This window comes from Cupressus sempervirens, chromosome 10, assembly GCF_028749045.1.
Source record: "Cupressus sempervirens isolate cs-2001-9-10 chromosome 10, ASM2874904v1, whole genome shotgun sequence".
Taxonomy (NCBI): Eukaryota; Viridiplantae; Streptophyta; class Pinopsida; order Cupressales; family Cupressaceae; genus Cupressus; species Cupressus sempervirens.
Genome location: NC_143127.1, coordinates 772,726,794 through 772,870,972, shown reverse-complemented (window position 1 = coordinate 772,870,972; position 144,179 = coordinate 772,726,794). Strand labels below are relative to the sequence as shown.

Genomic DNA, 144,179 nt, shown 5'->3' with positions numbered 1-144,179 from the left:
ATGACAAAACAATGATTGAAACATTCTTTACCAATTCCATTTCTCTTCATTCATGATCTTTTCAACCATTTCCAACAATCTCCCTCTTTGGCATTGATGGAAAACCAAATTGATCAAATGATTAAGCTGATCAACTTAGTTACCACCAAGATTACATATGTTTTCTTTTGCTGATACAAACTGAATCCTTTGTTATGCTTCTCCCTCTAGACTATTGCATCCTTACTCTATATTCCTAATCCTTCATATATATCTCCCTCTTTGTTTTGATCAATTTCTCATATATCTCCCTCTTTGACATAAATTCCAAAGATGTAGCATCTTTAACATGCTAAATAGAGGCTTTTCATCTTCATGTTCTTCTCCCTCTATCACCATGCTTGTGACTGATCTAGAGTTTCTGCTCCTATTGTCATCCTCTGCATCACACTTTTGATATTTCAATGATCTACTCCTATTGATGTAGGACAGCTTCTATGTTGCTTTAGACTACTTGAGTTAGGGGCATTACCCCCAACTTGCCTCTAAGATATTCATAAGCATCCTTGGGCAATGGTTCAGTGAAGATATCTGCAATTTGTTCCTTTGTGTGAATGTACTCCATCTTCACTTGTTTGTCTTCCACCAATTCTCTGACATAGTGATACTTGATTGCAATATGCTTGATTTTTGCATGCATTACTGGATTCTTGGATATGTTTATAGCACTTGTATTATCACAATATAGTATCACAGGTTTAGTTACCTCTTCTTTCATTCCTTTCAATAGATGTTTAAGCCACACAATGTTTGTGCAATTGACTGTTGCTACCACATATTCTATTTCTGCAGTGGACTGAGTTGTGCATGTTTGTTTCTTACTAGTCCAAGTAACTAGCCTTTTACCTAAGAATAATGCTCCTCTACTTGTGCTTTTCCTATCATCAATGTTTCCTCCCCAATCTGCATCTGTGTATGCATTGAGCTCAAACTTCTCATTCTTTTTGTAATATAGGCCAAAATCATCAATTCCTTTGAGATACCTCATTATCCTTTTTATTGCCATGAGATGATATTCTCTAGGATTGGCAGAGAATCTAGCCACTATTCCAACTGCTAGTGTTATGTCCGGTCTACTATGTACAACATATTGTAGTTTTCCAATCATGGATCTGTATATTATTTGATTGACTTCAGTTGATTCATCATTTTTAGATAGCTTATGTCTTGTTGCCATTGGTGTGCTGATAGGTTTGGAGTCTTCTAATTCAAACCTCTTGAGTACCTCTTTGATGTATTTTGATTATGTCACAAATATGCCATGTTTTAGTTGGTGTACTTGCAATCCTACAAAGAACTTGATTTCTCCAAACATAGACATTTCAAACTCATGTTTCATTTTGTCAGCAAAAATTTTGCATATTACTTCCTTTCCTCCAAAAACTATATCATCCACAAATATTTTAAATACAAGAATATCCTTACCTTCTTCTGATTTGATGTACATGTTGTTGTTATCATCAGTTCTTTCAAATCCTATTTGCACCAAATACTTGTGAAGTCTCTCATACCAAGCACTAGGGGCTTGCTTTAATCCATATAGAGCCTTATGCAGTTTACATACCTTATTTTTGTTCTTTTCATCAACAAAACCTTCTTGTTGCTCTATGTAGACTTTCTCTTCAAGTATACCATTCAGAAATGCAGACTTTACATCCATCTGATAGACTTTAAATCCTTTGAAGGCTGCATATGCCAGTAAGGTATTTGCTCCTTCCATTCTGGAAACTGGAGCAAAATTTTCTCCATAATATAGTCCTTCTTCTTGTGCATCCTTTGCAGACTAATCTTGCCTTGTTTTTTGTGATTTCACCATTCTCATCTAACTTGTTTCGGAACACCCACTTGGTTCCAATTACATTCTTATCAACTAGTCTTGAGACTAAGGTCCATGTCTTATTCTTCTCAATTTGTTCTATTTCTTCTTTCATAGCATTATACCTGTCATTATTTTTTATGGCTTCACTTACTATTTTTGGTTCCATTTTGTTGAGTAGACATGTTTCATTTCTGAGTCTATTTCTTGTCATTGGTCCTGCCTCTTTGTTTCCAATAATTTGATCTGCATGATGAGGTCTTTTCACATACTTTGCCAATACAGGTTCTTTCCTTGTTTGCATGTTGTCTCTTTCAAAATCTGTATCCTCATGCATATTTTCATCAAGTATTTGTTCATTTTCTTCTTGTTGGTTGTTCTCAGAATCTGAATGAACATTTTCTATATTCTGCAACTCGGCTTTTGAATGTGTCTGTTGTTCATCATTCACTGTCTGTGACTCGGCAAATAATGGATTCTGTTGTTGATTGTCATTCTGAGTTGTAACTTCACCATTATTAGGTATTCCTTCATAAAAGTATACAAAGGTCTTGTATTCTTCTACTTTCTTGGTGTTCTCAACACTTTGAACTTCTGTAAGCTCATCAAATTTCACATTTGTGCTTTCTACTACTTTGTTAATGTTACCATTCAAGCACTTATAAGCTTTGCTTCTAGTAGAATAACCAAGAAATGTGCCTTCCTCACTCTTTGCATCAAACTTTCCATTCCTAGATTCTTTATATATAAAGCATTTGCATCCAAATATTTTGAAATGTTTTACATTAGGAGAATGTCCATACCATAATTCAAAAGGTGTTTCATTTGTACCTTTCTTGACTTAAACTCTGTTGAATGTGTAGACTGCAATACTTACAGCTTCTCTCTAGTACTTGAGTGCAAATTTTTTCTCCATCATTAAGGTCCTAGCACAGTCAATAACTGATCTATTCCTTCTTTTTGCTATACCATTCTGAGGTGGAGTCTTGGGTGCTGATGTCTGCCTTTTAATTCCTCTTTCATTGCAGAACTCTTCAAATTCTCTTGATGTGAATTCACCTCCTCTATCAGATCTGAGACATTTTTGGCTCTTTCCAATTTCTTTCTCAACTCTAGCCAAGTACCATTTGAATATTTGGAATGCATCTAATTTTTGTTTGAGGAACATGACTGTCATCGTTCTTGAATAGTCATCTACAAGTAGCATTATGTATCTATCACCTTTGTAGCTTTCTACTTCAATAGGACCACACAAGTCAGTATGAACTAGCTCTAATACTTCATTTGAAGTATAAGTCTTGCTTTTGAAAGTTGATTTGGTCATCTTCCCTAGTTGGCATTGTTTGCACATGGTATTATCAGGCTTCTTCAACTTTGGTAGACCTCTAAATTTCTTCATTTTGTTGATGCTTATCAGATTGTCAAAATTTACATGACATAGCCTCTTGTGCCATAACCATACATCATCAATTTGAACAATAAGACAAGAAGCATCTTCCATGTCTAGGTAAAACAAATTACTCTTAGTCTGATCACCTTTTCCTAATAGACTTCCGTGTGAATCATAAATCTTAGCAACTCCTTTTTCAAATTCAACCTTACACCCTGATGCAGGAGCATCCAGAGGTATAAGGGCAATCCTGTGTCACCCAAAAAAAAAATACTTAGACTTAGTTTCTATTTCATGTGTTTTCATTTTTGGATACCCATTTGGGTCAAATAAAGGTTCCAACTCTCACAGTTCCACTATCAGTGTTCATGTAAATCCCAAAAAAATAGGAGTATGTAATTGAGCCATCATTTTGGTGAAATAGGAGGTGTAAATTCGCTAGATGAATGTAATTGTAATTTAGATCATTCTAGAAAAAGAATCAGGTCAAAAGGCCCCACAGTTTGAGAGTTACTGCAGTTTTTCGGGTTGTGGAGACCTCCTAAGAATGCTTCAAAGTCAGATTAGGGGCATTAAATGACCTCAAAAAGGGCTAAAAAATGGGGGATGAGTGAAGCTGGTCCATAGGGCTATAGAGCACTTCAAGAGCTTTTCAAAAATGTAAACAGTTTGTCAATCAGAGCTACGGTTCAAAAATTATGCCTCCCGAAAGTTCGGTGACCGTTTCTAAATTCTTCTAGATTTGCGCTAACTTCTAACGTAGCTTCTGGAACCTTCTATTTGGTTGGTGGATGCCTACTAGCACTTTCTAGAATGTACTCCTAGTCCTTAACCCTTCGGGGTCTATTTAAGGAGATTTATGGCATTGTAAAAGGCAGTTCGGAGTGGAGTTTGAGGGGAGGTACTGAAAGGAGAAATTATCTCCACATTTATGCTATTGTAAGCCCTTAGGGCATGTTTTGAAGTTTATTTTCTCTGTACTGAATGTACTACCTTATTTTTTAGTTAATACAATTTCCCTTTTCTGTTGTGTCCATTATGTTCTTGGGTTGTGTCCCCATCAAGTGGTATTAGAGTAGGTTTTCCTGAGTGTGTAGACAAAGCGCCAACTGTGAGGCAGTTTGCACTAGGACTGTGTGGTTGTGGGTTTGAAGATGCCTCCATGAAGAGAGCATGGTAGAAGGGCTAGAGCTATTAATCTTGAGGAGATTAGAGCCCTCCAAAGGAAGGTACAAGCATTGCAGGAGGAGCTCCGTAGAGGAACAACTATGACCACAGGTGATGAAAGTGAAGATGACAATGAAGAAGATGAAATTGTACCAAAAGGGGAATTTGATGAGGAAGTTCTGAATCATGCAATGGAAAGGCTTTTTAGGACCATTACTAAGTTTGGGAAAAGACCTACAATTGAAGTGGGTGTATTTTCAGGAAATCTGAAACTAGATGAGTTGATCGATTGGATCAATGAACTGGAAGAATACTTTGAGTATGAGGATATGAGGGACCCAGATAGGGTTAAGTTTGCAAAGGCCAAACTGAAAGGCCATGCCAAAATATGGTGGCAAGAGGTTCAATTGGAAAGAAATAGAAGAGGAAAGGAGAAGATCACAAGATGGGATCGCATGGTGGACCAATTGAAGAAGCATTTCATTCCTGTGGACTACGAGCTTGATTTGTTTAAGAAGATGCATGCGTTAAAGCAAGCAGGAAGATTAGTCCAAGAATATACAGAGGAATTTTATCGACTCTTGATTAGAGTGAGGCATGTAGAAGTAAATAAGGAGAAGGTTGCTCGTTATATCAGTGGGTTGCGACCTAGCATCCAAGAGGAATTAAGTTTGGTAAGAATGACCAGCATTGAAGAGGCATACCAGTTTGCCCTACGAGTTGAAGAGAAGCTGAATAAAAGGTTTGAAGGAAGACAAAGAGGGCGTGGTCAAGGAGGAAGGGGAAGTGGTAGATCATCTGGAGGCCATAATGAAACCCGAAAGAAAAATGAAGATGTGGGTACTAGTAGGAACCAGAGGAATGAGGGTTTCAACCACTCCCATGATCAAGACTTTGGAAATCAGAGAGGAAGAGGTAGAGGAAATGGACAAGGAAGAGGAGGCTTCCATGGTACCTATTTCCATTGCAATGAAGAAGGTCATTGTGCCTTTGAATGCCCTCAACAAAAAGGAAGGACAGATAGGAGAGCTGAGGGCCAAGCTAGGGCTGCTCATGTGGATGAGGATGCACAATCATCACATTTAGAGGATGCAAAAAGAGGAGAGACCTTGGTAAATGAAAGAGTCCTACTAAGTGGTGAGATTGAACTAGGACAACGGAGGAGTTTGTTTCATTCCAGATGCAAGTGTGAGGATAAATGTTGTGACATGATCATTAATGGTGGTAGCATTGATAACTTGGTATCAGAAGAGATGGTCTCTAAGCTGAAGCTCAAGAGGGAGAAACATCCCCAGCCCTATCGGATTGCTTGGGTAAAAGATGATCATAAGGTCCTAGTAAGTGAACAATGTTTAGTGAAATTCAAAATTGGGAGTTACCATGATGAAGTTCTCTGTGGTGTTATTCTGATGGATGGTTGCCATCTATTGTTGGGTAGACCATGGCAGTTTGATAGACATGCAGTACATGATGGGCATGCAAACACATACTCTCTGACAAAGGATGGAGTTCGCCACAAATTGAAGCCCATGAAAAAGGAAGGTGAAAAGGTATGTAGCAGTGCTAGGATTTGTCTTGTTGATAGAAGGATGTTTTTAGATGGCATGAAACATCAGCATATGTGCTATGCTTTGATTCCTAGGAAAGATAAAGAAGGTAGTAGTGAAATACCACTTGAAGTTTCAGATTTACTAGGGGAATTTGGAGATATTATCTTTGATAATATTCCAGATGGATTGCCACCAGTAAGGCAAATTAGTCATCAGATAGATCTAATTCTAGGAGCTACTTTGCCTAACAAGGCTGCTCACAAGATGACTCCTACTGAAATAGAGGAGCTAAATAGACAGGTTCAGGAGTTGTTGAGGAAGGGCTTAATTTGAGAGAGCCTGAGTCCATGTGCAGTACCTACAGTACTCGCACCAAAGAAGGATGGAGACTGGAGGATGTGTACAGATTCTCGAGCTATAAATAGGATAACCATCAAGTACCGATTTCCTTTGCCAAGGATGGATGATCTTATGGACTGCTTAAGTGGAGCTCAGTACTTCACAAAGATAGATCTGAAGAGTGGTTATCACTAGATACAAATTTGAGAAGGAGATGAGTGGAAAACAACCTTCAAGACCAAGGAGGGTCTTTATGAGTGGTTAGTCATGCCCTTTGGATTGACGAATGCCCCAAGCACCTTCATGCGGCTCATGAATGAGGTACTTAAGAAGTTCTTGGGAAAATTTGTTATTGTTTTTTTGGATGATATTTTAATTTTCAGCAAGACTTTGGAAGAACATTTATTGCATATTCGTAGTGTACTTGAAAGGCTAAGGGAAGAGAAACTGTTAATTAATATGAAGAAGTGTATCCTTGCAAAAAGGGAGTTAGTCTATTTGGGTTTGTTATATCACCTGAAGGTCTCAAAATGGATCCAGAGAAGGTAAAAGCCATCTTGGAATGGCCTACTCCAAGGTCTGCTACTGAGGTAAGATCATTTCATGGTCTGGTTAGTTTTTACAGGAAGTTTATTAAGAATTTCAGTGGCATATGTGCACCCCTAACTGATACAATAAGAGGGGATAGAAAAGAGTTCAAATGGACTACAACAGCTGCAAGAAGTTTTGAATTGCTGAAGAAGAAGGTGACAGAATAGCCTATGTTGGCACTTCCAAATTTTAGAAAGGTGTTCCAGGTGGATTGTGATGCTAGTGGCAGTGCTATTGGGGCTGTATTAAGCCAAGAAGGTAAGCCTATTGCATATTTTAGTGAAAAATTGAATGATGCAAAGAAGAAGTATTCTGTTTATGATCAAGAGTTCTATGCAATAGTTCAGGCCTTAAAGAAATGGAGGCATTATTTATTGCCAAAGGAATTTGTTTTGTATACTGATCATCAGGCATTACAGTACCTAAATAGCCAAGGTAAATTGAATCAAAGGCATATGAAGTGGGTAGAGTTCTTGCAGAGCTATACATTTGTGTTGAAGCATAGAAGTGGAAAATCTAATAGGGTTGCAGATGCACTAAGTAGGAGATAGTTGTTGCTTACAGTAATGCAAGTTGAAGTAGTTGGGTTTGATGAACTTAAGAAATTGTACCCCGAGGATCCTGATTTTGCTGAAGCATGGAAAGCTTGTAAAGAACCTATTGTTGTAGATAGAACCAAGTGGTTAGACTATTTGATTCAAGATGGCATGTTGTTCAAGGGTAGTCAATTATGCATTCCAAGGAGTTCCATGAGGGAAAATCTGATTAAGGAGAAACATAGTGGAGGGATGGCAGGACATTTTGGTTGAGATAAGACCATTTCCATTCTTAGAGAACATTATTTTTGGCCTCAAATTTCACAGGATGTGAAGAATTTTGTACAGAGTTGCCAGGTTTGTCAAGTTGCCAAGGGGTTTAGTCACAATACTAGCCTATATCATCCATTGCCTATTCCATCAAGGCCATGGGAGAACATAAGTATGGATTTTGTTCTTGGATTGCCAAGGACACAAAGCAGTAATGACTCAGTATTCGTGGTGGTTGATAGGTTCTCTAAAATGGCACATTTCATTCCATGCCACAAAACTCATGATGTTGTCCATATTGCAAACTTATTTTTCAGAGAGGTGGTAAGACTACATGGTCTTCCAAGGAGTATAGTTTCTGACAGAGATACTAAATTTGTGGGATATTTCTGGAGGACATTATGGAAGAATTTGAGAATAGACCTAAAATTCAGTTCCACGCATCACCCGCAGATTGACGGCCAAACAGAAGTGGTAAATAGAAGTCTGGGCAATTTGCTGAGATGTTTAGTTGGGGATAAGCCCAAGGGATGGGATTTGATTCTACCACAAGCAGAGTTTGCTTACAATAACTCTATAAATAGGAGTACTGGAAAATCACCATTCGAAATTGTATATGGGAGTAGCCCAAGGACTGCACTAGAATTGAGGAAGATAGAACAAGGGGAGAGGACAAGTGCTAAAGCTAAGGAATTTGTTGAACATATCAAGCGTCTACATGAGGAGGTTCAAGCACACATTACCAAGATGAATTAAGAGTATAAAGTTAGGGCTGATCAAAGGAGAAGACATAAGGAATTCCAAGTAGGGGATCTAGTCATGGTGCACTTACGAAAAGAAAAATTTCCAGCCGGTACTTACAACAAGCTAAAAATGAAGAAATTTGGCCCCTGCAAAATTTTGAAGAAACATGACTTAGGAAATGCATATGAAGTGGAGCTGCCAGATGGTATTCACATTTCTCCCATTTTCAACATTGCAGATTTAATAGAGTATCATGATGATGGTGCAGATGAGGAGCTGGTGTTAGAGCCATGTCCAATTCCTGCTTCTAAGAAGGAGGAGATAGAAGACATTCTAGATCATCGTATGGGTAGGAGTACCAAAAATAGGCAGTATGAAGAGTATTTGGTCAAATGGAAATGACGACCGATCGAGGACTCAACTTGGATTTCAGCAGTTGAGGTTTCCCATTTGGGATTTCCTTTACCATTGATAAAGTGACAGGGTCACTTTTCAATCTACCCTGGGTATCTGATGCAGGAGGATCTAGAGGTATAAAGGAAATCCTGTGTCACCAAAAAAAAAAAATACTTAGACTTAGTTTATGTTTCATGTGTTTTCATTTTTGGATACCCATTTGGGTCAAATAAAGGTTCCAACTCTCACAGTTCCACTATCAATGTTCATGTAAATCTCGAAAAAATAGGAGTATGTAATTGAGCCATCATTTTGGTGAACTAGGAGGTGTAAATTGGCTAGATGAATATAATTCTAATTTAGAGCATTCCAGAAAAAGAATCAAGTCAAAAGGCCCCACGGTTTGAGAGTTATTATAGTTTTTCGAGTTGTGGAGACCTCCTAAGAATGCTTCAAAGTCAGGTTAGGGGCATTAAATGACCTCAAAAAGGGCCAAAATATGGGGGACAAGCAAATCTAGTCCATAGCACTATAGAGCACTTCGAGAGCTTTTCAAAAATGTAAACAGTTCGTCAATCGGAGCTACAGTTCAAAAGTTATGCCTCCTGAAAGTTCGGTGACCGTTTCTGGATTCTTCTAGATTTGTGCCAACTTCTAAGGCAGCTTCTGGAACCTTCTATTTTGTCGGTGGATGCCTACTAGCACTTTCTAGAATGTACTCCTAGTCCTTAACCCTCCGGGGTCTATTTAAGGAGATTTCTGGCATTGTAAAAGGCAGTTCGGAGTGGAGTTTGAGGGGAGATACTGAAAGGAGAAATTATCTCCACATTTATGCTATTGTAAGCCCTTAGGGCATGTTTTGAATTTTATTTTCTCTGTACTGAATGTACTAGCTTATTTTTCAGTTAATACAATTTCCCTTTTCTGTTGTTTCCATTCTATTCTTGGGTTGTGTCCCCATCACACACTTTTTTGCCTAACTGTGAGACACTTAACAAGTTATAATTTAGTCCTTCAACATAGTATGCATTATCACATAATATCTTTTCAGTAAGCTCGATACTACCTTTCCCTTTGATCTGACATGGTGCATTGTTACCAAATCTAACACTATTTCCTTCATATTGAATAAAGGTAATGAACTTACTTTTGTCTCCAGTCATGTGATGAGAGCATCTGTTGTCTATGATCCATCTATCATTTTTGTTCATTCAAGTTACTAGAGCAGTTGCTTCATCTTCATCTGATTCATCTTTCATAGCCACATAGACTACTTCATCATCATTCTCATCAGAGTCTTCTTTAATATTGTAGCATCTTTTGCCTTTACCTTTGTAGTCCTTGTTTTCCTCTTTCTTGTTCTTGAAGTTTCCACCATCCTTGTAATTTTTCTTTTGTGTGCATCTGGCTACAATGTGACCAAATTCATTGCAATTAAAATAAATGATTGGTAGCTTACCTTTGAATTTGCCTCTTCCTCTATGAAATCTTCATGCTAGTAATGCCTCCAATTGGTCCACATCATCTTCATCAGTGCTGCTATCACTAGATACATACTTTCCTTTTCCATTATTTTTCTTTGTTTGAACCTCCTCGTTGTCTTTCATTATCATCTTAGCTTTGAATGCAGATTCAAAATTTTATGGCTTGTATTTGTCAAAGTTGGATAGCTCAAAGGTAGTGAGTCTTCCAATTATTCCTTCAAATGTCACTGTGTTGCCTGCTACATAGCTTAGCTCTTGGATGGCTGACACTCTTATAGCATAGACAGGAAGCAAAGTTCTCAGGTATTTACTACATATTATTTCTTCTGCTAGCTGTCCTCCTAGACTTCTTATGGCACTGACTACTTCCTTCATTCTTGCACCATATTGAGCAACATTCTCTCCTTCTTCCATCTTCATGTCATCAAATTTTCCTCTTAGGCTTTCTCTTTTAGCTCTCTTGACATTATCATTTCCTCCATAGATGCTTGATAATGTTTCCCACATCTTATGTGAAGTATCACATCCTTTGATGTCATCATACTTGGCATAGCTTGCTACTTAAGCAATATCTAACATTGCTTGATTGTCCTCCTTCTTCTTGCTCATGTCATCTACATTGAGGGGTCCTACAGGGTCTACATGGTCATATGTGATTGAGGTCTGTGCATAGTCACCAATTGATCTAAGGTGTAGCTTCATCAGACTTTGCCATGCAACAAAGTTATCTTTGTTAAGCTTGGGAACTTCTCTCTTGGACATCTTGATCTTCCTGCTGCTAGTACCTTGAAACAAATCAGCAATGAGCTCTGATACCAATTGTTAGAATTCTTTAGAATAACTGAGATGTGGGGTGAATCAATTATCCAAGGTCCAATGATGTCCAATAAAACTTTTTCTACAAATCCTTAATGGCACATAACTGAAATTATCATGCATGCAATTAAACATCAAACAATCATGAAAAGTAAACATGCATCACACCATAACACTAAGGATTTGATAACCCAAAAACCCTCCAAGAATAAGAAGGTAAAATTGGAGTGGGGATGATACCCACAAAATAACTGTGCAATTGATTTCAACCACTTTTGATGGTTTGCCCTATTAAAGGCTACAATACACTGTTAAATGTGACCTTGTTAAAGGATTTAAGAACATTCAACTTAGAATGTCACCCTGTTAAAGGATTTACATAGAGCTATTAGGCTCACCCAAGTCCATGGGATTTTCAGTCACCTTCTCAAAAGAATCTTTCATCCCTCTCTAAGGATCTCCTATCCTCCTTCCAAGGATCTCTTATCCTTCTCCTAAGGATCTCTTTATCCTTCTCCTAAGGCTTATCCACCTAGTTGTTAAGCTAACCTAGAAATGTAGGGTTTCAATATCTAATGCAATGATAAGAAAGTATTAGAAGGGTTTTGACCTGATACAAATTACAACTTCAACCTTGCAGATTTTAGATCACTTCTTCAGTTCTCTTCTTTGTTTGGCTTTCCTTCTTTGCAGTGCTGATAGCTTGTTCACCCTTCAAGATCTATCTCCTTGAGTTCTTCCACTCGTTATGCCAAAGCTCTCTCTGGTCACTCAATCAATTCAAAGTCTTAATGCTTTGTTCTTTCTCCTCTTGGCTTCTTTTCATGATTACACTTATGACCAACTCTTTCTCATGCATGCGCACTTGATCTCTGACCTGTAACTCCTTATAAAGAAGTTCTGTTCTAATTTCCTGCTCAAATCTCCCTCTCTAACTTCAGGGTTTCAATGGATTAGGTAGGATACAATGTATCTGTCTCATATCTTGTTTCTCTCTAGAAACTTCATGATAAATCCATCAGCATTCACCAAAAACATTTTACATAGTCTTCTGTGCCACCAGCTCATCATTCTTATCTTCTATCTGGTTCACAAAATTCTAGATAACTACCATGTCAGCTTAGATCTGGCGAATCTTCAACTTTTCAAAATAATGCAACAACTCAACATCATTGGTTTACTGATGCTTGGCACCTTATGTGTTACTCAGCATCCTAATACTATTTACTAGTGCTCGATACTTGTATCTTGCTCGGCACCTATATCTTGCTTGGCACCTGAAGACTACTTGACACTTGATCTTCACTCGGCACCTGAAGATCACTCGGCACACACTAAGTTGAACTTGCTCAACTTGAACTAAGAATCTATTCGGTACTAACTAGAACTTAGTTAATCCTTACATTTTGATATGTCTTAGTATGTCCATCCTCTGTGTCTTAGAGTATGTCATCAATACACTATTTCATCAATGGCTTAGCTAATCCTTATACTTCATTACAACATCATAACTTCAACCTTTCTCTAGGTACTGTAGTTACATCTTATTGATTGCCACCTCCTTGTCAATCAACCAATTGATAGATTTGGATCACTAAAGCAATTATCATTCCTCCAAGTGGCAAGTTTGACATCAATGACAAAACAATGATTGAAATGTTCTTTACCAATTCCATTTCTCTTCATTCATGATCTTTTCAATCATTTCCAACAACACCGTTACAAGATTATATGTACTTTTATTTGTATCTAAAATCCCACAACATGTGCATTCGATGTAGAGTCTTATGTATTTGGACATTGTATTAGTTGGATCTGGGATTCTAATATGTGGTGATGTTCTTAGTCATTCATCTACATCATGGTTGTTGTGTTTATTATTTGTACTTAGTATATTTCAACATGTACATGATTTTATGTTATCAATCCCTTCAAATTTGTAAGCTATGTTTTGAGTTGTATCATATGCATGTATGATCTATTTGTTACTTGCTTATGTTTTGTTGTTACATTTTTTTTACTTTATTGTTTTTAAACTGAAAAAAATTAATTAATCAGTATGCTCTAAAACAATGCATATTTTAGGAAAAGGTAGATTGTCTGTTAATACAAGAAACTAAAACGTCTAATGCTAATTTTAGTAGAATTGCTAGTCATGTTTGGCTGGGTGTTCTTTACATGCATATGGATATTGAAGGAGGCTCGGGGGGCATTGCTACTATGTGGAACCCGTGCTCTATGACAAGGGTTGAAGTTTGGAAGGACAAAAATTTCATAATTACTGAATTCCAAACTAGTATTCAATATTGGGGGCTTATAAATATATATGCTTCTAATAGTAAGGTATGGAGAAAGGAAACATATGACAAGCTAGTAAGGATCCTAGAAAATATGAAAGATAAATAATTAATGTGTATGGGAGATTTTAATGCCCCCTTTATCATTCAGAGAAACTAGTGGGAAACAGGGACTCCCTTGAAATTTTGCAAGACCTTAATGACTTTATGAGTAGAATGGATTTTATTGATGTGTATTTGAGAGGGAACCTATTTACTTGGACCAATTATAGAAAAGGGAATGATCTTATCCAAGTGAGACTGGATAGGCTGATGGTAATAGGGAACTGGAATAGACTGAGCAATTCCCTACTGGAGAACCTTACTAGAACTACTTCAGATCATTCCCCCTTAATCTTTTAGTGGGGGGATGGTTTAAAGGGTGGACAGAAACCTTTTAGGTATGAAATGATGTGGCAATCTCACCCAGAATTTAAAGATAGAATTCAGGAATGGTGGAATATAAGGTTAGATGGCACTGCTATGTATAGACTGACTCAAAAGCTTGATAATATAAGGAGAAATGTCAAAGGTTGGGCTAAGAGTTCCTTTGGAGACTTGTTCAAAATCAAAGGAGAAGTGGAGGAAATTTTGAAAAAGCTCCAAGGGGAAATTGCTAAAGGAAATAACCTTGAAAGTGTAACTAAGGAAGAAGAGGAATATAGAAAAAAATGGAAGGATATTATGTTGAGGGAGGAAATTTTTTGGAAACAAAGATCAAGAGTCCAATCATTAACCAAGGGGGACAAAAACACTACTTTCTTTCACAGGTCAGCCTCCAATCATAAAAGAAGAAAAAAAATCAGCAGATTGGAAGGGGAAGGAGGTAGGGTACATAAGGACTAGGAGGAGATGGGAAGATATGCGGTGGAATGTTTTAGCAAGGCTTACATCAAGGATAATAATGCAGAAAATCAAGTTATTAGAAGAAGTTTGATTAATACAATCCCATAGGTGCTAGGCACGGTGGAAAACAACCACATTCTAGGAAACATCATGAAGGAGGAAGTGAAATGTGTTGTGTTTTCTATGAAAGCTTATAAGGCCCCAGGTCCAAATGGTTTCCCTCCAGCTTTCTTTCAGCACTTTTTGGAGATTGTTAAAAGTGAACTGGTCTAGGCTACCAGAGATTTCTTTAAAACTGCGAAAATGCTAAAAAGGATTAATAAGACTTTTATTGATTTAGTGCCCAAAACTCTAACACCCATGAGCCTGATGGATTTTAGGCCAATAAGTCTATGCAATATAGTATATAAGATCTTTGCCAAAGTTTTGGTCAATAGGATAAAACCATTTCTAGAAAAAAAAAAAATTGGTACTCCACAGAAGGGATTTGTTCCAGAAAGACAAATCTTGGATATAACATAACCACACATGAGATCATTCATTCTATGGAAAAAAATAAAAGACCTAGAATAGCCTTAAGTTAGATATCTCCAAGGCCTATGATAAGTGAAGTGGGACTTCCTCTATGATGTGTTCGAACGAGTGGGGTTCAATGAAAAAGTTATAAACCTAATTAAGACAATGGTAGGATAGGTTCAATTTTTTGTTCTTTTAAATGGCTCCCCTTGGGAAATTTTGGAGCAGAGAAAGGACTAAGATAAGGTGACCCACTATCACCCTACCTTTTTATTATGGTTTCTAAGGTATTGGGGAGGTCTTTCACCAAACTGGTTAATACAAGATGTGTTAAAGGGATTAAGCCTGCTACTACAACTGATACTGAAGTGTTGCAACAATTTGTTGATGATACTTTCCTCTTTGGAGAATCTTTGGTTATGGAAGTTGAAACCTGGAAGACTATCCTTCATAATTATGAAGAAAGTTCGGGCCAGCAAGTTAATTACTATAGAAGTAAGATCTATTTTTTTTAATATCGATGCCTCATTACAAAGGAAGATAAGTAATATTTTAGGTTGTCAGTCTACCAACCTCTCAAATACTTATCTTGGCCTACCATTAACCACTAAGGAGGTGACTAATGACTTCTAGAATACTATAGTGGAAATAATTCAAAAGAAGATAGTAGGATGGAAAGGGAAAATTTTAAGCAATGCTGGTAAATTGCAATTGCTCTTGATGGCTCTACAGGGCATTCCAATTTACTTCTTGTCCCTTTTTAAAATTAACCAAAATATGGCAAATAGAATTGAGAGAATATAAAGGAATTTCCTCTGGTCAAGGACAAAGGAGAAGAACAAATTGAGTCTGGTTAACTGGGATGAGGTTTGTAAGCTAAAGGAGAAAGGGGGGTTGGGAGTTAGAAGACTTTAGGATCTGAATAAAGCACTCCTTACGAAGATAGGCTAGAGACTACGAGAAGATAATACGGACCAAGGTAATATAATGAAAGCTAAATATTTGTCAAATTCTCCTTTTACTTGGAATCTCTTCAATAATGACCTTCCAGGAGGCTCCAAAATCTAGATGAATATTGTCAGGAGTAGAAGCTTACTAAGGGAAGGGACAAGGTGGATTGTGGGGAATGGGCGTAGTATCAGATTCTTGATGGATAATTGGATTGGGGGGGGGGGGACTGCTGGTTTACAACAAATTTAAAAGACTAATGGAGTTACTAAAAGAAGACATGGGAAGGAAGGTGGAGGACTATATTGATCAAGGGAGGAAGTGGAAGAAACTATGTAAAGACACTTACACCCAGGAGGATATTCAACTTATTAAGGAATTGGAAATGATATTAGGAGCACAAAGACCCCCAATTATGATCCAAGAGGATACTAAAGTTTGGGACTTAACTTCTAGTGGTCAATTTATAGTCAAATCAGCTTACAAACATCTCTTTAGTAAGGACTTCTGCCTACCATTATGGGGTAAAGTTTGGATTAGTAATTTTCTCCCTAAAATTATTTTTTTATGGTGGACTATTTAGCATGGTAAAATTTTAACTATTGACAATCTGAAAAGAATGGGATTTTCTATCACAAACCAATGTTGTCTCTACAAAGAAAAGGAGGAGAGTATCTCTCACTTTTTCCTTGAATGTTAGTATGCCTTGAAGATTTGGGCTATGGTGTGGAAGAAATTTGGTCTGAATTGGATTCTAAAGGACAACCTCTGTCAATTTGTGGAGAATTGGAGTTGTCCCTTCTACCACCCAAAATTGGTTTTTCTGTGGAGAATTGTTCCACCATATATTTGCTAGCATATATGGAAAGAGAGAAACAACAAAATATTTAGGGAGGTGAAAAAACCTGGGGAGGTGGTTATGGGAATCACGGAGAAATTGCTGAAGGAAAATTTAAGGGTAGCCAAATGTAATTTATCGAAGGAAGAACTAGGTAGGCAAGAAGGTCAGATTGCTAAAAAATGGGGTGTTCAAGAGGGCTTTTATCTTTTGGATAACTCAAAAGTGTTAAAGAGACAAGAAATGAGATGGAAACCACCAACCCTAACTCAATTCAAACTAAATTTTGATGGGGCTTCTAGAGGGGGTATAGAAGCAACAGGTGGAGTGCTGAGAAATGGGAATGGTGAAGCACTATTAATCCACTTTGGGAAGGTGGGGGGTGGAAGTAATAATTTGGTTGAAGCTATGGCTTTGCTTTGGGGTCTTCAGCTTATTAGTGAAATGCAAGTTAAGGAAATAACTATAGATTATTGATTTGGTAAATGGAGTGTCCCAACTGGGATGGAATATTCAAACTATCATCATGGACATTAGGCACATTTTGGAAGGGATGGAAAAGATCCACCTACAACACATCTATAGAGAAGGAAATAAGATGGCTAATGCAGCAATAGCCATGGGTTTTGAATTAATGGCAATCACGTGCTAGGAAATATGGAAAATCTAAACAAGGACATTATGTCCTTGATTTGTAAGGAAAGAGGGGGGAGTATTAACTAATTATGACTACAAAATTTAAGGTCAAGGCCAAATTTGGCAATTTCTTCCTTAGAAAGTTGAAATTTGCTAAATTTAATAAAAGTTTTAGGGAAATGAGGAGAAGATGTGGTCATACAAATTGTAAAATGAATGGATGCGAATTAAGGAGTGTCATTTCACCATTATGGTAACTTATTATGGAATTCAAACTACTTCCTCTTTGAAAGTATGAATAATATCATTATTCAGAGTGTCAAAGATTTTAAGGGTGTAAAAAATTATGATGTTAAACATGCACGATTCTCATAATGAATTCACATGGGATTTTGAAGCGTCTTGAAAATGGGCTTGTATAACTATTTCACTATTCGTAGAGAGATACAGAGCTAAAAATATTAGCAGTGATATTGGAGAAAAGGAGGTTCAAATGTGCATCATTGAGGTAGGGGATTTGGAAGAAAGTGGGGAAGAAATGGGTGGAGATTTGAATAGGCTAGAGCCCACAAAAATTGAGAATTTCAAATATAGGATGGCGACCTAGTACCTATTAAAGGAAGGGGGATTTCTGCCTTACATGTAGGCGATGGCAGGGTATGATGAGAATTGTGCCCTCCAATTTGTCAATGGGTGGAATGACCACAAGGTAACCATAAATGGCATTACTTTCCAAGTAAATGAGGAAGTAATTTGCAATGGCCACTAGGTTGTCTATGAAAGGAAGAAAATGGAGAAAGGTCACTAAAACAATAGATGAGGCTAGTATGAGCAATTTTTTTGAGGAGGGAAAAGAGCCAATACACTACAGAGGAGGATTTAAGAGGGATAGGTTGCCAGCTTCATCGGACAATGTCTGCCTGGTGCTCATGAAATACATTATGCTAGTGGGTAGGTTTGGTGTTTACTACTATTACCACTTTCCCCTCTTGAATCATTTTAGAAATAGGGATTTTATTTCTATCCCATTTTTTCTACTATATTCTCTGGAGGATATGGCTAGTGATGTTAGGGAGAAGAGGAACAAGGGGCATAACTTTACCATTATTCACCAAGGCCTAATTTTTTGCCAATACCAATTCCATCTTGGCCTTTGCCCCCTAGGATGGTGGTGGTTGACAACTAGTTTCACCACTAGAGTTCCCCCCTAAGTACCATCACTAGTACTAGAATTCATATCCCGCAGCCTTCCCCTAGCCATGAAAATAAGAAAAAGAAGAAAGCTGAAGTGGTTGTCGAACATAAGGGTAGTAAAAAGACTAAAGTAGAAAAATTGGTGGAGGTGGAAGAGGAGGACTTAGAGGAGAAGGGATGTGGGAAGGATAGGAGAAGGTCAGGTAGACTTGCCAAATCCCAGGCAAGGCATAAGCAAAAATCCAATAGATTTAGGGTTGAAGAGGTGGAGGAGGAGAGCTTTGAGAACAATGAAAGGGTGAGGGAGGAGGAGAATAACTTTGATTTCAAGAGAGAAAAAGGGAAGGAGGAGGTAGAAAAGAGTGATAATTCTACCGACAATTTTGTTGATAATGCCCAGATTTCTGTAGGGAACACTTAGGTGTCGGGTAGAAATGCCATCACTATGGAGACTACCCATGTTTTTGCCAGCTTCACCCTACAACCTGTTACCTTCTGTGAAGATAGTAACAAAGTTGATACCTCCCCCATTACAATTTCTTCCCTATTAAAGGAAAAAGCCAAGGTTTATACTAACCCAAAGGTCCTGCAGGACAATAACTATGTGGAACAAGCTAAAGAGGAAGCTAAAAAGGTAGGAACTAAAAACAAAGAGAAGGCCAAGAAGCAAACGGAGGTGATTTCCCAGCTGAATCAAAGGGTTAATTTTTTAGAGGAAGGATTCTCTACCTTCTCTAAATTTTCCCTAAAGGTCACTCATGTTGTTGCCACCACCCTCTAATTGTTGGCACAGGAGAAATAAGAAACAGGGATGGACATGGAGGATCATAAGCTTCTCTTTAAGTTTCTTGCTGATGATTGGGCTTAGGTTCTTTTGGCTGGGAAGGGAAAGGAAAAAAATGAGAAATAAGTTTATAGTTTTAAAGGATCATTGGATCCTAGTTGTTTTATGTTATTATGTTGTTACTTTGTTTGCTGGTATCCAGTTGTTACTCAGACTTGGGTTGGCCTGACTATGTCAGCAATTTATTTTGTGAACTTTAGTAGTATAGTTAACTCTATAATCTTCTACTATAGTTTAGTTGTTTCTATTCTTAGTAGTATGCTGGTTAGAAGTTTGGGTAGAAATATTGTGGTTAAATTACTTCCTAGTTTTCTCTTGTTTCAGTAATGTTCTATATTGGTTCCAGCTGGTGATGTGTTGGTTACTAGAATTTTGGTTGTAAGGGCTAACCCCCTTGTTTTTGGTCACTTTTAATTTCAAAAACAAACTTAGCTACATTACATAGGTTAATCTCTCTTGAGTTCCCTATCAAGGAATTACAAGTTGACATCTATAACCTATTCTTTTCTCTTCTCAATATGTGAAACTAAAGTTCTTTTTTCATTGGTAATTTTTTCTTTAATAGAAATGAAAATAATCTATTTCTCATTAGTATAAATATAGTGCCTCTCCCATTTGATTTCTATCAGTCATCTTGATGGATGCAACCTTAATGAACTTACTTCATAAGTGATCATGATTAGGACCCGTGAGTTGTCTACACCCTTGGGGGTGATTTGATTATTGTATCAGTGAGATAAATTTATGTTTATACCTAATTCATAAGATTATGATGTATTTGGTGGTTTTATTGGGGTTTGTGCCATTAGTTACCTAGATTGATGTGGCATCATGATGTTGTTTCATGATTGCCCTGAGATGTGAATAATAGTTGCACTGTGTATTATTTTTCCTACTACACTTGACTAGATTCTTGCAATAGTTCTTACTCATGTGTTTGATCATGTTGACTTATGTGTTTATTGTTCCTTAATTTTTGTTGAGTAACTAGTTATTATTTCTATTCTTAAATGCTTAAATTAATTAGAAAATGATTTATCCCATGTTAGATTCATTAATTTATCGTGCAACAAATAATTACCTTGTCTCTTCCATTAAATTTATGTAAAAGGGCTATTTAAATGATTATTTAGTTAAAATTAATCCAATGCTTTAATAATGTAATTTACATACTTACCTCTTCGGCTATGATATATTATGCATCTACACTTGATTGTGTTTTTTTAGTGTGCAATACTTATATCCCCGCCAATGGGACATCAAGTCAGTGATCAAGCCTTTCATGTTGAACCAATAGCATCCCTGTATGGGCGATGTATCTTTTATTATTATTTTAACCCTTTGGTAATTGATAAATCTAGAATCATAATGAATTATGTGATTAGACCTATGAGCTTGTGTGTGCATTTAGGACTCCACACTTGTCACAAAAAATATTAAATCAAATGTTATTTTAATAGATTAGAGAGATTTTAATTATTTGATTTAATCTTTATTTTATTTCTAGCTAATTTTCTATAGTTGAATTCCAAGCAATTGGAATAACCTAATTTATTTGGGTTAAGGGGCTAGTTGGCTATTAAGTTAGTTTAATAACCTAATTTATAAATCACTTTGGAAAAGTGCTTATATTGGCAAAAAGGAAGTTTACTGTCGACTTTTCACTTTGTTATTTCATGCTTGGAGAGTAAATTGCCAAACCCTCTTCATGGAAATTTCTTCTTTTGCTTGTTGGGTGAGATTGGCCCGATAGATCGTTTCGAGGTCAATCTCATTAGATTCATAGTGGGGAAATATTGCTATGCCAAATGTTTTAGCACATTTGGCGAGTCCATTTTTTATGGAATCATTTCTTGTTTTAGCACTTTTGGCTATGAGGTAGGGCCTTCAAATTTTCATGGTTTTGTTGTATTCTAGCTTTCACTTCTTGTTGCTAAATGTTAAGGAGTGGAGAACTAGTGTTCCCCTCTATTTTTATGCAATTCCATCACCCAGTTGGACAGGTGTGAGTATTTTATGTTTTCAACATGTGGGTTTAGGGGTTTTCCTATTGTTATGCTACTAGATTTCTATAAAGTCTATGGATCCATGATTTTATTTGAAAAATGAGATGGATGGATTTAGACCAATGGGTTTTAATTTCATTGATTTTTGACAAACACTAATTTTTGAGCGATTTTTACATCACCTCATTTTGTGTGTCATCTAGTTTTCTTAGAAATTTCTTGGTATTTATTATGGTCATAGATTAGGAATGTATGTTAGGATTCCAATCTAACCATAGTTTTACTTTACATTGTTAGGATTTGTGTAGAATCCATACTCCATAATTTAGGCCGGTTGAGTGAGTTCATGATGTTTGGTGTTTTGTTGCTTTATTGAGATTCTTGTAGAATATGTACTCCTGAATATGGGTCTATTGAGTGAGATTATTCTACTTGTATCATTATTTCATTTATCATATGCAACCCTTGCATTGGTATTATGTGATTATATTTGTCAAGTTGGTTGTACTCACACACGAGCTTGTGCACGTGCATATGATAGGATCTTGCGAGACCTGAACTCCCAGATATAGGCTGGTTGAGGGATTGCTCATTTGGGGGTTGGGTTGGGAACTTGCATTTCCTATGGGCACTCATCATGTGATAACCATGGGTATGTAGGGTAGGTGGTGGAGTGGTTTCTATCATGTACCCCAACCCAAAAGTGGCCGACAAGGTAATGTGAAGAGGTTTTAAATAAGTGATAACCAAAATTAATAAATGAAAAAAAGCCTTAATTATAATATAATAGAATAGTTGTACGATATGTGGCCTTCTAAGGGAATTGAGCCATCCAATATGAGGGTACAACATGTGGCCTCCGAAGGTATTTGAGCCATGTCGGGTATGTGGCCTCCTAGAGAGAGTTGAGCCATACCAAATTTAGCTTGGGCTTCTTGATGTCAAGAAACTTACACACTTGAGTCCTTGCATAGTTATCTTTAGTAGATCTAACTAGTTACCCAATATATTGAATTCCTTCATGATCATATAGTCATTGGTATCATATTCTTGATTGGCCTATGTGTTAGCCATCGATGATTGTCTTATGTGATTGTAGATGGGTCCTTAACTCCATGAGCATGATAGGTGTGGGCCTATGGGTACCACATTTTTCGAAGGCATAGCTACCTATACCACTACTAGGGACCAATGCACAAAGATGGTCTACTTCTAGTTTGAGTTCGGTGTTGGATATTCACTTGGTACTTTGGTATCTATGGAGTATGTTCTCTTGTGATTTATGCCTTACCTTAGATGCATTGGATATCATGTTTAGATTATGTTTAGTATCAAATTGATGCATTTCTTTATCATGATGATGTATCTTATTGATTATTTGATGTTCTTGCCACTACTTTGAATTAGTAATGTTATTGGTAGATTAGCATGTTAGATATTTCTTCTTCTTGAGATTTTAATTGATGGTTATTGATTATTGATGATTTTAATTGATTTTTAGATATTTCTTGTTCTTATATTATCATGTTTATTAACCACATACTACTTATTAGCAACTTGACTTCTTCAACAATTTCATCAGCTAAATCAATTATGCAAATAGAAAGATAGAAAGTGGGGGTCATGTATTGATTCTAGGTCCATCAATATGATAAGCATTAGATATAGTTTTCCTATGCCTAGAATAAAATATTTGATTGGTTTTTTGGTGGGAGCCTCCTACTTTTCAAAAATTGATCTAAAAAGTGGATACCATTAGATAATAATTAGGGAGGATGATGAGTGGAAAATTTCTTTCAAAAGAAATGAGGGAGTATATGAGTGGCTTGTTATGCCATTTGGGATATCTAATGTTCCTATCACCTTTACAAGGTTGATAAATTATAAGTAATTTCATGTTTATATACATAAATGACATTTTTTTATTCTATAAGAGTAAGGAGGATCATCTCAAATATTTAGAAAATATCTCAAGTATATTGTGTAAACATAAAATGATGATTAACCTTGAGAAATATGAATTCATGAAGCAAGAATTGGTATACCTTGTCTCTGTGATATCAAAAGGCTATTTAAACATGGACCCCTCTAATATTGATGTTGTCTTGAACTAGATCAAACCTAGGACTATAGTAAAAGTTAGAAGTTTCCATGGGATAGCCAAATTTTACTGAAAATTTATCAAGAATTGTAGTCATATTTGTGATCCAATTTTGTAAACCATTAAGGGGAGAATAAAGGTGAAATTTACATGGACAAAAGAAGAAGACTACAACTTTGAGTACCTAAAGCACAAAGTGGACCAATACCTTATCCTACTGTTACCTCATTTTAAGAAGGTTTTTACAATAGAGTGTGATGAACACAACATAGATGTATGTGCAATTTGGAGCCAAGAAGGAAAGACAATGGTATTTTTTAGTGAACAAATGAATGAAGATAAGAGGAAGTATTATTCCTATGATCTTAAACAATATGTAATAGTTCAAGCCTTGAAAAAGTGGAGACACTACTTACTACCTGAATAATTCATTATTATACTAACAACTATGCATTAAGTTTCTTGAATACATATGACAAATCGAGTCACTGACATATGAAGTGGGTAGAAACTATACAATCCTACATATTTATCACTCAGCACAAAAAAAGGACAAGAAAAAAAGATTGACGATTCATTAAGATTAAGGGTATTGACCGTATAAGAAGTGCAATTGTAGATTATGGGCATAGAATCACTCAAGGGGATGTGTGAGGGCAACCATGACTTCAAGGAGGTATATGAAACCTATAATATACTTGAAAACTCATTTCATTCTAATTTCTTTTAATACACCTTGTCGAATGGATTTTTGTTTAAGGATTGTTAACTTTGTATCCCTAATTATTCAATGAGGGAAAACATAATTAGACAAAAATATTTTGATGGTTTAGGAGGTCACTTTCGGTTGAACAAGACCTTATATTTGGTCAAGATACTCTATTTCCAGCCCAAAATGTAAAATGACATCGAACATTTTATTGAATCTTGTACTATTTTCAAAAGAGCTAAAGGTACCTCAACTAATGCAAGGTTATGTCAACCCTTACCTATTCCAAATTGGCCATGGGATAGTCTAAGTATAGATTTTGTCTTGGGATTTCCAAGGAAAAAATAAGGATTTGATAGTGTGTTTGTCATTGTGGACATGTTTACTAGGATGGTCCATTTCATACCATAGAAAACTGTAAATGATGTCAATTGCATAGAAGGATTTTTTTTCAAGGAAATGGTCATAATACACGTGCTTCCCTTCAAATTTGAGTGAGATAGGGACTCTAAATTTGTTGGTCACTTTTGGAAGACCTTATGGATGAGGCTAGGTGCGAACATGGTATTTAGCTCAACGTGCCAGCCTTAGATAGATGACCAAATTGAGGTGGTTGAAAAACATTTAGGAAATATTCTCAAATTATTAACCAAGAAACATGGACATGCTTGGGATAGGGTGATTTCTCAGGTAGGGTGTAGATACAATGACTCTACAAATATAAGTACTAGTAAAGGCCCATTTGAAATTGTATATGGAACTAATTTAAGAGGTTATTTTTAATTAAGACCCATGTATAGGCTAGACAAGAAAGGTGGTCATGCTCTATTTCTAGAGGATATAAAGAAGATCTATCAACAAGTTAGAGAAAAATTCTTTCAAAATTCCAAAAGGATTGAGGACAGAGTGGACCAAAGGAGAAGATATGTATAATTCTAAGTTGGTGATTCAGTCATGACTCATATTAGTAAGGATGAGTTACCTAAGGAAATTTTAATAAAATTGAACATGAAATAGATTAGTCCTTGTAAGGTGTTAAGGAAATATGGGTCAAATGATTGTAAACTAGAGATACCTCCTAATATTTCCCTTTCTCATATCTTCAATGTATCTAATATTACCCCATAAAAGAGTCCTTCTAATATAGGTAATAGTTATGAGGTAGAAACCAAGGAGGAGGAAGATTGGGTAAATCAAATGCTAACTAATGAAACCCTAAGAATGGAATGCATCACAAATAGAAGAGAATCCAAAAGACAAGAAGAAAAAACCTATCATGAACACCTAGTTAAGTGAAAATGACTAATATAAGAAGAAGCAACATGGATGTCAGAGGAAGACATAAAGAAGCAAGGGGAATATATCTGAGAACTAGTCTCTAAGGGGGCTAGAGAATTTTCATATTCAAGGGAGTATGGTATAGTAGCACCCCATGAAGATCAAGGTGGAACATGAAATAACATAGAATGACATGAGAATAAAAGAGGTAATAAGAAACTAAGGTCTTATAGAACAAGTTGTTAACTTTTCAAAGTAACAAGTTTGGGTGAGATTGAAGTCATAAAGTGTGAGTTTGTAAAAGTTGTCAAAAATTTGCTCGACAACTTTTGAGAATACCAACAGACAACTTCTCCAAATAGTAATGGAAGTTAAAAAATATGTTGGGTAAGTTGAGTTGGACCTATTTTTAGGACCTTGGTTGATTTGGTACCATACTTGAGAGATTGGTTGATGAATGAGAATAAATTTTACTAGTTTTTTCTACAATTCTTGATGTTCTAGTTATTGCTCTCTAGTTGTCCATATTCCTAACATCCTAGACCTATTTGGAGTGTACAGATGAACGATTTACCTACCCTATAAAGTTTATTTTTGTCATTATGAGTATTTTTAAGGGATAAAATATTATTTTTGTAAGATTGGGTTTGAAACCCTTTATAGGTTTGATAGGGTTTACACAATAAACTAACCCTTTCTTGCATTTTCACCATTTAATTTCAATGGCCCTCAGGAAAACAAAATTAGAGGGTATGTAACTCACATTAAAAATTTTTTATTGTAGAAAACCAAGGGGAGATAAGGGAAAAAATGAGCCCTAGCCAAACACCTCTATGTAAATAGCTATGGAATTGAGACATATTTGCTCGTAGAGGCAAACAGAGCATGGGTGCACATAATTAAAGGTTGGGAAGGATGATAATAAGTTTGTATAGAAATTTTCCAAGAATTTTTCATAGGTTTGGAAGAAATTAAGTGGGTTTATTTTTTAAATGTGCCCAATGAGGTCTATTAGGCCTATTTTGAATTATTCTAGGTTGACCGAGTCAGAAGTGGAACTTATAACAAATACTCTTGAATATTTAACTCCTCCCAAAAGGGCACTTGATTATATAATTAGGTTGTAGGTTTGTTTGGAAGTAATTTGAATAACAATAGAAAAAGTTTATTAGGATGGCTTGTAGGAATTAGGTCTCTTATAGGCCTAAAGTGTGTAGTCTAACTCTTGGAGGAAGAATGATGCTTATAATATTGGTAGTTTACATCTAAATGAATAATAATGGAGGCTTGAGTGTCTATCCATGTCTGAATTAATAATTTTTAATTTTTCCACTTAGTGAAGAGAATTATGCATTCAAGGTGTGAAGACCTTTGGATATTATCCCACAAATTGTTAACAGGTTGGACATATAGGATCCTTGGAGTCTACAAGAGAGCTATATGAATTGATTGGCATCTCAATTATCTTGAAGAATAATAGGATTTTGAGTTTTTGTACTAGCATGTATGAATCTAGTTTTCTGAAGCATATTTGGGGGCCCATTATTAAGGTGCACATAATCTAGTATATTGTCTCCTCATCACATCTCAAAAACTAGGATTTTTTGGATGGTCCTTAAACATAGTTAGATTAAATAGTGGGAAGAAATAGAAAGATGCGCATCTTTTCTTTGCATACTTTAGTATAAGAGTGGAAACTAAACATCACAGACTTGATAAGTCACACAAACAACAAATTTAATGTGGACATTCATGTCTAGACTTCAACCCTTGTGATAGATCTTTATAGAGATCTTCTATTAATGTTGAGAGCATGTTGTACACATTTGTTGTTTATAAAGGCAAAGGAGCTCAAATTCATGATCTGGTTCCATGGATCAAAGACAAAAATTGAGGGTATAATTTTTTCATTCAGTATCTTCATCATAAGCATAAAATTGAACATAATCTTACAATAAAATTTGTTAACGGAACCTTGTGAACTAGCAATCACACACTTTTAATAAAAATTTCAAAATGTTTTATAGATGACACTAAATATGACATACTTCTCTTAATCCTTGATGATAGGGTTGTCTAATGCACCCAGAAGAAAATAGAGCTAGAATATAGTAGATATCTTGAACATATTCTTATATAGAGAAAATTTATGAATCCCTCCAATGTATGGCTTTGGAAAGTCCCAAGAATCAATGTCCTTCTAGTTTATTTTATAAAGATATTTGGCCACACATTCACAAGAACATTTATAACGTCTACCTAGAAGGAGTTGAGACTTAATTTTTGTGTAAGACTATTAATCAAGGGATGACTAAGTCAATTCCCAAAAGACTATTAATCAAGGGATGACTAAGTCAATTCCCAAAGGCAAGGATGAGGACATTGTTAATGGACAAAGACTATTAGAATTCTCTACATGTCTAAAAATTTTATTGCTAAAGTTTTATCAAGAAAAATTAAATATATAAAACCCAACAAATTATGACCTAAGAAAATTGGCTTCCTTGGAGGAAGATTCATTTTAGATAATAATGCACTTTCTTAGGAGACTATTAAATTGTATCAACAAACATCTCAACATGATTAAATTATCAAATTAGAATTTGAAAAGGAACATGATCACATTTGGTGGCCCTTATTCTTAAGATGCTAAATTAGCTCTAGTTTGGCCACAAAATTTGTGAATCAAAATTAATTATGTTCTCTCTTCATCATTTTGTTGGAAAGTGATCAGTTATGAAGACTTAGATGTTTTCATTGATGAAAACTAAACCAGTTGGAGTGACAATTTGATCTAAGTATTAGTTTTGGTTATGTTTTGCAAATAGAATGTTCCTAAGTATTATGTAGGAAATAATGAATAGTCAGAATATATATTCAGAGATATTAGTACAGTAATCAGTAATGGCCACAATTTTGGAGAATGGTAATATGAGGTTTGTATATGTTTCAGATATGTTTTCCTATGATCAAGTAGTGTTTGTAATATTTTTTAGATGGAAAATGAATTTATTGGCAAAGATCACAATATTTGGAATCAATTTTGGTAGTTACACAAATTGTCCTAAGGAGTTGAATTATTTTACCTATTCAATGACTTGACATTATAGGGATGACATCCTAGATGTTAACTCTTGGATAGAAATTTTTAATGATTAGTTTTGGAAATTTTTTGACATGTTTTGTGAAGACAATCTTTATAAGATGACTAGGAAATTAATTGAGAAAGGTATAAAGTGATGTTAGTTCTCATATGAAATTATGATTTCTAATTTATTGATGTTTTGTGATGATATTATGATGTAATATTGATGGTCATATATGAGCCTTGAAGATTGATTAGATCAGACATGAGATCATTTATCAAATTAAATGTGAGCTATATTATGGATTAATCAGACATTATGATGTTAGAACAATAATTAATTGCACTATAACTATTACTTCTTGTATTTGGACAATGTGTCCTAATTGATTAGTGATCTCCTATTGCAATACAACTCCTAACAAGGTTATGGACTCTAACAAGGTCAAGTCCTCTAACAAGGACTAATATACTAAATGTATATCATGACTCCTAATAGGGTCAAAAAATCCTATGAGAATATTTTTGGATTAGTACATAGTTGTAGGTACCATCCCCACTAGGGTTTTCCTTGGCCATATTTTCCTAAAAAAACAAATTATAGTGTTATGAGTTCCATATTGATTTGTTCTCTACTTTCTTGCATTGTTCTTTTTGGATTTCTATGGTTAAGTTTTGATATTATTATTTAGAGTAAAGGTGTTGTAACATTGATTCACCCTCCTCCCCCCTCTCATTATTTCCTAATCCTTATAATTGGTATTAGATTCTAGTTCCTTTGAAAAAGTCTTACAACTTGAGGAGAGTCCTTATGGGTATAGGTAGTTTACAAAAAAAATTTGAGGAAATATTTAAAGATTTGGATAATGATAATAAAGAAAATGAAATATTTAAATTGAAGCTTAAGGATGCACAAGATTACATCAAGAAAATCAAATATTACATTGATATCTCAAGGGTAAAAAAGGAAAGAGTTAGCTAAATAGATCATGGAACCTAAATTAGTTGGTAAATCAGAGTTGATTAAAACTTGAAAATGAGAATCAAACACTCAAGCATGAATTTAAACTGGCATCACCTCAAATAAAAAAAGATATTGAAGAAGGAAAGTCATAAAGAGAGATTGTGTACCATCTTGAAATTGAACCACAATTATTCATGATCTTTTAGCTCCTACACTTTAGTGACTTTATGGACCATGGATGGACTTGTGCTTAAATAGTTCTTTCTCCTGCTCAATCATGTTTCTTTTGTTTTCATTTGTGGAGTTCATAAGACCTAAAGGTTACCCCTTATCATGATAAATCTAGAATGGGTTGACCCTATTCAATCTATTCCTCAAAGACTTTGGGTCCTGGAGCTAATTTTATCTCCAAGATTTAAATTTGAAAATCAAATAACCCTATTGGCTTGCTTTGCTTTTGTGCTTGAAAACTAGTATAAAAGGAATCCTAGACATCTCATTTTCACATCACAAGACATAAATAAATGTGAAAGGAAACTTAATATAGAATATTTCCTAAGTCATCTCAAGCATTCATTAGGCATTCAAGATTCAAGGATCCTTTGTTAGCATTAATTCTTCAAGATCTAACATTTTATCGACCATCATGAGAGAAGATCCACATTGTGGCATTCATATTATTTTCCTTTGGTTCATATTTATATCCATGACTTCATGATGTGGTTTTGGTAGATCTATTGTGGAGATTTCCTTCATCCTTCATTGCAAATTTAACACCAACAACATTCAAGCATTACAAAATCCTTATTAACAAGTATTTAATCAAGCAAGGTGGATATTTAAATTTGTCTTACTTTATTTCATGGTTTAAATTTCATTTTGCCAAGGAAAACCCTCTCTTAACAAGGAAAACTAAATTTTCTTGTGTGCAAGAGCAAGATATCAAGATTGCAACTTTAGATATGAAAACTAATTTCCAAGAGCTTCCAAGAGAATTTGGGTCAATTTTTATATAGTGCCTTAGGGACATGCCCAACTTCCTATAAACCCTCTAGAAGGATTTATTTAGGTCAACCTATCCCTAGAGATTTGGTAAAATTTGTTTTTTTTATGATTGAAGATTTGTAGTTAGAAGTGTAGTCACAAATTTCAATCTACAATTTTTGAAATAATAAGGCATCTTCTCTTGCATATTTAAAGGTTATTTCTCAATTATTTCTTTTATCTCTGAGCATATATCTATTTAGATATCTTGATTGGGTTTATTGCATAAATTTAGTATCTAGATCTTTTTACACTTGTCATTAAATCAATTGGTTTAATTTACATTCACGTTGCACATCTTAAAGTTAATTAACATTGCATGAAAGAAGACTTGATTGAATGCTTACTTTATGTAATTTGGGTTTAGCATTGGCATCCCTTTGGGTTTTGTTAATCTAACTTGAGATATACTAAGAGTTATGTTTGGAACCCCCCCTCCCTTTCTCTTGTATTGAATGGTTTAGTGTGAAAGTGATTAGTTAATGAATTTATCTCAAATATTTTAAATGTTTGAATTCATTGCTTCCATTCCCCACCCCCCCCACCCCGCCTCTCTAAAAGTTTTGGTAAACCTGAAAATTTCCTGCCTTTATTTGATTTTAGAGTTAGATTACTTCTTTGTGCATCTAGATATACTTTGTATGCTCTTCTTTTCATTAGTATTAGATCTCCTTAGTTAGATTTCTTTATCATGTCATTTACATCATTATTCATGTATTTTCCATGCATTCTTTTTGAATGGTTCTTTGGATCATTCATACATTCAAATCGCAAAATAGTTAGGTTGATCTACTCTATATGCATTTCTCCTTTTCTCATTCTGCACAAGTTATTTAAAGCATTCTCTAAAACTTATTTCATTATCTTTGACATAGAACACCACCCTCATATCAACTTAGATTTACCATGTGATCTTCCTCTTTATGAAGATGAGTGGTGTATTGATATTTTCCATTCTCCTAATTTGGGTCTTGAATATAGGGATACATTTATTTAGGGTGGTGCTATATCCTCTTTCAATCCTCCCACCTTTATGAATCCCACTTGAACTCATGATTATTCCTCTTCTATGGTGTGCATTATTGATAAAGATGTGTCTTCCATTGCTAACATTACTATTTGGGATGAATCTCTAGAAGATAATGTTGATTATTCTCTTCCTCATGAAAAAGATAACATAACGATTAATAAATTTTCTTTTCAACATGAAAAGCTTGATTTTTATTCCTCTCGTAAAAAATACCCTACTTTTAGAAATATTATAAGTTATTTTATCAATGTGACTTTGACTTCATTTAATGCTCCTAGCAGAGATGAAGCATTAATGGAAATTGACCATCCCTACTCTAAGAATTTCTTGGGAAAAGAGGATAATGTTAATCTCCTTAATTATCTTCCTTCTTTTCATGAGTCTATGGAGAAGAAAGATCTTAATCAAGTTAATGTTTCACAGCTTATTCACACTCTAAAGGTTACCCTCCATCAAATAAACCTTTGATCACCCTTAAAGGTTGTTCTTCCATAAATCTCAAAGGGGACCTAGTAATTCTTTGGATTATCATGTGGTGTCTCACACCAATCATACACGAAATACTCCTTAGCCTACTACTTCTCTTTCACCTTTTTGACTTGTTCTTCCTCCTGCGCCCCATCTCTCTCAAAACCTTGGAATAGAATATGATTTGGTAGTGCAATTATGTAATACCCCACCAAGATTTCTCTTTGGGAACCTCTTCAAACATCTCCTACATGTCATGAAGAATCACAAAAGGCTTTAACAACTCTCCTCACTACACCTCAATCAAGATAATATCAATGCTCTTTTATAATGCATGAATGCTACCTCGATCCCACCGCAAATTGTGTTTACTCATGAGATTATTTGCCTCCTAAAGAAATTTAAGATCATAATGATGCTCTTAGGGTAGTTGTACTTATCAATGGTAATCTCATTCGTTGAACCTTAATTTGTAAGGGGCCAAAGCTTATTATCTATAGTATGGACATGCTCAAAGTGATTAAAGTTGATCCTTCAAATATCCAGCCTGACAATGTGCCTATACATGGCTTTGATAATATTTCTTTAAAAAAATTAGGCATCATCACTTTACTATTAAAGTAGGTCTAGTAATTTTAAATACTTTCATTTATGTTATGCCTAGACCTCTTAATTATGTCTTGTTTTGGGTAGATCTTGTATACATAGTATGCATGCTACTCCTTCATCAAAAAGTCAAGTTTATCTATAATAATGTGATGCACACTTTTCATGTGGATACTAAATAAAATATTTCTCTAAATGTTGAGAAGAAACAAGATCAATAATATAATGATGATCCTCCTTCTACAAGTGTCTCTTTAGAAGATGATTGGGGATCCTTAGATTTGACACCAACCTTTATTGGGAAGTATAGAGTTTTTGACCTTTAATTTATGAAATCTAAAACAATTCCTTTTTCTAATAACTTCGTAGCTCCTTCCACTCATGATGATTTTGTCAAACCTACTTATGATGACACAATGCCTAAGGAAGCTTCATTGTCTCCTTCTAATATGGCTTCTTGTTATGGTCATAGTTATCATTTATTATCAAAGCATGGACTCACATGGAATGGATGTGGTAACAACCAACAAGGAATTCAAGTACCCTTAGGCAATATGGGGCATGAACATTTTTATAAGACACAAGTCATCAACACTATATTTTATTATAATTCAGGATGTGTGCAATAAATACGATTACTAGACCACAATATAAAAAGAAACATAATCAAGAACATATTGAACTTCCATTTTACATGTATCATTGCTACCATGATCACTCTACTAAAGATTGTTAAGCTTTATATTACAAGATTCAACACCTCCTTGATAATTATGTTATATACATATCTCCTTATAATGAGTTATATTTCAATACTAATTTCTTTAAATAACATCTAAGTCCCTTTTATGTTGCTCTGTATCATGTAACATTGTTAGCCTATCCCTTGGGAGGCTCATTGTCATGCATGGTCCACTTTGTGAGTAGCATAATAAATCATATTTTCCTTTGTTCCCACACCACGAGAGAAAGAGAACCACATCTATCTTTCTCATTCTCCAAAGGATCCACTTTTTCCTTAGTTGTGTGTTCTTTGTTTATCATGGCACATCCAATCTTAAATCATTTGCAATTATGTTTCTATGGTAGATAAATCACTTAACTTGTAGCCTCATAATATTGTGCTATGTATTACATTATAATAGTGTGCTATCCATTATAATAATTTATTTTTTCACTTCTTCCAAGGTGTCTCATTGCATTCTTCCCCTCCACAGCCTCACAGGAGTTGTGACCTCTTTGGTTTGGACTAGGTATTTCTCGTGGATACTATCTTGTTGTTGAAATTGCTCTATCCTTCTTCATCACTTCCTTAAGATGCCAAATATGCACTTATTTTTCCATCTTGGGGGGGTGGTGGGGGGTGTCATACATGGTCTCCTTATTTGCATATGTTTTTGTTTAAGTAAAACATATACAATACACTAGCATATCAAAAATTGCTAGGGCTAGTTACTACTCTCTTAGCATATTTTGGATGAGTATACTTCCATAACACAATTTGACAAGGACTAGTTACTCTTCCTCTTTTTATATGTCTTTGATTGGTTGACTAGCGCACACACTTGTTACACCATTTGACCTATCCTATCACATACACAAACCATCCTCATGGTATAGGAGTACTATATCATGGGGGTGTAAAGTCACCACAAGGTGTAAGGTTTGGAGGATTGATTATCGAGCACACAAACTTGCTAGACCATTCAATCCTAGCCTATTTTGTGGGATTGACTATGGGACACACAAGCCCATTAGACCATTTGATACTGCCCCTTTTTGAATGGAATTGACTATCGAAAACACAAACTGACTATAATATTCAATCCTATTCATTTGGTGTGGTTTACTTGCTTATTAGGTGAGTTGACCACCCCCCCCCCCCACTCTCTCTCTCTCTCTCTCTCTCTCTCTCTCTCTCTCTCTCTCTCTCTCTCTCTCTCTCTCTCTCTCTCTCTCTCTCTCGCTCTCCCTCTCCCTCTCTCTCTCACGTCAGTGTTGCATCAAATTGAAACTATGATTCTTCCTCACCTATAGATGAGCACCAATAAGCACCCAAACTTATATAAATATCACTTTGATCTATTCTCTAAGAACCCATATGTAGGTCAAAGTTAATGAGATGTTATAAGAAAATATGATTCACAATGCAACATCCATAGATCAGATCGACACAACCTATAAACTTAAAGAACATAAAAGAAACATTTAGCCATAGGCAAGAAATATGCACAAATGATTAAATGTGAGAAAATATAATAATTTTATTGATGCATGGAAAGACAAAGTTAAAATCTACAAAATAAATATTTCTACAAAAGAATAAAAAAGAAGAACCACAAAAATATTGACAAGACTTGCCTTTATAGATCAAACATAACTGATATCAAGCTATGGAGTTCAAACTTCTACAGCACTAGATTTAAGCAACAAAATTGTAGGTCAAGAAATATCAGATAAAATTTAATTATGAGCATACACTTGATCATAAAAGTGAAAAAGAACAACTAGAAATGAAGGCATGTACACAAAGAAAGGTTGTCGGAGAGTCCCTAAATCTTTGTAGTTAATGGAGAACAACCATTAAACCAAATTTGATCCATGAAATGATATGAAATAAGCTAATAAATGCCCATGCAGTACAAAAAACATACCCATACCCTTTGCAAGTGGTAACACAGGAAGAAAAAGTGTTTGTGCTATGTGTAGAACCCCAAAAATGTAGTTCAGAAATAAGTATTATGTCCTCAAGCTTTCTCTTGGTCACCAATTAAAATTAACATAGGTGGAAAAGCACACAATAATTTTGAATTATTATAGGAATATGATTTGTCATCCATGTTGTTTTTGATGATTAGTGCATAGCTGGTGAGACAAAAATACTAAGGCTATTTGTTGAACTTCTAGGACCTTATGGGTTAAGAGAGGAGGTTTTAACACTTGGTTATGACTGTGCATATATTAGTGTTTTTGTGTCTTTTGGGAAGCCCATTGATGTGGATTGGTATGGGAAAATTTGTTGTGAGTATTGTTGAATGCAATGACCTAGATGTTCATATGAGGGTTGTGGATGCTGAAACAAAGGAGGTAGTTGAAGGCAAGGTCCTGGGTTAGTAGTCCCAATAGAGTGATTCAGTCATTTTGAGCAATTATGGACATCGATGTTCATTTTTATCTCTTCTTTTAGGGACAAGAAGCTATACTGGAATAGGGTATTTGGGATAGATGGTGGCAAGAAAATTATTCATGATAGGGTGCACAAGTGACATGATATTTGTGAGTGACATGAATGTATGATCTTTAGATATGGAAAACCATGAAGACCTACTTAAAATGCATCTGATCTAGGTGTTCTGTAATAATTGAAATTCTTGAAGAGATCTTTTCTTCCAAAGAAATTTTCCTATTGGAATCCTTAGACCAGATGGGTCTTGTAGTAATTGAAGAAATGAAAGGAAAAAAATTCATTAAGTTGGATATTACAAAGCATATTCGATTGATAATCCATAGTAGCAATAGTCTCTCTCTCTCTCTCTCTCACACACACACACACACACACATTTTGATCAGTAAATGACTAAAGCCTTGATTATATTAAAAATTAATACTAGAACATCAGAGTATCTCCATTCAAATGGGCACTGGTAGGAAATAACAGAGAAGAAAACCTCTAGTCTTGCTCGAGAGCATAGTCCTTTATTGTTACATTATTAAAAGGGGCATACTCCAATTGTCATTTTCCAAAGTTTTATTATCATTACAAGGAGAGGGACACAAGTCCTCTTCTAAATTTTTTAATCTTGATGATTCCTCTACCGATCAATCATAATCCTCTATCCGAGATGAATGGTTCAACTAGAGCTTTAAACTCTTCGTAGATACCTCTTCTAAGTTATTTTGCCTGAGATGCCTTCTCCTTACTGCCCTGCTACTCAGTAAATATAGCTTAAAGAAAACATTAGAGCTAGTAGTTAAAAACAATTGATCCCTTGAATTCCTAGCAGGATATTACTAAAATACTTTGGTTATCCATGTGGGACATTACTGTTGGAGTTAATCCCAATTAGTAGCTATACTCTCTCAATTTGACATCATATTTATTTCTAATGTGAGTTTGATCCTAACATTCATTAATCAAAACAAGAAACATTTTCAATTACTTTGAATTCTACTGAAACTAGTTCTAGTATATTAAAATGGGAGCCACTGTACTTTATTGATTAAATCTTTCCTATATGCAATAAGATTCCTACCCTTACTTTATTAAGTAATGCCATTATTAAACATCATATTGAGAATTTTTTCTTATTAGAATTGCCTCTGTGTATTTCTCTTTATGCCATCCTAATTACCCTTCTAGGGTGTTTTGGATCATTCCAATATGCTTAGTTTACCTATCGAGATTAGTGTGTTGTCCTCTTGTATTCACAATACATCTCTTCTATCGCAGCTAAAATAGACCCCACTAATATAAAGCAGATAAAAATACATCCTAAGCAATATCAGAACTGATACACTACTCCATTTAGAGGAAGCAAAGGGAAAAATAAAACACATCACTGATATAAACTTCATATATATTAATATCATTATGAATTTACAAAGATTAGGATTCGGGGATACTTGAGCTACTAAACATTATAACCTAGCTTGCAAACCTTCTAAAAAAGTTGCTAGCATTCGTTGTATCAAGCTATGACTATTATTATCCTTAATATAGTACACAAACTATAAACATAGCAGACTATATTTATTGCTATTCTGAAAAAAGAAACTTTAGATACAATCATTGCTAGCCCATATCATCACAATCTAGAAAACTTATGAAAGCAAAGCCTTCAGACCAAAGGGAAGAGACAATAAGGACCTAATAAAGATCAAACCAAAACATAGGGGTCGAGGGAAAAACATGGCAAACAAAATAGGGGAACCCTCAACCCATCTACTGGAGTTCAAAACTTGTTATCCATACATAGTACGTGTGAGTCTCAAACTACTATTTCCAGAAAACCATAATTATTTCAAGGATATCCTTAGGGTTTTTAGATTGGAAATGTGGTAGGAATTCGAAGGCACTCTTTTCCTTGCTTGATTTCTCTATGTTGGGGATGCAAAAAACCATTGCTTCCAGATTCTCTAGCTCCACACCTAGGTGTAAATAAGATTTAAAAATGCCAAGGTAGTTTTTGAGCCAAGCCTTGCCTCCATCCTCAACAATCCCTCTCCATCTAAAGAGAAACTGAATGCTAGCATCCATCTTCGTCCATTCTTGATTAAAGACTACATGCTCACAAAAAACTAGAGAAGGGCATCTTGGAACAATAGCTAGATCAAAATTCCCGAGTGGATGTGCCATATACATTTCTAGAAGAGGAGTTCTGAGTTTCTCATCTAAACTCATAATGGCTTCTTCCAATCCCACACACCAAGCTAGATCAAACAAATTATGATAGAGTTTGACCATTGCCCATTTTTCTACTCTGGCTCTAGCCAAACATCTAATGAATGCCCCTACTATATTGCTATTCGCTCTCCATGAGAAATTGTAATTGAAAATTCCTTCTCCTAGAGCATGGCTCACTGTAATTCTCATCATATCATCCACTAGTTTTAATAGTCAACTCCATCTCTCAGGGCTCACATTGCCACAAAATGCCATGGTTTGCACTTTTGATATGTGGAAAACATAGATATTGGTGTCTATAATAAGGTTAAAACAAGCTCAGGATGAAAGAGATGGGGCTATAATGGGTCTAAAAGGCAAAAAATCTACAAATGATCTAGAAGCATCCAGATACATGTTGACATCAGCAGATGCCACCTACGTGACGCCACTACGAAATGATACATGATGGGGGTAAGTGTTATGCCATAATGGGAAAGTTAGGGAAGAGATAACAATCTTTAGAAGTTAATAGGGGATAAAAAGAACATGTTTTAGAAATATTTAGTTTTGATGATGAGTAATCGACTGATAGTATATTGGCATTCTTATAATGATTTGCACAACTTCACTCCTAATGAATAAGTAATCTAAATTAGTAGACCTTTTTATATTCTAATTTAAAGTATTATTACCGGTTTGACAAATCCATACTTACTCTCTATCTACCCCTATATTTTTTGTGTAAGTGATATTATATGAATATACATGGAGATAATCACATTAATGAGGGGTATAAAAGATTGATTATATTAGGATACTGTTAAGATTTACTTGAGGTGGAAATACTGTTAAAATTGTAACTTGAAAACTTGAAAAGTTCTTCATGGCTAGTCTAGATCATAATCTAGTTATAGTTAGAGCTACTTTATATTGTCCATTAGAATGTTTATGATTAAATATTGATAAATGAAATAAGAGTTGGGGGCTATTATTAAGACTACCAATCATTGAAGACTAAAATATTTTCACCATCAACACCCTTATTTGCCAGCTAGTCTGCCTTTTTGTTGCCTTGCCAAAAAAATGACAAATTTGAGTATCTGCAAAATGGTCCAAAATATTAAGAACTTCTTCTAACTTTGAGTTTAAGACCCAGTTAGGCGTCACTCTTTTCCTAATTACATTTAATACAATTTGAAAATCTCCTTCAATGATAATCTTGGATAAGCCTAGATTTAGGAAAGTTTGGAGTCCTTCTTGCAAGGCTTCTAGTTTAGCCATATTATTAGTGATTGGATCTATGGATTTAGCCCTTTTCGAAATCCACTTGCCTCACTCATTATTAATGATACATCCAATTCCTGTAGAGACAGGATTGCCTCTTGATGCTTCGTCAAAGTTTAACTTGTCCCACCCAGTCGATGGAGGGATCCATCTGTAATTCTCCCTTGCCGCTTTATTCTTCTTTTTATAAATAAGTGGAAGATTGATAAAGTTTATCCATTTCTTTTTTATTGACCCATCCTAGCTTGAGAATGGTCCTTCTTCTTTTTGGGTATTTCTAAGGTGAGAGTTTAAAGTCTCAACTATACATGCTTCTAGTTTTTTGATAATCTCATCTGGCTACATATCCTGGTCATGAAATATTCTTCCATTCCTTTCTTCCATACCTCCCTGTTGGTACCCAATATGGACCTGGTAATTAAACTTCCAATGTGGAGTCTTGAACTTCTTCGAACTAAGGTTCGAAGTAGTTTGAAAAGGTTCAAAGTATGCAAAGGATCAATCTCCATTGCAAAAGACTTAAGTGGTTCAAGGTTCACTTCTAAGTTTGGCGAGCATGTCAGAAGTCCCAAGTGTTTTAAAGTGCAAGTTTAAGTGATTCCATAAAGCCTGCAAGCGCAAGTCCAGTAGCCCTTGATAATACCCAATTTCCAATTTTCCCCAAATTTTGGAAGGCTGTAGTTCAAATTGATGATTCACATTCATTGGTAAATATTTGAAAAGGACTTCATTTGGGTATTGTGAACTATGAATATATCAAGCTTTCTAATAATGATATTAAGTTTTTGGCGCATACAAATGATGATTCCTTATTTCCACGGGCATATGCATATCGAGCATTATCAAAGAAGCAAAAAAAAACTGATTTGGTTATATTGAGTTCATTTTTGACAATGAAAGATTCCAAGCACAGGGCACCGATGGAAGTAATTTGATCTTCATGAATGGCATAGAGGTCAGCATTGGCAAAGCGCATGAACTATTTGATAGATTTCCTATTCGAGTATGCTTTGTATTGAGTTTGGAATAGAGGAATGGCGGTAGGCAGTGTAATAAAATACTCAAAGCCCACGACATTTAGATAAACGACGGTGATAGTAATGATTGAATCATGTATAGTTGAAGGAAATGACATTCATTTGAAGACATTGAACTTAAAAGACAAGAATCTTCATTAATTGCAGAGAGTAATCAAGTATGGTGCGTCCTCGAGTTGAAAAAGGACGGATGAAAACTCCGCGAAAGTGGATTCCCATATTTGGAAACACGCATCATTTATGTGTGCTCATCACTAGACACATTGAACATTTGGTCTCTATCTAGAATTGTATTGCAGGGAGAGTGATTAATAATGTGTAATACATGTATACCACAATATTTGGGGATATTGTGTTCACACTCAGAAATGACAAGGAACACTTTTTCAGTCGAAGAACTAAATGGGAATTGTTGGTGCGTCCGAAGCTACAAGTATGAAAGACCAAAAATACAGGAAAAACCTGTATAATGTTCCTATTCGGAATTCGAAGAAATACATTTTGAAAATGGAAATTAGGAAATAAGTGTTATACACCATGAGGCCCCGAATACTGATCATATCATCCGCCATCTTGAACTCTCAACACACGCTTTTCGTAAAGATACACTAGGTGGAAACATATGCATGATGGTGCTTCAAATCCTCCTCTTCACCGAAATTAGAGCTTGGACCCAGGTGCTTCTAGTTTGAAAGGCCATGAATGTGAAATGCTCGCGCCGAGGCCATACTCGAATGGAGATCAGGTGGACTTCATTTAATTCGTGCATAGTAATAATGTAAATGAGAAGCTGTTTGATAGAACACATGGGAGGTATATGATAATGGTTTGACAAAATACCCATCCAAGGTCACCAGCGGTTTGAATGTAGATGTCGACAGTGAAAATCTGAAGGCTCGGGTCAAACTTTGTGATATCATGCACTCATGGCTTGAGGAATTCCGGTCACCCCAATCCTCACCTAATGAGTTGAAGCCACATAACACAAGATGCACAAAGTTGGAAGAAGGTTCGTGACTCCAGTAGACAGTTGTCTTGAGATGCGGCAAGCTATTTTGGGAAATCAGAAACTATATTAAAGCATCATCATCCCGATATGGCTGGATCCCAAGACTCGATTAGCATGGAGAATCCAAAGGTGCGAATTGGAGAGTTTTGGTAGTGGATGCATATCAATGCAATAAGTCAAGATGATACTAAATTCCTTGGATGCTCCCTTAAATTGTTAAGGATCAATACACATACGGTAGCATCTACATAACTGAAGAGTGTAATGGGCATGTATTTAATAAAATGCATCGACAGAGGATGCCACCATGAGAAATAACATCGGAAATGAAGGAAATAAATGGTTTAAATACGAAGGCACAGTGAGTGTAAAAGACCGAGAAAATGGCGATACATGGAAGTATAAATCGTTAGCAGACATTATAGTCCATGATGTATCATCAACTTTTGTTGTCGTTCTCACAGAGAGCTTGGTCAATTATGAATACTTTATAGAATTGGCTTAAATCATGACCTTGCATCCACTTATGGACTCTCAGCCTAATTCCACGATAGAAATACACCCCAAACTCGGAAATTTTCTCTTCTTTTGAGCTCATGTGTCCAAATAAAGATGTTACCAAGGTGTCAAGAAATGACAGATGGTCACAAATTCTAGAATACTCTTGGGAAATCGGAAAGGATCATTAAGGATATCAGTCATCTTTCATATTTATATCGATCCCAATTCAGTTATGTGGCTCTCAACATTAAAAATTATTTCCCTAAACTAAAAGGAGATAATAGGCATCAAAACATTGTGTTTATGGGGGGAAGTGAAAAGGTTAAGAGTAGAAGAGAAACCGTAAAGAGTTTCAAGAATCAGTTTTATAAATGAAAAAGGGAACTAATCGAAAGATGAAAATAAATATGTAAAGCAACAACATAAGTTTTCAGAAGGCAGACTTTGTGTTGCAGTAGGAGGGGAGAGTTTTTCCAGATTTTTTTAGTTTTTCTGGGAGAGATAGCAGACTATGGTGTTGCAAAAGAGTAGAGTTTTATTTTCTAGATTTTGTGTTAGTTATAAAGGGGAGATTTTGATTTTGAAATGTAATGTATGGGAGGGGAGTTTCATTTTCTTCTAGATGGTAATTCTGATGCAGTGTGTAATAAGATCTATATAGTCTTTTACATCTTAAAGAAGGGAGATTTGAGAGATAACTGCAAACTAAATCCTTGAGTTTGGGTAGTTTTTTTTCTACTGATTGTTATCTTTGTGTAACTTTTAGTTTTCTTTAAGTATGTCTGATGTTGCTGTTTTCTGAATATATTTTGATATCAAGACATCTTTAAAGCTTTGGTTCTTCATTTTCTAAAGAGGATGGAAATTACTTCTTTGATTTCGTTCACTTTATAATGCAACATTTTGGCAAATGAACTTTGTGTTATTTGCTGATTTCTTTCAGTTAGGTAATCTTTTTGCATCTATTTCGTGTTTACGAGTGGATGTTTGTAAACCTTTCTTGCTTTCAGGTTAAAAGCATTACTAGTTGTAGTGTAGTTGATTCATTATATATCTTACACGGGGAGCTATACCCAATAAAGTTCAGAGGAAGGTTATCAATCCAATGATATCTTATCCAACTATTAGTGCTGATTTAGTCTTCTTATCTTGGCATTTAGAGTTAATTTGTATGTATTTTCTTGGAAGACAATCTATTCACTAACACTCCCACATGAGGATAGATGGGCAAATATTCTAGATTCTACTATAGATACCTTTACTACTATCTGTTGGCTAGCCTTTGAGAAAATCAACAAGGGATTCTAGCATCGTTCCAACCCAACATGTGTCTGAGCCATTCCCAACAATGTTGTGTATAAGAACATCTATATAAGATGTGATTAGTGTCTTTGCTATCTTGTCTGCATAACACACATCTTGATGGGCCCTTAATACCCAGCTTGCGAAGTCTATTGACCATAAGGGTCCTATTCTGAAATGGTAGCCATAAAAAGAATCCTGCCTTTAGCAAACAAGATGAATCCCAATAGAGTTTAAGTGGGATTTCCACTTCCTCCCATCTTTGGGAGTGAATGAGAGCTCTATAACCATTTCTTACACTGTACTTGCCATCTTTTGATGCTTCCTAGATGAGATTGTCATTCCTTTCTAATTGCTTAATTTTCCTCCTCTGGATTATCTTTTCGTATACCTTTTTTAACTATTGGTTCCATGTCTGTATTATCCATAGATTTCCATTCCCAGCTTGTGATTCCATTCATAATTTTTTTGGTTTTATAATCACTGACCTTGCTTCCCCAGCATTTGACTAATTTCTCTTTGATGCTTACTGGTATCCCCATTTTGTTTATTGGGGGGAACCCATCTCATGAATCTTCCCAGAATAAGGCTTCATCACCATTTCCAATGTCCCAAGTGAGATATTTACTAATAAGGGTTAGGCTTTTAACTATAAAATTCCAACTTTCAGATCCTTTGGGGAGGGTCCTCATCCTAAAGATGGAAAAGGGATTAGCTGCATTAAGGTATTTGTTATACGTAATTTTAGCCCACTTATGATCCCTTTCTACAAAAAGGTGTCAAGTAAGTTTAGCCCCTAATGCTTCATTTTGCCAATTTAAGTTTTTAATACATAAACCTCCAAACTCCTTCGGTTTACATATGTTTTCTTATCTTATGAGGGCCATTTTTTTGGAGTCCTCACAATCATTCCAAAGGAAGCTTCTAAGTTTTACCCCAAGCTTCTTATTGATATGTTTAGACAAGGGAAGGCAGGATAACGGATACGTTGGGATAGCGGACAACACTGATCTAATCTTGGCGATTTTACCAGCTTTTGTAAGCCATTTAAGCAAGTGTCACATATTGCTAGAGAAGCAAGGAGGACAAGAATTGGAAATAACGTTCATGTGGAGTAGGTTCGAGGAGGCGATTATGTCGAGTGCAACAACAACCCCTCTCATATTTACAAATTTTTGCTAATAATTCATAAATTTTCCTTTACTCTTTTTTTCCAAAAGCCAATAGCAATATAGATAAGTGACATTTTTTAGAATTTTAAAATATATTAAAAATTTAAAAACTATTAGAAAACATAAATGTTTAAAAAATATAGGTAAGTGACATTTTTTAGAATTTTAAAATATATTAAAAATTTAAAAACTATGAGAAAACATAAATGTTTAGAATATATCAAAATGTTATTAGTTGAATTAATTAGCTTAATGCATCAAAATGTAAAAGAAAATAGCATTAATATATATTAATTTATTATATTATCTCATTCATTCTTTACTTATATTATGATATCTGATATCCTTATTTTTTTTCCCTTAAATTTCATAGATCATATATTGATTTGTAGAGCATGTTATTTTTAAAATTTTGATTATTTAAAACAAAATTGAATCAAATTATAAAACATGATAAACAGTTTATGGAGCGGACTAAATAAAAACAAACAGCCATGTCAAGTTGGAAACAGGCAGACTGCAGTCGATCGTTTGAAAACATCAATGTGCTAAAATTTGAGGCAATCAGACTTTTCATAGGCAACAAGAGGGTTGGAGCGTAAATGGTAGCTAGGCTAGCCGTTGGGAGACTAAGAGACCAAGTGTTTTTTTTGAAAATTTGGTGCTTTTAAAAAATTCCGTTCGAGTGGAGTGGAGCGTAATGGTTTTTTTTTTCCAAAATGCCGTTGGGAGATTGATAGCAATAACATAGTTGGGAGATTCATGCCGTTGGGGGATTTATACATTAAAGAAGGGGCAAACGAAATCCGGAAGAGAGGGCAGAGGAATGAGCTTTGTATTTGTATTGGAGGGTTCATACAAATCAGGGAGATTCATATGGCCTTGAAGAGAGGGAAGCATGAAGAGCGAATTGATATTACAGGAAGAGGCTCAAAGGTACCTTGATTCGTACCGTTGATTTTCGTTATGATTTGAGAGCATTCAGAGGGATCTTGAATCGTACCTGGCTTTTTAAAAGCTTTTCGGACTCCTCATCCTTCTTTTTAATGGGCCTAGATGGAATTCGTACTCTATCTCTCGTATTTACGAAGCCCTGCACGGCGAACTCGTTTCAAGGAAGGGATCATCTCCTCAATTTTTAACTTCTCATTCTGGGATGAATTCCGTACTCTCTCACATTTACCACGCCGCCAACATGAAGCTGATGTCCTGCAGGAGGGCTCCTTCTGTCTTCTTGTTGGCATACTTGGACAGGAAGGGATAATTTTGATAATCGATCACTACATTGCTTCTCTAAGCATCAGTGGTTTACTCTTCTCATGATTCAGGTACAGTAGCACTCCCTATTTAGTGATTTTGGATTTCGATTATTGGGTCATTATGAATTGCATAATTTAGAATTAGGGTCACAGGGTATACGAAGATCATAGAAAGCACGCAAATGCAATCTTCTTTTATCTTTTATCTTTTGCTTGTCTTTTTAACCATCACTCTGTTTTTATGCCTAGCAAGCTCCACTGTGATTGGTTGTGTCCGGAGTCCCTCTGTTTTGTTGATCCCTCTGTTTTGTTGAATTATGCTGGATGTCTGGTATGGAATTGGGCATGTCTTTTTTCATAGGGCTTCTTGCTGTTTGTATTTGAAACTGTCTTGAGTTATTTTCCCTCTTTGTGTTATAGAGATTTATTAAGTATTCTCTGGGTGTAGGGTTGGAGCTTGTTTGTTAGCTAGTTGTTTAGATTGAAGGTGGGTATCGTCATATGTTTTCTGCCAGGATTTAATTTGTAGATTTTTGCATCTGGGTTTATCTATTTTGAAGTGGGGTGTTCATGTTTTTGATCTTTCATAATAATAAATAGTCCTGACAGAAATACTCTGAATCATTTCTTGATCACAGAATGATTTGTCATTTTCACGACTGAATTAATGTTTGTCTATCACAGATTCACAAGCCATGGCATGATGTTTCAAGGTGGAAGCTGATTGGTGACAGTGTTGGTAAGGTATGGGCATCCTACGGAAAATTGGATTGGATTATGTAGATTGTATTTATGTTTTTTTATAATCATTGTGATACACATAATGGGTTTTTGAATTTGATGAACACCATGATCACCACATCATAAATATGGTCAATAGAGGAGCTTATTACAATAGGCAATAGATGGAAACACAGTAAAATTTCATGTTATAGATATTGTGGATTCAATATGCTTTAATGAATTTGTATTTGATCCAGTCATTACCCAATCATTGCTTGGTTGATAGATAATGCTATCAATTCATGTCTCAAGTTAACGCCTTATCTTTGACAAAGATTCACCAATAAAGGTGAATATTCTGTTGAGTCTTATTAAGAGAAAGTTTTTTGATATGTTTCCGTTGTAAAGCTAAAGCCAGGGATTCATTTGATTTCAGGGTACCAATAGTTGATAATATTCTGTGGGAGTTTTGAGCTTGCCATAAAGCAAGTCTCTAAAGGTATAATTCCCATACGATCAATTCTTTGATACTCCCCATGCTTATAGACTATACTATTTAGAAGATATGTATGCAATTACTTGTAAAGCGATTATTATTTTAGCTATTATAAGACATTGGACTTAGCACTCTAATTGCATAATTATAGTGTCTTTGTATTGGATCATATTACCGGATGTAACTTTTCTAAAGTCCAAGTCCAAGATATTTTGTGTCAAAGTTAGAGGAAGTAGTTATGATGAAATTAACATTATCTAAGTGGTAAATGTGTGACAAATTCCAATTTTCAGCCCTAATGAAAAACATAATGTCAAGTGTGAATTAATCCAATGGAAACCTTTGGGCATCTATTTCATTATAATTAAAAAGGTAATGAAAGTATTTAGATACTTGGGAAAGTTTAACCTTGTTTCTGGAAACATTTTATAATCATTATACATTGTTATGCATTCTTTGATAACTGTTCAAGCTTCATGGTGATTTAGTGTGAGCAAGGCAAGGTTATACTCTCTTTGAAGTAGGGAAAGATGCAACTTGTAGTAGATATTTTTGGATTTATAAACTTTAATTTTATTAATGATATGATAATTAAATAATTGTCCTTGTGGGTTGGTGGTGATATTATAGGTACATCTCTCATTGTAGCCGCATCTTGAAAGTATAGTTGGAGGCAAATGATCACAACCCTTTTGTACTTGCTTTTTGAAGTGGATGCTTTATAGGTAGTATAACCTCTACAATTATTATTTTTTACTGTTACTTCTGAAAAAATGATTTTCAGTGTCAAAATAAGAATCATATCCTTTGTGTTCGTTGTTTGAATGGTGATCCATTTCATTTGTATAAGTTTATTGCGAGTACATTTTCAATGCGTGCAGTTACCCTTGTGTCATTTGGAATTCTCCTCGATTGGCCTGCTGTAACTGTTTCAATGGTGGTTGTTGCTTTTCCTAGTTGGCCATTCTCTTTTCTTGCAGCAGGTCCTTTGGTTACCTATCCTTTAGCCACCAGAAGCTAAAAAGGAGTCTTTTTGGGTGAGGCAACAACTTCCACTTATGGGATGGTAAGCATTGCTGACTTCTGAAGAATATATGTCTTATTCAGTTTTGAATTCTTTTTCATAGAGTTTTTCTTACAAAATCTCTTTACAATTCTTTATATCACGTAAAGCTGATATGCTTATTTTGTTTTCAACCATTTTGCTACAAGTATTGCATATAAGCAATTTTAAACTCTAATTTTATGTTCTTTGGTGAGTTTTAAAGAAAGAATAGGGACTGGATATAGCATTCTTTTAAAATTTCAGTGAGGCATAAAAAAAAGCGCAAAATGTCAACAATTGTGGGGCTAAGTTTTGGTTGTTAATTGTTTAATCAAAGTAAGAAGGTAGAAAAGGGCAGGATGGGAAATTAACCAGAAACCATTACTGTTTTGGATGCAAATAAGGTAGAAAGCAGATTTCTTGCCAAGATAGTCGAGTGGGGCGCTATAATCTTTTGCCTCAAGTTCTCATTATGAGGAGTAGTAACATGAGTAAATGCCATCGTGTCAATGACAATTCTTATCACATCATCTAAAATTGGCAGGATTATTACCTTGTCTTTTTTGACACGATTTTGAATATGGTCCTAGAGGGATGAAATAACATCCCAAACATTTATAGAATCAATTTGGGGGTCTAAATTAGTAAGGCAGCATATTCTTAAATTTCCTTCTCTAAATATATGTTAGACATTTTTTAAAAGTCTTATGAAGATAAAATTGAGAATTAATAATATGAAGATAAATGCAATAAACAAATAAGACCTTCACCTAAACTCCTTTTCTTGTTGGTTCAGTTAAAATATAGAACACCCAAACTCCATTTGGCTTTTTCCCAATTCAATCTTCCATTGAGCAGTAGTAAGTGCTTGCATTTGTAGGAAGATAAGTCTCCAACTTCTAGATATATCCCATGCTTGATAACACAGTAAACTCCAACGAACAACAGATAATTTGTGATTGAAAATGCAGAAACAAGTCACGCAGGACATGGTAATTGGACAGCAAAGTTCCAGTATGAGCATGTGTCCAATGACAAGGGAAAACCAAGGCATGGTAGAAGATGAAGGATGGAGAACTTGTATGGAGAGAAGACAAAAGGATTGAGTAGATAGATGGTGCTGGGAGGAAGAGGATAGGAGGGAATTCCGAGAACTATGTTGTAATGGAAATAAATATCCCACACTAGAGCTAGTGCAATCGTGGATAGAAGATGGTAAGGAATATTCAGACGGGAGGACGAAACATTAAGGATATGAATGGTCAAGGAAGTAAGGTTTGGATTCTCCAAAGCATGCACCTATACTCTTCCCTTAATCTTCATCAAGATTAAACTCATTAAAGGTGAAAAAGAAGAAGCTAGATGGAAAGGATATGGATGGAATGGATGACTAAATGATATTATGATGTGAATAGGATAGACATGTATTTATGTATGTATACATTTTGCTCCTTGCCTAATAATGATCATAGGATGGAAAAAGATTATGATAAAGAGATATGTATTGAGGACATAAAAAATATATGGTTGTATGCAAGGATGTTTTTCTCCAAACCTTATCAAGATCAAAGAAATAGAGGGATGATTGAGCTATATAGGATGATTAGACTAAATGAATAATCAAACAATGATGGAGTGGGATGGAAGATATGCATAATTAAGATCATGTGGGTAATATATGGTTATATAGACATGAAATGCTTATCAAGACCACTAGACTTGTCAAGATCAAAGGTGGAAAAGGTGATGGACTCAAATAAGTTGGTCGATAAGTAGATTGTATGAAATGACAGGACATGCATAGATAGGATGTGGCATGGATGAAGTTTTCCCCAAAGTGTAGAGTGCAAGAGGATTGGTGATGGAGACACGAAGTGTCCGGATTCATGGATATTATTCCCCTAAAGATATGCTATACTAGACCATGTCTATTGGACTTCTGATCATAAAACTTGGTAGAATGATGCCAAGGGGGATGGAATGGCTAGGGAAAAGGAGATATATAAGGATTTATGCAAAGAATTGGATTTAATAATGTTGGTTGCGGATGAAGGACAAATGGGTAGTGCAAGACTTTTAGATTAATAGATGGACGTATTATCATGACCATGATTGACACATATCTTGAGGGGAGATGGAGTGATGAAAAAGTGTCTGTCAAATTAGATAGGGAGGTGGAACTAGATTTTGGGATATAAGGATCGAAAATGGATTTGGAGGATGAGATAATTTTAGGTAGACAGTGAGAAGAATTAGGAGTCAAAGATGCAATTGGATTAGCAAGTTTGGATGCCAATTTCGATTTTGTGTTGTGACACATTCTTCTATGAGTAATTTGGGATCCCAAATTATTTTTAATTTTGGCTTTTGATTTGGAGCTTTTGTGTATTTTTCGTTTATTTCTCTTCTTTATGTGCCTTTGTGGCCTCTTCCTTCTATTGCGCTTTTTATTTTATGTTCATTTTAGATCAAATTTTGATTTCTTCATCATTTTGAGTCAATATGTTGATGTTTTGATGTATGTCATTTTTAAATTTATGCATTATTTATTTGGCATCCAAGTTGCTTCCATGAGCATTGGGATTTGTGGATAAAGTAAAAATGATATGGAGGTCTTATACATTGGTCAATGTAGCCTTTGTTAATGTTGATGTGTGATAGGAGGAAAATTAAGGTCTTTGCTTATAGTGATGTATGGTAGGAGGAAAGGATTTTGTTCTAGGCATGATGGGTGATGGAATGTCAAAAGCCAAGATGGATTGAAGGGTGAAGGAATTGATTCTGAAATATTTGGATAGAAGAGATGGACTACTATATGAAATTTAAAGGGCCAACTAGAGTTGGAAGGTGGCAGATGGGGATGTTTGGGTTTTGATGTGGGGATTTGGGATGGATGGAAGGAGTGCAAATGCACCAAGAATGAGCTTGATAGCCAAGGCCATGGTAATTTTAATTTAATTTGATTTGGTAATTTTAAGTTGATTTTGAGAATATAACATGGAAGCAAAGACAAGCTCATGACGCAATTTAGATTGGATGAAAGTTGAGGAAAACATTTTTAAGGTTTGGAATTCATGAATACCTTGTAGAGGATTGGGATCATGCTATGGAGATGAAGACGTACATTGATCTTGAATTGGAGGGGGATCATGAGGAGCATTAGGAGGATTGAGATCATGGCATTGGGACGAATGGATGCTTTGATCTCGAGTAGGAATAGGATAATGTGGTGGAGTGTGAATATCTTGATCTTACTATAGAATATAATCATAAGTTGAGATGGAAGGGATATCTTTCTCTTAAGGTGGTGGATTATCACTGGACATGATGGAAGTGACTTATTGATCTTGGTAAGAAGCATTATGAAGTAATTGGAAAATATTTGCTTGTTATTGACAGTGATCAAGAGATTAATTTATACAAGAGACTGAACAATGCTTCCTTGCAAAACATTATGTAAAGAATAGAAACATTCTATTCTACAAACATAAAACTAAATATTAGAAACATTCTAATATTTACAGAAGATTACAATAGATAACCATTAGATACTAAACAAAGATGCTAGCTATTTATTATCATAATACCCCTTCTTAATGGTTAATCTATCCAAAGCACGAAGTTGTCAAAAAGTGTAAAAGGTAGATTTTGTCTGCTCAGAGTGCTTGGCACTATTCGTTGTGGGCTGCGAACCAAATTGCTTAGATAGGGCAGCTAAGTGCTTCCGACATTCAACCTTCATGTGCCCAAACTTGTGGCAATAGTTGCGTTTAATGTTTTTCTTCCCGGAGCCTTTTGAAGTTGGAGCAGATGACCTCTGCTGAGAAGACTGTTGTAAACCAAAACCACCTTATCTTTGTCGCAATACTCGAAGATGGTTAGCACTCGTTGCTTCCACGTGCCATAATGACGACCGTTGAACTTTTGATTTCCCTCAAGAAAAATATTAGTTAGAGATGCCATAGCACATTTTTTGGTGAAAAGGCGTGAAAAATCTGCGAAGGCATGTTCTTCAAGGAAAAAGAACAGAAGACCCAGAAAATTTGGAGGATGACTGAGAAGAGAGCTCAAAAAATCCAAAAAGAATATGTTGTCAGTTTCTGGATCCACTGGCTCAAAAGTTGAGGCACCTAGAAAAAACCATAGTTACAATGCCCTAGGGGATGACAAAATGGGTGGACAAGTTTTTGGTATGGGGGACAGAGGGGCCTTAATTTGGGGATGGTTGGGGGATGGCAAGGGACAGGGAGGGGGTTGCGTATACTATACATATGGAACTTAAATTACCAGTTATGAAAATATGTATTGCAATAGAAGATAAAAAGATGTAAAAGAGTAAATACTTGAACATTGCATTGAATTGGAACATCGAACATTGAACATAAATAGTCAAAACCAAGACGCTCACCATCCTCGGCAGAGGTGGCAGAATCTGGTGGTGCTGCTGGGGACGTGAGAATGGAGTCCCCAAGTCCTCGGTGCGTGCAAGTCTCTGGGACGTGCGGCAAAAAGAGGGGGGACGTGTCCTCTTGTTACTATGGAAAAAAAAGACAACCCATTTGAGATTTCAAAAAAACCCACCAAGAATCTATACATTTTTTTTTGATCTAGTACATAAAATTAAGGTTTTGAACAAAAATGGCCCTGATGCAAACAAAATTAAAAAAATGGTACACGTGCAGAAAAAACAGATGGACCTGGACAAAAATGGGTTGCAAAACCGAACCAGAAGTTGACAGATTCAGATCTCTCAGAATAGAAACCCTAGTTGGATTATAGAGAGAGTTGGAAGCAAATATGCATGTAAATAATTTTGAAAATAAAAGGCAAATAATTTCAACCAAGATATTATAATTATTTTCAAAAAAATTTAGTGTATTGGCTTTGATACCATATTACAAAGTAATTGGAAAATACTTGCTTGTTACTAACAGTGATCGAGAGATCAATTTATACAAGAGACTGAACAATGTTTCCTTAAGAAACAATCGTCAAGAGTAGAAACATTCTATTCTAGAAACAAAAAACAAAATATTAGAAACATTCTAATATTTAAAGAAGATTACAATAGATAACCATTAGATACTAAACAAAGATAATATAAACTATTTATTATCGTAATAAGAAGATCATCACATGGAGGAGGGTTATAAGATGTGTTAGAAATGAGAGTTTTATGAGGTGTAGGACAAATTGTTCTCGATAGGGAAGGGGATCATGAGATGGGATAGACAGGGTGTTTTTGTCATGATTTGGAGAGGGATAAGTCGATGGAGTGGGAGGGATGCCTCGATCTTTATTATGAGATAAAATGGACAGTATACCTTGATCTTGACATGGAAGGGTATCTTTAGATCAAGTAGAAGGTATAGTTTTCTCTTTGTTTGGAGGATGATGTATGCTAGCATGCTTTTAATTATGTGACTGAAAAATTTGAAGTTGTATGAAATTTAATGGTTCAGAAGCATTAAGGTAATTCCATTGAAGATAGAGGCAAGAGCCTACAAAACGGTAAATTGTGAGCCTCTCATCGGGGAAGTCTTGGGTTCGAATCTAATTGAGATTAACACATAATAATAATTAATCTTAACAATAATAATAAATGAATAATACATAATCTAGGTTTCAGCCGATTATATATCAAAAAAAAAATATTACATTGAAGATAGGTTGGTACCTCTAAGGTGTTAGAGGATGGCATGGGCATGGAATTAGATGTTGTAGGACTATTGGATGAGGGATATTGTCTCCTAATTTTTGATAGGTCACAATGTTGTGGAATCTTGACTCCCATAATTTCAAAGGATTTGTTCATCATTTCAGTCTTATGTTAGAGGGTTTGCAGGTTTAGATCAAGGGTTTATAACATACTTGGTAGGATAAGTGTTAGGGATGTGTTGGTATGGAGGGATATGCATCAATATAGATATAGCATTACTTTGGGTTGCTTGTTACATGCTATTTGATAATTTGTGCTATTCATTGGTTTGCCAAAAGGAGTTGTATTATACATGTGGAAACTTGGAGAGTCTTTACCAAAAATAGTGTTATGAAGATTATCAAGACTTTCATTATCATGATAGGGCTCATAGTCAATAAGATTATCATCATCTTCATTATGATTAGGGTTTTCGTTAGTCACAAATCTTGGTCTTATTAGAACACAATATGGATATAAGTTTTTTGATTGGATGGACATGGATGAAAGGGGGTTATAGGTGATTAGATTAAATGATATAATTTGAGGAATGGGGTTTGGCATAAGATGCTTTAACTACCATAACGATTTGGTCAAACAAGTTCACAATGTTTGAAAGTGGGTTTTGAATTGAGATTATATGATGTATTGGTTGGGGATTAGATAATGAGCTTTAGAAGATAAACAATATTGGAAGTTTGGAGGTCAAAAATCAAGATCCTAAAATGATTTAGTTTATGGATTATCTCTAATGTTCTTGACCTTGGATAGGAGGAAAGACATTCAATGTTTACAATCTTCTATACCCGATATGCTTGTCTGACCTTCTACTTGCTGCTAATGGGATCCTCGCATTGCTGTATGAATGTATGGAGAATAAGCCCACTGTAAGAAACACTAATTGCTGGACACAACGACCTAACACACTCAACGATGATCTTGGTTGCCCTTCAAATTATGGCACAAGATTATAATAACCTCCGTACGGCCAACACAATAGAACGAGCTCATACCTTGCCTAGTGGTATTCTTCATACTCTATTATGCCTCTAAGGATGCTGTACAATGGACTTGGTTCTGGTCAAACAATGATATACGACCAATGTTCCTCTTAGCTAGGGTGTACAATGATAACCACACAACTGCCAACCCTCTGTTAACCTTGAATATTAGAGTATGCCACAATGGTTATACACCAATTACTAAAAGGAATTGCCAAAATTTCCACAAGTTGACACCAACAATAGAAATTTAGATTCGATTCAATAATGATAGCACTTCATATTATAATGATCTTGGACCGAGAGCAGAGCACAACAGGGTGAGGAGTTACTCCGATAGAAACTATGGATGCCAATCGGGGGGGTCTTTCACCTCCAAAATGGAAGAGTTTTGAACTCCAACTGATAGTTCGCACATAGAAAGAAAATATCAAATTCCCATACCTACACCAACTAATCTGAGCTTATATATGGCTTCAGAGAGACTTCCCGAAGGATTACAAAGATTGTTGACACAACTAGCACAAGTCAACAATAAAAATAAAAAGTGCACGCAAGATAAAGTAAATTTAATGGCCCTACATACAAAATTATAAAACTAAATTATTTAAGGACATTGAGGACATCATATTATGATTCTCTATACTTAAGATAGATTATTGTTCTGAAGAAAGGGTTGATATTTCATTTTGGGAACCTCATTAGAACCTCAACAAGTTGCTTGTAAACAAAAAATAAACTATCTTTGTCTAACATACTTTTTATTCTACTAACCTTCTTGTCACTTATAGGGAAACTATTCAGGCCATTTTTGTAATTTTTTTTTCACCTTCTTTGAAATATTAAACCCTTCTAGAGAAAGACCGTAGGTGTTTCTATCATTTCCATAGAGACTTGGAAGGAATTCCTAACATAAATAATTTTGGCTTTCCTTGAATCAAAGTATAGTAGAATCAAGGTTTTAGAACCTTCCAATTCTTCAATCCAAGGAGTTACGGTTTCTCCTGTGAGGATTGACTTGACCTCTTTATCATGTTTTATGCTTTCAAAGTTTTTAGGCTTTGTCAATAACAAGTCTCCTCTCATGAAGGCCAAAAGTTACAAAATTAAAGTAAGAAGGTAGAGAAGGGCAGGATGAGAAATTAACCAACAACCATTATTGTTCTTGACAAAAAAAGGTAGAGATTAGATTTCTTTCCAAGAATAATCGAGTAGAGAGTAATAATCTGTTGCCATAAATTCTAAATATGAGGAATACTAACATGAGTCAATTCCATTGTGTTAATGACAATTCTTATTACAACATATAAAAAGGGTAGGATTATTACCTTGTCTTATTTTTGACACGATTTGGAATATGGTTAGTGAGGTATGGACTAATATCCCAAATATTTATAGAATCAATTTAAGGGCCTAAATTACTAAGGCGACCTAGTCTCAAATTCCCTTCTCTAAATATATTGTAAAAACCCCAACTAGTTCCTAATTGGTGAACTGATATTGTTTGTGTGTTTTATTTTTAAAGATGATACTCTATGTATACTCTGACAAAATTATTGGTGCCAATAAACAATGTTTCTAAAATGTAATTTTCAAAAGATATAAAGAGTGTAAAGGAAATACTAACAACACAACTCCATAATTACTTATAATTTTAAAGGAGAAAGGAAAGACATTTAACACGAACCAATTTCCAATATTTATTCAATAATGAAACCTGATTTCTTCCATAACATAATCCTTTGCGTTGCCGACTGAAAGGAGAACTCAAAATATATACTAGAGGCGGCTTCTTAACACAACACTCCCCATTCCCATCTTCAATGCAAGCCAAAGACACCTTCGCACCAGTCTGGTAACAATTTGTATTGCTCCAAATGCAGGTCGCAAGCAGAATATTAATAACGTCTAGCCTCAATGGAGATCACAGACTACACAAGCTGGCCGCAGGTTAAATCCAAAGCGCCAGATCTTTAGTAGATACTTGCTCAGCCCAATTTCATTTTCAGCAATCCGCCAACTTGCAGATATGGTGTCCAGATTGATATCAAACGCACATGCAGCATTAGTATTGAAAACGACAGTCACATATATGCCCAACCGGATCTTAATTCAATTGCTAAGTCTATAACAAAAACTCAGTCAACTTCCTTCAGAATATTCGTCTCCTTAGCCACAATAAACACAATAGGAGAATCCAACAAAATATCAAATCCACTATGCTTCAGCAATGGAATGAAACACTTATCAAATATAGTGATAAATTGTAGAGAAGCAAGGAAAACTTAGCTATACCTCAGCAGCTAAATTGCAAAAAGAATTTCCAAACTCTTATACATTAGCAAGGGCATATAGTTTAGAACCTAGGAAAAAGCCACAAAGGCATTAATTCAAAATATATAATCAAATGTGCTTTTTCCCGATGAAAAGAGCTCTCATTTATAAGCTTTTCGTTGGCAAAAGTTTCCATAAAATTCCATTTTAGAAAATGTGGAAGTTTCCCAAAGAACTCAACACTAGAAACTTTCCAACTTGCTTTTTAGAAATATCTCTTTAAGTCATTATTATAATAATATAAACATTATTATAATAACGCAACTCAATGAATAAATAAATAAGGGCTCATGTAATTATTAACCTGATCAACTGCAGGTGACGACCAACTGCCAAGCCATTCACTGTGCTGCTAAAAATAGCAACTACCCAACAACTACCCATAATAGACTTACTAAAAATAGTAAGTAATCAACTAAGACCCCCAAAACACCCTGCCAGCTCACAAGGGTGGCAATGATGAGCTAACTCAATCAACTGCACAGATTGACCAAAAACGGGGACATTAAATATATTTTAATTATATTTAAAGTCTTATGAAGATAAGATTGAGAATTGATAATAATGAAGATAAATGCAATAAACAAATAAGACCTTCACCTAAACTCCTTTTTTCTTTTTTGATTCAGTTCAAGTACAGAGTATCCTAACTACACTTGGTTTTCTCTTTTAATTAATGGATTGATATCCTCTCGCTAAGATGACGAATTGCGAAGGTATTCTTTTTTTGCTTTTTTTGTCTGTTTGTGTGTTTTTGCAAATATATGTATATAGAAAATTAAAATACTGAAATATGAACTGATGAAACATACAATATGACAAGATGCAACTTGAACAAGATATAATTTAAGCTTGATTAATTCAATACTCCAAATACATAAAGAATTATGATGATAATAGTGTGAACCCAGAATTTATTTCTCATTGAACAAAGTTGACCAAATATCACTTGTAGGTCCTAAATATTGAGCCGTGACATTCCAAAGTGACGCCAAAGATGACTCTCTACAATGTCAAATAAGTAGGACTTTAAACAGCCCGATCCACCTCCCAATTGTTCAAGAAATCACCAGTTTATGTACCTAGTATTTTTTCCAATTCAATCCGCCAACAAGCTGTAGTAAGGGCTCGAATTTGTAGGTAGATAAGTTGCTAACTTCTAGATATATCCCTTGCTTGATAACACGGTAAACTTCAACGCCTAGCAGATAACTAGCAATTGAAAATGCATAGACAACTCACGTAGAGCAGGGTAATTGGATGCCAAACTCCTAGTGTGAGCATGCACCCAATTGCAAAACAACTTACCTTAAACTCCAACACCTAATGTCTCCCAAGCACTAGTATTGATAGTAATCGAAGACCTCAAGATGATTTTTAGAGTTTAATCAACAATACCTCTGCTATCGATTAAATGCACAATTTCAACTTCAAACCCTCACCCATAATATCACAAAGAAAATAACAATTGAGAATGGTCAATTCTCAAAATGAGAATCATATTTATAATCTCATTTCTGTAACTTAGCTTCAAATTCACACCTTTCACTAAAGAGGCTTCAACTTCACAACACCATTTTATAACCTATAATAAGATAAAGTGCATTAACAATAATGAAGGCTCATAATAATGCAATAAAAAATAATTGTATCAATAAATAGCTCCAACCTTGACAGATGACTAAGTAGATGAATACCAACAATTGTGCCCAAACTACATTGGCAAAAAAAGAAACTAACCAAAATTAGACTAACTATAAATAGCAAGTTTACAACTAAGACCATCAAATCTTACTGTCAACTCACGAGGGTCGCGATGGTGAGATGACCAACCTTGGCTATAGGAACTGACTAAATTGAGGATATTACATAGCATGATTAAAGGATTGCTAGGTTGAATAATCAATAGGTAGGTCGATGTGACGAGCAATGTTAATGGTAGATTACATATAAATTATTGTAGAGTAAGGCTATCTAAAATGACTTAGAAGATCAAACAACATAGCATTAGGTTGAATGAAAATGTCCTACTAGGATGAGATGTATGCATTTTAGAGAATTCCCAAAAGGCATAATCAAAGGATATGTTAGATTAATGAATGGATGGCTAAGATCAAATGAAAATTAGTAAGGCCAAAGTTGTGGTCATGGGACAAGTGTCACATGATGTTAAAGGGCTAGGGTCAATTAATCTCGACAACAATTAGTTAGATATGTGATGGGGGCAAGCTGAGATACTTGTCAAAATAATGTGAATTTGTATTGAATGGGCAAAGACAAAGGGGTAAAAGTGAACAATGAAATTAATTAAATAAATAATTATTTAGTCAATAGGCTGAAGTGATGGGAAAAATAATTTAAATTAATGAATATGTACACTATTAATGTCTTAGGAAATAACAACATAGTTGATGGATAAATTAAATAAATAAAGACTATTAAATTAATGGCTTAAGATAGGGTAAACTTAGGTGGAGTTAGGTATGGACAACACTTGGATTAGGCATTGTTAACGATACGAAAACACTTGAATTTGGGAAGAATACATCCCTAAAATGGTAAATTATCTACAATGGTCAAACGGATCTTGAGCTGATTAGAATTTCAATAAATGGATTGCATAGTGACAGTGGGCTAAATTTAGAGATTGAATTGCATGCATTAAGATTGATTGCGATGGATTGGATCCAGGATAAAAGGATTAAATAGAATGGTATTCAATAGGATTGTATAGACAATATGATGGCTAGAGCCTAGGATAGAGGAATAGATGAAAACTAATGACATGGGAAAACCAAGCCATGGTAGAAGATGAAGGATGGAGAACTTGTGTGGATAGAAGACAAAAGAATTCAGTGGATGGATGGTGCTGGGAGAAAGAGGATTGGAGGGAACTCCAAGAACTATGTGGTAAAAGAAATATATATCCCACACTAGAGGTAGTGCAATCGTGGATAGAAGATGGTAAGGAATATTAAGACCGAGGATGAAACGTAAAGGATATGAATGGTGGACAAATCATGCACATACATTTTCCCTTTATCCTCATCAAGATTAAACTTGTTAAAGTTGACAAAGAGGAAGCTAGATGGAAATGATATGGATGGAATGGATGACTGAAGGATATTATGATGTGAATAGGATAGACATGTATTTATTTATGTATACATTTACTTCTTTCCTAATAATGATCATAGGATAGAAAAAGATTAAGATAAAGAGATATGTATTAAGGACATAAAAATTATAAGGATGTATGCTTTTGGATATTTTCCTCCAAACTTATCAAGATCAAAGAAAGCGAGGGATGATTGAGTTTATAGAATGATTGGACTAAATGAATGATCAAATAATGAGGGTGTGGGATGGAAGATATGTGTAACTAAGATCAAGTGGGTAATATATTATATATAGACATGAATGCTTATGAAGATTGCTAGACTTGTCAAGTTCAGAGGTGGAAAAAGGGGATGGACTGAAATAGGACGTTGGATAAGTAGATTGTATGAAATGGTATGGTAGGATGTGCATAGATAGGATGTGGCATGGATGAAGTCTGCCCCAAAGTGTAGAGTGCAAGAGGATTGGTGATGGAGACATGAAATGTCTCTATTTATGGATATTATTCCCCTAAATACGTGCTATAGTAGAGCATGTCTATTGGACTTATGATCATAAAACTTAGTAGAATGATGACAATGAGGATGAAATGGATGGGGAAAAGGAGATGTATCAGGATCTAATTAAAGAATCGGATTAAATGACGATGGTGGGGGTGAAGGACAAATGGGTATTGGAAGAGTCAAGACCATGATTGAAACATACCTTGAGGGGAGATGGTCACATGAAAAAGTGTTTGTCAAATTAGATGGAGAGGTTGACCTGGATTTTGGGACATAAGGATGGAAAATGGATTTGGAGGATGAGGTAATTTTAGTTAGATGATAAGAAGAATTAGGAGTGGAAGATGCTATTGGATTAACAAGTTTGGAGGCAAATTTGGATTTTGTGTTGTCTAATTTCTTTTATGAGTAATTTGGGATCCCATTTTATTTTTAATTTTGACTTTTGATTCATGGGCTTTTGTGTATTTCTCAATCTTTTCTTTTCTTTATGGGCTTTTGCGGCTTCTTCCTTCAATTGTGCTTTTTATTTTTATGTTTATTTTGGATAATATTTGGATTTTCTTGATAATTTTGAGTTGATATGTTGATCATTTGATGTATGTCATTTTTTAGTTCATGCATTGTTTATTTGGCATCCAAATTGCTTCCAAGAGTATTGAGATTTGTGGATAATGTAAAAACGATATGGAGGTCTTATACATTAGTTAATGGAGCCTTGTTGATATTAATGCGTGATAGGAGGAAAATGGTAGTCTTTGTTTATATCGATTTATGGCAGGAGAAAAGGATTTTGTTCTAGGTATGATGGGTGATGAAATGCAGGGACTTAATTAAATATCTTGATGGAAGAGATGGACTAGTATATGAAATTTGAAGGGCCTAATAAAAATGGAAGGTGGGAGATGGGGATGCTCTAATTTTGATGTGGGCATTTGAGATTTTGGATGCATGGAAGAGGTGCAAATGCTCCAAGAATAATCTTATTAGCCGAGTACATGGTAATTTTAATTTAATTTGATTTAATAATTTTAAGTTGACATGGAGAATATAAAATGAAAGCAAAGATAGGTTGATGGAGTAATTTAGATTGGATGAAAGTTGAGGAACACATTTTAAGTTTTAGGATTCATGAATACCTTGTAGAGGATTGGAATCATGCTATGGAGACGAAAATGTTCAATAATCTTGAATTGAAGGGGGATCATGAGGAGCATTAGGAGGATTGAGATCATGGTATTGGAATGAATGGATGGTATGATCTTAACTAGTAATAGGATAATGTGGTGGAGTGTGAATATCTTAATCTTGATTTAGAATAGGATTAGTCGTTGAGCTCGAAGAGATATCTTTCTCTTAAGGTAGTGGATTATCATTGGACATGATGGATGTAACTTCTTGATCTTGGTAAGGGGATCATGACATGGAAGGTTGTTGTGTGATGGTTTAGAAGGAAGAGTTTTATGAGGTGTAGGAATATCATTAGATTGGATGTGAGTGACGAATTGATCTTGATGAGGTAGGGGATCACGAGATGGGATAGAAAGGGTTTGTCACGATCTGGAGTGGGGTCATTGGATGGAGTGGCAGGAATGCTTCAATCTTATTATGAAATAAAAATGGACAATATTCCTTGATCTTGACGTGGAAGGGTATCTTTGGATGAAGTAGAAGGTATAGTTTTCTCTTTGTTTCTAGTATTATGTATACTAGTATGCTTCGGACTATGGGATTGAAAAATTTGTAGTTGTATGCAATTTAGTGGTTCAACAAGATTAAGGTAATTGCATTGAAGAGAGGGTGGAAACTCCAAGGTGTTAGAGTTAGATGATGTGAAATTGTTGGATGAGGGATCTTGTCTCCTAATATTTGATAGGTCACAATCTTGTGGAATCTTCAGTTCCACAAGTTCAAAAGATTTGTTCATCATTTTTGTCTTATGTTAGAAGGTTTGTCGGTTTAGATCAAGGGTTCATAACATTCTTGGTAGGATAAGTGTGATCAATAGGAATGTGTTGGTACAGAGGGATATGTATCAATGTAGATATGGCATTACTTTAGGTTGCTTATTTAGTGCTATTTGATAATTTGTGCTATTCATTGGTTGGCTAAAACGAATTGTATTATACATGTGGAATCTTGGAGGAAGTTTACCAAAATTAGTGTTACGAAGATTATCAAGACTTTCAGTATCATCACAGGGCTCATAGTGAGTAAAACTATCACCATCTTTAATACAATTAGGGTATTTCTTAGTCACAACTCTTGGTCTTATTGGACTAGGATATGGATATAAGTTTTTTGATTGGATGGCATGGATGAAAGGGGATTAAAGGAGATTAGATTAAATGATAAAATTTGAGTAATGCGGTTTGACAAAGATGCTTTGACTACCATTACAATTTGGTCCAACCCATTCACGATGTTTTAATGTGGGTTATGAATTGAGATTAGATGATGTGTTGTGTTGGGAATTAGATGACGAGCTTTGGAAGATTAAGAATAATTCACGCTTGGAGGTCAAAAATCAAGATCCTTAAATGATTTAATTTATGGATTATCTCTAATGTTCTCGATATTGAATAGGATGAAAAACATATTCCTTGTGGACGATCTTCTACACTCGGAATGCTTGCTTGACCTTTTGCTTGCTTCCAATGTGATCCTCAAACTACTGTATGGATGTACAGAGAACAAGTCCACTATACGCAACACCAACTACTCGACACAACGACATAACACACCCAATAGTTATCTTGGTTCCCTTCAAAGTATGCCTAGTAACACGGTAAACTCCAATGCCCAACAAATAATTGGCATTTAAAGATGCGAAAACAACTCACCTAGAATAGGGTAATTGAAGGCCCAACTCCCAGTGTGAACATGTGCCCAATTGCAAAACAAATTGTTTTGAAGTCTAGTACCAAATGTCTCCTAAGGAACAATATTGATAATAATGGAATACCTTAAGATAATTTTCAGAATTTAATCCACAATACCTCAGCTATGAATTAAATGCACAGTTTCAACTTTAAACCCTCACCAATAATATCAAAAAGAAAATAACAATAAGGATGATCAATTCTCAAATGAGAGCCATTTCTATAATCTCATTTGTGCAACTTAGCTTCAATTTCATACCTTTCACTAAAGAGGCTTTAGCTTCACAACATCATTTTATAACATATAATAAGATAAGGTGCATTAACAATAGTGAAGCCTCTTAATAATGCAATAAATACTAAATTAATAAATACCTCCAACTTGTGCAGATAACAACTACGTCGATACTGTACTGCCAAAAATAGAAAACTAACCAAAATTGGACTTACTATAAATAGAAAGTCTATAACTGAGACCCTCAAATCTCATTGTCAACTCACAAGGGTCATGATGATGAGCTGACCAACTTTGACTACAGTATACTTATAAACAAAGAAAGTGTATGCACAACAAAAACTAGTTCCAACCATCATTGTAGTTTCTCTTGTAAATGGGGTCATCTCAACCATCTCCACAGAAAGAATCTTATTCTTGGGTATTGTTGATGTCAATTTCATGAGTGTCATTGACCGAGTTTGATGGATTAGTTTGAGTGTTCTGAATATTACTGTTACCTTCCATATTGTTAGAACTTGGTTCTTGCTAAGCATCATCATTGAGGGAACTGGTATCATATTCTGCCGCGCCACGATGTTGGAAAGTTGAATGTCCTTTTTGAAGATTAAAATGTTGTCTTCCTTGATTAATGAAAGAAACCTTTCTCTTGGCACCTCTAGGATGGCAATGACCTAAGACACTATGTGAGGGTGAGTTTCATAAAAAATCCAGTAAGGTCCCATTGTCTATGTTGAAAGATTTCCTTATTTCTTTGCCTTTAGAACCACAGTATTTCATTAGTAAGAGAAAATAAAAAAGTATTGATCTTAGCATCAAACTTATCAAGAAAACCAGCAAGGATTTCATGCCAAGATAGATGAGGTTTATGCTTCCAATTAATAGGGTTACCAAAAAACAGACCATATCTTTCAAGTAAAAATTTAGATCAAGGGTGCACATGTTCAAAGGAATTGTTCATCATTTTTGTCTTATATTAGATGGTTTGTAGGTTTAGATTAAGGGTTCATAGCATTCTTGGTAGAATAAGCGTAATCAATAGGGATGTGGTGGTATAAAGGGATATTCATCAATGTAGTTATAGCATTACTTTGGGCTTCTTATTGATGTGCTTTATAATAATGCATGCTATTATTCATTGGTTGGCTATAGAGAATTTTTTTATCATTTTGGAAACTTGGAGAATGTTTACCAAAATTAGTGTTATAAAGATTATCAAGACTTTCATTATCAGCACAGGCCTCATAATCAATAAGATTGTCATCATCTTCAATATGATTAGGGTTTTCCTTGGTCACAAATCTTGGTCTTATTGAACCAGGATATGGATATAAGTTTTTTGATTGGATGGCATGGATGAAAGGGGATTATAGGAGATTGGATTAAATGATATAATTTGAGGAATGGGGTTTAACATAGATGCTTTAACTACCATGACAATTTGGTCATACCAGTTCATGGTGTTTTAATGTGGATTGTGAATTGAGATTAGATGATGTAATGGGTTGGGAATTAGATGATGAGCTTTGGAAGATTAACAATTATGGACGCTTGGAGGTCAAAAATCAAGATCCTTAAATGATTTAATTTATGGATTATGTCTAATGTTCTCGACATTGAATAGGATAAAAGACATATTCCTTGTGGACAATCTCCACTTGGAATGCTTGTTTGACCTTCTGCTTCCTTCTAATGTGATCCTCAAACTGCCGCATGGACGTATAGAGAACAAGTCCACTGTATGCAACACCAACTATTTGACACAACAACCTAGCACATCCAACGATGATCTTGGTTTCCTACCAAATTATGGATGCAAAACTGTAGTAACCTCTGTATGACCAATGCAATAAGACTAACTCTTGCTTTACCTTTTTGGTCTTCTTTGTACCGTATTATGCCTCCAAAGACATCATATGCTAGACTTGGTTGTAGCTAGACTATGATGTGTCCTCGAGGATGTAGTTCGGTGTACGATATGTAACATTAGGCCATACGACCAATGTTCATCTTAGCTAGGGTTTATGATTATAACCGTACAACTACCAATCCTTTGTCAACCTTGAATATAAGAGTATGCCACAATGATTATACACCAATTACTAAATGGAACTGCCAAGATTTCACTTGTTCATACCAACAATAGAAATTTAGATTTGATTGAACAATGATAGGACTTTAGATTACAATGATCTTGGACTGAGAGCATAGCACAATAGGGTGAGGAGTTACTGCGACGAAAACTGCAGATGGCAATCAGAGACTAGTTTTCACCTCCAAAATGGCAAAGTAATGAATTCCAACTGGTAGTTCACACATAGAAAGAAAATATCAAATTTGTATAGCTACACTAGCTAATTCGACCTTATATATGGCTTCAGTGAAACATCTCAAAGGATTACAAAAATTGTTGACACAACCAACACATACCAAGAATAAAAATATAAAGGGCATGAGAGATAATAAACTAAATTTTATCGCCATATACACAAAATTATAAAACTATATTATTTAAGAATATCCACCATATACTATAAGGGAATGTGATACCCAATCTCTAAATGAACGAGAATATTTTCGAATAACTACCTCTTGATGCAGAGGCAACATGGAAACTAGCTTTCTTTAACCCTCAACCACCACTCTTGTCAAGCCCTTCTACACAAACTAACCACTTTGGATGGATCTTCTATTAGTTCATCACCATTTCCTTTTGATCAACAAGTTACAATGACACATTCGACATTTAATGAAGGATATATCACCCTATGGGTGTTAAACATTCACTATACTTATCCATGACAAATCATGATCTGAATAGGTTAGGCATGGATAGGAACTTAGTCTTAGATCAAAGTTCATTTAGGTCAAAGGTTTCAAAACCTACCCTTTGTTTCATATTTCACTTGGCAGTATGCCTGATAGGAACTTAATTCAATTAGCCCTCCAAAGCCACATTTTTGCTCCTAGTTTGAAAACCCTTTAAATAACCTTACTAGTAATCAGAGATTCAAATACCCTTTTGGGGGACCTAACAAATTCCTTAGTTTTAGGCTTGGATCCCACATTTGACTTGGTTGACCACTACCTTTTGCAAGTAGACCTAATTGGCCTAGCGTGGTTCATTTACAAAGAAACTACCTAAAAATGGTGTAATCTCTACAAACCAATGGTTGGGACGGTTTTGTTTTAACATATAAACAACAATTCCATAGACATATTTTACCCATCCATTCTTTCTTGCATTCTACATGCACATTTTTATTACTTTACAAGCTAGTCACATCGAGACGACTGGCTAGGGCTCGAATGTTTATTCAAATGCACTTGAATGAAACCTTTTGCAACCTATTATACATTCCCTCTTCTTGTGTTCCACAAATGGCTATGGACTTCCCACGTTGAAAATTGAAGCGGGGGGCATTTTATTGACCAAAGCTTGGTAAACCAAGGGTTTTAGACCTAATTACAATAAATTGAGGATATCTCCTCAAAACTATACTAAATCAATTCAAAACCCAATTTAGGAGAAAGCTAACTTAATTCTCTATGCATTCCAATCAGTCTCAAACTTCTACGCCTCCATAAAATGAAATGGCATGCAAGTGAACAGTGTGAATTATAGGAAAACCAATGTATTTTAATTCATCAATAGGCAAAATGTTCAACAACTGCCCCAATTGATTCTTGAACTCCCATGATGTTAAAATGTTGTCAACCAACATGTTTGAAAACTTTTAAATTATATTTGCAACTTTGACATTTTTCCATTATACCACTCCAAATTTATCACAAATTGCTCCAACACGACTAAAACCATCGTAAGGACATACCTGGACCACAACTAAACCTTCATGGACCTGTTGACTAGATTTGATTTTATTGCCTTATACATGCCTAATGTATCAATGGGCTTACAAAATGGGTCTTATTACATTACGATAGCAACATACTTGGTCCATATGACCTTATGAGCTTTAGGAAAACTTGATTACATTCTTTTACCCATGGCATACCATGGGCCTTCATGTTTCATCTTCATTGTCTTGGGTTGCTCCTACACCAACGCTCTGCCTTGAATTCTTTAGAATATTAAATTTGCCCAATTTGATAATATTCCACTTCCAAGAGGCATGTCATCCATTCATCCTTTATCCTTCATACTCCACTAGAACATGGAGTTGATGTCATTCTGTAGGGTGATCAATTTTTTAGGTGGACCATTAAAAAGAAAAAAAAAAGATGACATTATTTTTATCCTCAATTTCACTCTAAGGTACAAGAGGACAACATATATGTGAGTGATTCTTGGAGTTTAAATGTAGACCCCTTGAACTTGTGTTTGCCAAAATTGCTGACAAGGAATACTTTTTTTTTTTTTTTGACTTATTTTGTGTTTTTATTTTATAGGCTTTTTTTGTTTCTTTTGAGATATGGGAAATAAAACTCCAACTGATTGCAATTTAACAATACTGTAATTCAAAATTACATCAAATCATTAAATATTTACAATGGGAACCTGAATAGTTTGTCAGTCACCCAAAAGCAACTATAACTTGTCAATATCAGTGTGTATGCTCTTTGCAATAGTTTGCAACCTTCAAAAGATGGACTGTGCAATTTTCTCAACACAGGCCACCCAACACATTGTATAGACCCTAGAAATTCCCATGTAGCCCCACATTGCTTAAATGCAAGCCTGCAATCGTGATTGGAGGCTTTGATGATGAACACAAGCCCCAAAAATGAGATCCCTGACTCTCATCGAATGTCTGCAGGTGTTTTGGGAGACCAATTGCCATAGGGATTAATGACAACCTCCTAGATGCACTACAAATTCACCAAGAAATACAAATGTAGGTCTTATAATTTCAGGTACAGTCAATAAATAACCTCCAAAACCAATCTTTTTTACATGGCATCAGTCCAGTGCTTAGGCACAATAAAGACAGTAGAGAAGCAGTGACAAATTGCTATACAATTATCAGAATTCAAACTCTCAGTAACAACATAAGCAAATAATACTCAATTGGATGCCAAATCTCAAAATGAGAGCCATATTTATGGTCTCTTTTGTGCAACTTGTCTTCGACATTACACCTTTCACTAAAGAAGCTTCAACTATACAAAATCACGTTGTAAAATAAAGTGCATTAATGTTATTGAAATAGCGTCGGTCAGAGACTGCAGATTATACATGTATGTGTGTGTATCTCTTACATACACTCACACAAATATATAATCCCAGTCTGATAATGCATCTGAAATCTGATCGAGCACTTCATATCAGACTAAGATAAAATCTGTATATGTATATTTGCATTCAATTCCTTACATAATGCTCTTGTGACTGATCCAATATATATCTCTTTTGTTTAACATAAACAGTCACAAATTAGTTAGTACTAACTAACTAATCTGATCCTGTAGAAGATCAGATTAGTTAGTTAATACTAACTAATCAATTTGAAATCCTGTGACTTTTTCTATTGAAGAATCACGACCTTTCTTGGATAGCATCCATTGGAATCAATATATATGTACACCGATGCTTGTATTGACATCGAAATAAATAAATGCTCAATACCTTCAGCGGCATATCAACTTATATCATATTGCTCATTATCATTTGTATCCAATCTGACATTATCATATTTATATTGCATTCACAATACACAGCAACTAACATATTGCAGATCGAGTCACAAGGATAATTATATTGCAGATCGAGTTACAAGGTTGCAGATCGATACACAGAGATCCTTGGTATTGCAGACTGGGCTTTCACATACAAAGCAAATCATTAATCTGAAGGTATCATATATTGAACATAACACTCAACATTAAAGAAGGTACATCTGCTCTCTCTTACCTGCAAGTAAAAGTACAAACTGGTTGATAAACTGTGATTAAAATTAAAAAAACAATAGTCTGATAGAAGCGTAATTCATTTACAATTAATAATTATAAAGTGCATTAATAATTATAAAGCCTCATAACTAAAGCAATTAATATGACCCCACAATCAAATAATCTCATCCTTTGGAAAAGATTAAACAAAATGTCAATCACCACTATGTTGACTCAACACTGCCAAAATAGCAACTGGCCAAAACTAGACTTAATATAAATAAAAAGTCTACAACTAAGACCCTCAAATCCCACTATCAACTCACGAGGGTCGTGATGATGAGCTGACCAACCCAACTTCCTAAAACTTGCTAAATTGGGAACATTACAATCCTCCCTCCCAAGATTGCTTGTCCTCAAGCAATCACAGTTTAGGGTATTGAACAATATCTTCACGCTCCCAAGTGGCATCCTTTTCTTGTTGGCCTTGCCACTTGACCATAAACTCTCTGATAGTCCTCTGCAACTATCTCTCCCTCGTGTCAAGAATCGCCTTAGGGATAAACTCAAGTCTCCCCTCATCATCTAATGGTGGCAACATAGGGATGGGATCACATGTTTGCCTAACACCTTCTTGAAGCATGAAACATGAAACACATTATGCAACCTGCTATTCTTTGGTAGATCTAGCTCATAAGCCACCTTATCAACATGCCTCACCACAAGGAAGGGACCATAATACTGAGGCTTGAGCTTTTCAGCTCCAGTCTTCCTGATGGAAGGCTGTTTGTATGACTACTACATCAAATAAACCATATCGCCCTCCTGAAAGGAGTGATTTGTCATCCTCTAATTAGTATATTGCTTCTGCTGATTTCGTGCTCTCTAAATATCATCTCTAAGTGACCTCATAATGTGCTGACTTTCATATAACATATCACTCGTGCTGGGCACTCTGCTATTGCTGCACGACAAATTTATCAAGCTTAGAAGATCATAGCCATATGGTCAGTGGAGTTGTAACAATACTCGCATAAATGAATACGCTCCAGCCAAGGCCTTTGCTGACAAGAAACATAGTTCTGTAGATAGCCCTCAACCCATTTATTGACAATGTCAGTCTAGCCGTTAGCTTGTGGGTGGTAACTGGTGCTCAGAGTCAACTCCCATAATTTGAAAACCTTGTGCCCGAAGTGATTGGTATATCTACTGTCGCGGTCACTCACTATGGTCTGGGGTAAACCATTCTACTTAAGCTAATTGCACAACTGAATATGTAGTAATGATAGGGGAAAAGTGAGTATAGTTAGTGAGTTGGTCCAGTACCACATAAATGCAATCCCTGACCTTGGCCTTAGGCAAACCCATAATGAATTTCATAGATATACTCTTGCACTTTCGCTCAAGAATAGAAAGGGGCTATAGCGACCCTGCGGGATAGGTGTGCTTCTGTTTGTTCTGCTAACAAAAAGAACACTCTCGAATATAACACTACACATTTCTCTTCAACAATTTCCAACTAAACCTCTCCGGAACTTGCCTACATGTCTTAAAGAATCCAGGATGACCAACCATAGGAGAATCATGGAAGACTCAAAGAATGATCTCATTGATACCTGATCTTGGGACAAGATAAATACTCCCATTGTAAATGATCAACTCATCTTAATTAGGTCATGATGTCCTAGGAAATGCTTTAGGCTATTATGATCTATCTTAATATAAAATTTACCACTTGAACTTGGCCATAGCATGCATAGTGGCCAATGTCTCTTTATCATAGACACTATATGATCTCTTAGAACCTTGTAGCTTCCTACTCTCGAAAGCTATGGGGTGACGATCCTGGGACAATATTTCTCCAATGTTCTCTCTTGAGGCATCATAGTGTAAATCAAATGACTTCGAAAAATCTAGCAAAGCTAGAACAGGGCATGAAGTCATGATCACCTTGAACTTCTCAAAGCACTCCTATGCCTGAGGAGTCCATTGAAAGGAATCCTTACGAGTTAGATCCTTAAGGGGAGCTGCATGTCTCAAGAAACTTGCCACGAAGCTATAGTAGAAAGCACGAAGTCCAATGAACCCTCTCAACAATGTCAGGTCCTCTGGTGTAGGCCAACATAAAATAGCACGAATCTTATTAGGATCCATGCAAACACCCTTTGCCCTGATAATATGACCCATATAAAGCAACTTTTTTATACCAAGTGCACACTTGAATCTTTATCATGTTTTATGCTTTCAAAGTCGTTAGGCTCTGTCAATAACAAGTCTCCTCTCATGACTCCACCTTTACCATCACTGTTCTTGATAAAAAAAGGTAGAACGAAGATTTCTTGCCAAGAATAATTGCGTAGAAAGCTATAATCGCTTGCCTCGAGTTCTCATTATGAGGAATACTAACACGAGTAAATGCCGTTGTGTCAATGATAGTGCTTATCACACCATCTAAAAAGGGTAGGATTATTACCTTTTCTTACTTTTTACACGATTTGGAATATGGTCAAGGATGTGTGGAATAATATCCCAAACATTTATAGAATCAATTTAAGGGCCTATATTACTAAGGTGACCTATTCTCAAATTCCCTTCTCTAAATATATGTTAGATTTTATTTTTGAAGTCTTATGAAGATAAAATTGAGAATTAATAATAATGAAGATAAATGCAATAAACAAATAAGACCTTCACCTAAACTCCTTTTCTCTCTTTTGCTGCAGTTAAAGTACGGAGCATCCTAACCCCACTTGGTATTCTCTTTTAATTAATGGATTGGTTTCCTCTAGCAAAGCCAACGATGAAATATGAACTAATGAAACATACAATATGACAAGATGGAACTTGAACAAGCTATTTGTTAAAACGCAGCTTCTGTAGAATTGAAATATACATTAACATTATATATAATTGAGAATATTATATACATACATACATACATACATACATACATACATATATATATATATATATATATATACACACACACACACACACACTCAAATATACTTTCACTATTTTATAAGAGTTGCTTGATATATATATATATATATATATATATATATATATATATATATATATATATATATATATATATATATATATATATATATATATATATATATAATGTTCATTGGGCTTTTGTTGTTTATATTGGTAATCTGCCGAAAGCTAGTAAAGGACAAATGTTAGTAATAACTAATGATTAGTCATGTCCATACGGGGACTCATGTCCCTTCGGAGACATGATCTCTTATATTAATACCTAGTCATGCGGCTGCAAATCAATATCAATCACAAGGCAATATACGATCTCAGCAGCATTCAATATCTTCAACACTCAAACATATTAATACAGTCAAGTCTATTGTTGAGATAGTATTGTTATTTCTGATCTTTATTATACATATGGAGATTATACACAGCAGTTGTAGACATATAGATATTTCAGTCTGATACATATTTAAGCATATCAAAGCTGCAATATTATTATATTAGATCTCTATTAGAGATCCTGTTCGTTACATGGTATCAGAGCCACCTTATAGAGAAATTCAGATTTATAATAACTTCTATATCAGAATCTATATAACCTTAATTCAAAATGGTGAATCATGTAAGACTAGAAGATAGGCTTGAAGGAGGCTCAAAATTTTGCATCATGGAAAATCAGAGTAATGATTGTACTATGTGAAATGTAGTTAGAAGAATAGAGGAAAATAAATCTATGCTAGAAAATGATCCAGACAAAACAACTTGGAAAAGACGCAACAACAAAGCCATGAAGATCATCATAGATTCAGTTAGAGGTCACATTCTTCCATCCATAGCAAATCTTAGGACAGTCTTTGAGATGTTCTCCACTATAAGGAATACTTTCGAAATTAATAACACAAGCAGATTGGTAACATTGAAGCAAGATCTACTATACATCAAGATGAATAATGGAGAATCTATCACGTCCTATTTCCTAAGAATCTTAGAATTGAAAGATCAACTTGCGACCATTCGAAATCAAGTAGATGACAAAGAACTCAGCATTATAGCTCTAAAAGGACTACCATTATCTTGGGAGACATTTATTTGTGGACTAAGTTCTCGAGTTGAACTTCCTAAGTTTGAACTACTCGAGAAGGAATGCACTCAAGAAGAGTCAAGATTAATTAGAAGAGGAATCATTTTAAATCAAGAGGGAGAAATTCAAGCTCTTCAAATCAGTACCAATAATAAGGGAAAAAGAAAGGGAATTCATCAAAACAACAAGGAATTCAACCTTAGTTACCGGATTCGTGCCCTAGAGGCCGGATCCGGATTCGGGTCCGATCCGGATCCGGATTCGTGCCTGGATTCGTGCAGATCCGGGCAGGATCCTTGTTTTACACAGTGGATTCGTCAGGATTCGTGGCCCACGAATCCTGACGAATCCACTGTGTAAAACAAGGATCCTGCCCGGATCTGCACGAATCCAGGCACGAATCCTCAAGGATCCAGTGTGAATCCTCAAGGATCGACAAGTTTAAGTGAGTCTAAGTTATTTAATATGACTTTTTTAAATATATTTTTTTGCTTTCTAGTGCTAAAATGACCTTTTTATGCATTATATATACTAATAAATGAGAGAAACAAATAAATAAATATATATATATATATATATATATATATATATATATATCTGTTACTAGTTGGGGCTTGGGCAAGATCAGTAATATACATATATATATATATATATTCACGAATCCTCCACGAATCCTAATCGGGAAAAAAAAAAAATCACGAATCCACGGATCCGATTCACGTGCCCGAATCGGATTCGTATCCCGAATCGGTAACTAAGAATTCAACAAATCATACAAGAAAAGAGATTGGTCTAAAGTACAATGCTTCAAATGCGACAAATTTCGGTTACACTTATAAAGTTTGTTCGGAAGGGGAGAAAATTCAAGCAGCCCTAGTGGAAGTTAATGATGAAAATGATGAAAATGTTGCATTTTAAGTTGTTGAACGAAGAGATAAAGTGGATAAAGTTAAATGAGAATCTTGAAGTGAGGAATTAGAGGGAGAGTGATACATTTCCAAAGTTTGAATACATAAATGATGTATGGAATGTTTTACTCAGACCTAAAGATAAATTAGTTATCTCTAAATTGAAGTTTTTCTCATCAATATAAGCATATTGAATCAGAGATATGGTATATAGAGATGTTCTCATGTTGGTTTACATAAGTACAAATGAGCAAACAACGAATATTCTTACCAAACCTCTTGCCAAGGTTAAATTGGAATATTTTAGAGGTAAACTTGGTATGATCAAATTGTAATTTTTGAATATTGAACTTAAGTTTCAATTTTATATGTGTGTTTATGCTTCTAATTGAATAGTTGCATCAGATATGTAATGAAAGATGACGATCTTTCATAGACATATATTCAGAATGTAATCATTGTAAGGTGGCGATCTTACAAATGATAGACTTGTTATCATAACAGTTTATGTTATTGTTCCAGATGCGCCAGAAGTCATTGATAACGAACGTATTATGATCACTCTTGTTGTTCATCCGGAATGCCGCAGAGCATAATACATGTTATGATAGTGTTCATAACATTGTGACTATAGTTATTTGACAAGTCACTATTACAGAGTGTTAATGTCAGATAATCTGTTGATTGTATGGATATCATGTTAAGAGTTCATGAGAAATTTATCAGTTCTCCCTTGCTAAAAGGGAGTGTTAAAGCGTAGCTTCTGTAGAAGTGAAATATACATTAACATTATATATAATTGAGAATATTATACACACACACACACACACACACACACACACACACTCAAATATACTTTCTCTATTTTGTAAGAGTTGCTTCATATATATATATATATATATATATCTATATATATATATATATATATATATATATATATAATGTTCATCGGGCTCTTGTTTATATTGGTAATCTTCTGAAAGCTAGTCAAGGACAAACGTTAGTAATAACTAATGAGTAGTCATGTCCACGTAGGGACATGATCTCTTGAATTAATACCCAGTCATGCGGCTGCAGATCGATATCAATCAGAAGGCAATGTACGATCTCAGCAGCATTTGATATTTTAAGCACTTAAACATATTAATACAGTCAAGTCTATTGTTGAGATAGTATATTTATTTCTGATCTTTGTTATACATTTGGAGATTATATGCAGACATATAGATATTTCAGTCTGATACATATTTAAGCATATCAAAGCTGCAATATTATTATATTAGGTCTCTATCAGAGATCTGTTCTTTTACACTATAATTTAAGCTTGATCAATTCAATGCTGCAAATGCACAGAGAATTATAACGATAATAGTGCGAACCTAGAATTGATATCTAAATGAACAAAGTTGACCAAATATCACTAAATTGCAGGCCCTAAACATTGAGCCACAAAAGTCCAAGCTGACGCCAAAGATGGCTCTCTACAACATCAAATAAACTGGGCTTTACACAGCCTGATCCACCTCTCAATTGTTCAAGTAATCACCAGGTTACATGCCTAGTATTTTTTCCAATTCAATATGTCAATGAGCTGTAGTAAGGGATCAAATTTGAAGGTAGATAAGCTGCCAACTTCTAGATAAATCCCTTGACTTGTAACATGGTAAACTCCAACGCCTAGCAGATAAGTGGCATTTGAAAATGCAGAAATAACTCACACAGAGCAGGGTATTTTGACACCAAACTCCCAGTGTGAACATATGCTTAATTTTAAAAAAAATTACCTTAGACTCCAACACCTAATGTCTCTCAAGCAGCAGTATTGACAGTAATGGAAGACCTCAAGACGATTTTCAGTTTTTAATCCTCAATACCTCAGCTATCAATTAAGTGCACAATTTCAACTTCAAACCCTCAACGATAATATCAAAAAGAAGATAACAGTTGAGCATGATCAATCCTCAAAATGAGAGTCATATTTATAATCTGATTTGTGCAACTTAGCTTCAAGTTCACACCTTTCAGCAAAGAGGCTTCAACTTCACAACACCATTTTATAACCTATAACAAGATAAAGTGCATTAACAATAATGAAGCCTCATAAGAATGCAATAAATAATAACTCCATCAATAAATAGATCCAACCTGTGTAGATGATTAACTAGATGACAACCAACAACTGTGCCCAAACTGCACTGCCACAAACACAATGATGTTATTTAATTTAGGCTTGATCAATTCAATGCTGCAAATACACACAGAATTATAACCATAATAGTGTGAACCGTTGATATCAAAATGAACAAAGTTGACCAAATATCACTAAATTGCATGCCCTAAACATTGAGCCACAACAGTCCAAGCTGACGCCAAAGATGGCTCTCTACAACATCAAATAAACTGGGCTTTACACAGCCTGACCCACCTCCCAATTGTTCAAGTAATCACCAGGTTACATGCCTAGTATTTTTTCCAATTCAATCCACCAACGAGCTGTAGTAAGGGATCAAATTCGCAGTTAGAGAAGCTGCCAACTTCTAGATATATCCCTTGACTTGTAACATGGTAAACTCCAACACTGAGCAGATAACTGGCGTTTGAAAATACAGAAATAACTCACACAGAGCAAGGTAATTGGATGCCAAACTCCCAGTGTGAACATATGCTTAATTGCAAAAAAATTACCTTAAACTCCAACACCTAATGTCTCCCAAGCAGCAGTATTGACAGTAATGGAAGACCTCAAGCGATTTTCAGAGTTTAATCCTCAATACCTCAACTATCAATTAAGCGCACAATAACTTCAAACCCTCACCGATAATATCAAAAACAAGATAACAATTGAGCATGATCAATTCTCAAAATGAGACTCATATTTATAATCTGATTTGTGCAACTTAGCTTCAAGTTCACATCTTTCAGTAAAGAGGCTTCAACTTCACAACACCATTTTATAACCTATAATAAGATGAAGTGCATTAACAATAATGAAGCCTCATAAGAATGCAATAAATAATAACTCCATCAATAAATAGATCCAACCCATGTAGATGATTAACTAGATGACAACCGACAACTTTGCCCAAACTGCACTGCCACAAATAGCAACTAACCAAAATTAAACTAACTATAATTAGCAAGTGTACAACCGAGACCCTCAAATTTCACTTTCAAGTCGTGACGGTCGCGATGATGAGCTGACCAACCCTGGCTAAAAGAATAGGCTAAATCAAGGACATTAGATAGCATGATTAGAGGATTGCTAGGTTGAGTCATCAATAGGTAGGTGGATGTGATGAGTAATGTTAATGGTAGATTACATATAAATTATTGTAGCATAAGACTATCTAAAATGACTTGGAAGATTTGACAACATAGCATTAGGTTGAACGAAAATGTCCTACTAGGATGAGATGTATGCATTTTAGAGAATTTCTGAAAGGCATAATCAAATGATAGGTTAGATTGATGAATGGATGGCTAAGATTGAATGGGAATTAGTAAGGCCAAAGTTGTGGTCATGGGACAAGTGTCACATGATGATAAAGGGCTAGGGTCAATTAATCTAGACAACAATTAGTTAGACATGTGATGGGGGCAAGCTGAGATACTTGTCAAAAGAATGTGAATTTGGATTGAATGTACAAGGATAAAGGGGTAAAAGTGAACTGTGATATCAATTAAATAAACAATCATTTAATTAATAGGCTGAAGTGATGGGAAAAATAATTCAAATTAATGAATATGTACAGAATTAATGTCTTAGGAAAAACAACATAGTTGATGGATAAATTAAATAAATAAAGACAATTAAATTAATGGCTTAAGATGGGCTAACTTAGGTGCAGTTAGGTATGGACAACACTTGGATTAGGCATTGTTAACGATACGGAAACACTTGAATTTGGGAAGGATACATCCCTATAATGGTAATTAATTTACAATTCTCAAATGGAGCTTGAGCTGATTTGAATTTCAATAAATAGATTGCTTAGTGATGGTGGGATAAATTTCAAGATTGAATTGAATGGATTACGATTGATTGCATTGGATGGATTGGATCAAGGATAAATTGATTAAGATAGTATGGGATTCAATAGGATTGCATGGACAATATGATGTTTAGAACCTAGGATAGAGGAATAGATGAAAACCAATGACGAGGGGAGGTGAAGCTAAGAAAAAGTGTTTGTCAAATTAGATGGAGAGGTGGATCTAGATTTTCGAACATAAGGACCAAAAATGGATTTGCAGGATGGTAATTTTAGGTAGATGATAAGAAGAATTAGGAGTGGAAGATGCTATTGGATTAACAAGTTTGGATACTAATTTGTATTTTGTGTTGTCTCATTTTTTCTATGATTAATTTGGCATCGCGCATTATTTTTAATTTTGTCTTTTGGTTCTTGGGTTTTTGTGTATTTTTAGATTTTTTTCTTTTCTTTATGGGCTTTTGTGGCCTCTTCCTTCAATTGTGTTTTTTTTAATGTTTATTGTGGATCGTATTTGGATTTTCTTGATAATTTTGAGTTGATATGTTGATCTTTTGATGTATGTCATTTTTTAATTCCTGCATTATTTATTTGGCATCCAAATTGCTTCCAAGAGCATTGAGATTTGTGGATAAAGTAAATATGATATGGAGGTCTTATACATTGGTTAATGTAGCCTTTGTTAATGATGTGTAATAGGAGGAAAATGAGAGTCTCGGCTTATCTTAATGTATGGTAGGAGAAAAGGATTTTGTTCTAGTTATGAGTGGAGATGGAATATAGGGAGCCAAGATGGATCAAAGGGTGAAGGAATTGAGTCGAAAATGTCTGGATGGAAGAGATGAACTAGTATATGAAAATTGAATGGCCTAATAGATTTGAAAGGTGGGAGATGGTGATGTTTGGATTTTGATGTGGGCATTTGGGATTTGGTACAGATGGAAGGGGAGCAAATGCCCTAAGAATGAACTTGATAGCCGAGGCCATGGTAATTTTAATTTAATTTGATTTGGTAATTTTAAGTTGAGTTGGAGAAAATGACATGGGACGAAATATAGGCTGATGGATTAATTTATTATCAGATGAAAGTTGAGGAACACAATTTTAATGTTTGGGATTCATGAATACCTTGTAGAGGATTGGGATCATGCTATGGAGATGAAGGCAAACATTGATCTTGAATTGGAGAGGGATCATGAGGAGGATATGGAGGATTGCGATCATGACATTGGGTTGAATGGATGCTTTGATCTTGATTAGGAATACGATAATATGCTGGAGTTTGAATATCTTGATCTTAATTTACAATATGCTCATTGGTTGAGATGGAACACATATCTTTCTCTTAAGCTGTTGGATTATCACCAGACATGATGGAAGTGACTTCTTGATCTTGGTAAGGGGATCATGACATGGAAGGGGGTTGTGTGATGTGTGATCATTGGATGAAGTGGGAGGGATGCCTCAATCTTTGTTATGAGATAAAATGGACAATATACCTTGATCTTGACGTGGAAGGGTATCTTTGGATGAAGTAGAAGGTATAGTTTTCTCTTTGTTTCTAGTATTATGTATACTAGCATGCTACAGATTATGTGATTGAAAAATTTGCAATTGTATGCTATCTAATGTTTCAAGAGGATTAAGGTAATTGCATTGAAGAGAGAGGTTGGAACCTCCAAGGTGTTAGAGGATGACATGGGCATGTAGTTGGATGATGTGGGATTGTTGGATGAGGGATCTTGCCTCCTAATATGTGACAGGTCACAATCTTGTCATATCTTGACTTCACAAGTTCAAAGGATTTGTTCATCATTTTGTCTTATGTTAGAAGGTTTGTAGGATTAGATCAAGGGTTCATAGCATTCTTGGTAGGATAATGTGACCAATAGGGATGTGTTGGTACGAAGGTATATGCATCAATGTAGATATAGCATTACTTTGGGTTGTTTGTTAACGTGCTATTTATTGGCTGGCTAAAAGGAATTGTATTATAGATTTGGAAACTTGGAAAATGTTTACCAAAATTAGTGTTATGAAGATTATCAAGACTTTGAATATCATCATAGGGCTCATAGTCAATAAAATTATCATGTTCAATATGATTAGGGCTTTCATTAGTCACAAATCTTGGTCTTATTGGGCCATGATATGGATATAAGTTTTTTGATTGAATGGCATGGATCAAAGGGGATTATAGAAGGTTAGATTAAATGATATAATTTGAGTAATGGGGTTGACATAGATGCTTTAATTTCCACAACAATTTGGTCAAACTAGTTCACTCTGTTTTAATGTGGGTTTTGAATTGAGATTAGATGATGTATTGGGTTGGGAATTAGATGACAAGCTTCGGAAGATGTATAGTAATAGAAGCTTGGAGGTGAAAAATCAAGATCTTAAAATGATTTAGTTTATGGATTATCTCTAATGTTCTCGACCTTGGATAGGATGAAAGAAATTCCATATGTACGATCTTCTGCTCCCGGAATACTTGTGCAACCTTCTGTTTGCTGCCAATGGGATCCTCACATTGCCATATGGACGTACGGAGAATAGGCCCACTGTAAGCAACACCAACAACTCAACCCAATGACCTAACATAGCCAACGATGATCTTGGTTTCCTTTCAAATTATGCCTAGTAACACGGTAAACTCCTATGCCCAACAGATAATTGGCATTTGAAAATGTAGAAACAACTCACGTAGAACATGGTAATTGGAGGCCCAACTCCCAGTGTGAACATACGCCCAATTGCAAAACAAATTGTTTTCAAGCCCAGCACCAAATGTCTCCCAAGCAACAATATTGATAGTAATGGAAGACCTTAAGATGATTTTCAGAATTTAATCCACAATACCTTTACAATGGCTTAAATGCACAATTTCAACTTTAAACCCTCACGATAATATAAAAAAGAAACTAACAATTAAGGATGATCAATTCTTAAATGAGAGTCATATTTATAATCTCATTTGTGCAACTTAGTTTCAACTTTTTTCTTTTCACTAAAGAGGCTTCAGCTTCACAACACTATTTTATAACATATAATAATATAAAGTGCATTAACAATAATGAAGCCTATTAATAATGCAATAAATACTAACTCCATCAGTAAATAGCTCCAACTTGTGTAGATGACTTAGTAGATGACAATAACTACGTCGACACTGCACTGCCTTAAACATAAGCTAACTAAAATCAGACTTACTATAAATAGCAAGTCATAATTGAGACTGTCAAATCTCATTCTCAACTCACAAGGGTCACATGATGAGCTGACCAACCTTGGCTACAAGAACCTTCTAAGTTAGGGACATTACATAGCTTGATTAGAGGATGGCTAGGTTGAATGATCTATACATTGGTGGATGTGATGAGTAATGTTAATGGTAAATTAGATAGAAACTACTGTAGCATAAGGCTATCTAAAATGACTTTTTTTTTCCTATTAAAGATAGTATATCAACTTGAATACAGAAGCAAAGTCAAAAAATCACAAAAGATGTCGTGTAGTTCGCTCGAGAATTAGTTTCAGACTTGAGATAACATAATTACAAGTATATCAAATATACAATATTGACTTATAAACAAAGAAAGTGTATACACAACAAAAACTAGTTCCAACCATCATTCTAGTCTTAGTTACCGGATTCGTGCCTTAGAGGCCGGATCCGGATCCAGATTCGTGCTTGGATTCATGCAGATCCGGGCAGGATCCTTGTTTTACACAGTGGATTCGTTCGGATTCATCGCCCACGAATCCGAACGAATCCACTGTGTAAAACAAGGATCCTGCCTGGATCTGCATGAATCCAAGCACAAATCCTCAAGGATCCAGCGTGAATCCTCAAGGATCGATAGGTTTAAGTGAGTATAAGTTATTTAATATGACTTTTTTAAATATTTTTTTTTGCTTTCTAGTGCTAAAATGACCTTTTTATGCATTATATATACTAATAAATGAGAGAAATAAATATATATATATATCTGTTACTAGATGGGGCTTGGGTAAGATCAGTATATATATATTCACGAATCCTCCACGAATCCTAATCGGGAAAAAAAAAAATCACAAATCCACGGATCCGATTCACGTGCCCGAATCGGATTCGTATCCCGAATCGGTAACTAAGATTCTAGTTGCTCCTATAAATGGGGTTATCCCAACCATCTCCATAGAAATAATCGTCATCTTGGGTACCGTTGATGTTTATTTCACGAGTTTCACTGATCAACTTTTTAGTAGTAGTTTGAGTGTTCTGAATATTATTGTCACCTTCCACATTGTTAGGACTTGGTTCCTGCTGAGCACCATCATTAAGGGAACTCGTATTAGATTCTATCGCGACAAAGTTGGAAAGTTGAATGCCCTTTTTGAAGATTAACACGTTGCCTTCCTTGATTAATGAAAGAAACCTTTGTCTTGGCACGTCCAAGATGGCAATGACCTGAGATATTATTTGAAACAGGGTGAGTTTCATAGAAAACCTAGTAAGGTCCCGCTATTTATGGTGAAAGATTTTCTCATTCCTTTGCTTCTAGATGAACCACAATATTTCATTAGTAAGAGACAACCAAAAAGTATCGAGCTTAGCATCAAACTTATCAACAAAACCAGCAAGGGTTTCATGCCAAGACAGACCAAGTTTATGCTTCCAATTAACAGGGTTACCAGAAAACATAGACTAGATCTTGCAAGCAAAAGTGCCATCAAAGAAATGATAGGAACCTCAGTTCATTGGTTACCTTTCTTGATTCTTGCTCTTGAAACATTGTTTCTGATCAGCACTTTCCATGGCTGATTACCATTTAGAGCCTTAATAATCCACTTGGAAGCTAACACAAAGCCTTGTCAACGAATATCCCTCATCCCAAGGCCCCCGAGCTTCTTTGGGAGGCAACACCACTCCCATTTCACTCAATGTCTCTTTTAATCACCAATGGCATCTTGACCAAAGGAAGTCTCTAAGAGTTTTTTGCAATTTATTGTATTAATTATTGACAAACATCCAAGGTGAAGCATAGTAAATTGCATGAGAAGAAAGAGCCTTTTGAACTACTTGGGCTCACCTAGCCAGAGAAAGCATGTGTCTACCACTTACCATGCTTGTTCTCAGTTTTGCCATATATCCAATTCCACACATCTTTAAGAGAGGGATTCATAGAGAAAGGTATGCCTAAGTATCTCACAATCTTGCGAGGACCCACCGATTGCCAACATTTACTCAAGACCCATTCAGGAGGGAAATCATCCTATCCAATAATAGAAGATTTCATTTCACAAATTTTTGCCCTAGAGGCTCTATAGAAGAAAAGAAGTCTATCTATCATGTTGTCAAAGTTATCTTCATCAAGAGTAATAAACAAGGCAATGCCATGAGCAAACTGCTGTAGAATTAATTCATCATTGTTAGGAAGCCTGATACCTTTAAGAGGAGGGTCCCATTTGCTTTGAGCGTATAGAACATAGCATCTGTTGCCAACACAAACAGAGAGGGGACGAGAGGGCATCCTTGTCAAATGTATCTTCCAAGAACAATAGACTCAGAGAGTTCACCATTGACCTCAATGATTGTAGAGGCATCCTTGAAGAGAATGTTCACCCATTTGCAAAATAAGGGAGGAAAACCCATAATCTGCAACACTCCTACCATAAATTGCCATTCAATTCTGACATTGTCCTTTTCAAAATTAAGGAGAATCATCTCGGCATTTTGACCACTATCTTTAGTCCATTGCGTGGCCTCCCTACTGGTGATTAGATTTTCAAGAATGCATCTCCCTTTGATAAAACCATTCTGTGAAATTGAGACAGTATCATTAAGCATGTTGGCAATCCTTTTAGCTAGGAGCTTGGCAATAATCTTGTATGAAAGATTTAAGAGAGTGATTGGTCTCTAATTTTTAACTTGAGATTTGTCTCCTCCTTTGGGCAACATCTTGATCACTCCTCTATTAATATTTTCACCAAGGGAGCCCAATTCATTGGCCTCATCATATAATTGAAGCAATTCTATAGCAATCCAATCTTTGTTCTTGTAAAACTCAGCAGGAATACCATCAATTCCAGGTGACTTCCCATTAGCCATGGAGTTAATAGTGTTCTCAATCTCTTGAATGTCAATGCTCTAGCTAAGAATTTCAGCTTGCTCTCTAATGACTTTGCTAGGGACGAACTTCAAGGAATTTCTAAGGTTCTCCGACTTGTCATGATCCATTTAAGAAGTTATAAGATCTTTTAGTATTTATGAAATGCCTTCAGTATCTCCTTGTTGTCACTAGTAAGGCCATTATCAATATGGATAGACTAAATGTTTTATCTAGAGTGTTTAGCTCTAACAAGGTTAAAGAAATATTTAGACCCTCTATCACCATACTTTAGCCAATTGGCCTTAGCTCTTACTTTTTGCCTTCAAATTTCATAATTTTGGATTTTCCTCAATTATTTTTTAGGATTAATCAGATCAATTTCAAGAGAAACATCATTTCCTTTATCTTATAAATCTCTTTCAATTATACCATATCCAATCTACAATAAATTCTTTTGCTGTTGGCTTTTCAATTACACCAAGTGAACCGGATCCTATAATAACCTGAACCAGTTATAACTTCAACACACACCAAATTCTTTTATAATTCAGTTGTTTGACATTTCGTCAACACTTTGGAAGCAAACTTTGATACCACTGTAATGAGCCTTGTTGTCTCTCAAACAATTTGTGATGAAGAATTGATTCCTTTTTTTTGTTTTGATGTTTTGCAATTTTTTGATACAACAATATAACAACAAAATAGAAGATTTTGCAATAATAATTTGAACTCAAATATTTGGAAATTACATAGGGAATATACAGCTGAAAATTCTAGATTTTAATACCAATTTAGATATCGAGTATTTTCACAAAATATCAACAACCCAGTTGATAAAATAGCCCCTATGATCTAAAGCAACAATACCCATAAAAATTAGGAGTTACAATCTATGAACTTACATGTAGACATGCCTTTAAAACCCTCTGAAATGAAGATTAACAACAACAAAAGAATTCTTGAACAGACAAATGCAACTACAGATATGTTGCTCCCAAAGTGCAGATAGAAAATAGTGCCCGCCAACAGATATAAATGACACCCAATCAACTCCAAATTAACTAGCACAATTTGATATAACAATTCTAGCAAATGCCTTCGCAAATTCCAAAACAACCTCTAGCAGCAAGAAAAATTAAACTTTTCGTTAGCAACAGTTACTACAATAGGAGAAAAAGGAAAATGTATACCTTAGCACAATTGCAAATGCAATCCTCGAAATGAAAACTTAGAATTGAATCTACAATAATTTAGCTATAGATCCCAAACCTACCTTAGCACAATTGCAAATGCAATCCTCGAAATGAAAACTTAGAATTGAATCTACAATAATTTAGCTATAGATCCCAAACCCTTATACTTCAACAAGGGCACGAAATTTCCGAACTTCATAAGTGTCACAAAAACAACAAGAGAAAAATAATATTCGATTGGATGCCTTACTCATCGAATGGGCTCATATTTATAATCTGCAAATGGGACAAAGTTTCCCAAATGAACTTCACTTAAGAAGCTTCCCACACACAACATTAAAATATAATAAAGTGCCATTATAATCTAATTTATTAATTGCTTTTGGATCAAAAAATGACCTTTTCTACCATAACTTAATATTCTGACATGTAAGGCCACTGTTTCTTGTTCCCACGATTTAAAACTTTTTTTCCTGGTTCCAATGAGCTATGATATTAAGGTGACCAACCAACAAGACTAACAAAAATAACAACCTCAACGTATTTAGATGAATAATCATAATAATTCACCTGTCTTGCGAAAACAATTGAAGAAGCATCAAAATTGAAATCTGACAACACCAAATTGATTTTGATGATGAAAGATGATGAGTGAACCTGACAGGATGACTTACTATAAATAGATGGTCCCTCCAAGATTCTTGGAGCTCAAATTGGAAGCCCGAAATAAAAATTGAGAGTATCCTACAACTCTAACTTAATTGAGCTCATTGGAACCAACATATTGACTTACTATAAATAGTAAGTCCCTCAAATGGAGCCAAACACACCATAGGCTGTTGGAAAGCCTATAGCCACACATCTGAGACACTCAAATTCCACTGTTAGCTCATGAGGGTTGCGATGGTGAACTGACCTAGCCATTTGGACGAACCTGCTAAAAATGGACACATTACAGTCCTCCCTCCTTAAGATTGCTTGTCCCTAAGCAATCCTAGAGCAAAATGAACATCACAATCCCCCTGGATCCCAAAGGTAGAACTGCTCACTGTCCCTATTGTGTACAAGAAACTCTTGTAGCATTAGCACCCAGATAACTGATATGAATGACAAAATCATCTGGAAACTGATTGTAGACGCTGATGGTGATGACAACCCATCGAAACTCAATCCAACTGAAATACCAACTTTGTCCACACCCGAGTCTCCATCAAACTGATACTCACACCGAACTGCATTGTGGAGATGGTAACAACCATAGGTAACTGAAACACTACCACCAACTCCAAACTCTGCAAAACTGTCCCAGATGTTTAGATACTACAAGGGGTCTAACTTGCAACTGTCAATCCCATTTGCAAAAGATGGTGCTAACTGGATGGTATGAAACTGGAGCCAACCCACACCGACAAGAAACCAAGTCCTGTACTTGTGGGTCAAAAGAAAAGTGATGAGCACTCATAGTGTAATGCCGATAAAAAATCTCGATTTCTGTCAAGGGCTCGTCATCATTAAACTGGGAATCAAAAGATGGCTTCAATCTCTGACTTTGAATTATTGGTCGAGAAGGATCCTGGGCAACCCTCTCAGCAAATCCGACCTCGAAATCCCTGTGGGGAAGCATACTAGGTAGAGTCTCTACAATCTTTTCCACCAACCTTTGAATAACACAAGAGCCTCGGATGAGAGTACCCTCAAACACTCTGTATGAATCATCCCTCACATCTAAATTCTCCAATAGATACTCCATGAAGGACTCTGTGCAGTAAAAATTATATGTGGAAGCATCAACTTGTTCCCCTGTGACCCACAGTTGATCCCTCTAAAAATGTGGCACTGTCAACTGTCCAATGCTATCAGCTGTATCAAATGAAGAAATAGATCCGCTTCTGGTAGAAGGAAGCAAATCATCATGAGAGCTCGTTTCCACTGATGCTCTCGCCTCCTCTATATCTACTGCATCCATACGCTGAACGAATGTGTCGGCCACATTATCACATCCATCATTCCCAACCGTAGAAGCAAAGTCACCACCAGCCACAATATGCAACTGAACTGGATCTAGGACTGGTGTGGTTCAAACATGCTCCAACTCCACGGTCACCTCATCTAATTGTGACTATGACTCTTGAAGAGCCAACTGAGTACATTGAAGAGAGTCCATAGTCACCTCAAGCTCTTGGGTGAGCTCAACCACCTCCTCTTTCTCTAACAATGCCTCATAACAGGTGCTATCCCACTCCAAAAGGTAATCCCTATCAGCAACTAGTTGCAAATAGTTATGCTTCAAAATCTTGATAGCCTCTCGAAGCGCATGAATCTCTGCTAGAGAAATAGTACAATCACTGTGCTCATCAGACATAGGAGCACCCCAACCAGATGTAGCTAGCATTTGATGGATCGCATCATAATGCTCGAAAGCTAAAGAGATGTCACTTTTAGTCACCTTCAACTGACGGTCACATGATGCCTTTGTAACCCTTGCTTCTTATGCAAGCTCTTTGTCTCACTAACTGCACTGTGATAGGAAACTGAATCAGAACTACCCACCACAAGATCACTCATTACACATGTTCTATTGACCTCGCACTACTATGTACCTCAATCAACTCCTCATTTGAAGAAATGGAAGCCCTTGCAATATCAATATCCCCGCATGTCTTAGCTTTCACCTCAAGAGATAGATCCTATAAATATTGATCTTGGGACTCATCCAAAACCTCCTTGGAGTCATTTGTTGATACCTGGCAAGGGATATCATACCCGGTGCAGCTCAGAGCATCATCAAATGTGAATTAGCATCCATATCTATTGTCGGACTTAGGCTAGACTGTCATACTATGTATAATGTCCTCACGTTTTGAGCTATTATTAAGGAGGCTGGCCACCACTCCTTGAAAGTCTATTGTTGTTTTGTTGACTTCTACAAGATCTTTAACGTTATCCCAAGGATGACCTATTTTAGAGGCTCCAGAACATCAATATCTCCGAGATTTTTTTGACATCTATCTTGAGATGAATAGGGGCTCTTGACCACCTCAGGATTACATATGGGCTTTTGGATTCATCAGGAGTACTATCAAAGTGAAACAAGGCTACCCCCTGTTACCTACATTGTTCGACAGTTACATTGAAGATTTAAAGAACTTTCTTCAAGAACACTCTCTTACGGGGGAGCTTTGCCTTATCTTGCAGGTTTTGATTTCTAGTTTGCTCTTTGTTGATGATGTTTTCCTCTCCAGACAGTTTTCCTCTTAGTGTCCTCTTGCTTTCTCTACTTGGATCTAAGTAATATGTGTCCTCAGGTGTCCTAAGTAATATCTTGTAAGCTTTAGGTTGATATAGTCTTTCCAATGATTTCTGGTTGTTTCTTTCTTGATCCTGTTGTTATGTTCTTGTGGTAGCTATCAATAGCATCCTACTAAAAGGTGATTTTTTTAATCCGACATGGGCAAGGTGACTGAATGAGCTCTTATGATACCGCTATAAAAGAAATTCAAGACTTCTCTTTGGGGTATATTGGATAACGTATAAATTTAAATAATATTGGAGAGTTCTTTTTCAAGGGTTTGTGAGGACGAAATCCGTAATGAAGGACACTCTCTTCAATGCTGAATCATACTTAGGAAGATTGCTAAGGGCTTATTGCTAGGTAATTCACATTTGAGAAAGATGTTGCTTCATTTGTCAATAATCGTTTCCAGGAGAGTTCAATAGAAGTATTTGAAGTGGTATTTCCTGCTACTTTGCAGAGAATGAGTTGCTGGAAATATTTTGCATCAGTTTAGAATAATGATACTGGTCTTACAAGTCTTCTATAGCGTAGAAGTAAGCCACCTTGAAAGAGAGGGTTTTTAGGGAGCTGTACAAGTCTGTGACTCCCACAAACAATTTGGCACCAGGTTTGCAGCCCTTAATATTCTCAATTTCACATACAGTAGTCTGAAAGCATCTAACACTGGGAGCTGAAAAGGGAAGTCGTACTGATCTGCTATTGATTAGAGTGTAGTACATGCTCACTTCGTGGATGTACTAAGTCTGTAGTTCAGTTTTGGTCTGCATTTGTGTTAGCTGTTCCTTGCTATCACTATTTGAGAATTATTAGGCATTGTATATGGTATCAGATCTGAGTATTCATGTAATCCATATTTTTGGCAGTATCACAACATTGAAATAGAATATAAATCTATTATTGTGAAAGCATATTGAGTTCTGCTAAATATGAATGTTATTATCATCATTAATCTAGTTAATGCAATAGAGTATTTCCAAATTTCAATGTTTGGTTTGATGTGATATTCATTTATAACTGTAATACATTTAAAAAAATTGTCGCACAAACCTCGGCAGACCTGTACATCATTTGAATCAATGGGTTTCATGCCCCCCACCCTGGCCTAACTTACAGCTACCCACAGCCTATTCCTAACGTCCCGATCAGCTAAAGTGAGATTGTGAGGGATGTGGTGATTGGTGTGTGATCTTTGACTGTTTCTAGTGTGGGTGGCCTGCAGACTTATTCCATCACAGAGCAATTCGATGGTGGACCATTTGCTTTGCCATGTGTATGAGGTGATTGCAGTGTCATAGTTTGAATGACAGTTATATGACCCCATATTCGTCCATCAGCTTTTCTGCAAATTCCTTGTGACCAATGTATGCATGTGCAGCATTATGTAATGCCTTATGTATTGGTTGGTAATCGCAAGTTTATAGCCTGGAGTGAGGCCGGGGAAGATGCATAGATTATGGAGAAAGAAACAGACTTTGCTGGTTATCATTTTCTGAGCTAGTCTCAAGACAAGTTCTCTAGATTCATTGAGTTTGGATGGAAACCCAAACTGTTAGAGGAGCTCATATCAGAGCTTCAATCTGAGCTTAACTGTTGACATACTAAGTGGTGCATGTGCTTGCTGAGGAAGTTTGGTTTGTGTGATTAGTCGCAATAGCTGAAACTTGGGCTCGTGGTTGATCAGACTGCATTTTCATGCATCCTCAAGTTGCATTAGTGTGAGAAGGCTTGAAATTGTCACGGGTTGAGCTGGGCAGTTGCCATTTCACCAAGGCACATCCAGTACCATCTTGAACATGGGTTCATACTTTCAGCCCTGTTGTAGCAGGAGTCACGACTGTAGGAGGCAAATTGGTATACTGCCGGCAACCCAAACTCATCAGGCTCACCTTTGGAGGAGTTTCTCAGGTACTACACAGTGATCCTCCATATTTGTGACTGGCTATTTAATGTTTAGACTATCTGCATTTAGTTGATATATTTTACCAAATTTTGTAGTTTCATTTGAACCGTTCAATAATTTAAATCGACATCAATTGAATCACCTGAGCAATGTGTGATCTATACCAGAACTTGTTTAGATGTCTAATTCTTCTTACTGGTGTTTAGTTGCTTCTTAACTTCTTGTTCTTCAACAATTTAGTTTGCTATAAGTGCATAGAGTTGCAGTCTGAGTTCAAGTGTGAAGACAGTATATCTCAGTTTGTACCCATCTAAAGAGATCATCGACAGTATCAATCAGTCTACTAAGCAAAATCAGTTAGTAAACCAGTTAGGGATATTACATTTAATATGCATTGAAATTTCAAATAACTGCATATTTAGCCTCTTGATTCAGATGGAGGAAGAAATAACTATGGCAAATTTACAGGACATCTAGTAATGTTAGAATAAGTGAACATTTTTAACTAATTAATATGTAGATAAGCATAAACCTCCTCATTTTAACTTTATCCATTAGGAAATGTCTAGTATATAATTTATGATTTATGGTAGCACCTCTATTATATACAAATTGTGAGTTAATGCTTTGGGTATATGAGACTTTAGAAAATGGAATCATATAATACATTTTTTAGATGAGAACTCCTTAAATTTGTTTGAACCATAGTTACAAGACTCTATGAGTCCTTTAGGGTCTAGAGCCGAGTATTACCAAAATGGGCAAAACTTCCTCTGGGCTTAGACTCTAGCTAGTTAGACGGAGTCTAGGGCAACTTGTAGCATGCTTTATTTATTATACTTATTAATTAATTCAATATAAAAATATAGTTGTATTATAAATTCTTTTGATTGTTAAATTATTCTATAAATCTAGTTAGTAAATTATGCTTTCTAATTTCTCCACAAACAAAAGTCAGGCGAGTCAACAATAATTTTCAAGTGTGAAGAGTTTTAAAACTAGGCTGAGTCCTCAATAGTGTTTTTCACCAAGTCTTTGTAGTAAGCAACAATATTCTTGAGGATTTACATTTAATTCAATAGGAGTGAATACACGTCTTTTCTAGACCTCTCAACTTTTCTAAATTCCCAGCCTTAATCATGATATCTTCACCTCTTATTCAAGTTGTTCCCATTTGTCAAACTTCTCATACTCTTAAAATCTATCCTTTATCATCATCTCATCTTGCCACTCTAGTGATTGAGCTAGATAAAAGGATTTTAGTTTATCCATCTTCTTTTCACCATGCCATTCGACGAGACATGGACGAGTTTTCTTTAAAAAAAAATGATTTAGTATATTGATTTCCTTAGGTTATTTATTTTCTCTACCATCGTTAAGACACAAAATCTATAAGCAAGGATATCTTCGTAAGGCTTAGAGAATCTGGCTTTTGGGGTCCATGGATAAAAACAATCTTTATAGTAATAGGAAGGTTATGTTAAGATCATAGGGAGATAATAGGGGGATGGAGAAATAATAAGGGTTCCCTTTTTCATGGGAGTGACCTAAGGGTAACACAAAATCTATAAGCAAGGATATCCTTGTAAGGCTTAGAGAATTTGGCTTTTCGGGTCCATGGATAAAAATAATCTTTATAGTAGTAGGAAGGTTACGTTAAGCTCACAGGGAGATAATATGGGGATGGAGAAATAAAAAGGGTTCCCTCTTTCATGGGAGTGACCTAAGGTGAGGGGTTGTAATCAAAATTTAGAATAAGCTTGATCATTAAATGGTTAAATGCAGATAAATACAAGGGAATTCTTAAAAGAGTCTTTTTTAACTCGATGACAAAAATGCATCTATAGGGAGAACATTGGCTAGGTTCATCCAATGAATTTCCATCAACTCAATATGGTTAGGTGGTGCAAGAGCACCCTCCCTAACCATGGTTGATCAAGGATCAACCTCCATTTTTGTCTTGACATTGTAATAAAGCCTTGTGAAGGCTTTTGAAGGTTTTTCACTATGTTTTGTAATAAGGCTTTGTGACCCACTAGGGCATAATTATTCTTGTGCGATTATGGTAAAATTAAGTCAAAATATGCCAAATCTTGGGTATAGGAGTCTTAGGTTCCCAATTGTCATTTGGAATGTTGATAGGGAGTTTGGAGTCACTTGGATATGACAAATGCTAAAAATGCATTAAAATGTAAAAGTTAGCTTAATGTTGCAATGTTGTCAAAGTGCAACTGTGACAACTTCTATAACTACAATCGATTGCACACCAACAACCACTTGGTTCAAACTTCGGTTGGAACAATTGGAGTAGAAATGTTTAAGGGCTTTGGTGTCAGTTCAACGTGTAATGGTGAAGTTTGACAAGGAAAGGAAGTGATTAATTTGTTGTTTCATTAAAGTCCTAATGTTTTTTAGTTACTTCCTGTGATTGTACGAATGTATATTGATTTGGCCATTGGATCAATAGACATGGTTGGATGCTATTGTGAGTTATCTTTCTATTGCAATGTGTTTGGAGACATTTGGTGATTGTTGGCGGAAGTTACAAGCAATTTTGTGGAGACAACCGAGTGTTTTGGAAACTTGTGGCCGTAACCTAACATTCCATCATAGAATCTGGGCACTCCATGGAGGAATGCTAGGATCACCTCTACTCTACATGATGCACTTGCTTTTGGAGCAACTTAAGAAATACTTGAATTTTGTTGTACAACACTAGGCTTGGCATTTGGTGTGTCAAGCCTGACATAGAGGGAAAGGTACGTTGTAGAGAGGATATGGAGTGTGTGGTTGTAAACTTATAGTTAATTCAGTGTTTGTAGACATATGTAAGATTGGAAAAATTGCCTTTTTTTTCTTGATCAATCGATTTGGGTGGAGATTGAACAGACCTTCACTTGTTAGACCTTATAGGCTTATTTGTGCTCAATTCTGGTTGTCCTAGTGAAATGAATAACTCACATCCAATTTTGTGATATTTTAAGGTGTTCCCAAAAGTGTATCAGAAACTGTGATTCATTAGGGTTTTTTTTAAGGAAGTTTTGGAGTAAGGATCAAATTAGTCAAGTTGGACAGCTAATTGTTCTAGGTCTTTTACTAGGCTTGTTTGTACAAAACACATTGCATGTCATTGTTGATGTCACTAATAGGGTTAGTTGGGGTAGTGTGGCTTGTGAGGATACAATGAATACAAAAACATGTCTCTTAGGGAATAGGGTTATTGATATAAGGAGTTGTGACTCCAATTGACTGTAAGATTGCTTTAATTGGAAAGGGACTCTAAGGAGGGTCTAAGAGAAAGGCTGAAGGGTGAGACCAACCTTGGGAAGGTTGTTGGTGTAAGGGCCATTGTTTGGTGGCTAGGAACATACCCTATTGAGGAAGACCTTAAGCATTCTTGAGGAACCCTAGTCATTCTGGATTACATTGGTATCAAAGTCAAAGTTTTGATGTTTGGCTATAGTGTATGTCAAAGGAGGAGTACCAGTGGCTAATATCATGCCTGCTAAAGGAATGTGCCAAGATGCCATCAAGAGGATGGTAGAGGAATTGCTTGAAGCAAAATTAGGAGAGTTCAAGCACTCAAAAGGCAAAGATAAAGGCTATGAATGTGACATAGATGGAGAAGAAGATGAGGGTGGAGAAGAGGCCCCAAGGCAAGTGGTAGAGCTTGTTGTAGTTAAAAAAGAATTTGTAGATGCCCTTAAATCAGTGTGTAGAGATGCCACTGATAATTTACCCATGTTTGGAGGAAGCATGGATGCGGAAGAAATCATAGAATGGACTGAGGCACTCAATAATTATTGTGGTACAAGAAAGTTCGAGAGGACAATAGGGTTAAGATGACCAATTCTAGGCTAAGAGGATAAGCTCTAGTTTTGTGGAATTATGTCCAAGGAGAGAAGATGAAGGAGAGGAAGAGCTCGATCTCTTCTTGGGAAAGGATGAAGACTAAATTCACAAACCAGTTTATGGTTGTGGATCCTGACATACAAATGTACAAGAGGTTGCAAATTGTTAGACAGAGGGACTTAGATGTTAGTGCTTACATTGAGGAATTTCATAAACTAGGTCTCAGATCCAAGAGAAGAGGAGTCAATAAAGGTGGCCAGATACATGAATGGTCTAAGGATGGGAGCCTAAGAAGAAATCACTATGATGACATCAAAAGCAGTAAATAGAGGGGAAACTAAAGAGGAAAGGCGAGCTGAATAAAGGCAAAGGACAACGGCAGTGGTGGTAAGAGTTACAAAGAGTTATTATATAAATTATAAATTATTATTTTATAAATATTAATTAAATCAATAATAGTATTAAGTGATGTGATTTATCACTTAATAAATGTTATTAATTAATATTTATCAAAATAGTAAATTATATATTATATATTAAAAGTATTAAAATGTTTTATAATTCATCTATCTAATCAATATTTTTGATATTGATTAGATAAATGAATTATAAATCCTTTAAAATTGTGATAACATCAGTTATTTATTTTACCTTTAAAAGGGTCAAATTGAGATATTTTGTACTATTAATGGCATGATGTTAAAATCATATTGATGGGACTACAAATATTTTTAGAGTCAGCGAAGTTATTGTATATCAGAGACTTTTGAGCCTTTTTGGAGGGATATGAGTGCATTCATGAAGGGTCTTTATGTTGATATTACCGGGCCATGACTTATGGGGTACTATTTCATCTTTTTGAAGACTTTGGAGGGGCTTAAAGTTGGCCTTGAAGGCTGAATTAGACCAAGGAGTGGTTATTTGCATTAATGATGCAATGGGTTAGAAAAAGCAAGGAGTGTTTGTTTACATTATTATTTATCAAAATAATAAATTATATATTATATATCAAAAATGCTATTAATTTTTATTAAAAGTATTAAAATGTTTTATAATTTATTTATCTAATCAATATTTTTGATATTGATTAAATGAATGAATTATAAATCATTTAATATTGTTAGAAAATCAGTTATTTATTTTACCTTTAAAATTGAGATGTTCTGTACTATAAATGCAATGATGTTAAAGTCATACTGATGGGATTGTAGATATTTTTAGAGTCAGTGAAGTTATTGCATATTAGAGACTTTTGAGCTTCTGGAGGGATATGAGTGCATTCATGAAGGGTCTTTATGTGGATATTATCAGTCCATGACTTTTGGGGTAATATTTCACCTGTTTGAAGACTTCTAAGGGGCTCAAAATTGGCCTTGAAGGCTGAATTTGACCAAGGAGCGATTGTTTGCATATATGATGCAATGGGTGAGAAAAAACATTTGAGGCTCAATTGGTAGAAGGTTCTAGTTTTATGCAGATTTGGCAACTTTTTTTGAGATATGCAGATTTGTAACACCTTTGAGTAGTAATACATAGTGTATGTGTTCTCATTTTCTATTTTATTGTGTACTTAGTGTTGATGCAAGTTCATGTGATGTTCTGTCCTTGGAGTTTTATTGCATATCGATACCTTTATGCGGAAAAATACAGATTTTTGTAGGTTATAAGTTGTTTTGGTGCTAAGAGTTAGTCTTAGTTTGTGAGAGAATCTTTCTCCTCATAAGGGTTGATCTTATTAAGCCATCTTACAAATTATTTATGCAAAGATCATGTTATTGGGTTGTGTGCTAAGTATCTTGTATAACCGGTTTGTATTGTGTGTTGGTTATTTGTTAAGGCTTAAGGATACTTTTAGGTGCATCACCATAGTTTTAAGTTTTATTTCTGTTATACTCGTATTCCTTTTCCTCCAGGATTTCAGCTTAAGAGCTTTAGGTGAAAGCATCTCATAGGAACTGACCTAGAACCCAGAGATTTACTCCAATTTTGGGTAACCCACAGACCTAGGAGTATTTCCATGTTTCTCGAAGTAATTGGGTTTTAGAACTCTGTCCAAGTGAGCCCCCACAGAGAAAATGACTCTTGAAGACACAAGGTAAGGCCAATGGAAAATTTGTAAAATTATTGTTTATTCAAGGTCTCTGGAAATGTAGTGTCCACTATGATGGTAGAAAAGCTTAAATTAAAGGTGTTGTTGTCTCATGTCAATCCCCACAAGATATATTGGTTGAGTAAGAGTCAAAGCTTCTTCGTAGATGAGCAGGCATGGGTTGAGTTTGAAGTAGGTGATTATAAAGATAGAGTATTATGTGAAATTGTGCCTATGGATGCTTGCCATCTCCTATCAGGTTGCCCTTGACAATTTGATGTCAAGGCGCAACATGATGGGGAATAGAACACTTACATCATAACAAAGCATGAAAGGAAGTTCAATATGGATCCCTCTGTAGTTGACCTAGGGAGAAGGAAAATGAATCTAGTATGATGCCAGTTAGTGGTAAGGACTTTATGGGGTTGATAAAGGAAGAGAAAGGCCAGGGATATGCTCTAGTAATTAAACCAAAGGAGGACTCTAGTCTGTATTCCAAAAAGAAAAGAGAAGAGCCATTAGAGGTACTGATGTTGTTGGACAAGTACCAAGACATAGTAGTAAGTGATACTCCCTATTCATTGCCACCTATGAGGGACATAAGCCTTCAAATAGATCTGATATCTTGTGAAACTTTGCCTAATAAGATTTCTTATAAAAAGATTCCATCACAGAATGAGGAAATAGCCAAATAATCCAAGAGTTGCTAGATAAGGGCCTAATTAGGAAGAGCTTAAGTCCATGTGTAGTGCCAATTGTACTTGCTCCAAAAAAAGATGGGAAATGAAGGTTGTGAACAGATTCTAGGGCCATAATCAAAATCACCACAAGGTACATGTTCTCAATGTCAAAGATAGAGGACCTCATGGACTACCTTGGAGGATCTTGCTACTTTTCAAAAATTGATTTAAAATCAGGCTACCACCAAATAAGAACTAGCCAGGGAGATGAATGGAAACTACCTTTAAAACAGATGAAAACTTATATGAATTGCTTGTAATACCATTTGGTCTTAGCAATGCTTGTAGTACTTTCATAAGGCTAATGAAATGAGTTATTGGTTGAACACATTAACAAGTTTTTTGTTGTTTATCTTGATAACATTTTCGCGTTTAGGACTAAGGAGGAACATTTGGAGCACCTTGAGGAAGTGTTGGGTAAGTTGCATAAGGAGAAGCTAATGATCAACTTGGATAAATGTGAGTTTTTGAAAACTGAATTGGTGTATTTAGGATTTGTTATTTCAAAAGGTTGTCTTAAAATGGATTCCTCTAAACTCGAGGCAATCCTAAACTAGCCTAACCCCTAAGTGTGTGGTAGATGTTAGGAGCTTTCATGGCCTAGCAACCTTATATAGGAAGTTTATAAGGGGATTTAGTCACATTAGTGCCCCTATCTTGAATACCATCAAAGGGGGATTAAAATACAAGTTTGCATAGACTAGAAAGGCATATGACAGTTTCCGTGTTGGAGAAGAGAGTTGTAGAATTGCTTACGTTTGTGCTGCTTGATTATAACAAGCCTTTCATAGTAGAATGTGATGCTAGCAAGCATGCCATTGGGGCAATGCTTAGCCAAGAAGGACATCCAATAGCCTTCTTTTCATGGAAGTTGAATGAAGCAAAACAAAGATACATTGCCTATGATCTAAAATTGTATATAATGGTGCAAGCCCTAAAAACAAGGAGACATTACCTTCTACTTAAGGGATTCATAGTGTTGATAGATAATCATGCACTAAGCTTCTTGAATGGACATGAGAAACTGAATCAAAGATACATCAGATGGATGGAGTAGTTGCAAGCATACACCTTCACCATAAAGCATAAAAAGGGGGTCACTAACAAGGTTGTTGATTCTTTAAGAAGAATTCTCACAATTTAGGAAGTTCAATTGCATAGTATGGGGATTAAGTCCCTTAAGGAGCTCTACAGAGGTGATCCTGATTTTAGAGATGGTTATGAAGAATGTGCGAACTTTTCTAATAGTTTCCATGTTGATTTTTTCTGATTATATGTTGTAGGAAGATCTCTTGTTCAAAGGCAACTTGTTATGCATCCCTAGATGTTCAATGAGGGAGAACATAATATGAGACCATTTGGGTTGGATAAGACCCTAGAACAGGTGACTAGGCATTATCATTGGACAAAGGTGCAAATACATGTTAGAAATTGTGTCCAGTTGTTTCATCTGTCAAAGAAGAAAATGAACGTCTTCAAATGCTGGTTTGTATCAACCCTTGCCCATCCCAAGCAGGGCCCAGGAAAGTGTGAGTATGGACTTCGTATTGGGCCTTCCAAAGACACCTAGAGGGTATAATAGTGTACTTTTTATTGTGGATAGATTCAACAAGATGGCTCATTGTGTACTTTGCAAGTGCACAAATTATGCATCACATGTTGTAGGCATTTTCTTTAAAGAGGTCCAAATTCATGGGTTACCACTTAGTATTGTAATTGATAGGGACTCCAAATTTGTGGGACATTTTCAAAGAACATTGTGGAAAGGACATGGGACCTGACTATCCTTCTCACTAGCCTATCATCCCCAAACTGATGGTTAAACTGAGGTTGTAAAAAATCTTTAGGGAACCTCCTTAGATGTTTTACTAAAAAACACGACATAGCATGGGACTTATTCATAAGTTAGGCTAACTTTTCTAGTAATGATTCAATCAATAGAAGTATTTAGACAAGCCCTCTTGAAGTGGTCTACTATTTTCATCCTAGAGGGGTGTTAGAATTCAGAAATTTCCAAGGCTTAGAGAAGAGAAGCGCACAAGGTGAAGATTTTGCCACTACTATGAAGGAGATTGATGACCAAGTAAGTCTACATTAGAGAAGAGTGCTGCTCAATATGAAGAAGGGAACTGAGTCATCACTTTTCTCAAGATATAAAGGTTGACAAAGGGGAAACCTAATAATCTGCTTGTGAAGAAGATTGAACCTTGAAAACTTGTACATAAATTTGGCCCCATTGCTTATCAGATAGAGTTGCCACCAAGATTGGTAATCTAACCAATCTTCAATATCTCATAACCTCTTCCCTTACAAGGCACCATGGGGTACGGATGTAGATGACAAGGCAGAGAATGAAGAGGGTGATGTAGAATGGGTCAAGGACTTCCCACCAAACAAACCAATCCAGTAATAAAGCATCCTAGATACCAAAGTGATTAAAAAGACAAGAGGAGCATCCTAGATACCAAAGTGATTAAAAAGACAAGAGGAGGAACCTACAAGGATTACTTAATAAAATGGGCAGGTCTACCTAAGTCAAAGGCCATTTGGATGAATGGAGTATCTATACTAAAGCAGGGAATCACTTTGCAGAAGTTGGAAACTTAAGGGATTTGAACTTTGTCTGTCAAATGGAGTATGGTGCAGGAGCTCCCTCCTTAACCAAGGTTGATCAAGGATCAACCCTCCATTTTTGTCTTGACATTTTAACCTTGTAAAATATCTTGAAGGTTTTTCATTGTGTTTTGTTAGAAGGTTTTGTAACTCACTAGTTGTAATGGCCTAATTGTTCCTCATTGGGCAATTATGGTCAAATTGGGTCAAATACTGAATATTGGAGTCTTAAGGTCACAAAGTTTAATTTGGGATGTTGTCAAGTTGTTTGGAGTCACTTGGATGCGACAAATGCAAAAATGCTTTAAAATGTAAAAGTTGTCTTAAAGTTGCAATGTCATCAAAGTGCAACTTTGACAACTTTCATAACAACTACAATTCGTTGCACACCAACGACCACTTGGTTCAATGTTCCGTTGGAATAGTTGGAGGAATCATGTTAAGGTCCTTGGTGTCAATTCAACATGTAATTGTAAAGTTTTGCGATGAAATGAAGTGATTGATTTGTTGTTTCATTAAAGTTTTACTATTTTTCTATTACTTCTTATTATTCTATGAACATATATTGATCGAGCAATTGGATCAATAGACATGGTTGGATAGTCTAAGATGGTAAGATAAAGCATCAATAGCAATATTATGAGTTTCCTTGACATAAGTGAGGTCAAAGTCATATGCCTTCTATTTACTAACCCACTTCTATTGATGGTCATTGAGGTCTTGATGTCCTCGGAAATGCCTCAAGCTGTTATGATCAATTTTTATGCGAAATTCTTTGCCCATCTTGTGTAGGCATCAACATACACTCCATCGCCCACTCAACCATGTCATGATGAATGACTTGTTCCATCCTTCTGAGTGAAATCATTTTGCAACTAGTATTTAGGATGGCTTTCAACACGTGTTTTCACATCTTCTTTAAATGTTATCTCCATATCTCAAAGGTCAAGAGTGAACCTTCTTATATTGTGTAACCATTGCATACCCAAAATCAAATTAGTGTCTCCCTTGTTCACCATATAAAAATCAGTTTTAAAGTCATTATTGTTCAACCGTAAATGAAGTCCTGTAATAATTTTGTCACACTTAAGAGTGTAACTTCCACCACTCATACTCTTATGCCTTCAAATGCTTAAGTAGGAATCCTACACCTTTCTAACAATCTAGCATCAATGAAGTTAGAGGTGGCACCTATATCCAATAATGTGATAATTCATTGTCCCGGTACTGCCCCATGCATCCAAAAAGAGCCTTCTTTCTAAATGCTAGTAAGATGTACTTCCTTAATCTTAACCCCTCCTTTATGTGCCTCCGTTTTCTCCAACCTTTCTAGGTCATTTTCAACTCTTTCCACATTGGATTCCTCGAGATTAGTTCTCTAGTCTCAACTTTCAGAATCAAAATTGTTGTTGGGTAACGAGAATAACTAATTGTGTGTTAGGAAGTTTTAGTTATGGAAGGTGTTATGTCACAACAATTGAATCACAACCCTTCAGACATTATATGTATGCTTTTTATGAATGGGAAAAGATATTATCATATCATATATCTTGTCTGGTGTTACATTTGGATGTATTGTCATATTATGTACTTGAGAAGATATTAATGGAATGAGTAGGGTGGTTTCCTGAACACTGTGTTACATTTTATTTTGTGCTATGCTTTTTCATTACTTATGTAGCATGTATTAAAATTAGTTTACCTGTTGATGGTAAACATTTGGTGTTGTTGCCATTTGAATCTGCGAAGTGATAAAGGTCATGGAATAAAGTGGAGATATGGGACTTCCTGTTAACTGAAATTTCATCACCAACGGCAATGGAGTTACAGAGCTCTTCGAAGTGGAACTTGCCCCAGCCACAATGTTCCACATTGTTTTTCAGGTGGCCATTGAGACTTTTGTATGAAGGGAGGAGGAAGTTGCCAAAGACACTATATGAGACGGGTTGAACAAGCATCCCTCGCTCAAACAAATCGAAGCGAGAAAATCGAGCGGGAACAACGTCGACCATAGAACCTATGCAATTTTGCCAAAAATAACCATCGGGATGAAGAACGCGATAGAACCAATCTATGAACTGTAAACCCTTGAGAAGGGACAATACAAAGGACATTGTAAATTTGTAGTGACAAGGTCACATAGTTGACCCACGTACGGAAATATGAATTAATAACAAAAATTCGGTTTTAACATGATGTTTTTTTAGAGAATCGATGCCCAATTTATTGAATGAAGATAGGCATAAGAAGGAAAAATTGGATGCCTAGGAAGAAACATGAAGCTCTAATCCTTGCATAAGAAGTAGATTATCGACGAAGGTTAAGGCAACTCGCCGAGGAACATCTAGATGAAGGGTGGTGATGGGGACACAACCCAAGAACAGAATGGACACAACAGAAAAGGGAAATTGTATTAACTGAGAAAATAAGCTAGTACAAATAGTACAGAGAAAATAAACTTCAAAACATGCCCTAAGGGCTTACAATAGCATAAATCTGGAGATAATTTCTCCTTTCAGTACCTCCTCTCAAACTTTACTCCGAATTGCCTTTTACAATGCCAGAAATCTCTTTAAATAGACCCCGGAGGGTTAAGGACTAGGAGTACATTCTAGAAAATGCTAGTAGGCATCCACCGACCAAATAGAAGGTTCCAGAAGCTGCGTTAGAAGTCGACGCAAATCTAAAAGAATCGAGAAATGGTAACCGAACTTTCAGGAGGCATAACTTTTGAACCATAGCTCCGATTGACGAACCGTTTACATTTTCGGAAAGCTCTTGAAGCGCTCTATAGCCCTACGGAGGAGCTTTGCTCGTCCCCCATTTTTTGGCCCTTTTCAAGGTCATTTAATGCCCCTAACCTGACTTTGAAGCATTCTTAGGAGGTCTCCAAAATCTGAAAAACTGCAATAACTCTCAAACCGTGGGGCCTTTTAACCTGATTCTTTTTCTGGAATGCTCTAAATCACAATTGCATTCATCTGGCCAATTCACACCTTCTAGGTCATCAAAATGATGGCCAAATTGCATGCTCCTATTTTTTCGGGATTTTCTAGCACATTGATAGTTGAACTGTGAGAGTTGGAACCGTTATTTGACCCAAATGGGTGTCCAAAAATGAAAACACATGAAACAGAAACTAAGTCTAAGTACATTTTTTTGGGTGACACAGGATTGCCCTTATACCTCTGGATGCTCCTGCATCAGGTGGTCGGAAGGAAACCATGAAGGTGTCATAGAAGGTGACCACTGAGGTGTAATAGAAGGTGCATCAACCAAAAGGGAACACCATCATTCGCTAGAACACTGGCTGGTAAGTAGTGAAGAATTACTTGAGGAAACATGACAAAGGCTAAATTTGATTAGGGAAATACGATAATGGTTTATAAACCTATTTTGCACACTAGGAAGGCAAGAGTGAGGTAAGGGAAGGTAGAAGGGAAGGGGCAGAAGAAGCGAGGAAAGTCGGGGACATAGGGGTAAGGAGTGTTGGAGGGACATCGTGGTCAAGGCAACCCATCGAGATCCAACCCAACTAGTCTAGGAATACAACCAATGAGAGGCAACAATAGTCAAAATAATCTATCAGGCTCCAATTACATTAATTTACGGAAAACAATAAGAGAAAACAAAAACATGCCTCAAAAATAGAAACTGCCAATGTTTATTGGCGACATGAATGAGGATCCTGTGAGACACTGTTGGACCTACAAAACTATTTGGACGAAAAATGAAGTTAAAAGATAAAGATGAGTGGGTCGAAGAGTTCCCAATCACCCTATGAGGAGTTGTCATTGATTGATACTCTAATATGGACAAGGAAAAGATAAGTTGATTGGTACTCTAATATGGACAAGGAAAAGATAAGTTCATCGGACTATCTGAAGAAGGAATTCAGATTGCTTCACAATGACAATGAAATAGTGGCAAAAATATATAGTACGAAGGTAGGAAAGAAAGAAATGATAAGAGAATATAACCGAAGGCTTAAGGAATTTCTTGGAAGGATGGAAACTTAGCTGATTGGCAAATTAAAGAAGAGGTAGTTTATCGAGGGAACAAATGCTTTACTTAGTAAGAAGATGCAAATAGTGTCGCCTATGTTGTACGCAGATGCTTCCAACAGAGCCATGAACCTCAAGAGTGAAGATAAGACATCAAAGAAGTAGAAAATAAGCAATTCCTCATCCGGAAGTGATGAATCATCTGGAGAGAGTAGTAGTGAGAAAGAATCCAATAAGAAGGTGCAAGCCCTCTAGAAAGACATGGAAAGGATGGTGAGGAAATTTAAACTGATAAATGTGAGCACGAAGCAAAGCGATGATGGTGAGATGTGGTGCATCGAGTCCAAGGAGAGTGGGCACACAAAGGGGTGATGCCCATACAATATGAAGACAAGAAGCCAACAGGTACTCTTCACCCAGGAGCAACTGTCTACCTCCAGGGCAATCGATCATAACCAATTGACAAATAATGCATCGTTTGACAAATTCCAAAACAATTGGTGTGGAGGGAGAGGAGGTAGTGATAATAGAAGCTAAATAGAATATGATTTGAAGGGACCATTGGTGATCCAGTGTCAGGCATGAACCCAACGGGGCCACTTTGCCTGAGATTGACAAAAGAATGACAAAACACAAAAGTTTTGTCAATGGTGCAGCCTAGGAGATCATTAAGATGCTAACTTTTTGGAGCCCAGCATAGACCTTCTCAACATCAAAGAAGAAAAGGTACTATCTATCACCCAAAACCAAGCAAAATAAACAATCTATCCTGATTCCCATACTGAGAAGCAGATGGTATGAGAGGCGAAGGAAGAAATAGAGAAATCCATGAAAGTAAGAAAGGATATGCACGCGAGAGTGAGCACTTTTGGGAGGATAGAAGCAAAAAATAAAATACTATGACAGATGATTGACATAGCAAGGTCCTATATATAGAATCCTAGAACAAGAGGAAATAATAAATCTGGCCAAGACAAACACGAACTATTGTCACATTTTTTCTTAGGTTTCTTTCCATTCCTCAACATTATTCTAAGTTACTATAAAAGCCTTTTCGCAACATTGAAAGGGACATTGGTCATGATCATGACACTATACTAGAAAATCAAGAGTCACTCAACTATAATCCTTGGTATGTCCAATGAGAATCACATGCAGAAGATGATGGACCTTCAAGTGATCCTAAGATAGAGGACAATGGAGTTATTCGAGAGAATACCACAAAGTATAAGCATGAAACCATATCTAGTCAACACTAGTGAAAATATGCAAATTTTTTAAATTGAAATGATCAGAAGTAGAGATATTGATATAAATACAAATTTGGTGTTGTGAATATCAGAGTGGAGAAAATAATCAAAACAATAAATCTTATGCCTAAAATAAAAAAAAATGGATGTCTCACGTATGATGACATCCCATAGTGTTGTAGACCTTATGAGAAGATATATTGTTAATTAGTGCCAAAACACTAGAGTTCGAAGGAGAGTATAGTGGAATGGATAAGGGTAGGAACTAAATGGAACCCAATCAGGAAGATGTTTTGGAACACAAGGAATGTTGGGGGTGGAAGAGATAGAATAAGGGTTAGAGAAGGATGATTTTTCGCTGGAATATGGGGAATACATGGAAGGAGAGGCCTGTGTGAATGAGAGCCCATCCCACAAATTTGACGAGGAAGGACTAATCAAGTATGAAGAACTACCCCTATAGAGTTCAAAATAGTCATTGAATACAATGATGTTTTTTCTTGGACTTAAAAGGACCTTAAGGGTCTACCACCAAAGTTGTGTGTGCATTGCATACATATGGTACTTGCAGCCACACCTCTACAAAAAAGACTGTATAGGATGACCAAAAATTATGCAGTTAGGGTAGATGATGAAGTTCAATGCATGCTAGATGCAATAATAATCGTCAAAGTATAGACAAGTGTATGGGTATAACCCATAGTAATATCATTAAATTAGGCAAATCAGATTAGAATTTGTGTTGATTTCAGATGCCTAAATGCATATAACTAAATGCCCTTCGGTGTATAACTAAATGACCTGCAACATTTCAGAGAATAATTCTTCACATTTTTTATAGAATGTCTATGGATACTTTTTGGGCTTTCATTGATGATTGGTCTATCATTAGTGAGTAGGACACACTTGGCAGCATTAGGAGAATGTATGGAAAGGTGCCGATGGGCAAAGTTAGCACTTAGTTCGAAGAAGTGTAGATTTGAGGTCGCATAGGGTATGCTCTTAAGTCACATTGTATGTAAGAAAGGATTAAAGACCAACCCTCACAAGGTACGAGTAATAGTTGAGATGGAGGCTCCTGTGGATGTAACTGTGGTTAAACCATTCTTGGGGAATATCAGCTATTAGAGGCGCTTTACGAAGAATTTTTGCCAAATATCCCACCTTGACAGGTCGACACGAAAAGGGGAACCCTATATTTGGGGAACTGGCAGACAAATTATCATGGTCTGGACCATCCCGTCTATTTTGCCAGCAGACTATTGTCGAGAGTGAAGAAAAATATTAGCATGATGGAGTGGGAAGCCCTCAGAATGGTCTACATTGTGCAAAAGTTCAGAAACTATCTCTTGGCATCACAATTCATGTTTTACGTGGACCACTATGCACTGATGTATGTAGTGAATAAAGTTCACATTTTACCCGGACCACTATGCACTGATGTACAAAAGCATTGGAGATTATTTGTCAACCTTACAGTTTCCAAAAGAGATGCTGCTGGGGGAACGGAAAAAGCTAGTACTGAGGAGTAGAATGTTTTAGTCAATCAATGGACTCTTTTGTAAAATGGGTTGTGACCAATTATTGAGGTGTGTTATGGAGGAAGAAGTGCAAAGTGTCCAAAGTGAAGTCCATGAAGGTTCAGTAGGGGCCCATATGGGATGAGACACAACAACACAAAACATAGTCTTGACAAGGCTATAGAGGCCTATGCTGTACAATGACGGTAGGGAGTGGGTGGTTAGTTGTAATATGTATCAGTGAGTGGGGAAACTCTTGAAAAGAGATCTCATGCCACACAACCTCTCATAATCACAGAAAATGCTTGAACATTGGGGCTTAGACTTCATGGGATCTCTGAAGGCAAGTAGGACTTAGAGATGTCTGTATATTGTGGTAGCAATCGAGTATTTGACAAAGTGGGTGGAGGCATGGGCACTATCAGATAACTTGGTCATAAGTCCGATGAAGTTTATTTATGAATAGATCATTACACGATCTAGTAGTCATATCTAGCAAACCAGTGATAGAGGAAGTCACTCGGTCACATGTCATTCGATTGCTCACGATAGAATTAAAATTTTCCATTCCTTGTGAAGTCCATGCTAACCACAATCCAATGGGCAAGCATAGACAATGAACAAGATCCTAGTGTTCTTAATATACAAATCGTGCACGGTGGAGAAAACCGACTGGGAGGGAAAGCTACTATTAGCAGTGTGGGTGTATCGCATAACTTACAAAGTAAGAATGTGACAAACTCCATTTCAATTGATGTTTGGACAGGAAGCTGCAGTTCCAACAGAGTATGGTCCCCAACCCTTGAATAGTGATTGAAAATAGACTCGGAGATATGGAAAGCCTCCAAGAAAGATTACACAACTTAAATAAATTGGACAAACGAAGAGTGATGGTGTAGTGGGCTATAGTAGCGCAATAGAGATATAGGGCATGACACGATAAGTACACTAAACGTATTCAGTTTACCCTGGCCAATTGGTATTGAAATACAATGTCAAAAACAAGATCAAAGTTGGGAAAATTAAGGTCAAATTGCTCGGTCCATTTTGCATACAGAAGTGGGTGACAATGGTGCCATCAAGTTATGGATATTAGTTGCTATGGAGAGCCTCAAAGCAATGAATGATTCAAAGTTAAAATTCTACTAGGAATGACAAGTAGGGGAACTAGATCAAAGGGTTATTATAAGAAATTGTCTAGGAAATTTAGAAAAACAAAGCTAAAAACAAATAATAATAAAAATGAAAATAAAATATAAAGAGGAAAAATTTAATAAGAAATAAAATTAAAATTAAAATTAAACTAGTGTGGTGAGAAAATAAAAGAATTTATCGGGCACACAGAGACACCGACTATTGTATGGCCAAAAAAAGAGCTCTATACGGGTCTTGGGAGGAAAGAAAAATGATTCCACAATACCCAGTGCATGGTCTTCAAACACATCCTATGATCCCTAAACACGTCGTACGGTAGAAGAATACCATTGTTTGAAGCTAAGTAATGCTGATAGAGAGCATAATAAAATATGGTGAATGCATAGGAGTAATTGAAAGTGCCTAAGAGGTCATAAATGCATAGCGTGTAGTGACTTAGAAAGGTGGGTAGCATCTCCATCAGACTTCATAATGTTAGGGGGATGTTCTACGCGGTTAAGATAAGGTGTCGTACGGCTATACGACACAACTTTCTCATTGTCCCAACCAAGTTGGAAGAAAGAGTTTATCAAATAGTCCGAACACAACAAGAAAGCAATTGAGAGATCGCACAAAGGAAATCATTCTCATCATATATGAAGACATTTGTACCATATAGACATGAAAAATATGTAACCGAAAAAGCGCATATAGCATAGACAGAGGGGGCGTGATGGAGTGATTCTAACCACAAAAGGTATACACCATACAAAGGGGATGTGCCAACCCTAGAAAAGCATTGTATGAACCTCTGTAGCTAAGAGGAAAAACTACATAGTCATTGTACACATTCACATCATGCGACAAAGGACATGATTAACAATAGCTAGAGATTACTCTTCTTTGAGACGACATCATAAGGAACAAAGACACACAATGAATCAAAAGACATAATACATGCACAAGGGGAAGAAGCTAGAGATGAAGTATATTGCGTGCGCATGTACTTGGGTAAAAAACAAAAGGTATCTATGGTGAAGTGGATATTCGAAAGGGAGTAGCCCCTATCACGAGATGAGGGAAACCATAGGGAAAAAGATAAGAAAGACATTAATGTCATCAAAGGAAGCAAACAAAAGTCGTACAATAGGAGTTAGACGTGGGCTATAAGCCCTGTACGGTTGGAAGACTAAGTGGCAGGTGAGTTGCTTAGGCGCGAGTAGTGGCATGACACGGAATGCAAAGGTTCTACCTTTTGGTGTTCAAGTTTCAAGGTGCATTGATTCTAGATTTTAGAAAGTCAAACGAAAAGTATCAATGGCACCTATAGTCACTTCCAAGGATTACGTGACACCGCGAACGATACAATTTGAACATTTGAATGGGTTAGAGTCCAGGAAACGGTGGCATGAGATGCCAAAGAATGATCTATCAAAGCTACTTTGAGGAGAGTGTAGGTGCAATGGGCATTCAAATGCTTGTCTTTTGTATTAAGGGCTTCGAAGGCCTCCTCCCTTGCGTGGAATGATCAAGACTTATGTCAGGTACTCAAAAGTTAGCACAGTCTTCTACCTAGGTTGTGATGTCTTGATCTAATTCATGTCTGTAGAATTTACAAGGGTATTCAACATACTTGGTAAGGGGCACAAGAATGAGCTGAAAGCAAGGAAAATTAGTCCAAAGGTAGATGATTTTAACATACGACTAGTATGTAGAGACAACCTGTCCTAGGTAGGAAATTATTCTATAGGTCTAGCTAGATATCAATTGTAGAGGAAGACAAGTTAAAAACTATGTTCGTGGTAGAGGATGGGTTGTACGCATATAATCGGATGCTCTTCAGTCTATGCAATGTAGTGAACTTCTGGGCTTTCCTTGATGATTGGTCTATCTTTAGTGGGTAGGAACACAATTAACAACGTTAGGAGAATTTATGGAAAGGTGATGGTGGGCCAAGTTTGCACTCAGTTCAAAGAAGTGCAAATTTATGGTCCCACAAGGCAAGCTCAAGGTCACATTGTATGTACTATGTATGACTAGATTAAAGACTGACCCCTACAATGCACGAGTAATAGTTGAGATGGAGGCTCCCATGGATGTAAGCTAGGTAAAATTATTCATGGGGCATATCAGCTATTGTAGACGGTTTATGAAGTATTTTTCCCAAATATCCAATCTACTTGACAAGATGACATAGAAAGGGGAACCCTATATTTGGGGAACAGAGCAAGAAATATCCTTTGGTGAATTGAAGACTAGACTATTGGAGGCACCAGTCCTTGCATAACCCAATTGAGAAGAGTTCCACGTACATGTAGATGCTTCCAACTTTGCAATCAATGCAACTCTTGAACAAATGGGTGATCACGGCCTGGACCATCCCATCTATTTTGCCAGCAGACTATTGTCGAGAGCCCTGAAAAACTATAGCACGACGGAGTGGGAACCTCTCAAAATGGCCAAAGCTGTGCAAAAGTTTAGGCACTATCTATTGGCAACACAATTTAGGTTTTTTGTGAACCACAAAGAATTGATGTACCTGGTGAACTAACCAATCATACAGGGGAGGGTGAGAACATGGTTGCTACTAGTTCAAGAATTCACCTTCATTATTGTGTAATGTGAGAAGAGCCACGTCATCACAGATGAACTATCTCAGAACAAGTCAGGGAAGTGCCAAAAGGAGTTAACAATGACTTCCCATACATACACCTATTTCATATTGCTAGTCTCCCAAAGTGGTACAAAAGCATTGGAGAATATTTGTCAACCTCACAGTTTCCAAAAGAAATGTTAGTGTGTGAACGATGGGAGCTAGTACTGAGGAGTAGATTGTTTTTGTTGATCAATGGAGTCTTGTATAAAATGGGACCGAACCAAGTATTGAGAAGGTCCAGTAGTGGGGCATATGGGACTAGACAGGATGACACAAAAAGTACTCTTGGCAGGGCTGTACAATGACGTCAAGGAGTGGGTGGTCAGTTGTGATACTTGTCATTGTGCGAGGAAACTCTTGAAAAGAGATTTAATGCCACTCAACCCCTCACAAGCACATGATTTGTTTGAGCATTGGGGCTTAGACTTCATGGGACCTTTGGAGGCAAGTAGGGCTTTGAGATGTCAGTATGTTGTGGTAGCAACTGAGTATTTGACAAAGTGGGTGGAGGCACGAGCACTACCGAATAACTTGACTGTAAGTATGACAAAGTTTATTTATGAACAATTATTACACAATACGGTATTCCTATCTAGTTGACTAGTGACAAGGGAGGTCACTTCGTCAACCATGTCATTCAATTACTCACAACAGAATTAAAATTTTTCCATTCCTTGTCAAGTCCATACTACCCATGAGCCAATGGCCAAGTGGAGGCAATGAACAAGATCTTGGTGTCCGTAACATACAAATCATGCAGGGTGGACCAAGGTGACTATGAGGGAAAGCTACCGTCAGCACTGTGGGCATATTGCATGACTTACAAAGTAACAATGGGACAAACTCCATTTCAATTGATGTTCGAATAGCAAGCTGTAGTTCCATCACAACATATGGTCCCCTGCCTCTGAATTGCGATTGAAAACACACTTGGAGATATGGAAATCCTCTGGGAAAGATTACACAACTTAAATAAATTAGACAAACTGAGAATGATGACACAATGGGTTACAAAGTAGCACAATAAAGACATAGGACATAGGACATGGCATGATAAGCACCTTAAAAGCATTCAATTTACCCTAGGCCAACAAGTATTGAAATACAATGGCAAAAACGAGATCGAACTTGAGAAGTGTAAGGTCAAATGGCTGGGTCCATTTTGCGTATGGGAAGTGGGTGACAATGGTGCCATCAAGTTACTGAGATTAGATGGTGCAGAGATCTCGGAAGCCGTGAGGTTCAAAGTTAAAATCTTACAAGGAACAACATGTAGAGCAACCTGATCAAAAGACCACTATAAGAAAGTCTATGAAAAAAAGAAAAAAGGAAAAAAAGAAACAAACAAAATATAAAAAATATGTAAAAATAAAAATAAAATAAAACTAGTGCAGCAAGCAAATAATAGAATTTACTGCGCACATTGTAACACACATAGAGATACCGATTACCATATGACCAGAAAAAGAGAACTGTATGGATCTTTGGAGCAAAGAAAAATGGTTCCACCGTACCTAGTGCACATTCTTCAAACACACTGTACGACAAAAGAATAACACCATTCGAAGCTAAATAATGTTGATAGAGCATAATAAAAAATGGTGAACTCGTAGGAGTAATTGAAGGCGCCCAAGAGGTGGTAAATGCATAATGAGCAATGACTTAGAGAGATAGGTATTATTTGCATCGGGCTTCATACGCTCAAGAGGAGGCTCTGTGCAGTTAAAAGAAGGCACTGTATGATTGTATGGCACAACTTGCTGACTATACGAATGTGGATTATCAAAAGTTGGAAGAGAAAATTTATCAAATAATCCGAATCCAACAAGAAAGAAATAGAGAGATTGCACAGAGTAAAGCATTCTAATCATGTACGAACACATTCTTACCATGTAAACATGAAAAATGAAACTTTAAAAGTGCATAAATCATAGACAGAGTGGGCATGGTGGAGTGATTCTAACCATTGAAGCATACATCATACGCATGGGATGTCCAAAGCTTGGAAGGAGCATGGAAAAGCACCATATAGACCTCCGTAGGCAAGAGGAAAAGCCACATAGTTATTGCACACATTCACATCACACATTAGAGGACATGAGTAAAAATGGCTAGATTACTCTTGTGTGAGACGACATCACAAGGAACGAAGACACCTAGCGAATTACACAAATACAGGCACAAGGGGCAAAAGCAAGAGACAAAGTATATTGGGTGCATACGTACTTTGGTAGAAAAACAAAAGGATCTATGGCAATGTGGACAAATTAAAGAGAGTAACCCCTACCGTGAGATGTGGGCGACTACAGGGAAAAAAATGACATTAATGTCATCTAAGGAAGCAAACAAATGTCATACAATAGGAGTTAGACGTGGGGTATAAGCATCATACAGAAATATCAGACCCCTAATCATTTTTTGTCTTCACAAAAAGTCAAAAACGATTATGGATTTAGCCAGGAAAAATATTTGGAAGATTAAGTTGTAGGCAGGTGGCTTAGGCTCGAGTAGCAGCATGACAGAACGCATAGGTTCCTACCTTCTGGTGTTCGAGTTACAGGGTGTTGTGATTTTGGAAAAAAGAAAGTTAGACCAAAAGTAGCAATGGTGCCTAAAGTGACTTCCTAGGATGACATGACATTGCAAACCATATAGTTTGAAGGTTTGATTGGGTAAGAGTGCAAGAAATGGTGGCTCGAGATGCCATAGAACGATCCTATGGAAGCTAGTTGCAGGAGAGCGAAGGTACGTTGGGCCATTCAAATGCTTGTCTTTTGTATTAAGGACTTCGAAGGCCCCCTGTGTGCAATAATCTAAACATATTCTAGTTACACAAAAATCAGTACTCTTCTATCTGGGTTGCGACGTCTTGATTTCATTCACAATCGCAAAATTTACAAGGGTATTTGACATACTTGGAAAGGGGCACAATTTTGATTTGAAGGTGAAGAAAATGAGTCGAGAGGCAAAAGAATTTTACATACGATTGGTATGTAGGGACAACTTGTTGCAAGCAAAAAAGGATTCTGTTAGGAAGTCTTCGAAAAGAAGAGAGGTGAAGAAGTCTTTCCTCAAGAAGGGAACTAAGAATGCCTCATGGATGTGGTCAAAAGCAAGCTCATAGGATTAAGCTGTGCTTAGGATATTTCATTTTTGCAGATAGGTCTAATGAATGGCTTAAGGAGGGGTAAGGTGTATGACTAGGTTGCATTGTTGTTTGAATGAATGAATGAGTTTATGACCTTGCAACGCAAAACCTTCTACATGCCACATTACGCAATTAGATTGTTTCTAGATGCTACACTTAGACAAATTCCACTAGATATTTTGACAAGTGAGGTCAAACTAGGACCGTTGGCACCTAACGAGCCTTCTATCATGCAGTGGCACTACTTAGGTGTACCTAGAGAACAGGAAGCGATTGCAATGCACAAGCGGTCAGGCAGGAGGTTAACTCAGGATTTGACCATGGAGACACAAATAGTGGACATTAGGCCACATCAGACAGTGAGAGTGCCACAGTGGATGAGGATAACATTCAAGTAGAGAGGATGAGGTAGAAATAGTTACCGAGCTTGCGATATTATTTGCACAACCCATCCTTTGTGCTACTACATGTTTGACCCTCACTACGAGCACTGTTCTTATCTTTGCTTTCACACAAGTCAAGGCACCCATTGATATCACCCCGACTGTAGTGATGATAGAAAGAGCCTCTATGGTGATACTTGAGAAGACCCAGATGACTCAGTTGATGGCAACTACCAAGGATAAGTGAATGTTGAAGGCATAGTTGGTGAAGGCTAAAATGGAGTGTGAAGGACAAGAGGCCAAGCTCAGGGATATTGCAGTAATGTTGAAAGAGTCAGTGGAGGCTCAGATGCAACTTGTAGAGGATTTGAACGTGCAGATTCAACAAGTGTACTAGTTGCAGGCAACATTGAACCCTTCAACATCTCAACCAGGCCCAGGGACAATCCATCAACCCCCTTCATCTTCCTCCTACTTGTCTTCTTTTATGTGTATAGTGCAAAACATTGTGTACATTTTGGTTTTTGTCATCAGGAGACGATATTCTTTTTGGATGGATGATGTTGTTGGCTAAATTATGTTTCATGGACAACTAATTTTGTGTTAGGAAGAGTTGGTTACCTAAGGCATTATGTCATGATGGTTAAGTCACAACCTTTTAGACATTATATGTATGCTTGTCGTGAATGGGAGAAGATATCATCATATCATATCTCCTATCTTGTGTTACATTTGGATGTATTGTCATATTATGTACTTGAGAAGATATTAATGGAATGACCAGTGTGGTTTCCTAAATATTGTGTTAGATTCATTTCAGTATTATGCTTTTCCATTACTATAGTAGCATGTATTGAAACTAGTTTACTCGTTGACGGTAAACAAGAATCTTCATAGTATGCCCACATAACACTGTTTACTTTACCCTTGGACCATAAAGGATAATCATGGTTTGCATCATAAGGGCCCTTATTGTAGAAACACAACTTTTTCATGCGTAGGTAATTAAGTGTTTCCTTGTCAAATGGAGTTGCTGATTTCCCTTTTGACCCCCTTTGAAATCTGATTTTCCTTTATTATTGGGAAAAACAAACTGTCTCTATGCGAAGAGAATCCCTTGGGCAGAAACCTACTTTGACGAGCTCCTAGTTCTATACTTTTGGCCTTCTTCATTACATCCTGCAATGTTACTAGGTCAAATCCTTTTACGCATCCTTTTAAGTGTTCGATTAGGTCCTTAGTAAATTGTAAAACTGGCCTCTGCACTGAAATGTTGGTAACAATAATTGATAACATGTAGAAATTGTTGATACAAGTCTCTAAACCCCACACTTGTTTCAATTGGTCAAGATATCTAAAATATGTCTCTGGGTCCTTATGAAAGTGGTCAGCTAACCCACCTACAAACTCCTTATAAAAATCGTGGGCTGCTCCCTCTAGATGCTATGTGACATAATTAATGGCTTCTTCCTCAAACATAAGTTAAAGTTGTTACCTAGTCGCTACCATAAAAAACAAGGGAATGTGATTTGCTTTAAGTCATTGTTTTGAATTTGGGTCTATGCCTGTATTGAGACCCAAAGTACTCAACACTCGAAGTAACAAACCTTTAAAATGCATCCATTCACGTAATTGTGGAGTCAATAACTCCCAATCATCATTGGCTGCCATAAATGCATCAACATATGCTAGATCCTAAGCTTCCTCAACATTCTCTTCCACTTGTGGTTCTCTCAAAAAAGTGGGCCAAATAGGCCTATCTGCTTTTGGAAGGTGCGCTCTCTACTCTCTGTGATTGAGCTACACTGGGATCATCACCCTTATCATGGAGATATCTCCTAGACACTCTCAATTGTTGGCAAGCTGCTGCAAGATGTTGTAATACCCCAAGGCACCTGTTGTTGGCCAATCCAAAAATCTCTCAGAATCTCTCTCACTTCCCTGTCAGGATCTATATTCTCATTTCTTCTATCATTTCTCAGTGTAATCTCTTTTTCCCTTACAATCGTCATTGCTAATGGTACATCTGCAAACTAGTTGTCGTCTTCCTAATTCTCGTCTGACTCTATTTTTCTGCGTGTATAATATCTATGTTGGCTTTTCATGTGAACTCTTGATCCTCCAACATGGGAGGATTAAGGATCTGATAACAATATAAGAAACCATTAAAGGCTCTAATGGCTGAGGTGACTATGCTTGTTTTTTAGTTTTTTTAGTTTTCCAAATTTTCTGTGTTTTGAGATGGTTTGACATAAAAAGCAATACAAATGCTGAAATAACACTTCTGAAATTTGTAAACTAAATTATAGGGAGCAAAAGAGAAGATATCAATTCTTCTTCTTTATTATTTCATAGAGAAAAAACTTCTTAAAATCAAATGGCGTCCTCAGATAGTCGAAGAAACTCTTTTAACAAGTGCTGGCCAAAAAAGAAAATATAAAATATAAAACTCTTAACTAGTCAGCTAGTGTAAAACTTCACGAGATGATGGAAAATCCTTCTGCAGCCCTACATGTTCATTCTTATAGATTTTATTGATTTTTTTGTGCTGCTTTCACCAAAACCAAACTGTATATTGAAGTGTAGGAAGGACAAAAGGAGAACCAACAAAACGGAAATGATTTTGAACCACTATAACCAGCCAATAAATTCACAGTTTGATGCCCTCAATATGTCAAATAATATGCCTTCAATCTATCAATAAACTCCAAAATTTATTTATCCAATCAATTAATGCTGATCTCTGTATGAAGCCCATATCAATATGCAATATCAGGTGAATATTTCACACCCTCTGATTGCTGTTGCAAAGAAGCAACACTTTCCAATGCCAATAAGCTTGGAACTCTACTGAAACCCTTGTTTTTTCACAATCTCCCATGTGCTAGAGAAGACAATACTAATTCAATAGTCAACATCATAACAATGAGAATGAGCACTTAAGTCCCTTTTATTCTATTCGTGTGAGATCTCAAACACTTTCCTAGCCAATGTGGGATCAAAGATATATTCCCATTTTTTTATTTTTTCAATTTAAACTCTATAATTGGTGCACAAACAATTCTTTCAAAATTAATTGTTCACTTGGTCTCATCTATGGTAGCTTGACCCTTCCCTTAAGTGACTTAAATTATACTATAAAATTATATTAATAACTTAATGATATGAGCTCAAACCTATTAATATTTGTTTTAACTAAATAAATATTAATATCTCTATTATTACTCATTATCTTTGCATGTAGTCTAAACTAAAAGCTAACATGATCAAGGCGCATACAACCATACTGTAATATTCCCATGTGCATAGGCCTGGTGACGACTGATTTGATGGCCGTAAGAAGTCTAGGGTGAGGGTCATACACTGTGAAGGTCACAGTAGTGGTCGTATGAAAGCTGGTAGTGGCCGTATGGAGAGCTTGATTAAGGATGTACGTGGAAGAGATGAAAAAGTAAGGTCGTACATTGATCAAGTGGCCGTATGGTGGTTAAAGATGTTCGTACAGTAGTCTTTGTTGGCGTATGGTGGAGAGGGAGGGGATGGCATATGGAGATGGACATACGGTGATAGTTTGGGGGTTGCACGGTGCTTTGGGTACCTAGCAACGATATGTGAGTCGTACGGTGATGTTTGGTGCCACTTCTTGCAAACAATTACATCCATGAACAAAAATTTACACAGAGATGATCGATTAATATTTGCCAGAAGATGGTGCTCTGATTTGCCAGATTCAAGCAAAGTATGACATGCAACAACGGAATAGGGCAAGGGTTTAATCCCATCGAAACCACATGAGCCAAATAGTGAAGATCTTTCACTTACGAAATGGCGAACAATCCAGAACTCCAATAGGAATTCGTAATACATAGAAATAGTCCAAAAGCGTCCTAAAGACAATCTACAAGCCGTGCTTAAATACCTGTCGAAATTTTTTTTGAGGGTGTACAAAGATAGTCGACAACGACACAAACTATGGAAGAAACTAAAAATGGGTCCGAGATATATTAAATCAATCGGCCCATTAACAATAGCTTGATAAATGATTTATTTTATAATGGGAACATTACAGTCCTCTTGTCCCAAATTTTGCTTGTCCTCAAGCAAATGCAATGCCAGGTGTTTGAGAATGTGCTCGCCCTCCCACGTTGTATCGTCCAATGACAAGTATTTCCAATGCACCAAATATTCCTTCACTATGCGGTTCTGCAAAGTATTCTCACGTACTTCAATGATCTCGACTAGTTCCAAGATGAGCTTTCCTTGATTAAGTGGTGGAAGGTCTGTGGCTAGCGTGTTGTTTTGCTCTACGACCTTCTTTAGGCATGAAACATGAAAGACGTTATGATTACGGCTTCTCTCCGGGAGTTCCAACTTGTAAGCAACTTCACCAATGCGACGGGCTACGCGATAGGGGCCATAAAATCGTGGCTTCAAATTTTCTTTTCCTTTTTCCTTCAATGAGGAATGTCTATATGGTTGGAGCCTAAGATAAACTAAGTCCTCTCCATTTGGTGTCTATCGACGTACATCTTTTGTTGATTCTGTGCCCGTTGCAAGTTTTCCTTCAGGTAACGTAGGATGTCTTGTCCCTCTTGAAGCCAATCCCTTGCGCTTGGTGCGTGGCTATCTCCCAACATTGTGTCGATGAAGGAGAGGGGTTCGTACCCATACAGAGCTTTGAATGGTACCATCCTGATGGACATGTGATACGTGGTATTGTAACAATATTGTCCCGGGTGTATCCACTTGACCCACACCCGTTGTTGTGCTAAGACATAGTTTCGAAGGTAACTTTCAAGCCACTTGTTCACAATCTCTGTTTGTCCATCTATCTGAGGGTGGTAATTGGTACTTGATGACAATTCTGTCCTTGCCAATCGAAACAGTTCCATCCAGAAGATACTGATGAATCGCCCATCCCAATCATTGATCGACCATGTTTCGGGGTAATTTGTGCAAATGAAAGACTTCTCTAAAAAACAGATCGACAACTTGTGCGGCCTAAAAATATGAGGGGATGGCGAAGAAGTGTGCGTATTTTGTCAATCTGTCAACCACAATGAAAATACAATCTTTTCCGTTCACCTTGGGAAGCCCTGTTATGAAATCCATTGAGATACTTTCCTACTAATGTTTTGGAATCGACAGAGATTGCAGTAACCTGACAGGTAGAGTATGTTCGGATTTGTTCTGTTGGCAACCTACACACTCTCTTACATATTGCAACACATCCCCTTTTAGTCCTTTCCATGAAAACCTCTCTTGGAGACTTCTGTAAGTTTTGAGGAAACCTGGGTGTCCTGCCAATGGTGAGTTATGTACTTCTTTCAGGATTTTTTGCTTCAATTTGGATTCCGACACTAAAAATATCTGATTCTTATAGTAGATGATGTCATCCACCACTTTGACATCCTGGGTGTTGCCATCCATTAGTTCATAGGAAAATGTGTTTTTAGAGTATTCTACCAACAAATGTGCCTTCCAGTAAGCTAAAATCTGGTTTAGTTAGCAGATGGCGAGTTTCCTGGACAAGGTATTTGCAACCACATTGTTCTTCCCTTCCACATATTTAATGTCAAAATCAAAAGCCTGAACCTTCCTTAACAATTTTTGTTGCCTCTCATTCAAGTGTCATTGCTTCAGAAAATATCTCAAACTGTTGTGATCCGTACGAATGACAAACTTGGTACCTACCAGATACTGCCGGAACTTGGTCAGTGCATGTACAATGGCCAACATCTCTTTGTCGTAGATGGAATATGTGTTCTGTTTGCATAAGCTTCTTGCCCTCATAAGCTATGGGGTGTCTATCTTGCATTAGTACCGTGCCAATGCCTTCTTTGGACGCGTCGCACTCAATGGTCTCTTTATTTGCATCTAGACTTTAAATGCATGTATTTTAAAACATGGAAATGCACTCCAATAGTGCAATTGGCATAAGAGACCAATTCCTATGCATTTTAAAACATGTAACTCTTCCCAAGAGTGATTTGCATAAAAGACCAATTCCTATGCATTTTAAAAGGTGTAATCTCTTCCCAAGAGTGCGATTTTCATTTCCTATACATGTTACTACAAGTTCAAAGCAGAATTTTCATCTCCAAGACCAAAACATCCATGTTCTTGCCCCCAAGAACAAGTTTTTTCTCGAAAACTTCAGATCTTCCCATTCTATTACTTGGAATCTCTCCAACTAGGGTCATTTTTGCTTCCCATTCCCACGCATTAGGCATTGAAATCCATGCAAGAAAAAATGCATTTTGTGAATTTTTGAGGGCACTTTTGCTTTAAAATGCCTAGATTTGGGGCATTTTGATCACGTTTTTGTCTAAGTTGAAATCATTTTGGAGTTTCTAGCCATGTATTTGTTATCAATCAACACAATTTGGTCATTCATTGTCGAAAACGATTCATGGAGTGGCAGCTAGAGACCACAATATTTGTCATAAACATCCCTCTACTTGGTATTTTGCAAAAGCGACTTGCATTTTGGTGATTGGAGAGCATGTTTTTGACATATCCATGCAAAAACACCCATTGATTGCTCATTAATGTCCATCACTTGCAAAGTTGAAAAAGTCAATATAGCTGTCTGTGAATTCAAATTTGGAGGAGAATCTTTCTTCAAACCTATTAATTCTCCACATTTGGCTCTTTGATCATCAAGTAAGTTGAAGTTTTTGATTCCTTGCTATTTCATTGCGTCTTTTCATTCATCCTTGTACAATTGTCCCAAGATGTGCCATGTCAACTACAATTTTTCTTTAATAAGATGAGAATTTCTATTTTTGAGTGTTTAGAATTCCTCCAAATTCTAAATTCGAATTTGTGTAAGAGATCAACTTTGTTCTTGTCATGTTGAGTCAAAGATCAAAGGTATGATTTTGTTTTGGAGAAGTTGCAAGTTCTTTCCCAAGAACATGAGATCATTTCCGTTAATTCCATTTTCCACCTTTTTATGCAAGTGCATCGTTTCACTTCACATCCATCATCACATGCGAAGCACATTACATTTCATTCTTCATATGCATTAACATGTAATGTCATTCTCCATTCCCATTTAAAAGCATTTCCATCCTCCGAACCTAAATGCATGTTCATATAAAAAACAACTATTATATGTTAATAACTTTACATGTAAGTACATCTGGAGAACCTAATTTTGGTTAAAGGTCACTCTTTAAAAGCCAAAAGTTATCATTTGCATGTATTCTCATGTGCTTAGCCAACATCTCTCAAAGCATTTACATAGGAACTAATCCTTTATCCAATAAATTTCATCTCATGAATCTCATTTCAGCCCTTTGCATATGCTTAATCATTTCCTTTCAAAGCCATTGCATAAGATCTTTGAGTATCTAATCAATACTCCGACCATATTGCCCTGCATTGATCCATTGTTAACAATCAAGAATCAACATCTCTATCAAATCAATATCCTTTGGTGAAGTGCTCACATTTTGGAATTTTCATGTTGCAGCACAAGATATGCTCTCACACATAGATTGGGCACATTGATATACTTGATTTCTTACGAAGGGTTGAGGCTCCTTCAAATCAAGAATAGTAACATTCATTTGGTGTCTACTTTCCCTTTGGCTTCCTTGGAACCAAAATTCGTCTAAGGATGTGCAGTCTTTCAGTCCAAGGACCAAAACAATCAAGGATGCAAATGGTAAGGCTGTCATTAGCTTTGACCCAGAGGTTATTTAACAAATCTTTAAAGTTCCTCAAAGTGCAGAGTGTTTGGATCTGCCAAAAGAGATGTCCCTAGAAATATGGAATGATAATAAGTAAGATTATCAAAGGTATATAGCTGCATATTGGTTGTAGGTCAGAAGAAACAAAATTTTTCAAGATGGCCCAAAACCATTCACAGATCTAACTTGAAGCCAGAATGTAAGTACTTCATTACTCTTCTTAGCAGGGTATGCAATCTCAAGAATTCAGTGACTTGAGCCATGGATTTACAAATTCATTTTCCTAATCTTTGATAATGAAGAACCTATCTTTTGGGGAGTGATTATCGATACCATACTTTTTGACTAGTTACTCAATGTAGGAACCTCAACACCGGTCTACATGAACTCCTACTTGGTCTACATAGCCGCATCCATGGGATCTTTTTTAGGGCTTTCAACCAAAGGAGATCGACTTCAAGTTCCTATATGGGAATATTATGATCAAATCACCTTGGCACATAGCAAACATCACTATAGGAGAGTCCAAGATGCATTTTTTGGACATTTCTGGTATTTATTTAATAAGCAACTAGTAATTAGAAGAGTGTCTGATGAAGCCTAAGCCAAGGTAAACCAATATGGTTACATCTTCCTACAATTTCCAACTTTCACTTATTTGAGTGTTGAGTATTTCAAAGTAGAGTCATATACCCTACCCAAGGTATGCTATCGACAAAATCATACTAATTGGAGTTGGTTAGACAACTCATGGAAGTGCAATCTTATTAGAATACACAACATAGGCCAGGATTTGGTATCACTATAGCCAAACCTTTGATCATTGGTCTATATATGATCAATTCAGTCTACAAGGAAAAAAATATGGAGTCAACAATTCAGCTTATCACATTGAAGAAGTTCAAAGGTAGGTATGATTTTGATTATTGTGGAATGCACTTAATGATCAAAAGAACATTCACTGATGTTCATCGTATAGAAGATATATGGATTGATTTGCACACGCAGTTAGACATCATGAGTAACATAGATGTTCATAAAAGTATTTCTATTTTGAAAGCTATCACAACTTGTGTGAATTAAATACAATGTACTTTCTTCTTGATTTAATAAATGAATGTTTTGTACATGGATTTTTTTATTTATCTTTGTAAACTTAAAACTTTTGAAACTCTTATTGGCAAAGTTCTAATTCATCTCTTTACATATCTTAACTTAATGCATAACATTTTTGAAAATTCTGCAATGTTTAATCAATAATTGACCTCCTTAACAAACAAATCTTCACATAATCAGTATTGATATACAACCTAGGAAAAGTTGGCGTAGGTAGTGAAAAATAGTTAACAATTTTTACGATATATTGAGGGTGTTTGATTGCTTAACAACAACAGACCAGTTGCTTTATACATATCCATTGGGTACAAAGTCTTTTTCAACAATTAGAGAAACTGAACCTTATCAAATTTTAGAAAACTAAAACAAAACTATTAAGGCTAAAATTTGCACCATGCTAAACTAAACAAGTTTAACAATCTTACCTAACATGGGATTCATTGCTACATGTGGGAAATGCGTAACTAGAAATGAAACCTCTGGTTTCTAGGTTGGTTCCTATTGGCTAATCATTGATATCTATAGAAAACTAACTTGAAATTATGTGAAAAGGGATAGAAGTTATTGAAACAAACCTATGATCTTAAACTCTCAATTAGAGAACTAGGCGATACACCAAAATATGTATACAAAAATACATGAACAAATTTGCTTTGGAATATTTTCTTCATGATTTGAACACTTTTACTTTGTAAATGTTTGCATAAATATTTCATAATGAAGTTTTTTTGAAAGAAAAGTTAAGGAAACGATAATATCTCAGTTAATAGTCCTAAGAAATGACACACAATATAACCTACAAATAGACTTACACTCCTGCAATTTTGGTAGGGGTTGAGACAAAAAACTAAGGAGTCCTAAAACTCACAAATTTATCTTATCAATCAGACTTTTACACAAAAACTATAGAGAAAAGAAAAGGCTTGAGATCAATACCCAAAAAATTACACCAAAATGCTTAAGTTCAGAGAATTGAGTTACAAAAGACACAAAAATAACTTAAGGACCCTAGAAAAAATGTCACCAGGTCTCTTTTTTGCATATTCAGACTCCCTCCAAAATCAGAGTTCAAAATACTAAATACAAACCCCTTAGGGTCGAATCCATGAAAAATGCCTTTGAAAAAGGACTCATAATCACTAAAAATGATGATTCACCTTTGAAAAGGTCCACTAAGCCATAAAGAGACTTATGACTCCCTAAAACTCCCCTCAAAAAACTCAAAATGTTAATAAATGACCTCAAACTAAAATTACTCAAAATCCCTAAGATACTCTATTCAAGACTTTAAATGATATTACTAAAATTCCTAAGATTTAGTATTATAAACACATGTCAATTATATCTATGAATAAGTTAACACCTCCATTTAGCATAAACAAAATAACAAAATATTAAATGGTTAATAATGTTACCATAATATTTGTTTTTACAAGAAGACTTATTCAAAAACTATCAACATGGTTTATGAAAAATGTGACAACACCTATTCCATTACTTCTAAAACCCGATAACACATCTTCAATTTGAACTTTGGCAAATAAATAAAATCCTATCTTAATTCCCTAGACTTCAAAATTTATGAAATATGAATAGGGGCATTATACTCAACCCTAAACTCATTTTCACATTTGCATTGGCTCTGGAAAGCTTGGTAAGGAATTTGACTACGGTTTGAAGGCAATTTATTTTATCTGTGGCTGCCATGAGACCTTTCTGTAGTCACTCCATTGTTATCATTTGTTTCATTCGGATAGAACTGTGTTTCTTTTTTCAAAATGTTAATAAATGACCTCAATCCGCCAAGATAAAGTCAAAATCTAACCCACAGTCCTAAAATGACTCAAAATCCCTAAGATACTCTATTCAAGACTTTAAATGATATTACTAAAATTCCTAAGACTTAGTATTATAAACACATGTCAATTTATATCTATGAATAAGTCTAACACCTCCATTTGGCATAAACAAAATAACAAAATATCAAATGGTTAATAATGTTACCATTAATATTTGTTTTTACAAGAAGACTTATTCAAAAACTATCAACATGGTTTCTAAAAAATGTGACAACACCTGTTCCATTACTTCTAAAACCCGATAACACATCTTCAATTTGAACTTTGGCAAATAAATAAAATCCTATCTTAATTCCTCAGACTTCAAAATTTATGAAATATGAAAAGGGGCATTATACTCAACCCTAAACTCATTTTCACATTTGCATTGGCTCCGGAAAGCTTGGGAAGGAATTCGACTAGGGTTTGAAGGTAGTTTATTTCATCTGCGGCTGCCACGAGAGCTTTTTGCAGTCACTCCATTGTTATCATTTGTTTCATTCGGATAGAACCATGTTTCTTTCTTCATTTCATTGCACCTGTGACTAAAAACCGTCATAGTGGAAAGTAATACATCTGTTCTTTTGTTGCTAAAATTCGTTTCAAGCCACCATGGAAGAAAGAAAAGCTTCTTCTATGTGAAACTATCTTTTATGACTGGTGTTTTATGAGGTTAGAAGTTGATATTGCTGAAACATTTTGGAATGATTTCATTCTCTGGAGTCGCCATATATGAGGGTTTGGTCGTGTGGCTGGAGCCATGATTCCTCTACAATTTTTTCATCTCTTGAAGCAAGAGGTAATATATTTGGATTTTGATACTTCCAGTCAGTATTCAAAGCTGTGACTAATATTAAAGATTTGAATCTGGCATTAGAATTTTGCAAAGGTTGAGCATATTCAATTGTTTACTATTTGAAGGCCACCATAATTGAAGTCTTTGCCTATTAGTTTTATGAAGAAATGCGTATGGGTTTTTTTTTTTTTTTTTAGAGGGGTAAACACTTTGACTTGGAGCTATGAACCAGTGAGACCACAAATGGGGGACCGCATCCCATTAGATTTGAAGCTTGATGGCAAGGATAACAACTCAACAACTTAACCATATCATTGTTGTTACGGAAGAAACAAAATTTTCTTGGTATTTCATCTTCTTTCTCTACTGCTTGGAGTGACGCTTTGTTTTTTTCTTTGAGGGCCATTACTTGGTTTTAGTGTGATTACTTCTTGTTGAAGTCAGCATATTTGAAAGGTATCATTGTTTTACATTTGTTTCACCTTTAATATACTCTTGTACTTCTCTACGAGTGATGACCAATACGATTTACATTGATCTCTTGCAAAAAAAATTCCCATGCAGCCTTCTTTGTTCTTGAGCTTCTAAATGGACCTTCCATTTTCCTGCATTATCCTATCAACTTTTCAGTCTCCATTTTCTTCTACCTGGACCGCTTCTTTGTAGCTTTTGATGATAAAACAATTACTGATGATTTTGGAGAAACTGTAGCTAAATCCTTTTCTTTATCTTCAAATATGATGGAAGAACATAGTCCAGAGGATACTGATAATGCCATTTTAGAAGTTCCATGACGACCTGCATGGTCTTCACCTGTTCCAACTTGATCTTCATAGTCACTGGATAAGATATACAAATCTCTAGTTGATGATTTTTCTGCACCTTTATGGTAATTTAAACTTGTAGATTTTTTGATTAATCCACCAGCAGTCTTTTTAGTTAAAGTACCATTTGAGGACTCTCTTTCAGACGCTGTATCTTTAGATAAGTTTGCAATAAATTTCAAAGATGCTACATGGTCTTTGCTTGACTTTCTTGATGTTAGTTTCTCACGTGAGGCAAATTGAGTGTCATCTTTCCTTGAATCCCTTCTTATTTTTTGACTGCAATGATCAAGAAGAGAAGCCATTTTGGCTTTTTTGGAATCTTTGTAGACAAACTAGAAGCTAAAAACATGCTCAGAAAAGTATTGAGGCAAATGTTTATCATTCTTGAACTTTTGTTGTTTCACATCAGTGTCACCTTCAGAAACAATATCCCAAATACAATAACAACTACTTCTGGTCTTTTACTATTGTACTTTAACACCACCTTTCTTAATAATCTATAAATAGTGTGTTGTATGTGAGACACTATAGCATTTGAAGGGCAAGATGCTAGTGCCACATGTGCTGCTTTATACAATGCTTTAGTATGTTTTCCTTTGTCATTCTAGAGGCATTGAGTTGTAATATTTATCTTTCCTTTCAGTCCTAGCTGTGATTAATTGACATGATTGTACACACCATCTAAAGATGTTCTCATATGCCTTTTGACCTCCTTTAGCTGTTGCTGAAGAGCTCCCTCTTGACAATTCTTATGAAAAGAAAAAATAGTTTTATATGCTGCTCAGTCATATGCTTTGTTCATTCCTATAATCTTATGCAATGTTGTTTAGAGGCAATCTCTGTAGGTAACTGATAATGCTTTTTGAATTGCATATGTGAAAATCTTTGTAATTCCATCAGGCTGAAACTTGTGAACTTGTATAGAATAATAAGAATTTATTTCTTGTATCCTGTAGCAAGTTACTTTCTTGTATCATTTATGAGGTTTGACCACTGGCTTGTGACACCCACAAATGACTTCTATTTTCTTTGAAAAGCTTTCTGCAAAATAACTTTCAGTTTGGATATTTAGTGTAGCTTACTTTCTTTTATAATGGAATACATCAACAGATAGGATATTGGTAGTGGTAGCTTAGTTAGGATATTCGGTCATTGCTTAGATCCTTCGGGATCTAATATCATTTTTCTTTCAATTTTGCAGTTGCTAAAGATCCTAGGGGCTTGGAGTTGGATGAAGAACAACATCATAGAATCCATAACCAGTCAAAGCAAAAAAGGCAATAATTGGTTATCTCTAACCTCATTTCTTTCTTTGAAATGTAGTCTATCTATTTATGTATTCCTTTGTACATGTGAAAGTTAGTAAGCTATACTCACAGCTTGTGTGAGATCTTTTCCTTTCAGCATTTCAATTCATTTCACTCTTTTGTAAATATCAGTTGTATATTAAAAAATGAATAATACAAGGACATTTCTATTTCTTTGTAAATATAAAATGAAAAGTATTTTTACAGCAAAATGCAAAATCTGAATTTTTTAGAATTAAATTTTAACATGAGTTAAAATTAAGTAGCATTTTTGGCGACCTCTTGCTAATTGTTTGCCTACTAGACATTCGACCAGTTGCCTTATCCAATGGGCATGAAATCTAAATTAATGCATCCTAGCACCAAGACCTGACACGACATGACTTCTAAAGTTGTTGGTTGAGTTTTGAATGCATGTATCCAAGCGCATGCCAGTTTTTGTTTACTTTCCTAGGTTAGTTTTTTGTTTTCCTTAAGTTTTAGGTTGGTCAAGTTGTTGGTTTGTGTTGTAAAGCTTCATAGTTCGCCCATCCCACTTATGCTTGCATCAATACATGTATTTAAATGCCTACACATACTTAGTATACACATGCATATGCATATACATAATGATGTAGCTACTCAAGTCCTGCTACCAACTTTACATACATGCATGTCCACATATCCATTATTCATATGTATTCATTCAAATACATGCACTCATCCATACATACCCCAGATGGTCAAATTATGAGAGTTTTGGCTTCTAAAGCTGCTACTTGAGTTTCACCATGCATAACAGTCAACCCAATAAGTGTCTTAAATCTTATTCAGCTCATGTAGCACTTAGGAAAACTCAACTAAAATGTAGATGCACTTATTGAAAACAGGAAAACTAACCTAATATATACAAGATAGGACTGATAGTTCATACATCAAAACATGGCTTGAGATGAATCCCATTCACATGGATTGGTAAAACATCTCCGTCCATTGTAGCCAGTTGAAATGCGTTGTGCTCCTTACATTCAGCAATTAGAAATGGACTAGCCCACATATGATCAATCTTATTAAGATGCCTTGGCCTACTCTTCAAAACATCCCACTTCAAAACTAGATCACCCTCCTTAAATGATCTTGCTATTGCCCTTTTGTCAAAAGTATGCTTAGCTTACAGCTGCTGGTACTTCATTGTTTGCAATGCTTTCCTTCTTTCTTCCTTCAATTCAATCAATTTAGCATATCTCAAGCTTAGAGGATCATCTCTTTCAAACAATAGTAATTGATCAACCAACTCAAGTGAAGGAAACTCAGTGGAAATAGGTAACCTTGCTTGTTTTCCATAGACTAGAACATAGGGAGAGTTACCAAGAATCTACTTGGGGGTAATTATATCCAACCATAAGGCTGATCTTAGCTTTGCATGGCAATCCCACTTATTCTCCTCCAATGTTCTTTTGATAATTCGCAATAGATTGTTATTAGTACTTTTAGCTAAGCCATCACCTTGAGGGTAATAATTTGATAAGTGTTCAAGTACATGCCATTTATCAAAGCCCATTTAGCTATTTTAGCCTCACAAATGCTAAGGCATTATCAGAGATAATTGATTCAGGAACCGCAAACCATGTGACCAATTCATCATAGAAACTTAGAACATAACTTTCTTTTGCTTCCCTCAGTGCAACAACATCTGTCCAACGAGTGAAGTAATCCATGGGAGTTAGGATCCATTTGTGACCAACATTGGAATGAGGATTTATAGGTCCCACAAAATCAATTCCCCATCTCACGAATGGTTGTTCAACCAAAAAGGGTTGCAAAGGCAAAGCAACCAACCTTTCTTTTCCTACAAACAACGCACATTGCTTACATTTTCTTGCCTAGGCATGGGCATCTTTGAACAAATTAGGCCAAAATACCCAGCCCTCATGATTTTATAGGTTGTTGTCTTAGGTGAAAAATGGCCCCCCTACTTCATGAAACTGTTCTAAAAAATTGTTGGTCTGATTATCATCAATACACCTAAGCAAAATGCCATTCATGTCTTTTCTAAACAAAGCATCGTTAATTAAGACATAGGGTATTGATTGTAACCTAAAATATCTTCTTTTAGCTCTGTCAAGCAGCAGAGGACACTCTCTAGTTTGTAAAAAATGGAACCTTTCCTGCAACCAGCTAGCTGGTTGTAGTTCTGCAACATTTTCATCATCATTAAATAGTAAATGTTCATAAAAAATAGTTAAAACATCATTTGAACAAGCTGAATTTGCTCCCTTTTTAGCTGAAATTTCAGACGAGTAATATGTCATATGCTCACACGACCCTTTACCTCTCACCATTTTGGTAATTTTGATGTCAACATCATATTCCATCACTTTAGTTATCCACCCATCATGTTTTTCATTAACATTTTTACTAAGAAATAACTCTTTGACACTAGGATGAGAGACCATAAGGTGTACCTTGTTGTTTGACAAAAAATGTCTGAACTTCTTGAGACTTTTAATGACTGAAAATCCATGCTTCTCAACAAAACTATAACGTTGCTCATAACTTTCAAGCCCTTTACTATAAAAAGCAATAGGCTACTCATACCCCTCATCATTTTTTTGAACTAGAACAACTGAAATAACGTCAATAGATCCATATGCATATAAAATGAAGTCTTTGAAGAAATCTGGGTTAACCAAGGTTTGAGTTGATGATAAAGCTTCTTTTAACAGCTGAAAACTTTGCTTACCTTCTATAGTCCATGTGAAAACTGCATTCTTTTTAAGCATTGTTGTGAGAGGCTTAAGTAAAGTAGCAATATCAGGCATGAATCTTCTCACAAAATTAATTCATCCAATGAAACTTTGAAGCCCCTTTTTGTGGCTAGGTAAGGGAAGCTCAAGAATTGCTTCAACTGTTTCTAGATCAACTGTTATACCTTCCTTTGATATGATGTGACCTAAAAAATTTCCCTCATGAACAACAAATATACATTTCTTAGGATTTAATGAAATTCCAAATTGTCTACACCTCTAAAAAACCAACCTTAAATGAGAAAAATGATCATTAACATTTTTTGAAAAAATAGTTATGTCATCCAGATATACTAAAACCATTTTATACAACAGTCCTTTGAAGGTCATGTCCATTGCTCTTTGAAATGTCGCACCATTGTTTGATAAGCCAAAATGCATTCTTTGATAAGCCATTGTATCCCATTTTGTGGTGAACGTTGTTTTATACTGGTCTTCCTTTTTGACTCGTACTTGATTGTACCCTGGAAAAACATCAAGTAGAGAGAACCTTGCTAAACCAGCAACAACTTGGAGTATTTGCTCCATTGAGAGCAGCGGGTAATGATCTTTTAGTGATGCTTTGTTTAAATCCCTGAAATCCACACAAAGTCTAATTTCTCCATTTTTTTATCTTAATGGGACTAAATTAGAAACCTAGCTAGTGTGTTTAATCTCATAAATAATACCTCCTTTAATTAACTTGGTCAATTCTTTAAACATCAAAGGTTCTAACTTGGGGTTAATAGGTCTCTGTTTTTGCTTTATAGGCTTAGCATTTGGAAATAGCTCAATAGTATGCTAAGCTATGTTTGGATCAAAACCTTTAAGATTTGAATACTCCCAAGCAAATACATTAGTAAACTCTTTGTATAACTCAATAAATTTAGATTTTTCTCTTGCTAAACAGACTTTACCGACCTTCAAAAACTTGCCTTCAACCACTTCAACACTTTCATAGTGTTCTTCTTTTACTTGCATACCAGCTTTGTTCTTCCTTATCTCATCATCTCTGCTGAAAATAGATTCCAAAGTGACCAAACCCTTTGGAAGCTTATTGGACTTAAGCTAGATTATTTCATTGTCATAATATTGTTTCAACTTATCCTGATTTGAAATAGAAAAAATATCTTCTTCCAACAAAAAACTAAGTATTTGTTCATCACTATCAAAAACTTGCCAATTAGTGTTATTATCAAGAATAGAGGGTCTTACTACAACTTTGACTTGCTACTAGATTTTTTCCTTGCCAATTTCTATAGGTATATCAAATTGGGCACCAACTGCAGCAAATCTATTAGCTTGTTGATTCTTACTTCTTAGAATAAAGAGAATATTGAAGGTAGAAAACTCTTCAATGATATCGCAGACTTGATGTTTATACAACTTCAAAATGTCATCTTTTGTTGCATTTAAACCTCTAACTTGGTTCACAATCAGTTCACTATCCCCATATACCTTAATACATTCAACTCCTCTTTTCTTTGCCCACTCCAAACCTTGAATCAAACTTATGTATTCTACAGCATTATTTGAGCATGCAAAAGAGAAACAAAAAGCAACATAATACTTTTCAGCACTAGGTGATACCAACACAACACCACCACCAGCACCATTTTTGCTCTTAGATCTATCAAAGAACATCTCCCATTATTGATTTTGTGCCTCCTCCATCTAATTTTCTGACTTGATTAAGTTTGGAATGATTACATCTTGCTCATGAATAACATAGTTACCTAAACTAGCACGACAAAAGTGTGAATGATGATTTTTAGTAGCATGACTTGCTGCCCCTTCATCAAGGAGGATATCCAGAATATCATCTAGATGAGTTTTATCTTGAAAATTACTATCATGGTCTTCTTTATCAAAGGAAACTAAATTTGCATTTTAAGTTATTAGGTATGTATGACTCTATGTGATCTTTTGCAAGCAATTTAGATTTATTTGTTACCTTGGTACCATACCTAGTCCTAAAAAGCATGTGAGACCAGTCAGATGATAAGTAGCCCCCAATCTTAGCAATGAAATCCCTTGATGGACAAATGGAAAAATAAGGTGGTAAATCTATCACATAGACATCCTACCAAATAGAAAAATCAGGACATGCATGCAGGGTAAGGCTAGCATCTTTGATAAGGCCTATAGTACCAATAGATGTTCCATCAAGCTAGACAACTCCTTTTTCAATTGGCTAATATTTTAGTCCTAACTGATCTGCTACTTTTTTAGGCATAATAGAGCTTGTAACTCCACTATCAACCATACAGTTATGAAATAATTTATCACCAATAATTAATGAAAGATAAAAAGGCAGAGGCTTAACACCCTTACTTCATTCGTTGATAATTCCCTTGCTGTTATCTTGTCTTTCGCCATTATGATCAACATTTGTCAAAACAACCTTTTGTGGTTCATTTATAGCTTCTTTACGAGTCATTTCATCAGATAGAGATTGCCTTAGCATATCAGTCTTCCTCGGAATAGCCAACGTATCCCAGATTGACATAGTCATGTTCATTCTCTTCATATTTTCAACTATACTGAATGGAACAATAGAATGTGGCCTTTGATTTGAATGAACAACAACATGGTCTTCTTTTTTTAGATTGATATCTTTGACTACAAGGATGGGAGTACTGGTTGCAGCTTCTATAGTAGGTATTGATCCATTAGTAGCAGGTCCTTTACCTTTATTTTCCATTTGCTCCATTTCTAGAGCTCTCTTCTTTTCTCTAGTGTTGGCTGATACTAGTGAGTCAATATTTACTGCACAAAATTCCTCTCTCTTCCAGTTAAGGAATGCAGTCTCAGGAGCATGTATATTATGTTGTTGTTCGGGTACATCAACAGTGGCATTCTGCTGATCCATGACTATATTTTGCACCATTAAAGCTTGATTTATCATTCCATTTGTGCAAATAGACTGACTATGTGCTTCATTGCAGGGATGACACCACTCTAAATCTACAACCGGATTATTTTGCATAGGTACAATATCTTACACTGGATTAGCAACATTCAAGGGCAGTGGGTTATAAGGCCGAAAAAGTCTTTGATTAATATTTGGCCTATAACCAATTGTATTAGCCTGATATGGTTGCCTATTTTCTTGTAGTTGGCCTTGGTTTTGTTGCTGGTAAGGCAAAGTCACAGCTTGATTTTGCTGTTGGTAAGGTTGTCTACCCTGAAATTGTTGCCTTTTTAGATTTGCCAACTCACTGCTAAAGGTTTGCATCAAGTTCTCAATCTTGAGTTGACTCTTTTTAATCTCCTACAGCTCCTATGAAGGGCTTGCTACAACAACTTCTTGACTTAGAACAATAGGTAAGGCATTAAAATGCAGGATTGCTAATGGCATATTTGCCTAAATATCTAGAAAAATAGGCATTGGAGGCCTAGGGGCTATTTTGCGTGCTTGGATAAGGCTATTTTAAGCTCTAACAACAATAGCATATGCTTGAGGTAGAGAAACACCTCCCATTGATTGAATCATGACAGAAATATCACTATTTGAACTCCTCAAAAAATATAGAAATGCATGATCTACTGAAGGTCTTATCGAGATAGGTATTCTGGTCCAAGTCCTCTAAAATTGATTGTTGAAGTCCATCATTTTCTCTTGGGGAGCATGCTTTATTGTTGTGAGCTGTTCAACCAGAGACAAGTGATCTAAGTTATCTACAAAATGCCTTGTCAGTGCATCTCTTAAAACATCCCATGAACCAAAGGAGCCAATGACTAAGCTTCTAAACCATTGAAGTGCCTTTCCTTTCCATGAAGCTATGAGTAACTTGACAACCACATCCTCCTCTGTGATATGATGAACGTTGCACAATGTTGCAACATCTCTAATATGCTCATACACTATAGTTTGAGTTTCTCCAATGAAATCTGGTAAACTCTTCAAGGCATCCAAAGGTGTGTCATGATGCTATGCAAAATTCAAGGGGCTTCCCTGATTGAAAGGCACAAATGCAAATCTTCTTGCCATTGGAGGTGGTAATGGCACTTGCTGCTATTGTGCTGAGATTTGGGTAGGAACAACTTGTGTAATAAGGGCACCGGTACTTGCTGAAACAAAACTTGTACTTTCTATAGTTATAGTTGAAATAGTAGGGATATCTAGTTCAAATGATTTAGTTCTCAAAGTTGGACTTGCTGACTGCCTAACCTCTCTTTGTCTTGATTGATTTCTTCTATTGTACACACGAATGTTAGGAGCTGAAAGTTGTCTCCTTTTTTCTGGCTTAGTCCTGGCAAGAGCTCTTCCACACCTTTTAGGAGTTTCTAGCTGCAAATACTCAAAAGAAGAAGAACTCCTTGTTTGAGTCTTTCTGATAAAATTTTACTGAGCCTTTTAGCTGGTGAAAAACTTGCTATCTATTGTATAGTACAATAGATGTTTACAAAATTATGTTCATGTCCCATTGGGCGTGCCAAAATTGTTAAGGCTAAAATTTACACCCTGTTAAACTAAATAATTTTAACAATCTTGCCTAACATGGAATTCATTTCTGCATGTGGGAAATGCGTAACTAGAAATGAAACCTCCAATTTCTAGGCTAGTTCCTATTGGCTAATCATTGATACCTCTAGAAAACTAACTTGAACTTATGGGAAAAGGGATAAAAGTTACTAAAATAAACCTACGATCTTAAACTCTCAACTAGAGAACCAAGTGATACATTGAAATATGGATATAAAAATACATAAACAACTTTGCTTTGGAATATTTTTTTCATGACTTAAACACTTTTACTTTGTACAGGTTTGCATAAATATTTCACAATGAGGTTTTTTTGAAAGAAAAGTTAAGGAAACGATAATATCTCACTTAACAATCCTAAGAAATGACACACAATGTAACTTGCAAACAAACTTACACTCCTACAATTTTGGTAGTGGTTGAGAAAGAAAACTAAGGAGTCCTGAAACTCACAAATTTATCTTATCAATCGGACAATTGTAGAGAAAAGAGAATGCTTGAGATATTTTCCCAGCAAATTACACCATAATGCTTCAACTCATATATCTTGTTTAGAGAATTGAGTTACAAAAGACACAAAAATAACTTAAGGACCCCAAAAAAAAATTCACCAAATCTTTTTTTTGCATATTCAGAACTCTCTCCAAAATTAGAGTTCAAAATACTAAATACAAACCACTTAGGGTGGAATCCATGAAAAATGTCTTTGAAAAAGGAGTCATAATCACTAAAAATGATGATTCACCTTTGAAAAAGGTCCACTAAGCCATAAAGAGACTTATGACTCACTAAAACTCCCCTCAAAAAACTCAAAATGTTAATAAATGACCTCAAACTGCCAAGATAAAGTCAAAATCCGACCCACAGTCCTAAAATGACTAAAAATCCCTAAGATACTATATTCATGACTTTAAATGATATTACTAAGTCTTTGAAAACAATAATTCCTAAGACTTAGTATTATAAACACATGTCATTTATATCTATGAATAAGTCTAACACCTCCATTTGGCATAAAAAAAATAACAAAATATTAAATGGTTAATAATGTTGCCATTAATATTTGTTTTTACAAGAAGACTTATTCAAAAACTATCAACATGGTTTATGAAAAATGTGACAACACCTATTCCATTATTTCTAAAACCCAATAACACATCTTCAATTTGAACTTTGGCAAATAAATAAAATCCTATCTTAATTCCTCGGACTTCAAAATTTATGAAATGTGAAAAGGGGCATTACACTTAACCCTAAACTTATTTTTGTATTTGCATTGGCTTTGGAAAGCTTGGGAAGGAATTCAACTAGGGTTTGAATGTAGTTTATTTCATCTTTGGCCACTATGAGAGCTTTCTATAGTCACTCCATTGTTATCATTTGTTTCATTTGGATAGAACCATGTTTCTTTCTTCATTTCATTGCACCTGTGATTGAAAACCGCCACAGTGGAAGGTAATACATCTGTTTTTTTGTTGTTAAAATTCATTTCAAGCCACCATGGAAGAAAAGAAAGCTTCTTTTGTGTGAAACCATCTTTTATGACTTTTGTTTTGAGGTTAGAAGCCGATGTTGCTGAAACATTCTAGAACAATTTCATTTTCTGGAGTTGCCATATATGTAGGCTAGGTTGTGTGGTTGGAGCCATGATTCCTCTGCAATTTTTTCATCTCTTAAAGCAAGAGGTAATATATCTAATTTTTGACACTTCTTCCAGTCAGTATTAGAAGCCGTGATTGATATTGAAGATTTGAATCCGCCATGAGAATTTTGCAAAGGCTGAGCATTTTCAATTGTTTGCTATTTGAAGTCTGCCATAATTCAAGGCTTTTCGTGTTAGTTTTATGAAGAAATGCTTATGGTTGTTGTTAAAATGCAAACTCCATTTATTTGCTTGCCATTTTCTAAAAATACATATCACTGCTTCTATAGAGGCAACAAAATTTTCTTGGTATTACATCTTCTTTCTCTATTGCTTGGAGTGAAGCTTTGTTTTTTTCTTCGAGGGCCATTAGGTTTTAGAGTGATTACTTCTTGTTGGAGTCGGCATATTTGAAAGGTATCACTGTTTTACATTTGTTTCACCTTCAATATACTATTGTACTTCTTTACGAGTGATGACTAGTACGATTTACATTGATCTATTGCAAAACAAATTTCCCATGCAGCCTTCTTTGTTCTTGACTTTCTAAATGGACCTTCCATTTTCTTGCACTATTCTATCAACTTTTTAGTTTCCATTTTCTTCCACTTGGACCACTTCTTTTTTGGTGGAGCTTCTGATGATAAATCCAATACTGAGGGTTCTAGAGAAACTATAGCTAAATCCTTTTCTTTATCTTCAGATATGATGGAAGAACATAGTCTAGAGGATGCTGACAATGCCATTTGAAAAGTTCTATGAAGACCTACATGGTCTTCACCTATTCCAATTTGATCTTCATGGTCGTTGGATAAGATAGACAAATCTCTAGTTGATGATTTTTTTGCACCTTTATGGTAATTTAAACTTATAGATTTTTTTATCAATCCACCAGCAGTCTTTTTAGTTAAAGTACCATTTGAGGACTCTCTTTTGGAAGCTGTATCTTTAGATAAGTCTACAAAAAATTTCAAAGATGCTACATGGTCTTTGCTTGACTTTCTTGATCTTAGTTTCTCACGTGAAGAAAATTGAGTGTCATCTTTCCTTGAATCCCTTCTTATTATTTGACTACAATGATCAAGAAGAGAAGCCATTTTGGCTTTTTTGGAATCTTTTTGGATAGACTGGAAGCTAGAAACATGCTCAGAAAAGTATTGAGGCAAATGTTTATCATTTCTACACTTTTTTTGTTTCACATCAGTGTCACCTTCAGAAACAATATCCCTACATACAATAACAACTACTTCTAGTCTTTTATTGTTGTACTTTAACACCACCTTTCTTAATAATGTATAAATAGTGTGTTGTATGTGAGACACTATAGCATTTGAAAGGCAATATGCTAGTGCCACATGTGTTGCTTTATACAATGCTTCAGTAAGTTTCCCTTTGTCATTCTAGATGCATCAAGTTGTAATATATATCTTTCCTTTCAGTCCTAGCTGTGATTGATTGACATGATTGTTCACACCATCTAAAGATGTTCTCATATGCCTTTTGACCTCCTTTAGCTGCTACTAAAGAGCTCCCTCTTGACAATTCTTATGAAAAAAAAACACAGTTTTACATGCTGCTCAGTCATATGCTTTGTTCATTCCTGTAATCTTATGCAATGTTTTTTAGAGGCAATCTTTGTAGGTAGCTGATAATGCTTTTTGAATTGCATATGTGAAAATTTTTGTAATTTCATCACGCTAGAACTTGTGAACTTGTATAGAATAATAAAGATTTTTTTCTTGTATCATTTATGAGGTTCGAGCATGAGCTCGTGACACCCATAAATGGCTTCTATTTTCTTTGAAATGCTTTCTGCAAAATAACTTTCAGCTTGATATTTAGTGTAGATTACTTTCTTTTATAACATAATGCATCAATAGATAGGATATTTGTAGTGGTAGCTTAGTTAGGATATTTAGTCATTGCTTAGATCCTTCGAGATCTAATATCATTTTTCTTTCAATTTTGCAGTTGCTAAAGATCTCAAGGGCTTGGAGCTGGATGAAGAACAAGACCATGGAATCCATAACCAGTCAAAGCAAAAAAGACAATGACTGGTTATCTCTAACCTCATTTCTTTCTTTGAAACATATTCTATCTATTTATGTATTCCTTTGTACATGTGAAAGTTAGTAAGCTATACTCATGGCTTGTGTGAGATCTTTTTCTTTCAACATTTCAATTCATTTCACTCTTTTGTAAATATAAGTTGTATATTCTAAATTGAATAATACAAGGACGTTTCTATTTCTTTGTAAATATAAAATGAAAAGTGTCTTTACAGTAAAATGCAAAATCTGAAATTTTAGAACTGAATTTTAAAATGAGTTAAAATTAAGTAACAAAAGCTTTTAGAAAACTGAAACATGCTTGCTGAAAGAAACACACACACCAAAACTAAGTCTGAAACTTAAACTGAAAACTTCAACCAAATTAGTAGGCTGCCATAGGATCCTATAGCTGTTCATTTTGATAATCATGTTATATTTGTATCATAGTTAAGAGATGAATATAGTTTCCTACTTCTATGATCTCTTATCAATGTCATAATAACTGCATCCTAGTTGTGAAGTTTAGCAGTTGGTGGTTTTTATGACAATTTATAGGTTTGGTTGAAAACATACTAAAAACAACTATAAAACTCAACTGTAGAACTTGAAACTATACCTTGTGTCGTAACAAAAACTTGGTGTGTTTTTTCTAGTTATATTGCGGTGATATACCAGCTATCTTGGAGTGACCACACTTGCTATTTTTTGGTATCTTTATGGTTTTACAGTGGCATAGTAGTCAAGCATAATGAGAAATAATTCATTATATTGTTGTTGTGCCTCAAGATACAACTTCAAGTTAACTGTAACTCAAAAATCAAAATTAGTACTTGTTGTTTTTATAAGATTGATTTAAAAGAATTTGTACTAGCAATATGCATGGATGTTTGTTTGATTTCCATACAGTTGAAGGGTTGAAAACTAAGTCATTTAATTGTAAATTTGTTATGAATTCATGGGGTATGTATGATTCAAAGCATCAAAATTTATTTTATGCTTTGTGTTGTATGTATCTCATGCATTGATGACAGATTGATAATGATGTGTTGTAGTTTTCAGTTTTATTACTAACCACTAACAATTAACATAGTGTACCTTGATTCTGAATGTGTCGAAACAACACTTATTGAAATCTGAAAACTTACTCACACCTCTATTCTATTGTGCCAAGGAACTTAATCAAATATGAAAATACCTCAAAAGCATCATTTGAGGGGAATCCCATTCACCGGGATTCCCAACTCCTCTCTTTCAAGTGTAGACAAATGGAAAGAATTGTATGGCACAGTAGTTGTTATAATATACAGACTAGACCACATGCCATCAAACTTAGTATCCTTTCTAGGCCTACTTTTCAATTCATTCCATTTCAATGCAATGTCTCCTAGCTGGAAATTTTTAGGAGATGTTTTCTTATCAAGTGTTCTTTTCATTTGAGTCTAAGTTGAGTCAGCCTTACTGTCATAGACTCCTCATCAATCATATTAAATCGATGCATAAAATCTAATGCTAGAAACTCAACCGAAATAGGTAATCTAACTTTTTTACCATAAACCAATGTATAAGAAGACATACCAGTTGACCTTCTAGGAGTTATTCTATCAGTCCATAGTGCTGACTTTAATGTTTCATGCCAAGCATGTTGATTCCCTTCTAATGACTTTTTTATACAACAAATCAGGTTCTTGTTAGTGGATTCGGCTTACCCATTACCTTGTGGGTAGTAATTTGATGAAATATTTAGATACACAACTTTTTTAACAACCCATTTTGCAATTTTGTTTCCTTTAAATGCAAATGCATCATCTAAGATAATGCAATCTGGTATGCCAAATCTACAAACTAAATCATCATAAAAATTTAAAACAACAATCTCATTTGTATCTCTAAGAGCCACTACTTTAGTCCAATTTGTAAAATAATTAGTGGCTATCAATACCCACTTATGACCTCCACTTGAAGGTGAGCTAATGACGCCAATAAAGTCTAGACCCCATTTCATAAATGGTTAGTCCACCTAAATAGGCTGCAAGGGTAGCATTGCTAACTTTTCTTTACCAACAAAAAATGAATTTTATTTACATTTCCTTACCTAAGATTGTGTGTCTTTAAATACACTTGGCCAATAATATCCCACCTTCATCACTTTGAGAGCTATAGCTCTTTGTGAAAAGTGGCCTCCAACTGGCCCTTCATGAAATTCATGTAAATTATGCTCGATCAGATCTAGTTTAATGCACCTTAGCAAAATTTCTTACAAATGTGGAGGGAAGGAAGGATAAAAATACAGACTCAAATGTTGGGTTGGAAGCTCTCAAAGAGGATGACAAAAAATAGAGTGGTCACCATTCTCATAATGCCAATCAGGAGAAAATGGAGGAGGATACAGGTAAGGAGATTGAAAATAAAAGCCCTGTGGGTAAGGACAATAGTTAGAGTAAAGAAGAAAATGAGGAAAGGATGGAGAATCTTGATATTAATACTAGTAACCAAATCAATATTGTAACTACTGTGGTTGGTTCTATGCCTAGGAATGTGGTTGATGGGAGGGATGACTCTTCAAATGCTAAACTTTCCTTTCTTCAAACTACTAAGCTAAAAGCAAAGACTTTTCTTTAGGGTGATTCTTGATTGTATAATTAAATAATGGTTCTCAAGAAGAAAATGGAGGTTATGCAGAAATAATTGGATGTTGAATGCACTAGGAGAACTCAGATGGAAGTTGAAATTGGTAACATCCCTGATAAGCTTAAAGAATATGAGCATGAGCTTCATTACCTTATAAAGGAAAGTGGTCAAAAAATAGAACAAGTCACTTCTAGTCTATGTGTCGTGGCGGCCAGTCAGGGTACGAAGAGTACTAAGAAAATAATGTCTCCTAGTAATGTAGGGATGGGGAGTCTAGGTGGACCTAGTAAGAGAATGATCCAAAGCACAAGGAAAAAGTTTCTTGAGGCTCTTGAGGCTCTAGGTGTTACTCTGCCTAACATTATCCAAAGTAATGCAGAAGCACAAAAAGAGGTGGCGAACATTATCAAGGAGCTATTATAGGTGTTGGCTATGGAGCAGGTGTGTTAGTTGTTGGTGTAGGTGGTTTTTTTGGTTTTTACTTTTTGCTTTCGAACTTGTTTAAACTCTAGGTTCTAGGTCCTTGTAAAACTTGGTTACTTTATTTGGTTTAAACTTTTGGTTTTAGATCCTTGTAAAACCTGGTTTTAATGTTTTTAACTTTACGTTTCAAGTCCTTGTAAAATCTGGTGGTGCTTTATTGTATATCATTAGTTTTTCGTAAAGGGTTTCGGGTCCCTTCAAAACTTGCTTTTGTTGTAATCTAAAACAAGTACAAACCTATACATCAAGTTTAGGAAAGCCTTATCCATTGCTTTCTAAAAAGTTGCACCTGCTTTTGACAATCCAAATGACATCTTCTGATAAGTCATAGTTTCCCATTTTGTAATAAACATTGTTTTATATCTATCCTCTTCCTTGACCAAAATCTAGTTATAACCAGAGAAACCATCCAACAATGAAAACCATTATGTACCTGAAATAACTTGTAAAATTTTCTCCATTGAAGGTAAAGGATGTTTTTCCTTCAATGAAGCTCAATTTAAAACATGGAAATCAACATACAATCTGATTTCTCCATTCTTTTTTTAAATTGGAACTAGATTTGACACACAAGAAGTATGCTTAATAGAGAATATAATGTTGCTCTCAATGAGTTTATTTAATTCTTTGATCATGAGAGGTTCTAACTTTGGGTTTATTAGCCCTTGTTTTTGTCTAACTAGTTTTGCACCAAGTTCTAGTTCAATGGTATGTTGAGCAATATTGGGATCAAACCCTTTTAAATCTGAATAATTCCACACAATTATATCATGAAACTCATTGCATAAGTCAACAAAATTTTGACGCTCTTCAAGAGTACATACCTTTCCAAGTTTTACAATCTCATCTTTTGCAACTTCAATCTCTTCATAATACTCTTCTTTAATATGCAAACTAAATTTATCCTTTTTAAGCTGATCATTAGTATTAAAAACAAATTCTAAGTTAACTAAACCTTTAGGCAGCTTGTTTGTCCTTAATTGAATTATTTGATCATCATATTGATCCTATAATTTTTGTTGATTTGGCTAAGAAAATCTAGCTTCTTCTCTTAAAAAATTAATGGGTGCCATGTCTGTCACTTGTTTCTCTACTTTCTCAAAAAACTCTTGTATCCCATCTAGTGCCTCATCCTCTTGCACCGTCATGGTGTCAGTTTCCTTGACCGACTAAGTGAAATCCTTCTGGAAAGATACCTCCCATCCCTAATCCATCTAACTAAACAATTTTCTCTCTTTTGCATTAGAATGCATGCAGATTATTGCAGATCCTTTAGAATAGTAGGGCTCCACGCTAACTTGGAGATGCCTCCTATAGCCTATCACCTATAGAATGGTGGGATGGGGTCCCCCTTTAGATTATTGTAGGGTTCACTAGGGGAATAATCTAATAATAGGGCAAGAAGGGAAGATAATCTATGGGACCAAAGGCATCATATGAAATGGATTCAAGGTCCAATTATGAAAACCTTGAAAAAAGAGGATAAATTGGAAATAGTTGCTATGCCAAAACTAGGCACAAAATACCAACCATACTGACCTAATGGATAGATCAAGAATACAAAAATAAAAACAACAATTAGAGTAGCGAATGCAATTGCATTATAAGGTCATAGTTGCACAAATCAGGCAAGTTCAAATTGAATATGTTGATCAGATTCAAAAACTTGCCAACTTTCAATATTATTTGGAACAATAGGTCTTACAATAACTTTTACATGATTTTGACCTCTAGTTTTACTAATTTTAGTAGGTATATCATATTGTGCACCAATTGCAAGAAGTCTTTCAGCTTGTTTATTCTTATTTCTAGGCACAGGTTGTAAATTAAAAGTTTCTAATCCTTCAATTAAATCCAACACAACATGCTTGTAACTTTTCAATAGATCATTTTTAGTTGTATGAATGCCTCTAACTTGATTAACAATCAATTCAGAATCACCACAAACTTGCAAACAAATGAATCCATGCATAAATGCTTCATATTCAGCAACATTATTAGTACAACTCAATGTAAATCTGAATGATGTGTAATACCTTACATTTGTTGGTGAAATTAGCATACAACTTCCTCTTGCACCTATTTTTTTGCATGAAGCATCAAAGAACAATTTTCAAACAACATTATCTTCTTGTTCTAAAATCAAATATGCACCTTTCATAACATTTAGCAAGAAGTCAATGGTTTCATGAATGACATAATTGTCCAACCTTGGCTCCTCAACCTGTTCCTCTACAATTTCAGCATTTTCAGTAGCCCAACCATC

The 144,179-nt window shown here is 35.7% G+C and overlaps 1 long non-coding RNA gene across 2 annotated transcripts; it reads left to right on the top strand.

Moving 5' to 3' along the window:
- The first annotated feature begins 44,800 nt into the window (after positions 1-44,800).
- On the top strand, positions 44,801-127,866 carry LOC149536156 (uncharacterized). 2 transcript variants are annotated; one of them, XR_016357209.1, is made up of 6 exons: positions 44,801-45,606; positions 46,222-46,281; positions 46,697-46,759; positions 47,387-47,481; positions 47,714-47,822; positions 127,750-127,866. It is a non-coding gene; the product is annotated as an uncharacterized LOC149536156 (long non-coding RNA). The 2 variants fall into 2 exon arrangements; XR_016357208.1 differs by having other exon boundaries at positions 47,387-47,822.
- Positions 127,867-144,179: the final 16,313 nt, after the last annotated feature.